At 42.1% G+C, this 143,775-nt stretch overlaps 5 protein-coding genes and 1 non-coding gene across 17 annotated transcripts; 3 read left to right on the top strand and 3 right to left on the bottom strand.

The window, feature by feature from the left end:
* Positions 1-17,629: 17,629 nt before the first annotated feature.
* Positions 17,630-17,702, bottom strand: trnar-ccg (transfer RNA arginine (anticodon CCG)). Its single transcript has one exon. It is a non-coding gene; the product is annotated as a tRNA-Arg (tRNA).
* Positions 17,703-31,139: 13,437 nt separating this feature from the next.
* On the top strand, positions 31,140-61,516 carry greb1 (growth regulating estrogen receptor binding 1). 5 transcript variants are annotated; one of them, XM_048975483.1, is made up of 32 exons: positions 31,140-31,297; positions 36,714-36,873; positions 37,596-37,700; positions 38,423-38,599; positions 39,465-39,647; positions 40,825-40,947; positions 41,544-41,684; positions 42,315-42,425; positions 43,221-43,340; positions 43,937-44,122; positions 44,530-44,880; positions 45,581-45,709; positions 46,017-46,124; positions 46,283-46,480; positions 46,800-46,980; positions 47,699-47,882; positions 48,178-48,314; positions 48,692-49,031; positions 49,399-49,514; positions 50,275-50,474; positions 51,251-51,768; positions 52,418-52,520; positions 52,942-53,097; positions 53,323-53,459; positions 53,968-54,129; positions 54,806-55,010; positions 55,659-55,821; positions 56,233-56,457; positions 56,989-57,124; positions 58,279-58,479; positions 59,787-59,925; positions 60,336-61,516. In XM_048975483.1, exons 2-32 carry the CDS (start codon positions 36,717-36,719, stop codon positions 60,497-60,499), a joined length of 5,556 nt encoding a protein of 1,851 aa, XP_048831440.1. In that variant the 5' UTR covers positions 31,140-31,297; positions 36,714-36,716; the 3' UTR covers positions 60,500-61,516. The 5 variants fall into 5 exon arrangements, with proteins under 5 accessions (XP_048831440.1, XP_048831438.1, XP_048831437.1 ...); XM_048975481.1 differs by having other exon boundaries at positions 56,989-57,148; XM_048975480.1 differs by having other exon boundaries at positions 37,593-37,700; positions 51,254-51,768; positions 56,989-57,148.
* A 2,240-nt stretch (positions 61,517-63,756) lies between these two features.
* lpin1a (lipin 1a) lies at positions 63,757-86,051 on the top strand. Of its 6 annotated transcripts, none has more exons than XM_048973904.1 (21): positions 63,759-63,976; positions 69,441-69,641; positions 69,799-69,894; positions 71,611-71,906; positions 73,215-73,331; positions 74,534-74,641; positions 75,320-75,440; positions 76,498-76,777; positions 77,239-77,332; positions 77,735-77,922; positions 78,206-78,299; positions 78,383-78,452; positions 79,383-79,475; positions 79,729-79,793; positions 80,550-80,688; positions 80,938-81,086; positions 81,196-81,282; positions 81,864-82,016; positions 82,104-82,218; positions 82,865-82,968; positions 83,243-86,051. In XM_048973904.1, exons 1-21 carry the CDS (start codon positions 63,860-63,862, stop codon positions 83,418-83,420), a joined length of 2,865 nt encoding a protein of 954 aa, XP_048829861.1. In that variant the 5' UTR covers positions 63,759-63,859; the 3' UTR covers positions 83,421-86,051. The 6 variants fall into 6 exon arrangements, with proteins under 6 accessions (XP_048829864.1, XP_048829861.1, XP_048829863.1 ...); XM_048973906.1 differs by lacking the exon at positions 63,759-63,976 and adding an exon at positions 66,593-66,857; XM_048973905.1 differs by lacking the exon at positions 63,759-63,976 and adding an exon at positions 66,594-66,853.
* Positions 86,052-86,069: 18 nt separating this feature from the next.
* On the bottom strand, positions 86,070-88,642 carry pfn4 (profilin family member 4). 2 transcript variants are annotated; one of them, XM_048973911.1, is made up of 4 exons: positions 87,450-88,642; positions 86,817-86,948; positions 86,615-86,720; positions 86,070-86,526 (listed from the first exon to the last, which is right to left on the bottom strand). In XM_048973911.1, the coding sequence occupies exons 1-4, from the start codon at positions 87,564-87,566 to the stop codon at positions 86,498-86,500; spliced, it is 384 nt and encodes a 127-aa protein (XP_048829868.1). In that variant the 5' UTR covers positions 87,567-88,642; the 3' UTR covers positions 86,070-86,497. The 2 variants fall into 2 exon arrangements, with proteins under 2 accessions (XP_048829868.1, XP_048829867.1); XM_048973910.1 differs by having other exon boundaries at positions 86,070-86,720.
* Positions 88,643-88,778: 136 nt separating this feature from the next.
* On the bottom strand, positions 88,779-126,388 carry itsn2b (intersectin 2b). Of its 2 annotated transcripts, XM_048973903.1 has the most exons (40): positions 126,148-126,388; positions 117,944-118,017; positions 114,946-115,038; positions 113,303-113,366; positions 112,505-112,656; positions 111,798-112,013; positions 111,596-111,692; positions 111,372-111,514; positions 111,212-111,275; positions 110,737-110,874; positions 110,241-110,344; positions 109,496-109,758; positions 108,531-108,680; positions 107,914-108,054; positions 106,835-106,922; positions 106,599-106,738; positions 105,765-105,845; positions 105,142-105,278; positions 104,509-104,855; positions 103,821-103,945; positions 103,105-103,259; positions 102,231-102,327; positions 101,471-101,667; positions 101,030-101,088; positions 100,518-100,684; positions 99,924-99,969; positions 99,601-99,722; positions 99,082-99,178; positions 98,804-98,998; positions 94,761-94,882; positions 94,225-94,331; positions 93,443-93,626; positions 92,931-93,029; positions 92,636-92,803; positions 92,196-92,408; positions 91,916-92,037; positions 91,666-91,748; positions 90,536-90,619; positions 90,258-90,431; positions 88,779-90,125 (listed from the first exon to the last, which is right to left on the bottom strand). In XM_048973903.1, exons 2-40 carry the CDS (start codon positions 117,948-117,950, stop codon positions 89,974-89,976), a joined length of 5,193 nt encoding a protein of 1,730 aa, XP_048829860.1. In that variant the 5' UTR covers positions 117,951-118,017; positions 126,148-126,388; the 3' UTR covers positions 88,779-89,973. The 2 variants fall into 2 exon arrangements, with proteins under 2 accessions (XP_048829860.1, XP_048829859.1); XM_048973902.1 differs by lacking the exon at positions 105,765-105,845 and having other exon boundaries at positions 126,148-126,387.
* A 1,338-nt stretch (positions 126,389-127,726) lies between these two features.
* Positions 127,727-135,242, top strand: gcfc2 (GC-rich sequence DNA-binding factor 2). Its single transcript, XM_048975370.1, has 18 exons — positions 127,727-128,087; positions 128,206-128,307; positions 128,396-128,536; positions 128,728-128,985; positions 129,205-129,305; positions 130,230-130,342; positions 130,602-130,785; positions 131,410-131,533; positions 131,712-131,775; positions 132,008-132,099; positions 132,251-132,450; positions 132,967-133,111; positions 133,231-133,352; positions 133,470-133,546; positions 133,799-133,865; positions 133,954-134,100; positions 134,256-134,395; positions 134,498-135,242. Exons 1-18 carry the CDS (start codon positions 127,805-127,807, stop codon positions 134,592-134,594), a joined length of 2,457 nt encoding a protein of 818 aa, XP_048831327.1. The 5' UTR covers positions 127,727-127,804; the 3' UTR covers positions 134,595-135,242.
* The last annotated feature ends 8,533 nt before the right edge of the window (positions 135,243-143,775 follow it).

Here is a 143,775-nt window from a genome sequence, read left to right as displayed (position 1 = left end):
CTGATGCTTCGCCTCATGTCCCTAGAAATATATTCATTACATGCGCTGGGAGAAAGAATACTTATTGATTGTCTTGGAAAAGCGAGTCAGGTTTTGGTAATCCGCCGGTGCTGTGTCCCCGTGCGGCAGTATTGTTTGATAAGCATTGAGTGTGGTGTAAAAATAACGCTAACCCATCCGAGTTGCCCCCCCCCCCCCCCGAAGCCTCTGCTGCCACAAAGGTGAATTGAAACCTTCTAAAATTAAACGGCGTCGCCTGTCAGTGACACTTTGATGATGCCAGGCACTCAATAACGGGGGATGGGGACTTTTTTGAGCATTTGCTAAAAATAGGTAGCTAAAAAAAAAACACGCATCCAAATGACTTCCTTTGTCTCGGCCGCATTGTAGGCCGTGGGTGACGAGGCTAGTCTAATTATTTGGTCCACTGGGACAGCGCCATCTCTGCCTGGCATCAGTAGGATTTGGCACCAACACCTTGGTTGGCATGGACCCCCCTCCACCAACCCCCCCCCCCCCCCCCCCCCGAGAAGTATTGGAGAGTTGTTTGGAAAGAGCAGATTTGAGTGAACAGACAAGCGCATGGCACGCACCGGCTTTGGCATGCATGACAGGCTTTGGCTCTGGTTCAGTCGCTCCCCTGTCTTCGCTCTGGGCGTATTTGTACAAGCACCCTGCGTGTCCCCGGCCTGGACTATTAATATGGGTATAGTGTGTCTTAATAGACTCAGTATTAGCAGAAACTGGAACTATCATACACAAGGAGGGCACAAATTGAAACGTTAGCTTAATGATGTGACGTGGTTCACTTTTATCGACTGCACCAACTTACTCAGCAGGGATTTATGGAGAAATGCTGTAAGACGAGTGCCTTGCTCAGGTGGGGGGCTCACGGGTGGGGCTCCTCGTGGGACTGGAACAGCCAGCCTGTCAGCTACAAGCTTGGGCCCTTAAGCACTACCTGTGGCTCATAGCTTGCCATGGTAAGACTAAACAGGTGCCAAAGTAAAGAGCTGGTGCCTTACAAACAGTCTCCAACATTTCAGCAGCCAGCGACGGAAAAAGGGAGGTAATTGTGAGGAAATTATCAGCACACAACAGAGGCGGGCTGTGCAGGGGGTGCAGCAGTAATGAATCCAATTCGCGGAGAGCGAATGGGCCGGCCAAACAGATTGACACCCTTAAAATCCAAAAGCCTTTAAATCCAAAGCCTGCTGTGTGTAAGTGTCATCAGCTGAAAATCAGGAATCGAAAGGGTTAATTTTAGGAATTTCACCAGAATTTGCAAAGTAGCAAAACTGCCGTTGGAAAAACGCCGGCAATTTGTTTAAGCTATCAAAAAAAAAAAACATCCAACCAGTCTGTGACAGGAAACCTAAGCAAGCGCTGGGAGAGAAAACTACACACACACACACACAAACACTATATCTTTGATCTTTGTGGGGACTTTCCATTCATTTCAATGGGGAAAACTCTAATCACAACATGGCGAACTTAAGTAACCAAACAAAATATAAGAATTTTGGTATTTTTAGTTTTTTGATTGCATTCACAGATCTTTGTGGGGACCTGAATAATGGTCCCCACAACATCAAAATAAAAGATTTTTAATGACATTGTGGGGGACATTTGGTCCGCACAATGTAATATAAACCTAATCCACATACACACTGACACACACACACACACACACAGAATTGATTCCAGTTTCAGACCGGTACCTCAGAATCTGCTGAACTATGCTGCTGCCCACCTATACATGTGCTAAATACAAATTTTTAAGGTGCACAAATGTTCAAGGCACAAAAAACCCACTGACGTAAAATCTTACTCGTTTTGTCAAATCGGCTACTTTCTAAACTAGAATCGTTTATTCCATTGTATTAATAGTGAATCACACATTTAAACACTAGTAAGTGATTAATAAATAATAATAAGTATAACTGAATCAGGGGAAGAAGGACCATTCAGGTTAATAATAGCGTTCGCTACATGAGCTGGAATTGGGGAGCGTAGGAGTGAGCTGCTGGGGTGGACACACCAGAGAACAATGGCCCGGGGACCCCTGATAGGCTCAGGCAGGGTGGTGTCCGGCAGGAGATGACAGGAGCCGACAGGATGTCACTGGCGAAGCGCGACCCTTCACCGTCACCGACGTCCCCGATCTGGCAGCTTTCTGCTCGCCGGCGTGATGCACAGAGACAGACCGGGATGTTCTCTTTTTTTTCGCAACGTCACGTGAAGTCTCTCGCTGTGACGCGTGAGTGTGAAAATGCAGATACCTTTGCTTCCCACTTCGCCAATATTCAGCTGATTAAAGGGACGCGCCGCTTCGTGTGTGCATTCCTTCCGTGCTTTGGCTGCAGGCTAGCAGATATCACAGGTATCAGCATTTTTTTGGGAGCATTTTCTTCAAGACTGTCTCCAGTGGCAGGTCTAAGCTGACTGCAAAACAGGCAATAATGCCAAATAAAATGAACTCATAAACAGATTCTGCCATTTGTAGTCATTTGTGAATGTGTTTATGTATTTTTGTTTGTATCTGGGATATTTATATATGGCCAATGTAAAATTTAAAAGTACGACAATATCAGTCCACGTTTTATAGGTTGTGGTCCAAGTAAAAACACATGTATTCAATTCTGTATAAATATCTAAATATCCATCCATCTTCCACAAATGCTTATCCAGCACTGGGTCACCATGTACCTGACACCTATCTTGGGCAGCAGGGGGCAAAAGACAGGGGACATCTTGTACAGGATGCCAGTCCATCACAGAGCATGCTGTCACCCAATTCAGGGACACCAAGTCACATAATCGCATGTTTTTAGTCTGTGGGAGGAAACTGGAGTTTGTAGGGAGAATTATACATACAGGAGCAGGATTCAGACTTCCATACCCAGGAGGTGTGAGGCTACAGAGATACCTGTTTAGAATGGGTTAACTCAGTGCTTCCCAGCCCGGTTCTTGGGAACCCACAGAATTAGGGCTGCAGCCAGCTATGAGGTCACCGAGGTCTGGATCTCTGTAACTTTTTAAAAGCTAAAAATAGATTTTGAAACTAAGTATTCACTTGATTAAAAAATTAGGATAACCAACACTTCACATAACTAATTAATAAAAAAATTAACCGCTTATGAAGGGGATGGTGTCAATAATGTGATTGATGAGACCCACCCCCCTCCCCAGGGTCCCGGACCTCGCTGTTTTTCACACCCTGGCTACAGCGCTGACAGGCCGCCCACATTTTTACTCCCTCCCAGTTCCCGGAGCTGTCTGACAGGGAGCTCGGAGGGAACAAAAACGTGGACCGGCTGAGGGTCCCCGAGGACCGGATTGGGAAACGCTGGGATAACTGATGAGATATTAGTACAGATCAAGTAGAAACGAAGTGTACAGAAGATACAGTTAAACTCACATGCATAGTTAATCATTAAATGCCAGAAGTCTTATATTCATTATTGAATTTTCCTGCAAAGCAAAACGTCAGTGTTCATAGAATAGGCTAGAGGTTAATACATTTTTTATTAAATGGTGAAATTTTACAGCGTGTCTGTTGCAGTGTGTTGGTGTTTTTTAGGTTTTGTAGGTTTGTTTTGTGTCATCTAAGGCGCCTTTATATTTCATGTAAATTTACCTCTGCATATACACTCACCCATAAAGTAGTCATTCTGTACGGTTTGCCTTTATCTCTTCTTTCAGTGTCCTAAGAGCCTGTACCTTACTCCTTCCCAGGAGCCACGACCTGGATCTGTTACCACAACTCACTGGCTGCAGTGGTCAACAGGTCGGGTAAAGATAACACCACCTTGTGAGGGGTGAGCGTTGCTACATGTTTGCACTGTAGCCAGCTGACTGAGAAATCCACAAAAACAAAACAGGCCATTGCAGTGTAAAGACCCTCTGTGTACATTCAGCACCTGATACACGCAGACGAAAGTTGAGAATGGATGTCACATTCAAAACTTATGGTGGACAGGAATTCTATAACAGAATCCTAAATGCATCCAGCGGGAGATTTTATAAAAACAAAGTTCTACACTAAAAGACAAGACATACTTGTCAGAATTTTTTATTTTGCATATGGCAACAAGTGTATCAATACAAACATTTACAGTATAGAGCAAAATAAAGCGCAAAGACATCACACGTAATGCAAGCAAGTAAACACAGTGCAAACAATGTCTAAATACTGTCAGCTCTTCAGTATCAAAGGAAATGGCAACGATGAATTATTTCTAAAATTTGTTATAGTACCTTGTGTACAGCTGAAATGAAGATCCGGTGTTCAAAAGAAACTAAACATACGCATAAAATAAGCTTAAAAGACCCTTGGTAATGCAACACTGTGTCGCTGCCTGGATTAGACCACCTTCACGTAGACGTGGAGTTTGCAGGTCTGTCCGCTCTGTTTATGCTGCAAGATCATTAGCGACGTTGCAATTCTTATGTCTTGGCCGGGGATGAAGTATGGCATTGCAACATGACGAGCAGTTCAAGAGCAGAGGGCACCGGCAGAGACATATGGGAAGAGCGTACATTAAAGGAGCAGAGCACAGTAGGTAAGGACAAAGGTCTTTAACTGAATTTGGACCGTGATAAGGAGTCGACACAGGGTACGGAGCTGAGGAGCGGTGCATGTGTGGCGGGGGGTAGGGAACACAAGGCAACCAGCAGGGTTCTGTATGAATCAGATTGGGCACGTAGATGATCCAGGGAGGTCTGCCAGCAGGGAGTTAGGGAAGTCTGGACAGCAACAGGGACTTGGAATAAAATCTGAGAGGAACTGGTGGTGAGGGCTGGCCTGGTTCTGTGACTGTGACAGTCAGTTATCGTGTTGGGGTAAAAGTAAAACGAAAGTTAAACCGAAGTTAAATAAACCGGCATCAATGTGAGTATAATTCCAAACTCTAGAGGGCGCTACAAGATTTTTAACCAGTTTTAAGTGTTTTGTACCAATGCGCCTCAAATGACACTAAACATGTCATATTAAACGCTTTCAAAATAAGTATTTTCTTCAGAAATAAGTGCTTACCCGCATGGCCTGCATGAAGCTACAAAAATCTGTCGTATTATCATTCGGCAAAATTCTCAAAAAATCTTGCTACAAAACTTAGCTATTTAATCTATTTTGCTGGGAGAGTGTATTAACATCGACCTTTTATTCATCTTGATTTTTGAACTTGTTGTTTGTGGCACTAATTTCAGATTTATAAATCTACATTTTGTCAATGATGTTTGAAAATTGCTCAATCTCATTCATGAATCTATGAATACAATAAATCTATTGTTTTTTTTATAAGAATAACATCTTACAAAAAACTAAAACAGCCGTCCTTGCTGCTGTGCCCCTCACATTCACATTTATGTATATTATTCATCATGCCTAGAACTCAAATTTTGTCCTTCACTCCAAAAGAAACAACCTTTTCTTTCACTAGGAAAAGCGTGCAGTGTCAGTCTCCCAGAGCATCTATTAGCAAACGGTCTCCACCCAAATCCATTCATCTCAATACTAAGTCACGCCAAGCCCAGGAACATGTTCCCTCACATTGAGATGTCATTGCTGTTCACAATGAAAACAGGTACATTCCGAAACCCCTTTTATGCTCCACCCTCAATTGTGTGACAGTCACCCACATGTAGCGCTCCATCTCGGTCTGTGGGGAATAAAATCAAATTTGTTTGTCTTGTCATATTGTCGTCAAAGCAATCGCAGCACAATTAGATTAACACTTTGTCAAGCAGTCAAATGAGACAAGTGAGTATTGTGCTCAAATCTCCAGCTGCAGATGGGTGGGGGAAGCTGCTGGAGATGCTGCTTCTGAGGATTCTGCTGTTTGATCCTACCTTGGAAGCCCTCTCAGATCCACGGCCCTCTTTAGTAGAAGATATATTAGCTTGCAGCATTAAACTCTTATCAGGTTTATGACCAACTTTACAAAGTGTTCTTCTAATAACCTCATGAGATCAGGATTGAATCCCAATATCTTTTTTTAAATGCGTTGAAATGATGTGAATGGACATCAGCATAAGCCCTTGTATCCCTCTTTCATATCACCGTTTGTGATGAATGTGCACAATGTTAACTTTACCTGGGAAAAAAAAAATAAAAATCGCCTGGGGGGGGGGGGGGGGGGCGCAACAAAGCAAGCGAAAAGAATCAGAAGAAATATGTCTGGTTGCATTCCGTGATGTTACAGCTATTCGGGCTAGTTTTAATATTTCAGTACTTTTCTGGTGAAACAGACGTGAACTAGCTAGTTAGCGACCGGATACGTTCTGCTGCTGAAATGTTTTTAATACAGATTAATTGACAAAAATGATTCTCTCCTGCTCTGGGGCAGGAGACGCTCAGCAGATTCCCGCATAGGGTGCCAGAACACCCAAGGCTGGGTCCACCAGCACCTGCGAGAACATGCTGTACACTGCCGAAAAAGCGGGCGATGGAGATCATTCAGGAACCCAGCATTTGTGGTGCATTTGTGCTGAAAAAATACTGCCGACACATCCAGGGACGCTGGAGAAGAGAGACCCAGATAACTGCTGGAATATTGCCTTTATAGATGGAAGACTCTCCTGGCATCAGACAGGTTTGGAGGTGAGGATGGCATGTAGCAGCCCTATCTGAGCTACCCTGCTGCCTATGTATAACCGATTGCTGAGGAACTACAGATCAATGTGGCCTCTGTTGCGTTACATAGGGGCTCTATGGATTGCACTGCTGTCTCGCACCTTCTGGGTTGACGGTTCGAATGCCAGCCTGATCCATGTATAAGCACCACTTGCCTGTTCCTCTGCCATTCTGTGGAACTTCACCTAAAGTTCGCATTTAACTAAACCTCTATAGATTTTTATTATGCAACAAATGATGGCCGGTAATTCACTAGTTCACGAATATCATTAACTGGGTATAAGCTAAATGTACCGCTTGTATCGATTTTTGATATAATATAAAAGTTAGTCTGCTTGGTCTTGCAGATTTGTTATAAAATGAAGATCTAAGGGGTTACTGATTGAGCCAGTAGTCCTGTCCTCCCAAGACCCCATGCTTGAGTGGCAGCACGAAGAGCTGTTCATTAAAACACTGTGATCTGCCTTGTGGTTACAATTCCCAGCTGCTCATCTTTACCTGCAGTCTTCAAGGACACAACCATCGCCACAGTTTGTCTAGCTGCAAGTCGTGTGGCTTTAGGCCAGGGAACTGCTGTGGACAATTTTCAGCGTCCGTGTAAATTAAAACTGACAACTCACTCTCGTTTTTCTTTACCGCTGAGTTTCCGTGTTTACAAATGTCAGGACGCGGCCATAAAACCGAAACAGCACCAATTCACGGCATTTTCTCCTGATGCCTTGAAGGAAGATGCACTTGTCGTTGCGAGTTGGGAAGAATTAACAAAAGGTTTTTAAAGGCGTCTTTGAAAGTAGGACATGCAAGATTGTTTTGCCCGTCGGAGGCAATTTGCAGCATTGGTTTCACATTTCATAGGCACGTTTGTGGCAAAAATGCAGCCCTGACTCTTCATAACGACTAAAGTCTGTCAGTGTCCGAGTAAAAAGATAAAATGAGGAAAAGCTGGCATGAATTCAGCAAAATTAGTGTTCATAATGACAGATAATGGACGGTGAGAAATAACATTACGGAATTACAGCTGTGTTAAAGGAATATATGTAAATGAGGACAAGATGCCCAAGATCAAGTGTAAATCAAGCGTCTGTGATTAAGGTAACAGACATAGTTGCTGCAAAATCAAGTGCAAAGATGTTTCATAAAAAGGCAAGGACAATTTAGCTGGTTTCACTGTAGCACTGCCAGTATTCCAACTGGACCGAGTTTCCCTGTGTGGAATCTGTCAGAGGGCTGCACTCCTACAGCAGACCTGGGCACTCATGGGGTCGCTGTGTTTGAAAGGCTGGCTGTTGGCCCGCCTCCCATCCCGAATGGCGGCACAAACATGTCGGCCGGCAGCTCTAAGTGAGGCTGCCACGCCCAAGGGGGGGTCAAAGTCACCGTCGCTCCGTCTCTCCAGCTGGACGTCGCGAACGATATAACGCCATGGCAGCTATGCACATAAAGCTTGTGGCCGTAGCCAGGAATGGATCAAAAGAGGCAAAAAAAAATAAATGGATGGAGATGCCAGTGCTTCTGACAATCAGGGCCGGTCGACGGAAGCCAGGAAGGCAGCCGAAGGAGAAAACATGACGATAAACTATATCAAAAGGGGGACGGATTCATGCCAATACCGACTGTGGGCAATCAGCGCTTGGACAAGTGTCCATTCATCTCCGTTACAGGCACAACTCACAAGCAATAAATCTGGGTTTGAACGACAGTCATGTTCTGATCAATCGCTTAGTTTTTCAGGATTGTCCTGTAATGATTCTCAGAAATCCTGCTTTTACGCTTCCCCTTCTTTTAACTACGTCTGGACAAAGCACATTTTCACAGAATGTTGCGTCGATATAAAAGAAATAAAGAGATAAAGATAGATATAAAAATAGAGATTCTACTTGGGCCACATCCTGCAAGTCATGAGTTAAATAAGAAAAGCTGTGCTCTCCTAGTATGACTCCTCTCCCCTGAACAGGAGGCATCCAGCCTCTGATTCGCTAAAGGTTGTATGATAAAGCTGTATCCCCCACCCCTCACATACCCTGGCCCAAAATTTTTGCGAGGCTTTTCCTGGTTCTCCTGTCGTCTCCCTGGCACACGCGCAGCCGAATTGGCAGGATTACAGTTAATTACTCTGAAACCAAGTTGGGGGCTGCCTAGTAAGTGGAAGCATTGTAGCCAGCCTGTGTCCTATTTATGGAACTCGTCGGCGTAAAGCTGCAGTTTTTGAAGTAAAGAAGAGATTTGTTACCGCAGAAGTGGCCCAGTGTGGGACAGTTACAGTGAGTCTGAAAGACTTTGAAGAGGTATGTGTGTGTGTGTGTGTGTGTGTGTGTGTGGTCCAGGTATACATCACATTGTGGGGACCAAATGTCCCCACAATCTAATAAAACCTGTTATTCTGATATTGTGGTGACCAATTTTGTCTGATTACTTATAGGGCTGAGTAGGGGTTAGGGTTGTCATTGTTGGGATTAGGGTTATATTTGAATGAATACAAATTCTAGAATTAGAGTGTGTGTGTGTGTGTGTGTGTGTGTGTGTGTGTGTGTGTAAATGTGCCCTTCCATCCACGGTGTACTAGGTGGGTTATAGCAGTCAGGCTGCCCCAAGCAGTGCTGCTCCACCTTATACCGCTCTGGCAGTTTTGTAGCAGTTTCCCCTCATTCAGGCAGTACAGAGTTCAGAGTCAGGATAGAGGTTGTCATCAAGATTACCAGACATGTTGGCAGCCATCGCCATGAAAACACCATTGTCTCTGGGGGGGCCAGGTGGGCATGCAGAGGTGCCACAGCAGGGGGTGAGTGAATTATGGGTATTATGAGCGGTGCACCTAGGGCTTGCAACTCAAACAGCTGCTGTTTGATCAGGGTGGGGGCTCCTTGGATCTCTCACTCGCATATGTATGTGCCCAATGAGTCTCTGGAGGCGGGCTTATCCGTTACTTTTCCTCCAATCCAGAAAAGCTCATTCATTGACAAAATTCATTCCGCGGGGAAGGCAGCACAGTGACATTGCATCTGTACGGCCCGCAGCTACGGTGGTACTGAAGCCATGAGTAACAGCAGAGATGGACATTTCAGGTCCAGAAAGTAAAAATCCAGAACGAGGTTTTGTTTCAGCCAACAAGTTGAGTACTCTGTGACACAAGAAATTTACAAACGAGAGGAGACTATTCGGCCCATCAAGCTTGTTTGGGGAGAACTTAACTAATAGGTCAGAGATGCTAAAATCTTCTCTAGCTCTGATTTAAAGGAACCCAGGGTTTTAGCTTGCGCTACACTAACAGGAAGACTATTCCATACTCTAACTACATGCTGTGTAAAGAAGTGCTTCCTCAAATCCAGTTTAAAATGTTCTCCCACTAACTTCCACTTATGGCCACGAGTCTTTGTATTTGAACTAATATTGAAGTGGCCATTTGGCTGAACAGCATCCCGATCCTCTGGCACGATGTCCGAGGTCTTACAGGTAATCCATTCAGTAGATCCAGTGGGTTAATTTCCAAAATGTACCTCAGCTGCCTCTAACAATTAAACAAATATATTACATGCACTTTTATAACTTTTTTTTTTTTTTGCATATTTGGTGCATTGTTTCATTTTGTGCAAACCTACTGGGTCATTTTGATAATTGCGAATTAATTTGAGATAACTTCTCACTATTAATTTATGTTTGTTCCTGGCACAAAAGGAATTCTGGATTAACTATTGAAAGCTCCATGCAAAGTGAAATACAAACCAGTCTACGAATAAATGCATAGTGGAAAAACACATAGAGGAAAAAGTTTAGCTCATATCGAATGTCCTTCCTCCATCCAATCAGAAAGCCCCCTTTTCTCTGCTCGATTTATAACGGTCCCCGGCCCTTTTACCCCCACATGGGGAGACACTAAGACCGTTCAAATCATGCCCTAATTACTACATTGCTTAGGAAAATGGAACAGTCTGACTTGAATGTGCCCTGCTTCAGAAATAGCTCTCTCGGCTCTATTTTAGAAAAAGCATCTCCAGATAAAGGTGCTGTTTTGTACGTCTGAGGGAGCCGCTGGCACTGTGGCACTTAACCCCAAATTGAGACGTAGACTCTGTGTTCATAAAATGCCACAAATGAGGGTAGGAATCGAAAATTAAATGGTGCATGCAGAATATGCAGGTCTTAAACTGAGTCACGGAGATCTGTTTTTTTCAGTAATTAATCTGAATTATCAAGAGAAACATTGTTCATTAGTAGCACTGATGTCAAATAATATTTATACAATATCACTGTATGACTTGGATTGAACTGGTAGCTCATTTATCTCATGCAATAAATTCGACTGTGAAAAAAATAGCTTGCAGTGGAGAAAAAGAGAGCAGGATGTACACAACAGCATAGTTTTAATTTTCAGATCTCTGGTGGACAAGACAAACAGTTTGCTGTAACCCTGAGGTGAGGTGCGATATGGGAGATGTCATATTCCTTCTCAAGCTGTTGTTCAACCATTTAAAAACCCAAGAAGGAATTTTTGTTTCTAGCTGAGGTGTATCGGTGCTCTCCTGTTGTCGGAGAATGGCAATTCTGATGTTAATCTTTGCAGCAGGGATAGAAAACAACATTATTCTATAAATTACATTTTTTTATCTCCAAGTTGAAAAAGATGTTGGCCCATTAAGTAATGGCAATTAGATTTTTCTCCAAACTCTCCCCCCCAATACCATTAACTGCAATATCTAATTAAAACTCAGAAAGGGAGTCTTCATTGATTGATAGGATCTCTTTTCACTAGTTTGCATTTTAATGTTCATTAATAAACTTTTATTGTTCCGCTAATTTTAATACCCCCTTTAGATAATGGCTTCTCGCGGTTTGTTATAAAATGCACTGAGCTACATATGGAGACCGTAATGCTGCACTTGGGGGACAATTTATGAAAAAAGTTGAGCAAGAATCATTTTTATTCACGGTAAACAACCCGGAATTAGGATCCAGTTTATTAAAATCTTTTTGTTGAGTGTTAAAGAGGATAAATATATAACATTTTGTGCGCTTTTGCTTCAAGCTGATGCTAAGTTATTTGCATTAGAAATAAACTCTCAGTCCCCCGAGATTAACGAAGAAGAAAATCCGAGGCTCTGGTTTTAAAAAGCAAAAACAGGCTCTTTCTGTGAGGACAGTAATAATCCAGCAGAAATAAATACAGTGAATTCATAATGTGCAAAAACTGGTTGGTTTTCTTCCTACAGATGCCCTACCCTGCAACTGTAACACTGCATTCCTCATGTGACAATATAAACTGGAAAGTGAATCTGAAGGCCAGTGAATCTGTGATGTAGCGCTTAAGGGCAGCATGTGTGGAAGTTTAAGAAACTGCAGAAGATCCAAGACAATGAAAAATAGAATAAAATCTACAACGAAGCAAAAATTACAAAAATTTCTTCCGAAAGTAAGTTACATAACATAAAATGTGTCAAATACTACTGATTTATCTTTAATGACCATTAATAATACATGAAACATATTTTGCCCATTTTGTATGTAATGTGCATTTTGTTTTTATGAAGAATTCTCTGGAGATCGGACAAATAAAATCAGCACTATAACTTACAGTAAAGTTTACACTAAAATGTATAAAAGCTAAACAGAAATATACTTACATAAATAAAATATACATGAAATATAAATACAAAGTAATGCAACCACACTGAAAACTAAAACTAAACAAGATATCGAATGAAAACTGAAAATAACATTTAAATTAAATGATCAAACTGTGATAAGAGTTGTTCACACTGGAATACAAGCAGTAGAAGGCGTGGCTGATGAGCGGATTGATTAGGATCAGAGGTGGGCCGTTGCTAACCTTGTGTAATGATATGTCGCGGGGCTCAGCACTGGTCCCCGGTGCCGTGTTCCCTCACAGGCCAGTCCGGGTGTGATGGATCACAAAGGCTAGCCCATAGCACCATTAGTCACTGACACGCACACCTGCCTGACACCTGTCCCCCACGGACACATCAGCCCCCCTGAGCCAGGCCCGGTGGGAACCGCGTAGAACAATTCTGCATGGTAGCAAATGCCGGAAAGTTCTAGTGGGACAATGTAACTTTTTTGTAGGACATTTCCTTTTTTTGCATCTCCCTCCCCATCTCGCCCTTCTGCTTGCTTTGGGGCATGGCCGGTATGATGAGGTAAGCCTGAATTAAGTGTTTATCAGTCTTTGTCCACTTTCAGGGACGTGCCTTTGCTTGGAACAACTGAAGAGCAAATTTCCATAACTTACGCAATCCACAGGATACGTGGACGGGATAAATTTGTAACATTTCTGTGGACTTGGAGTTCTAGGTCCTAATTCTGTAACATAAGATGAGTGTCATACCCGGGCTCGTACGATCCTCGTGTGTGCTACGCCCAGCTCGTACGATCCTCGTGTGTGCCACGCCCCCCTGATTATCCACGTGTGCTTCCCTGATCGTACCCAGCTGTGTCCGATTATTTTCAACCAGTCCTGTCTATTTGAGTCCATGTCTTACCAGAGTTCGGTGTCTGTCATTGATGTTAGCTGTTGTCAGTTAGCGTTGGATGTCTCCTGTCCTGAGTCTCCCCATTAAACCCCCGTTTACCCTGAATCCCGCCTACTTGCCTGCTTTCTGCTCGTCTGCCTGCCCGAGGGACCACTCGCTTGCCCAGCGATTTCGGCCGAGCGTGACAATGAGGAAGATGGACTTTAGGTCACTGGGCATCTTATTTCAAAAACGACAAAAAATGGACTGAGTGAATTTTGGAAGTTACCTGTCCAGGTGGACGGCCAGGCACGTATTTGTGAAACTTTCTGGTCATACACACCTACGTAATGTTTTCAAATAAACTGAGCTTTTGCATTTTTTACCACAAAAAGACCAAGAAGGGTGAGAATCAACTATGTTAATTCCCCTTGAAATTTTATGCAAAGATTTTCCATTATTTTCTAACCTTAAAGGACAAACTTTTGTGATGAAAAAAGATGACATCTTTGTAATGGATATATGTTTGAAATACCTACCAATTTTGAGATTCATGAATACTGTAATTGTACCTTTTATGCATTATGCTTAATATTTTAAGGAATTTTATTTTCTAGATTTCAGCCACAATCTCCCAGAAGTGTTACAAGCTGATGGGCCTTGAGAAGACAGCAGCGGACAGAGCTTTTTTCTGGTCTCGCAACTTGGCAGCGAATTCGCAAAACAACGTTTATGTCTCGGGATATAGTCACAGAACTCATTTGTAAGTGCAAGGAATATGTATAGATTTTTGCAAAATCCTGTCATGTTTTGCTACAGTCCAGTGGTTCCTTTCTTCATGCAAATATGTGTGGTGTAATTTGTAATTCTAGATATATATGTATACATATCTTAAACTCTGTTAGCATGTATTGTTGGAGTGATACAGTGATTTTATTAGTGTGTCTCCCTAGTAATGACTCAGCGTGCTGCTCCAATGATTATATAATTGTAATTGCTTGGCAGTCAGTGATTTGCACAGCTGAACAGTTTACTGAAGCAGTCTGCATTAAGAACTTGCATTTTCATATACTAACTATTTACTTTTATGATTCAAAGTCAGTTTGTCATCCCACTGGCCCCTTTAGCTACTTACAAGCAGGCAGAGTCCTGAGGGCAGTTGCACTTGCTAAGCACATCTGTCCACTATCAGCCAGTGAGCACTTCTAGTCAAGTCATCAAAAAAATGTCAGATTTCCTACATCCTGTAAGATGCTACAAATGTGAAAGGCAAGATTTCTGCTTATGGCTAGGAAGTAATTTACATCAGCTGGCAAAATAAGTAGCTTACAAGATGACTGTAATCTAAAATTCAGGAAGGTCTTATATTGCTTACAGTGATTTCATTGTTTCATTGTTTTATTTTGTACATTGATAAGCGATACAAAATACTTTGAATAATGGCATGGTTACTTGTTTTACATATTAAAAACAGCTGTATGACAAAGTATAACAATGGATGTATAACAAGTACTTTTTCTGCTTGAGAATGTTAAGTATACATGAAATAAAATTCCAAATCGCAGTATAATTTAAAAAATCGACTTTATCTTAGGGGCGGCATGGTGGTGCAGTGGTTAGCACTGTTGCCTCACACCTCTGGGACCCGGGTTCGAGTCTCCGCCTGGGTCACATGTGTGTGGAGTTTGCATGTTCTCCCCATGTCGTCGTGGGGTTTCCTCCGGGTACTCTGGTTTCCCCCCACAGTCCAAAGACATGCTGAGGCTAATTGGAGTTGCTGAATTGCCCATAGGTGTGCATGTGTGAGTGAATGGTGTGTGAGTGTGCCCTGCGATGGGCTGGCCCCCCATCCTGGGTTGTTCCCTGCCTCGTGCCCATTGCTTCCGGGATAGGCTCCGGACCCCCCGCGACCCAGTAGGATAAGCGGTTAGGAAAATGGATGGATGGATGGACTTTATCTTATAAAGGTACCCCCCCTGGGTTAAAAAACATTCAACTTACAGATCATTTGTACTTACAATTGGACCAGTATAAAGCCTATTATACTAAAAATTCAGGTCAGATTCAGTGCTCAGTAATAATGATCTACTTTGTGAGTCTCCTCAAGGAATAGCCCAATACTTTTATTGTTACTGTACCATTATTACTGTATAATTATTATTTATGTATAATAATAACAATAATTATTATTATTATTATTCCAACTTACCTATAAATTTGACTTAAAGACAGACTTCGGGAACAGATCTCGTTCGTAACCTGGGCACTGCCTGTAGTAAATTTAGGTGAAGTTATGATTCACTGAAAAAAAATTATAGATAGATGGATCACTGCAAAAGCATTTTCAACTTTATCAAAATTATAGTTTAATGCCTGGTTTGTGGAACCTCCTAATGCAGCACACATTGAGTCAGAGCAAGACTCCACTTTTGCCTACTGGTGAAAGTAATACTTTAATTCTTTTCTATAATCTACCATGTTAATCAATTTTCAATCCATTCAGTTTTTCTTGAAGAATACTGTTCACAAACAGGACCCTTTTTAATCATTGCATTTGATTCCGATCCTGCCACTTTAGTTTGCATATGATCCAACTCCAATCAGTACATCATCACTTTATTGGATTAAAATCATCAATTAACTCTTGTTCTTGTTGCTCCCATCGTCTCTGGGCCTTTACTGTAACTGGGGTGTAGTACAAGCCAGCCTTTAAGTTGAACACCCTTCAGCTGGTTAATTGGCTCCTCAGACCTTCCTGTCAGGACTTCCTTCAGCCACTCAGTTTGAAACACTCTGTACCAGCAGTGTTAATGATTTATCAATAGCAGCTTTTTCCTGGTCATTTATTCCTACTTGTTTCAATGAGCCCTAACGCTGCTCTGGACATCGTTAACCTGGCTGCCTTATAGCCTCTCTTCCTAACACGGCCCCCGTATTTCTTAACAAGTGCCACTTGACCCCAAGTTACTATTGTTTAGCAAACACACATTTATACTGGAAAAGCAATTCTATATTTTTATGGTAACATGAAACATATGGTCAAACCGATTACTACTGTCATACATTACAGCTAATAGGAATTCAGAGAAAACTCCTCATGATTAAAAGCGACATGCAAAAAATGTTTATTATTATTATTATTATTATTATTATTATTATTATTATTATTATTATTAATATGCTGTTATCAGCTTCAGGGATAATCATGTACCAACCAAAGATATATGTTATATGTTATATGATTATAGTGAGCATAATTACTCAAAACTGTAAATCATGTATCTTTTATTGCGAACAGCTACAGTATGAATTATTTATAACTATAATTTATTAATGGTAGTTGGCAGTTTATTTTACACATTACCACTAAATTGCATTTGTGTATTTGCTTACTTTATTTGTATTTGAAACAACACAAACACAAAAGCCGCTCATGTTTGTTAAATAATAACTTGACTTTGATTTATTGTTTCCTGGGTTTTGCTTTTGAATTAGACAGACAGACAGTCAGACAGACAGATAGATAGATAGATAGATAGATAGATAGATAGATAGATAGATAGATAGATAGATAGATAGATAGATATTTTCTAAAGACCACAAGCTACGACAGATGGTAATGTAGATGAACAGAATGGATAACCCTGAACGACGATGGTTGTTTTCACTTTCAGCTAGTTTGTTTTCCTGTGATCAGTTCACTGCTGTAAGATGAGTCTGACCTTCAGCCCGAACATCATTGTGGGAGACAGTGGTTCTCCCTGCCAATCCCAGGATAATTGTTAAAAGCAGCTACTGAAATCAAATCGCAGTTCATATCATAACTGACCCTGCAAACTTAATTGTGTTGCCATCTTCAAAGATTTTACACGGCTTATCAAACAAGGATGTACAATATCGTTCATGTGCGGCTTGGAGAACGGCAATCAATACGCATAACAATAATGAATCTGAAAGCAATTAACTTTCCATTTTAACCTGAAATGACAAGCCAAGGAGGATTTCAGACCGACTCCGAGGCAGTACATGGTGTAATGTGTGTTTCGTGAAAGATCAATGTGGAAAAGTCGAGATGATTCACGCCCAGTTCAATGACCAATTACCAGCACATTGACAGGGAACATGTTTTACTTGTCATGATTATTCATATCATATCTATTCTTTACATGCAACAGGGTTAGCCAGGACACCCCTGCAATGATCGCCACTAACCCTCATTTAATCACACCATACGTCTGCTTTCATTCTGTATCTTTGGTAGCAGATTAAGACTAAAGATGCACGCCTGCTTTCTAGGAGGACCATTAGCACCTGATGCAAAATGCATAGCGATGTCTCATTCCAGCTGTTTTGTAAGGAATGCCCCCTATCCCTCTCCCCCAACAGGATCTTCTTCCACAGATATACAGTAGGGATCAGGACTCTCCAATGAGTAATTTTGCATTTTCATTTATGTGTTTGATTAACAGACATTTTTGTCCGAAGTGCCTTACGCATGAGGCAAATATCACATTTAAAAATACACCACTCCTGACCCAGATGGGACTCGAACCCACAATCGCCAGCTCCGGAGGCTGATGCCTTATCCATTAGGCCACTGGGCCATTAGTGTCGGCTTTTATTGTAAATCCGGTGATGCATAACACACTTGGTTATGGGTTTGTTCCAATTTCCAGAGTATTTGAATCCAAGACCTGACAGAGTAACCACATCACTAAAGTGAGGCCCTTTCACCGTTATCTGTACTGGCCTTTTGAGACTGGCTTTGATATATTTGTGTGTCTATATTCGCATGCAATGTGAAGTATGTGAGGAATACCCAACGTCCACATGGGAATAAAGTATCTCTCTTCTATTTGACTTGTTTAACTAAGGCTTAGAGTATCAGTTTAAAAAAGTTCAGTTGCCTTAGATCCAGATGCAAACATCGTGCAAAAGTACATATTCTATATTACTGTAAATACAGGAATTCTGATGCATGCTTGAATGGAGATTTTATTTGAACCCTGGCCAATATGCTGTATATGTAGCATAATTGTCTGTGAGTGTGTCTGTGAACTGGTCCCCATAAGGGAAAACTCTATTTTATAAAAATCTGTGACTGATATGAAAGAACTAAAAATGCACAAACTCTTGTATTTTGCTTGGTTACTTATGGTTATGGTTAGGGCTGGGTGGGGATTAAGGTTGTCATAGTTAGCGTTAGCATTTTTCCCATAGAAGTGAATGAGCGGGCCCCATAAGGATAGGTATACCCTACATGTGTGTGTGTGTGTGTGTGTGTGTGTGTGTGTGTGCGTGTGTGTGCGTGTGTGTGCGTGTGTGTGTGTGTTTGTATCATATGGATAAGGTCAGGCTTTGTATACAAGTATGAGACTGATGGTGCGATGGATCATGACTAAAATGCAAAAGACCCAACAAGCATCATTCATATCTTTTTGTATGTTCTTTGTAAAGTAACATGCAGGACTATGAAGATTGGCATAGTTTATCACTGGGTGCATATTAGATTACGTTAAAGCCATAAATGTTTGAGACAACCATGTTCAAGGAGAATCCATAAAACACCATTAATGCAGAATCATAAAATTACATCTGGAGTGGTATGTGGGGTGTTTGTGTGAACGGTGTAAACACAGGGAAATTTCAAAACCCAGACAAAAAGTTTTAATGAATTGCATTTCTCATGCTCTGAAAAAAAAACTCAAACATTTATCATTTAATTTAATACCAATAGAAGTCACTGTCATTGATACTATGCAATACAATTATCAGCAAATACTGGAAACAGATGCCTGATTAGATTTCACAGAGAGAGTGATAGCTAGATGCTGAATATTCAAAAGAGTAAATAACATGAAACAAATTGAAGTTTAGCTGCTAATTAGTATTAAATCAACCCCTTAATTGGTCTAGAACGCAATGAGAAAAACATCCTTATTTCACTTTGTCTTCATTAACTGTGTGCAAAGCGGTCGTTTGATTTATAGTAATGAGGTTTTACAGCAGATATTTCATTCTCTGTGAAACCAGGGATGCTGCATCTATTTTTTATTTTTTTTTTGTCTGAAATGAAAACAAAAGACAAACATGTAAATGTAAACATCTCAATGCTCACTTGTGCATCTGTAACACACATAAAATAATGTAAGCGAGTGTCTCAGGAAGACGGTCATTGCAATGATTCGTCTCAATGCCTCTGGGTAATCTTGTATTTTTTGCAAGAGTACTCTTCCACAGCAATTCATGCAATTATGTGCCACAAGTCACGTGACACATTAGCTGTCAGAATACCAATGGCTTAATGATTAAAGAATTTCACTTGTTAGTGTTCAGGATAGTGATGTGGTTGTTCATGTAGTAGCCTTGAGCAAACAGCATAAGCTACGCAGATTTCGTCATGGAATATCCTCCACAGCGGAGAAGACCTCGCTAACTGCTCAGGATGATGGCATTTGCTAAGAAGCTGAATGATACGAATAGAAACAATAATAATTTAACAGGTAGGAGCACGAGGAACACGAGGCCTTGCAGGCTGTTCCTCTGGAATTTGGCACCTGGGGGATTTTACCATATGTTTAGGCTTTGTCTTGTCCTACAAAGTTAGTCTGCCCTTCATGTGATTTGTCAAAGGGGGTCTCACCATGACACGGAGAATATGGGTTGCTGTGGGGGGGTGCGGGAGAAGCACGGGGTGGGGGGTAGAGAGAAGCGCTCCTGGCTTTTTGCAGAGCCGACCACTGAACTGATTATGGCATAATTAAGGCCCGCGAAGCCACTAGATTATCCACCTGGTTATGTGCTAAAGTCACAGCCTAATAAGGCAAATGAGCAGCTCGAGCCTGTGCGTCTGGGCCGGAAGCTCACCTGATTAATGCAGTTTATCAGGATCTGTTAAAAGCATTAGCCGAAGACAAGCCCGGTAATTCGTCATGTTTAAGGGCTGGGAAATTAAATCACGGCCGAGCAAATGAGCGCAGATAAAGCGCGAATGCTCTTTCCGAGGGTGCGCGGCTGCAGGCAGCGTTTCCGGGTCCATCCTGGAGGGCTGCTCTCTCTTTTTTTTATCTTCCTTTAAGCAGTTAAATTGAAAATAATTACCTCAAACAGTAAACAGAACTGAATTAAAGGACAAAGGATACCTGGCAGAACAAAGCCCCTATCAAGTGATTTGATCAGCCACCTTTGGAAATGAAATTTTATTATTTTGGGAATTGTCGTGGATTTGAATAACTGGTAACTGAGACATACATAGAGACACTGTATTGTTCCCTGACATTGGAGCATATTCTCTTTTAAGACAAATAGAGCATAACAAACATTGAGGGGAAATAGACAAGGCTTTTATTAAAAAGTTTTTTTTATTGTTTAGACGCTATTGTTTAAGTTATTTGTTCCATATTGTCCATCTTCCATCCCCTCATCTTGGTCAGGGTCCTGGAGGCATGATATAATTGTTGTATTTATTTTTTTAATTTCATGTAGAATTAATTTGTTTTGTTCTATAATGTTCTGTTAGCCGAATACATAGTGCAGAGCCAAAGTTGAACACAAGGGAGCCGAAACAAACCAAAAAGCCCAACCATGACTCAGAGAAGCAGAATCTAAATTGGGTGTCGCTTTCTAATGTTTCTGCACGGACGGAATAGCCAGCGCCTCCTCAAAGTCAAACCTGCTCACGGCGCCTATTTCGACCGCGGCAGCAGCATTTAAATAACCCCTGTGCCTACGTGTGTCTGCCTCCGCGAGACGGGGATGCGTGCCAGCAGCAAACGCTCCCTCGCCACTGTTGATAAATAGCTATTGCGTCAGTGAACCCCTCAGATATAAGGCGTATGTGTTCTATATTCTGAAATGCTGTACATGTGATCAAGAAATTTGTTGCATACAAGCAGAGTAACTATAAAATGCATTAGCTCAAATTTATAATGTTATATCCGGTTTAAAATTCATACTACATAATTCTGAGCTTTTTTCTTCATTTGGTTATACTTAGTAATATTGTTCTTCTATTAAATAATTATGGAATGAAATGCAGAAAACAACAGGTTGCTGTTCTTGTAACTTTTTAAAACGTTCCTCCAATCACACACCTTGTAATAGATTGACTAACTGAATAAAATTTAGTAAGAATATCTAGTATCTAGCTTGCGATGTCAGTTGCAATATCTTGCTATAATAATTGCCCTAATTATTCTCTCAAATTATTTTCACTGGGATTTGTAATAAAATAATTGTCTGTCATTTCTAATTACGTTTTTTTAATTATTGCATAATTTTTATGTAAGCTATTGTTCCTATTATATATTATGATACACGAAATGAAATTACTTTTGCTTGGATTAAATTCATCAGTAATTATTATACAATAATTACATTTCAATAGATGATTATTGTATTTTTCATAAACATGCACGTTAAAACCTGAAGAAGAATCAGTCAGTGTAGGAAAGCAACTCTTCAGGAAATGTATTCATTACGTACAAGAACGTGTTTGCATCACATACCCGCCTTCTGTGGAAACTGCTGAACAGTCATGTAGGAGGTGATTGTTTATAACCTCTCTACCTTTAATAATAACTCCTTACGTTTACTAAGATCCCCTTGCCTTTAATAATGCAGGGACACCAACATTTTCCATGAAACATCCAATTTCTTCAGCTTGAGGTGAATTTAGAAAGATCAAAGTCAATGACTTATAAAGGCAAATGTTATTCAACCAAAAGGAAATTACAGTATTAATGAATATCTACAAATATGACTCTGCTATGAGGTCAGATGTACCACAGCTTCTTACTGCGCAATAAGTTTCATTGCATTCACAAAACAGGAAGTATAACTGGTGTCACTTGCCCTGCGACCATGAATAGGACAAGCGGTTTCCGAAAACGGATGGATGGATGGATGGATGGATGGATGGATGGGTGGTCTAATTTGATGTCTTTTGTGTATTTTTATCTGTATATTTAATCAATTGCAAGTGTAATGAAATTTTCATGTTAAAATCCTTTCTTATTCAGTAATAGTGTAGAGGTTAAATCAATTTAGCAATTGCAATATAGTAGTAATAAGTGCAAGATCCAATTCATGGTGTATATGTGAATCACATTGCATAGCTTATCTTCTTTTTTCTTGAATAGCTACATTCTTTTTTTTCCCCCAGAACATCCTAAAAAATGAGAGTTCAAAATTGGCAAAGAGCAACAGACAGAACAGTGTGAAACAGGGAAGATGACGCGTCCTAAGCACGGCTCTGATCGGCTCCATGTCCCTTCCAGGTTACTTTCTTGCACAAAATGCAAAGCACTGAGTTGCCTTTTGTTGCATCTCAAGGGCAGAGACTACATGAGATGGGGGGGGGGGGCTGTTAACCATGGAAGGGTCTGCAAGGTGTTGAGTTAGGACATTTATACATTTAGCACGAATCCTCACAGCACATACTCATAGAATTGTGTTCAATCTCTACACTCCCCAGCCACTAAATGAATAGTCTTATTGTGCTGATGCAAGATAAACGTTTCACCACCATATTCAGAGACTTGTTTACTTTTTGTCTCGTAACCATATTTGGAGAAAGTCACAACCAACTCAACTTGTAAACATCACCTTGATGTTTGCTGAGGATGAAGGCTACGTCTAGAAGTTGTTCTTACAGTAAAACTTAAGTTGGCTTCAAAAACACTTAATGTGCATATAAACGACGAAAACAACAACAATTACAGTATGCTGGATCTTTACAATTTATTCTTTACGCTTTCCTTAATATTCATACATATTTTAGAAGCTATAATGAAATACAGGCTGAATTTAGAATTAGTATATAATCATATACAGAGTGTCATCAGTTTGCATGGAACAGTTTTAATACTAGTAATAATACGAAATGTATTCCGCGATTTTAAGTGAAGTGTTATTTCTGCAAACGTTCCATGTCAACATTCCATGGTAAAGACTGCCATCTGCTGGTCACGCCGTTAAATGTACGGACTGGCCATGAATAACGATTTACGTATTTAGAAACCCCTAAAACCCTTTTTGAGGCAGAAAAAAATGGCAAACGCTTAACAAACCGGAGGGGTAAGATGAATTTGTCAAATATTAGCTTGCATTCTGGAAAAGCTTAATCATATCCCCTTATCAAGGGTCTGTGCTCTTCGAACAAATGCACAGCAAATAAGCAATGAAACAAACAAACGAAACCTACGGAAGTGTATTCGATTATAAGACAAGGGTAAATGTATAAGAGCTCTGTGTTCTGGTTGTCATTGATTTTTTTTTTAACAATAGGGAGATATTGCTGAAGTGATGAATTAGCTCACAAGCTACATTGTTTCCTCCGCACTGGACCCTGGGCTGCACACTCGCACTTTCAAAGTCATTGTTTTCCCAGGAGAAGGGTCAGAATAATGGTCAGAAAAGGCTTGCTGTGATTCTCTCATGCCTGTAGCCTTACTACCAGCAGTTTTGTATGGGTGACTAGGGAAAGGGTCAGAGGACGACCCAAACAAGTCCGCACTGTGATCCCAGGCAGACGGCATGGTTTTGTGGAGAAAGGCGAACTGTCTCACATGGCCGTCCTGATGGTTACGCCATGGAGGAGCTGTAGCCGGAGAAATAAATTTCCCACCAATTACTGAAAAACTTGCCTCCCTAAATGAACACTTACTGCTGCAACATGAAACCAGATCTTTAGGTGACAAATTTGTAATTTCTGCCAAAAATAAATGGAATGTTAAGTAAGCTACTCACGACTACAAAAGCTTAACTTTTAATTCCTCATGGGATTAATAAATACTGATTACTATTAATAACTACTGTTTTAAATATGACAGGATGAATACAGTTCAGTATTTATTTAAAAATAAGAAATAAAACAAATGTATAAATCTACCTGTACTTAAATATCTTTTGTTTTTGATCTTTCCCTTATTTCCATTTACTGCACATTAGACAAAGGCTTTATATATAAATTGTATTTATATATACTTATAATTATAACAGACTTAATTTCTTCTATAAAAACTGTTGGAGTGTCAGTTTCCCCTCCTCAGCATTAAATGTGATAAATATGGAAGCTCTCTTGCTGTCTGAACCTTCTCCAGGTTTGATGCATCAGGTGAAGATCGCATTCTGCCGCTCTGCTGTTGCTTCTACTCATTTAATGGCGCTAAAATAACACAAGACCGTCTGTCATCTTAGGCGAAAAATTAAAATGAGTGATGGGTACATTTACTTGTTACTAGCTCACGTACGAGTAAATGGACAGTAAAGTGGGTTTATGATCTATCCTCGGTAAATTGGTCAGGGTTCGAATTCAGGTCTTTCGCTGATACTAGAGTATGGTAGCGGGGGGGGGGGGGGGGGGGGTTAGAGTGGGGGGGGACATACAATCTCTGATGGAACTCTACTGTTTATGATTCATCCTAGGAAGAGACATGAGTAACACAGTGTGTGGAGGGAAAGGTCACCTGATACGATAATAAATTAGTTATATGAATATGGAAAAAAAGAAAGTGCTTTTAGCTCTGTTATACTGACCATTTTGTGGTAGAAAAGACCAGAATATATGTGTTGGAATCCTGCTTTCCTTTTTATATAACATTTTTAAAGTCAACTAATGTTTGGGTATAATATTGCAATGATCTTATTACTGCAAATGATGAAACGTGCACCACGACAACAATAATAATAATAATGATAAAAATAAAAACAACCCACCAATGCCCTGTACTGGGTAAGTAGTTGGATAGATAATAATAATAATAATATTCATTTATCTTTAGCGATTTTAAATAATTCTGCAGCTTCATTACCAAAGTTTGAAATGATGCACTTTTACAGAGCATTCTTTGCGATGATTTCGGCTGATGGGGGGCATGTAGCCAAAGCAATGTGTTGTCAGAAAACAAAATTGCAATGACGTGGTGTCAACATGTCCGTAATTTACTCATTACCATTAAAGGCGCCTATTAACAATAAATAAATAAACAATTAAATGGAAATCTGGCATGGAAACCGACAATGAACCAAAGAGCATAATTGTCCTTTTTAACACATAACATAATAATGAAACACACTAATGCAATTTTGCTCATGCATATTAGCGTGTTTATGTTGGAAGACGAGCTATAATTGTTTTCATTCCTCCTTATGCGACCTTAACTCCCTGTCCTTTCCTGACCTTCGCCTTCCGCTGATGGACAAGGTCACAGTTCGCTGTCGCGTCCTGCACATATAGCAGATGCAATTTGCGGGTGACGGCAGCACTCCTGACAAATAAAAAAACTCATTTTCAAAATATAGATCGTTTAAACATCTGGTGAAAGGGAGCGCAACAGAGTAGCAGTAGAGTACTGACCATTAGTGTAATTTGCGCTTGTAGGAAGTCAACAAAGAACACTGGAAATGTTTATTTATGGTACATTCCATCAAAGGGACCAAAATCTCCCCCAAACAGCGGGGGCAGTCACACAAGGAAAAAAAAAAGTCCGAGACCTGCCAGCGGGCCCAGGGTTCCGCGCCACCCGTGAGGATCTACGGCCGACGAGCAGAGAACCTTATTAAACACCGGCTGATAGGGTCAATAGCCCCCGCTCTCAACACCACCCAAGAACAATTTCAATTTTAATAGCTTTTACTATGTATTTCATAAGCAGGCCCCCATTGAAATAGAGCCATCAAGGAGTCTGCCGACACATTCCAACCCGGGAGCTGGGGCGTAATTATCCCGGCGGACGCTGGCCGGTCCACGCGGCTGGTTCAACCTCGTTCATCATCCCCAGCAGCTCTGCTCTCCGCCTGCTAATTTCATCCCCTGGATTAGCCCCCCGCACTTGTCTATCTCGTTATATTTCCGGGGGGTGAAATATCGCCTAGCTTCCACTTTTAATAAGGCTGAGCGGGCCGCACTACGGTTCCCGTTACGCCTGCACCCGGGAAAACTCAGCGCTGAGCTCACTTCAGGGTTGGTGGGGTGGGGGGGGGGGGGGGGGGGGGGGCTGGGGTGACCAGGAAGGAGACGGGGTGAAGGTGAAAGCGTCGGCCGACTCGTACCTGCAGGCCAGTGCAAACTGTTTTTTTTTCTACACGCGAGACACTGGCTGAAGAGGACAAGGGTGGCTGAGGGCCGACTGCCCCCCCATGAGAGTGTCTATGTGCTGAAATTAGCAGGCGCCCATGTTGTACATCGATACAACGTGGCGGCAAATTTATGACATATTATTAAAGATCATGGGGGTGGCCGTTCCCAGGCAATAGTTTCCGCCATATATCCTTTACCTCTGTTCTTTGCCTGTGGATGAAACAAAAATGAAAGGCATTTAAGTTTATTTGCCTTAGAACTTCCATTTAACACGTTTAAAAATGTTTTGAAATATTCTTCGATGAACTATACAAAGGTCTTCTGTCACTTTCACTTGTTCATTTACACTGTCAGGTATTCCAGTTTGAGTGGAACAGTATGACAAACCGGGACAAATTCATCACGGTTAGAACTGTCTTACAGATAACCCAGCATGCACTGGGCCCCAACCAGCCCCTTGCCTGATGGTCTCAGGATTACATAAAATCCATAAGTGGCTGTTTCTCCATTGTTTTTCTAGCAGCAAGAAGGCCAAGACCAGCATAACTGAGAACTTCATAGATGCATATTTCACTCTTTTTTTCCCACACCTAAGCAGAAAATAACCCCATTCTTGCTCATGTAAACTGAATATTGAGAGTATTGAGTCTTAATTAAGCTACGAAAATATCAGGCAGGAAACCCAGTCTCCTTATCGCATTATGTAGTATCCCTGTATCTATGTGGTTCCCCTTTGCAAAGGACATTCCATTTTTATATTTGTTCTATGACCAGTTTAGAAAATATGAATATGTTAAAATTATAGGTCAAAATATTTAGGCCTGCTTTAGGTTCAATAATGTTATGGTATTACACAGAGTACATACACCAAATATTTAACATACTGTAGACATTTGTAGCAGAACTGATAGTATGCGATGCAAAACTCCCTGCACTACATAAGTCAAATGCATACGTACGTCAGTCCGTTGAATATATAGATAAAATCTGACTTTTCGCACATACAACCATGGCATATGCCCCTGTCGATGACACTGTGCTGTGACAGGATTATGATCCATTTTTAAGACATTAGAAATAGGGCATCTTCACTATTTTCAAAGACCTCGTCTACCAGACGCCTTCATTTTCTTGTTAATTGACCCAAGGAGAACCGCTCCCGGAACGGGCTCCACCGGTGCCCGCACATTAAGGTAGGGAAACCGGCTGTCGCACTGCACCTTTCCCGTCGGAATTCCCACGCGTCATGCGGCACCTTCTCCGGTGCATAAAGAAAAGCGTTAATTGAATCATCCAATTTTTTTGCCGCGCCGCCATAGAAAAGGCCGCCTGCCACTTCAGGTGTGGGAAATAATCGAGGATGACATTTCTCTGCCACAATGCCAGAGGCAGACTTTGATACATCGTTTTCTTTCTGAAGGTTAAACTTAGATAACCTGCCTTTGGCATTTAATTAGCTACTTCTTAAATACTCTTTTGGTAATAAAATGATTAAAAATTTTATTGCTCCTCAAATGAGGCTGCTTTCAAATGGATTTAATGACTTTGTTAAGGTTCTATACTTCGCAGAGCGCATCTACAGTTATGCCAGTGTGTAAAAACCTAACTAATGATATGCTTTACAGCTTGCAAAATCGCAGTGATTTTTATTCAAATTACTTTGGTAATCATTATGTATAAATTGCAGTCTTTTTTTTCTTAGGTTAGTACTTAAACTGGCTAGGTTCTCATTTGAAAACTTATGACTGTCTCATTTTTGCAGTTGACGAGAACTTCTACGTAGGATTCACGCAACATTGGAACTATGAATTAATGCAGACGGGATGCGAGAATGCTTGATCACATCTTTACCATGCAGAGATGGTAAGTGCTGGGCAGAAAATATATTATTTTCCATTTGCAGATGTGAATAACTCACTGGGCCAGTTTCCAGTCATGAAAATATTTTACCTGGGAAAAAGAAAAAAAAATCCGCAGTGAAATGTACACACAAGGTAAAAACCCGCAAGAGACTAATGTCATTGCGTTACATGATAATCCATCCCAAATCTGGATGCAGCAAAACTCCCCAAAGTAGTTATGCAGCTATATGGGTCACAAATAAAAGTGAATTTTATACTCTCGGTCAGCCTTAGTTTAATTATTATGATCAGTTCATTCTTTCCATGTGCAGAGGATCGGTATCTAATGCCCATTTGATGAAGCAAGGCTTTGAACACTACTCAGGCCTCGTAGCGTAATTAAAAACCAAAATGTGGGAAAGGGGGCTGTATTCCTCTGAAACCCCGATTAACTCGCTCCTCACCTCGGTCAAGCGATCGCAGAGCGAAGCGAAACGCCGGCACGAAGCAGATGGCCAAAAACGTGCTCATTTTCCTCAATAAATCTGATCTCCAAAGCCATCATTGTCTGGGCTGCCCTTCAGGGCCCAGATGTGCAGGCGACTCCCCTTGGGTGACACCCATATAAATGGCCTTATTATCTCCCCTTGGGGCGTAGGACTCGGGCACGGCCCAGCCCGATGAATCACTGGCACCGCCCGCCTGGCTGGAGCGGCTCCAGCTCCCCAGCATCCTCGTTAGCAGCCCGCTCCGGCGTGCAACGCGCCGATTCCCCGGGATTAAAAACTCGGCATCCCGGCCGTGAATGGCAGTCCAGCTGGCTAATGAGGTGCGTTTGGGTAAACTGTTGACAGACTTGTTTGTAATTGTTTTTTTTCTTTATAAAGGAGGGAGGCTCCTCTAGCAGAAGTACCGGCGGTCGTGCGAGTCGGGCAGATGAAGATGGATACACTCACGACTCCTCCGGAACTTCGCATTAGCGCATGACAAGCCGAAAGTGTCGCATGTCGCCGCTGACGGCCTGACTCGCCTGCAGGCACTTAGTGGGGGAAGGAGGACCTGTCACAATGACAGATGACGGAAAAAGGGGACTGGGGGAGGGGAAAATTATATAGGCCTCTCTATATATATATAATGTGTGTGTGTGTGTGATTTTTGTGGTAACAACTCGTCTGTGGGTGACAGTATGGGGAAATGTTCATGCCAACTGTATAATTTTGTGGTGAGTCTGTCTGGTTTAACGTCTGTATTGAGTCTATTTCCCTATCGGTATTAGTTCTGAAGAACATGCAGCAAGAAATCAAAACGAGCGGAGACCAACCCAGTCACCCCAATAGATACCAGATCTACATGTTTTGCTTTTTAGTGTAACTCTACGGAAACATGGATTATATATATATATATATATATATATATATATATATATATATATATATATATATAAAATATAATATAATATAATTTTTTTACAAACATGCCGCTGACCATATGAAGAAAAATCCCAATTTTAACAAAAACAGACCGTGAAATTATTTTGGATGGAGTTTAAATGATCGATTGGCTAAAAGAAAGAACTATGGTTTGGCATTAACTAAACGATAGAGTGTTTTTAGAAGAGTGTGTTAGTGATGTCGAGGTTTTTAGACGATAAATTTACATTAAATGAGAAAGACATGGATAGATTATAGCAGTTATTTAGTCACCTAACCAAATATTAGTTACTTTGTCGATTTCCATAGGGTTAAAGCACACGATCATGAATAGCCTATTGGCAACTTTAATAACACATGTAGGCTAGGCTAACTAATATCTAGCCAACACTAATGCCTGTGGTCCGTATCTTACTTTATTTCACAACTTTATAATTCTTTGCATTTCTGATATATTACAACCGTGTATGACACAAACGTGGGAATAAGGAACACAATACTCAAACACAGGAGGAAAAATATAGCAGTCAAGTAAAGTAAAAAGTAAAGTTTTAATAGCCTGACGGAGTTTATAATTAAGTCCTCGATAGTTTCAGAAGAAGCCATCAGCAAAAGCACAAATAAAAAGAACAACCAATTAAACACATAAATAAACACATACGAACAGATGGATGGATGGATGGATGGATGGATGGATATGTGGCGCCGCCGCGGTAGGTGTTGGCGAGTTAGCGCTTAATGGGATGCAGAATGCTATTTTCCCAGCTCCATTGTACCACAAGGGTCTGGGCAGGACCAGTCCGCATCTTGACCAGAAGTAGTCGATCGGAATAAACAACTAAACATTTCCCTTAAACTTGAAACCTTGAAAGAATTTGTAAATCAATTTAAATGCATTTTATTTTCAATCGTTATTATTATATTGTTGAAGTGTCACTGTGCGTTTGGATTAAACAAGGGAACACACATAGAAGGAAATATTTGCTAGTTCAATTTTTGTAAGAATTGTGCATACTGAATTCCTGTTGTAAGTCTGCGTTTCTCAAACTTTTTCTTATTGTCCAGCATAGAAACTTACCTTTTTAGATCGAATATTAGATTACAAATATTTTGAAGGAGATACTCGTATGGAATTTACTTGGATGAATATGTTTGTAGGAATATCCGTCAATCATCCGTACAAATCACGTTCCTTACACTTGAATAAAATCAAAAATACCATAAATATACATTAGGGGGAGACATTGCTCCATTTTATTCTTCAGATTTGAGACCAACAAATGCGTGCGTTATATAGATAGTATAAGCGAAGCGTACGTCCAGTGCAGTGGCAACTTTCAATGAAAACTTTTTTTTAATTTTTATCCTTGATAACAAATTTACTTGTAATAGATGAATGTTAAACTGCATGTACTGCAGCATTAAATATATACTATGACAAAATTTTACGTTTAATATCTGTGTGTAATCCGTGCAAGTATTTATATGGTGTCTTTTATTTAGTGAAGAAATTCAGGTATTTCAGCAAGCACATAGAGATGCTTATGACACTTGGTCGCGAAATCAGTGCCGGTTCACCTGTATCAACTTGGTTTCTCCCGATGTGTAGGGGCCTTTCAACTTAGATTATACCACTTGTGGCTCAGACTAGGGGGTCAAGTAATTACCCCAAGGAATCACATAGGACTAAACGCCACGCACGGTTTATTAGTTGCCGCTTGCTGGTAGATCAGTGAAACCTGCAGGAATTGGCAAGGCATATATCAGAGATCATTAAATGTTTTATCCACCCCAGAGAATTCACCTTAGGATATTTTTGTGGAGTCCGCACTTGGTAGCCTACAGAGGTAAGATGAAAGTATTTATTTTTGTTTTGATTTACTAAAACGTTGTTGCGGTACATAAAAAAACGGATCTTCTATCTTTGTAAGGCAAAGCGATCTACCGCTAAGCATGTGATTCTGTTCCGTCTGCTGTATTATGATACAGCTGTCAGCTGAAAAGATATTAAACACCACTTGTGAATTTTCTCCTAAAAAGTATATCTTATGTTGTGTGAATTGGGATGCAAGTCATAAATCTTTAAATGTAAATTAGGATTACGAGGGAAAGAGTGAATTATTTGCAGTTCTTGCATCGTTCCCAGGAAAAAGTCTATATTTAGCGGGAAGACTTCTCTGTTTTAGAGTTCAGAGTCTGTTAAAGTTCCGCATAATTCTTATTATGGTATTATTTCCGCAATTTTTACTTATTCCTTTTTTCTTTGTGCGTGCTCCGGCATCGTAAATATTACAAAGTTGCACGCATAAATAAATGCATAAAAGGGATAATCGCATCATCAAAGTGAAACAACGATACCACATGAAACTGATAAATATAACTGAAATTAAGCGAAATCTTACAATACCTGCTTGTACAGAATTTGATTGACGTCTGGCAGCCATCTTGCTGTACCTAATAACCTTATATTAATACAGAAATTCGATGTAGCTTATTGATAACTATTCTAAGGTGTACCCAAACGTGAGTACTTGCAAAAGTTGAAAACTGTTCTTTTGCATAATATTGTGACTATCCGTTAACAAGATGGGTGGCGTAGTTGCAGTGCATTGAGAATTTGCAATGACAGATAATCCAATCTTTTCATGTGCCGCTCTTATTACCAAAAAGATAGAAAAAATAAAACTTGCAACAAAAGGCATGGGTATCGCAACGGTAAAGCAGCGCTGCTTTAGGCTAAATCGTAATTCTGACAGATCAGCCATTTAGTAATTCTGAAGGGCTATTTATATTTTTAAAAGAAACGTAATAGCTTAATCGGCTCCTATTTTCGTGTGTTTTAAGGTATGAATGCGGTTATATCCGAATGGAGTGATCTTACGTCGGTAGCCTCTATGCGAAATGGAATCACCTTACTTGTCCAAATAAGTTTCTTTTTTATGTTTGATCTTCCGTTAAATTGTTCTAACACTGGTTCTATTTAATATCTTTAAAATGTAGATTTTGCCAAATATACTTTAAAATGACAATTATTTAATGTTTTCTTTAGTTTTGGGGTTATGTGTTCATTCTCGCGGATCTTTCTCCACCTAGACTAAACAAAGCTAGACAAAATTATCTTTTGGGTTCCTTGCAAGGTCAGCGTTGTGCTGGTGGTAAAGTTCTATGACGCCATGAAGTATTTTAACAAGAGAAGGATGTGGATACTGATATCCACCTGAATCGCTATGCTGTCTACTGAAATATCAGCAATTCGTTTCATTGCTGTCTTGAATGGTGATGTTTGTCAGTGGTTGTTTGTAAAGATGACTTTCCGTGAGCAAAAGGAAACATTCAGTTGCAAAACATGGAAAAAAAGCCTTGAGGCGACTTTTAATGTGTTGATTCAAATTTGGGTAAAGTTTGACTTTCGATTAAGCTATTACATTAGCAGTGAAGCAGCTGGTCAAAGGCTCCAAGTCGGCTATTGGATGAATGGCCAGACCACTGGTGCCAGACCACACATCTTCTTTTGCTCCCCTTTAAGCAGAGGTGGATAGTTCAGGTCGAGAAACTAAAAATCCCGACTGAGATACATGTCTGGTGGTTGCTCAGTTTTGAGGCTGCTGAAGGCTTTCGAAGAACCCGGCCTGGTTATAATGTCCTGCCTCATACAGGCAGGTTCCATTTTGAATAGGATTTAAATTCCCCCAAATAGAGTCAAAATGGTTACATATGTTATAAAACACGCTTGAAGGACAGGCCCAGTTTACATGCAGGAGGCGATATAGCTTTGCAAAGCAGCTGTTCAGTTTTAGTAAAAAAAAAAAACCCCACACCTAGCTAAAAGGGGCCCAGTGCTACAAAATATAAGGCTGAATGCAACTGGTCATCCCTGAAATGAGATCTTTGTGTCAGAGGGCGGAGGTCAGGGGGCAGAGGCCTGAAGTATGTCAAAAGGTGATGGGAAGAATTGGCCCGGGGTATCTGCCCATCCCCTCAGAGCCCCTTTGTCTCTGTTTTTCTGGGGAGGGGGGAAGGGGGCACATCAAAGCACTGGCCAAACATTGTTATCTCGGCTTGTCCTTTGCCCTGCTGCTCTGGAATGGTCTGTGCAAAGAGGCTGAGGACACAGTCTGAAAACAAGGGCCCTACCTCGCCATGCCCCCCCCCCCCCGCTTCCAGAATGGCCGCTTACTTTTTTTATTGTGCGTCTAATTCCAAAGACCCCACAACCCCACACACCTCCCCTGGGCTTTTTACAGCCTCCTGATCCTTCTCTCCTTCAAGTGGGACAGTGAAAGTAACAGTTTTTTTTTTTTTTTGGCTAGAAAGAGTGGAACCCTGCTGGTGGATTTTCAAAGGTCTGGTTTCGCCCTAGACGGGACTTTCGCACTTTGCTCGTACTTCCAGCGCTGCCTTTTTCATTAGCAATTAGCTCACAGCTTGAAAAAGCCTTGAGGCCAATGCATTTTACCAGTCGGTTATGTTTATGAATTATATATTCCTTAATAATTTGAATTGTTCTATAACTGCCTTTTTGTTGGCGTGCCAAAAGGGGGGTGTTGGTACATTTACACCTTTCTGTTTGTGTATTTTGTGTCTTTAATTGTTCAATGTCTATTGTCCCTTCCGTAACATAGCAAGCTGCACCAACAAAAATTTCCACTTACATCGTGCAACAGTCAAGATTCTGATTTTGATCCTGATAAATGTCGCCTTTGATTTTTATCCTTCTCCCTCATATTTCTAGTACTGCTTTCATATGCATTAATTTTTTATTGACTTTAATGGTAACTTCTTAAAGAAGGAAGCACTTGGCGTTGTAGGTTATTATGATGCAAAGGAAGGAGGGGTTTTATGGGCTGGGGGAGTATTTCCTGCTTGTGCAGCCTGGTGTTGGGTGGATGGCTGGTGGAGGTGGTGGTGGTGTGTGTGTGTGTGTGTGTGTGGGGGGGGAGGGATCAGTGGGACGGGGAGCCATTGTGGTCTGGGGTCATAAACAGACACAATAGGAAGAGATCCCTCCAGAGAGCCGGGCCAGATAAAAGAACCTCTGCCACCTGCTCGTCACACACATCTGAAGATCCTGCCAGAGCACGTCCCAGTGTCTCGTCTGGCTCCCCCCGGCCATTGTTTGGTGTTTTTTCTCACCCCCCCCCCCCCCCCCAACACCACCCCGAGTTTAGATGACCATTAAAAAGTGGGGAATTAAGGAGAGCAGTCCTGCCCCAAACAAGTTGTTCATTTGGCTGCCGGAGAGCCACTTAAACGGGATACTGAAGATCTTAAGAAAGTAGAGCTTGTCTAATGGGTTGCAACGGAGCCGGGCGAACTTGTCTAGAAGCACAGAGAGAGAAACGCGTTTTGAGGTTGAAGAGTTGAAGTGTTTGTAGTTGAAGAGAATGAGAAAGAAAATTTAGAGGCTTTTGTATTGCGCAAGACCAAGGTGTGTAGATTTGGGTATGGATGATAGGGACCATGTAAGAACCAATATTGTGGGAGAATTGTGTGTGTTTGGGGGGGAGAGTTTGGGGCTGACTTGATCCCTTCCAGTGGTGAAACCAAACCTACATTCTTGCACTCCAATGGATTTTTAAAAATAATCTGCTAAATTTATATAGCCTGTATAAGTGTATATAATTCAGGCTCACTAGATACTACTTTCTGCACAATTTAATTTATGACACAACTATGAAATAGTCATTCAATTAATTTGGCATGTGTTATGATCAATGTGTCAACATCGTCCGGTGCAATATTCCTTTGCCTGGAATCTGTCTCTTGCTTTGGTCAGTCTAGACTAATTCTTGTTTGTCCTGAGGCTACATGGTAACAGGTTCAAGTCCTAAAACTGCTTTTGTCTCTGGTGTAATGATGGGGAGAGAAAGATATCTACACCGGATAAGAGAAGTAGCTAAATAAAATCCGTTTTTCAAATTTCTAGCTTTGTGACTCATAGACAAATTTGCATAATGAACACATTTCATATTTTGTGGTGTTTTGTGGGAAAAGGTTTCAGGCAAAATTCACAGATTTTGGATGGGTGGGTTTTCTTGTGATTGTTGCTGATTTAATTTCTTAGCAGTAGTGGAATACAAGGCAGCGGCAAGCTTGTTGTTAAGGTCTAGCATCATGTGCAAGAAGACAGGAGTTAAACAGGCTTGTAAACTTCATATGATCACATAAAATATAAGTGACATCACATTCAAACAAATGTAAACAAACAGAAATTTGAACAACAAACCCAGAGAGGACAGAAAATGTGACCTTTTGGTATGAAATACTGTGTGTGATTGGCACTTGGTGTTATTTACCAATAGACGGCAGAACATTTAGCCTCTTAACTTGCCTTCTGCAGCTTGAACTGGTTTGTTTGTTTCAGGGAATCCGTTTGTTTAACTGTTTGTTTCAGGAAGTGAGAGGTGAGTTTCAACACACAATTTAGGAACTTCTTATAATAAGCATTGGACTGAAGATGACTGTTTGTTTGTTTGATTGTTTTGTTTGTGTTTCTGTTTGTTGTATAGTTGGTTTATTTGACAGGGACAGTGCATATGAAGATCGTCACTCTAAATATGTCAGTTAGCCAAAAGGCTAGTTTTCATCTGTAGTCCTGGGTTTCTTCTAAAAGCATATATATAAAGTAAAAACTGTAAGGTAGAAATTGGAATTACATTAGAATGCCTTTGTTGTCATTGTAAAAAGTTACAACGGAACTCAGTGTCTGTGATTCCCTAGTGATGCTTTGAGGTTCATATCAATAATTAAAGGAACAACGATAAGGTAAGATAATTAAGTCTTTAAAAAGCAGGGATATTGTTTGGTCTTTAGCATTATGTGTTTTTTAAATCATCGTTCACATTATGTATTCATCAGTGTAATTAATGTTAATGGAAAGTTAATGGAAAGTGCTGGTTACTGTTTATAGGAGTCAGCTGTTTATAGGAGTCAGCTGTTTATAGGAGTCAGCTGTTTATAGGAGTCCTGTTTTCGGATGGAGGTCTGCGAAAATGCAGGTCTTTGGCTTTTCTGGCCTCTTCCCTCCTCTCGATTAGCCATGGGCTCTCTCTCTCTCTCTCTCTCTCTCTCTCTCTCTCTCTCTCTCTCTCTCCCTCACTTTTGCCTCTCCCTCTTTCCCTCCCTCCTCACTATTTTGCTCTCCACTCAAGGGAGAAGCTTTCTGGAGTTTGCAGTTTGATGTTCCAGGGACTCCGCATCCATGACAGTGCAGTGCTGGCCTCCTGGGTGCTGATCGTCTTTGTCTCGTTGTTTTATCTGAAGAATATGGGCAACTCTTACGCCGGGCAGCTGCGGACCACGCGTTTTGAGGAGGTGCTGCACAACTCCATCGAGGCGTCCCTCCGCTCCAACAACGTCGTCCCTCGACCCGTCTTCTCCCAGCTGTATCTGGAAGCAGAACATCATGCTTCAAACCAAGAAGGTTGGGTTCTTTTAAATTGGCAGGAGTCAGCTAACAATTTTGAGCTGCAGAGAAGCATTATATATTATTACAGTATTCTTGTGCTACATCGTTTCGACCGAATGCTTGTGGTGCTACATGGGCAGGTATACAGCAGAGGCAATTCTGTTACCAAAATGCTGTGCATTTAGCAAAGAGGGCAACCCATTATGCAGTATAATTTGATAGCTGGGATACAATTGCAGAGAACTGATAGCATTTCATGCAAAGCATTTCAGTTCTTCTCTAGTTGCAGCCAGATTTTGCTCCGATTGCGATTCCATTGCCGTCGAATTAGGCATGCGACCGCAGGATGCTCCAGTGCCCACATGCAGCAGTGCTGCGTCCATCACTGCCTCTTCTAAACACATCATTTACTTTTGCGTAGCGCGTTAATATGTTTTGTTTTTTTCTTTTTGCACTTGTCCTGTCTGTCTCTGAATTTATGTGTTTATGTAGCACTGTGGTCTCGGGGAATGTTATTTTGTATCACTGCATGCTGTTACTGTACATGGATGGTGTGACATGTAAAGTCCCACTTGACCTGACACTTGAATTGACTATGACGTATGCCATGACCATGTCATCTGAGTGGCACTGCAGAGGTGTTCAGAAGTCTGTATAACAGGCGTGTGCTGAGTTCTATGCCTTGGACCTGTACTGACTCTCCAGGAATTGGTGCTGATCATGCCCCTTTTCAGCAGGAAGACCAGACAATGAGGAAGAGGAGGAAGAGAGTTCAGAGTCCAACAGTCCCCCCATCCCTTACCAGATGAAGCCCCCACCAGAGGGCTCCTGCACCACCGATGGTAAGTCAGACTCCCCCTGCTCCCCATTTGATGAATGTAGCATTGTTTTTGGTGCTTGACTTTAGGTAGTAAATGACAGCTGACTTACATTCTCATCATGACATCAGGGGAAATAGACTCAGCACCAGTGACATTGTTTTTTTTTGTGGTCTTCAGTTACCTGTTGTGAAACCTGCTCTTATTTGTGCATTTTCTCTTTTTTATTTTATTTTTATAAACTGCTATAATCCTACCCCTCCTTTGCAGCCCGCATGCTCTTCCCGTTTTTGAATATCCTCCGATTTCCTACTGTACTTAGCCTGATTGAAGAGGGAATTTCCAAAACTCACTCCGGCCACAAGATATGTTCGTGAGAAAATTCCGGTGGACCTTTCGAAATTTAACGAAAGACCTTCGTCGGAGGACTGGGTTTGATTCGCTGTATCGTAAGATATGATGAGGAAGCATGACTTTTGGTCATTGGCAGCCTTATCTCAAAAACGTCAACAAATGGACTGACTGAGTTTTGGAAATTGCCCGCAGCATGTGGAATGTGCCCAGCAATGAGGCGGAATCCCTTCTATGGCATCCCTGTCCGTGTGTCCTCTGCTTCCTGGGATAGGCTACTGGATTAGCGTTGTGTTGAATAGATGGATTAAGTTTCACTTACCTGTAGCATAATGGGATTGTTTCGTTTCTCACTGAAATTGCCATGACGTTATTTGTATCTTTCTTTGCTTCAGGATTCTGTCGGTCAGGGAAAGACTTACGCCTGGCATCGATTGCCAACGACTCCCTAGAGGTCCCACCGGGATTCCTGCTTGTGGGAGCCAAGTCTCCCAGCTTGCCGGACCACGTCCTCGTGTGTGCTGTGGACGGCCGCTTTCTTCCCGATGAGACCGGACGCAATGCACTTTTAGGTAAGGAATACCAGCGGCCGAGCTTCTGTCTCACTGGCAAGAATCTGTGTTCCTGATAGCGGCAACTTTCCTTAAATCATCAGTCACTAAATCCTGAATGTGAAAGTGAAGTTTTTAGACCTAGTCATCTTTTATTAAGGTGTCCTGCTTGTAAGTGTAGCTGTTTAAAACCTGTTTAAAATAGGGCTAAAATGTACAATTATCATTGTGTGACACACAACGTGATTACGTTAATTACTTTCAAATCCAATGCAATATAAATATGGCATAAATAATATAGTAAATAGTAAAGAGATTGAATTATAATGAGACCGAGTATGTGACAATTACATATGGGCAAGAAAGCCATTGGGAGAAATAGTTTGAGATGACTAATTTTGAGTACTACCCAGTGAGAAACAGCATTTGGCAAACCCCTGCCCACCCCCCCCCACCCCATCTGGATAAGGCGAGCAAGGTTAGCGTGACCCAGTCATGCTGCCCTAGACCCTTGTCTGTCACACACACACACACTTAAGTCTGCAGTTCGATGTCTAGCCGCCTGAAGCCTTCATCACGGTGACTATGGAAACAGTGCGCATCGACAGGCCAGGTCTTAAGAGACGGCGTGCAACACTGATCGCGCTGTGAGGGTCTAGGTCAGGAAAATCCTGGCATATGTCTTGGAATAAAGAACCGCAGTGGCTCATTGTTATTCAGTAGTCCCTGAAGTCTACCCATGAAACATGGATTTGCTGTAAATCAGGTAAATAAGCCATAGATCCTACTGCTTTATGCTCTGGGCCAGTAAGCGTCCCATGGTTATAGCTGGCTCAGGCTGCAGATTTCCGGCATTTTCCAAGGCCTTCTTCCTTGATGCTTTCAGGGTTTTCGGGTAACTGCGTGGGGTGCGGCGAGAAAGGCTTCCGGTACTTCACCGAATTCTCCAACCACATCAACCTGAAGCTCACCTCGCAGCCCAAGAAGCAGAAGCACTTAAAGTACTGCCTCTTCCGGAACGGCCAGGGGGCGCTAGTGAAGGGGCCGCTCATCTGCTGGAAGGGCACTGGTAGGAGACTGTGCCGTGGTGTCATAGCGGGCAGGGAGGGTTAGGCTTACAGAGGGAAAGCGGCTGCTTTAAGGCCCTGAAACAATGGATGCTAAAGGAATAACCTAGGCTGTGTGTGATGCATTGTATTTAATGAAGAGAAACTTTAATGAATATATAAAAAAAAATTATTGTGGATTAACCTGCCTTCCGCCCATACCCTCTGGGCTAAACTCTGGTCCCCCGCAACCTTGAATAGAACAAGTGGTTACAGAAGATGGATGGATGGATGGATGGATGGATGGATGGATGATTATGGGATTATACCATGACGCTGTTGAATTCTCAATCTGATTGGTCAAAAGGGTGTTGATTGATTTTCTGTAACTTGCACAGGCAGTGCAAGCCATGTGGATTGCAGTAGTATATCTGTGTGATTTCCTCGTCTATAATTCTAACTAATGTAAATTAAAATTACATGACTAGAATTAAATTTTCAATTAACAGGAACTACTAATGGAAATACTTAATCATTAACAGAAGAAAGTAGTTCTTTTATTAAATGGGTTTTCAGTTCGCAGATATCAGAATAATGTTTTTAGGTTACAAACGTGTAGTGACCATGGCGTACGCAGGTCAATGGGTCCAAGCACAGAACCACCCTCTCATGCATTAACCCTTGAGTAACATCCACTCAAATTCAACAACACCGCTGTGCCGTGCAGCTTCGTTCCTGCTGCTTCTTAGCAGCGTGTGATTAATGGATGTTATGTTCACTCTGGCATGACAGAGCAGGACCTCTTTGAGACCCTCATAAATACTCCAGTCGTTAGTGTAGTTGGAGGTCTAAAACGTACCCTTGGACGATCTGACCTTCTTTCACCCGCAATCCCAGCCCCCCCTCATCAGGCAACTGCAAACCCCCCCCCCCCCCACACACACACACACACACCTGCACTGTCTGGGGGGGTCACTGTAGATCCGTTGTACATGCCTTAGAATTTCTATGAAGATCATTATTCTATCCATCTACACAGAGATCACTTCCACTAAGTATGCCTAGAGCAAAATTTATATTTATTGCCATTTTCGCTGTGGGGAGATGAGCATCGAATAAATAACACGATGATCATTATAATCATTTTTCTTTATGTAGTATTTCTTTGACTGTTTAAATGTTAGACTTTTTCTTCCCCAGACGGTCGAGTGAAGCAGGCAGCTCCTAATGCCAGTCTGAGTCAGATGACCTCCGAGGAGCTCTTGCCCACCCCCGTTGCCACAGAGATGCTGCCAGCTACTGGTCACCATGCCCCAGGAGCAGGTAATCGCACGGGTGGGGCAGCGCATTAGAAACGCACATGGTGATGCCATCTAACTCTTGCATGGATTTTCTTGTCTTTTACTCCGAGTTATAAGTGTGACATCTGAGTGGAGGTGCAGTCATCCACCTTCCCAGCATGCTCTCTTTCAAACACAAATGCAGCTCGTTTGGCCGATTTGTCAACCCTCTATTTTTGGGCTACGTATGCAGCATAGTAACAAGCACAGCCTAAAGCCACCCCCAGCCTGGTTTACAATGAGCTGGGAGTAGCAATCAGTGATGACTGGTAATTAATAATCAAATGTTTTTTTTTCTTGTAGCCTTTTCAAGCATACTTATTTTATTACGCCACCAGTTTTCTCTGTAATTACTAGTAGTTATATTAGTTTGTCAGTGTTGACCAAAATGTGATATTTTAAACGTTAGGTCGCGCATTCATACAGATCAGAGAAAGTGCAATTTAACTGTTTCGTGTTTGATGTTTTTGTCAGTCCAGCCTCTGCGTGTAACCAATTTCTTCCACTGTGTTTTTTTTTAAGTTGTTTGACACTGTTGGCACTAATTGAACGTGTCATTTCCTGTCTGCGATCCTTCAGTCGCTGTCCAATCAGACGCGGCAGTCCCTGGTTATACTCACGGAGCTTCCACTCCCCTGACTAATGGCAGAGACTGTCCACTCTCCCAGCAGTCATTGCATCAGTCGGCCGCCCACGGCCCGGGAAAACCTTCCGCCGCAGGTGTGCGCCACGTCCCGAGCTCTTCTTCATCTCACCCCTGGGCAGCGCTGCCCCCTGCTGCTCGGCGATAGAACTGCTTTTGAAATTCACGGGGTCGTATTCATGAGAATGGCGTGTAAACGGGCGACGCTCACCCCCCAGACTTGACACCTTCCCGGGCGTCTGGGGTGACTTTAACTGCCCCATGTCTTTCTGAAGAGTCTTCAGTATTGTCTGGAGGGGTTTTCTTCTTGCCTTTTGTCATGCCGTCTTTCCTTTTATGACCCTTTGGGCTATAAAGCCCTTTCCCTCCAGACAGCCAGACCAATAAAATCCCACTCTAAGTGCCCCTTTTTGTTTCGTTGAAAAACCAAACGTTTCCTTCCTGCCATCTCTGTCTTTCATTCATGTTAATTTTTTCACCCGCCACCCTCAGGTGGTCCCTCGCTGGCACAGACACATACCGGGATTTACATTTTTATTTTTCTTCACAGAACATATCCGTTATTTTTACGTAAAACCTCCTCTCACTTATATGCAACTGTCAGTGATTTTTTTAAAAGTGTGCCTTTCATTTGCTTTTAATTCGGGCTTTAATTTTGCTTCTGCTGCCATAGTAACTTCTGTTTTATTGCTCTTAACGCACGTTAGCAAATGTGGGACCCCCGAAAAAGAGACACAAGGGCTGGTCACCGGAGTTGCCCCCCGCTGTCGAGCCTGCTGCCAGGACGAATCCTGTAACAGCCAATGGCACTAGAACAGGTAAAATGCGGGGATGTGGCTCACATGAGGGGTATGAGGTCACGGGATTGAAAATGGGGAGGGGGGGGGTTACATATGCTGAATGGCGCTGCCTTCACTTTTTATCGATACCCATTGAAGTAAATTTAAAGATGTCACGTCTGTCCAGCCATCTTCCATCTGTCACACGTTCACCAGTCCAGTCAGGGTTAAAGGTCATCCAGGCAATCCCAGGCCCTTAAGACAAATACACCCTGAATGGGAAAGCAGAGTCCTAAGGTGGCTCGGAGTCACCAGATCGCTTGAACTGCATGTTTTTTTCCAGCAGATAGGATCACCCCTCCCCCCGACATGCACCCGTGGAGGACATGCACATTCAGGGGCTAGTTTTAGTTCGGCTTTCTTACTTTCCCTTTTCCCTGATTCATGCACTATTTCGTACACATGCTGCAGTAACAGACAGCCACACACACTTGTTAAGTGCTGTGGGGCGTCTGTTTTGAGACGCTATTTAAAAATGAATTGAATTTAATTTTTTGACCTCCGGCCGTGGCATTGACTCCTGCTGAGTCACTGGCTGAGCCTCCACATTGAACTAAAACTGCACTATTTTTATGTGACTAAAAGCAATGCTTGTTCTGAGTTTACTGTTGGGAGAAGATTTATTACTAATCGGCCACAGGGCTGCGTTATTCAGCATTGCAGTTTTTGGATGCAGTTATTTTTTCCGTCTCCATTGGGTGGCGCTGTTGCCAAACGTGTCTTTGGGGCTGCTTGCCAAGGATCACCCTGAGTATTGTTATGCTTGTGCGTCAGACAATGGAGCCCTCGTATGTGTGTCCGAGGGGTGCTCGCCCCTTCTGCCCCCCACGGATTCCGTCTCGGTGCCAGACTGCCTTTTACAAACCTGCGGACTGCAGCCCGTCCTCTTCAAAGGTATGACAAAGACTCCTTTTTGGTTCTCTAAGCAAAATCCTATTTACCGATTTGTCAATTGTTATCTTCCGACGCATTTTAATGGGATGGTCAAACTGGAGCGCCCCCTAGTGGCCTGTGGGCCTGAAGCACTCGCTTATTCCACGAGTTGGCCGTTCACAGGCCTTGTTCCTAAAACTTCGTTTTATTCGACATATTAGCCATTAGAAAAACCCATGATGTTACCGAAAATATTTCAAAACAAATCAAATAAAATCAAATCGTACGGCAAACAGAATTAAATTAGTTTAAATGAAATTAACAATGAAATTTGTTTAAAAAATTTTCCAGAGATTGAACAATAGTCAGAATTTCTGGAAATTGCTACATTTTAACTAATAATTTACGTAAGGGGCAGTGTGGGATTTGTGTTTTTTTCTTTCTTGTTTGACTCAAAGCAACTGGTTTAAGGGTGAATGAAGCTGAATAAGATCTTTGATCCAATCGGGTTTGTTCCATAACAGTTTGCACTATAGACAGCAGCTGATGAATATTAGGTACGAGCCCCCAGCTCACTGGCAGGGCAGCTCACTGTGCGCTTCATGCCGCCCCGCCAGGCCACGGGAAGATGCCCGCCCTGTGCGGGAATGTGAACGACGTCATCGTGAGCTCCCTGCTGGAGACCTGTTACTGCAGGTCTCAGGCGCTGCCCAGGGTTTACGAGCAGTACGGGGCGTCGTCCATCCAGCCACTGTCCACCGAGATGCAGATCCTGCTCACCGTCTACTACCTGGTGCAGCTGGGTGAGACCTTGTGTGTGTGTCTGTGTCTGTGGGAGGAAAGCATGGTACATCGAGGAAATCCATAAAACAAGGGAGGAACATGCAACCTCAGTACACACACGAGTATCAAGTAGGATCAAATCCCCAGCTCTGGATGTGTGAGGCAGCAGATCTAACCTCTGAACTACTGTTATGCCCTAATGGTTAAAAGTAAAATTGAAATTAAAGCGGGGTTCCCCAGTTCCAGTCCAGGAGGGCCAAAATCCAGCACCATTTGCAGATTTTCCTGCTCAAACATACCTACTAAACCTGGTAATTAACTGAATAATTATCAGTTATAATAATAATCGTTCATTCCATAGCTTCAAGTGAGCTGATGTAGCTGAAGTCTGGCGGTGAATTTTACCCTTGCATCTGTTCCCCTTCAGCGCCCGACCAGGTGCCCCTCGTAGAGGACCTGGAGCAGATCTTCATGCGCTCCTGGCGCGAGTCTCACCTCACAGAGATCCGGCAGTACCAGCAGACCCATCCCCAGCTGCCGCCCCTTCTCCCTGGGCCAGGCCAGCCTCTCACGGCCTCCCAGCTTCCCTGGTTGGCCAAGCTGGCCACCAGTTCCTGCGGACCGGTGGTGCTGGTGCTGGACAGTCCTGCTTCTCTGGCTGAAGGCCTGGAGGAGACTTTCCTCAGCCTGCTTGAAGGCAAATTGGCCCAGACCAATTACGTGATCATCATCTGCACGTCCAGCGGCCAGGAGGTAGAATCCTGCATCGTAGTTACCGGTATGTATGCAAAATATGCTTTGGGCCCATAAGCAAGGTGAATAACCCCAATTACCGGACCATGTGCTTTTACCTGTCCGTGCATGAAGGGATATGTGAAGCATTCCAGTGCACCTGTATTCATAGCATCCATCCATCCATTTTTCAAACCGCTTATCCTACTGGGTCGCGGGGCGTCCGGAGCCTATCCCAGAAGCAATGGGCACGAGGCAGGGAACAACCCAGGGGGGCCAGCCCATCGCAGGGCACACTCACACCCCATTCACTCACACATGTACACCTATGGGCAATTTAACAACTCCAGTTAACTTCAGGATGTTTTTGGACTGTGGGGGGAAACCGGAGTACCTGGAGGAAATCCCACGACGACATGGGGAGAACATGCAAACTGCACACATGTGACCCAGGCAGAGACTCGAACCCGGGTCCCAGAGGTGTGAGGCAACAGTGCTAACCACTGCACCACCATGCCGCCCCATACAATGCTAACCACTGCACCACTATGCCGCCTGTAGTTTCTGTAGCCTCTGAGCTTTCTCCCGGCTGTCAGCGGCGTGTGCTGATCTGCAGGGGCCCTCTTCACATCTCCAGCAGAATAAGAACCTTCACCGTCGTCTCCTCCTTTCTAACCCGCCCTTCTCGCCGCTCAGCAGTTGGTCGTGGCGCAGTGCGTGACGGTTCCTCTTGCTCTCCATGCCAGGGAAGCGGCAGGCTCGCGCCTTGGCTGAGAGCATGTACACCCCCGGGGAGTCCCTGAAGGAGATCAGTTACCAGCTGGCCACGGGGAAAGTGGGAGTTCTGGGAGCCTTCTTCAGCACGCTGGGCCAAGGTGAGTGCAGAACACCTGTCTCATGCTTTAAAGAACCGGAGCTAAGCCTCTCTAGAACATAGAGCTATAAGGCAGTTTGCTAATTATTTTTATTCCCTTGGTGCATCCATCCGTCCTTTGTTTGTAGGAGTCGTGCCATATGCTGTTATATATTACTGTGCTGTGTGTAGAGAATTAGACCGATAAGAAAAAATGCCAAATGAGACCATATGTTGTACAGTATGTGAGGAATTTTTGGATTACAGTGAGGCTAAAATGCAGTGGCGCTGTTATCGGTGCAGTAAAAGCTGAAATTTTGCATTGTCAGATGGTGACGTAGACGGCTTGCTGGGAGAATTTCGCCTGGAGAATAGTCAGTCTTCACTCTCCAGCAGTCCTGAATCTTCAGATGATTTTCTCAAAGGCTGCTGTGCAGGTAAAGACCCATCCTTGTACTGGTTCGGAAGAGGCAGTGGAACTTCTGGAAACTTCTTGCAGTCGTTCACCGATACAGCCACCTTTGTGTTTTCAGTGGGTGGGGCCTAACCACTAGGTGGTATGTGCTGTAACTGACAGGAACCTTTTGCTCCTTAGAGTACCGGGTCGAGTGGCATCAAATCCGGCCCATTCAGCTGGCAGTAGCCCGGAAGCTGCTGTCCCACGTGTGTGCCATCGCCGACTCCAGTACCCAGAACCTGGACTTGGGCTCCTTCAACAAGGTGGAGTTCCTCATCTTCGTCCCCCCCTCTGAGGTCACCTTTCATCAGATTGTCCTACACTTGTGGAGTTCAGGTGAGCTTCCCAGTTCTTGTTTGCCTTGGCTAATACGGACATCTTTGGACAGTCCAAATAAGCTATCGATTTTATCTCATACCACTCAGAAATTGCATTTTGAACATTAGCTCCTCTGTGATAGGTGCAGTTGATTATCTTTTGTTGGGCAAAGTATGGTTCTCTTATGTAGATTGGGGACCTATATAATGTTGCGTACTTTGTAAGTAAAGAACTTACTCAAAGACTCGTGTGGTCGCTTGACACACATTGAGATGCTGATTGCCTCCTTACACGCCGGTGCTCCTGGAAAGCTGAGCTTCTCTTCTTGGCTTCACAGGGATCCTGCAGGAACTTGGCCTGGACACGAAGTGCACGTCGCTAACGGAAGCAGAGCAGTACGTGGTGCGGCTGAACCACGAGGCCCAGGGCAGGATCACCACGCTCATCCAGAAGTCTAAAATGAATCCCTCCACCCTGTTCGTCCTCGTCCATGATCACGCGCACTGGGACCTCAGCAGGTGAGGAGACTGCTTGGATCTTCCAACTGTTTCTTCAGTATAGGATCACAGTGGGGGGCTGGGGCCTATCCCAGGCAGCATAGGGCACAAGGCAGGGCTGCAGCCTAGACGGAACCCCAGTCCATCACAGGGCACATACTCTATGCCAATTTAAAGTTGGCAATTAGCTTAAGTGCAAGTATTTTGATTGTGGCAGTCAACTGGAGCACCCAGACTATAGCCGTAGCAATGAAATTAATTAATGAAATGATGGATGGATGGATGGATGGATTATATTTTATTCATCCCAAAGGAAAGTGCATACACTCGGAGAATACACAAATTGTACACACAAACAGCGGAGCAACCAATCCAAAAACCTTACTGGCAGATTGAAAGTGCGAGGCACTACTAAATGAGCCATTGTACCACCCTATTGCTACATACGTTAACCAATCAGCAGTAAGTCAGGGATCTGTTTTCATGTCCGGGAGGTTGTGGGATCAAATCTCTTGTCCAGCAGACCTGCTCCTCTGATATCCTACATGCATCACTTTCATTTGTATGTTTAACTTGCTTATAAGTTGAACAGCTTGTTGCTGTGGTACTCATTTGAGTTTACACGTTTTGTCTGAATGACTCAGGTGTTTGAATCTAATTTATGGCACCTTCTTTATCATGCTGTTTTTATGAGCTTCTTTCTTTGGTTGGTTTAAGCAATCTGTCTATCTTCATTCAGGGGCCCCTACAGCGGCGGAGAATCCAGCACCGGCCTGGTGGACAGTCTGCTGAACTGCCGCGGCATCTGGGACACGCCGAACATCTTAATGCTCCATGTCACGTCCTTCCCCTTCGCCCTGCAGACCCAGTACACCCGCATCAGCCCCTACAACGAGGTCCACTGGCCATCCACTTTCAGCAACGTGAGTGCTGCGTAGCCTTTACACTGAGATCGCCCCCTACAGGGAATAACAACAATGGAACATGGAGATGCTGTTTTCTGATTTGCTCTCTGCTTAGCCAATCTTCATGACATTCTGCACCTTAATGTATAATGACAGTATATGTAAAGAACTATTTAGATTTTTTTTCTGCAGAATGCCTTTCAATTTCTTAAGGATAATTGATACGGGGGAGGGGGGGGGCGTGTTTAAAAATAAACAGCATGACCTGATGAAAATGCTTGAGTTTCCTGTCCTGTGACTTGTTGATTGGCAGGACATGGACCTGTACCATGAGAAGACCAAGTATTTCGGGGTGTCCGAGTTGCTGGAGTCGACTCGCTCAGGGAGTGGGCTGCCCCTCCTTCGATACGACAGCTCCTTTGAGAGCATGGCGGCCGCATTAGGAGAAAGGTAACTTTTCATCCTCTCCACCTCATTAAGAACAAAGAAAATATGGACATTAAAATGAACTGGGGTTAGAGGAGAATTATTAACTAATTCATAATTTGTTTTTTTCTATGTCTTAATAGAGACATTGTTTTTCAGATCTATAGCTGAGTAAGTTAGGGATCTATGCCCATGTTCGAAAGGTTGTGGGATTGAATCCCATATCTGGCAGAACACTTGTATAGCTTGTGGGCCCTTGAAGGCCGTAACCCCAAATGCTTGAGGGATTCTGGATACTTGCTGTCCTCGCTCTCTGTCCACAAGCTTTCTTAACTTGTACGTCTCTTTGGACAAAGGCATCTTCTTAAATAAATCTGGGACTGGTCCGTCTCTCCACTCAGGTTTCCCCAGCTGCACAGTGCCATCATCCGGACCCACGTGCTGGTGCAGCACTACGCACTGGCACTCATGGTGGCTATGGGCCGCTCCTGGCTCCAGAAGCACACCTCCGTGGAAACGCTGGAGATGGTGCAGAGCCTTCTCCGCTCCTCCCGAAGCTGCCCCGCCCACCACGGGCCCATGGTGCTCCTGCGCATCCCCTCGCTGCCCCTGGCCTCTCTGGCCTTCCAGCGCCTCCGTCAGGTCCGTGACGGCCTGGGCCTTCAGGATCGCTTCGAGATCATCCTGGGAAGCCCTGGAGCACCCTTGTCCATAGGCAAGAAGTTCCTGGACCAGCTCAAGGTTTGTTCTAGCCCTCTTTGTTTTGATATAACTTAGCTTAGCAAATTAGGATACTGTTCCTTTGTTCGGATGGTTGTTGGTTCAAATCCCAGGGTTGGCTGAGTGACTCTGTTGGATTGCAAGGCCTTTTCTTGTCACTTTGAGTAAAAGCATCTAATAAATAATTGAAAAATGTAAATGAAGACCCATATATTGGGGTATGTGACATGTGTGAGTTTATGGAGTAATGTATTAAAACTGCGAGGTGGAGAGAACGATATGAATACGAGATTCACAGCATTGGCTTGAATTGGCAGCCTTTCTTTTGGTGTGCTGTGAAAGATATGGTAGACAGTTTGTTAATTATCGCATCGCTGTCATTTTTCAGATGTGGTTGAACATCCAGGATTCAGACTGGGTTCCTCACACGTACCTGGAGCTGGAGGCTCTGCCCTGTATCCTCATCTTCACTGGCATGGACCCCCAGGGGGAGTCACTGCCCCGGTAAAGTTGCCTCTCTTTTTAATTATTGAATTATATGCACTGTATTGTAAGTACCATAAAAAACAAGGGATTAATCACCAGTTCAGAGAGTTCTGGATGCACTTAATAATCCAGGAAGTTCGTTGGTAGTTTTGGTTGAGAGAAACATTATCTTTTACTGGCTGTAAGCAGAAATTGGCAGTAAGGTGTTATCAATCTTTTATTTATTTTTTTACTGTGCTGTAGAATTCATTTGACGTTTGAGGAAAGGAAGACATTACTGTGGGGATGAAACTAGCAACTAGGCAAAGTGTTTACTGGACAATTGATTTATTTAGAAAAAAAATGTCAAGGGCAGGACTGCCTGTCTGTGTGGCGGACAGTCCCTGTTAGCTCTGGTTGTGCTCGTTTTGTTCCCGTCATGAAAAATGTCAACTTTCAACTGACTTCACTCTTAACTCAGTTCGAGATTTTGTTTGTTTAGCCCTTGCCCTGATTTTTTGTGTTTTATTGTTTTCTTTGTCTCCCTTTTCTGCTTTTATGTGGCTTCGTCTCGTTGTGTTATTTGGTACATGGTTTATAAGAGGCTTTTGGTTGAACTCCTGTTGTTTTCGAAGAGCTCTATACATAAACATGACTTGACTTGAAACATGATTTTAGTCTTAGCAGAGAGACTTATAGTATCTCCTGGTAGCACCTGAGCAGGATCTCCTGCTGAAGTGAGTCGTCTTCGTTGTGCGTGTCTGTGATTTAACCCGACAGCATCCTCTCCCCCCCGCAGATCCCTGAAATACTGTGACCTACGTCTGCTGAGCTCGTCGTACCTGCAGCGCACCTCCCTGGAGCAGGAGCTGGGCCTGGCAGCCTACCTGGTGAAGGCCGACCCGCAGGGGGAGAACACGACCCTCAGCGACTTGTCTGAGAGCGACCCAGAGAAGATGAGCGGGACTGACAACGAGGACGACGTGGTGGTGCTGGATAGTGAGTAGCTACAGCCTTGTTGTCATCTACAGGAAACATAAAGAACATTTGGGTGGGCAACGTTGTAACGTACGGCCCAGTCACAACACGGAAGTCAATGTTATGATCTAAAAACTGATGCATCAGGGGTCTGAATCGCCAAATGATTTGGTTGAATTTCGTACATAACAGCTTCTGCGTTTTTGAACACAGACTGGAGGCCGTACTCTAATACTAAAAGGAAGCAAGCAGCCGCACAAAAAATACTCACTCAGTATGGAATTCAGCATACTCACTCAGTATGGAATTCAGCATACTCACTCAGTATGGAATTCAGCATACTCACTCAGCATGGAATTCAGCATACTCACTCAGCATGGAATTCAGCATACTCACTCAGCATGGAATTCAGCATACTCACTCAGTATGGAATTCAGCATACTCACTCAGCATGGAATTCAGCATACTCACTCAGCATGGAATTCAGCATACTCACTCAGTATGGAATTCAGCATACTCACTCAGTGTGGAATTCAGCATACTCACTCAGTATGGAATTCAGCATACTCACTCAGTATGGAATTCAGCATACTCACTCAGTATCACTATTATTTTTGACATCCAGTATATCCTTTACGTGAAAAATAATGAAAAATGAAGACAAAAAATAAGGAAATGTGTCAGACTGGTTAGTAGGTATAGGTTGTTAAAATGTGTTGTGTGGACCAAAACTGCAACTTAGTCAGTCATATTTCTGGAACTTTCTGTATATTTATTTTGGTTAATCTCTATTCCAGCAGTAAACTGTCGGCCCCCTGTCCCGGAGCAGCCCTCCCTCGTGGCCAGACAGGTTCCTGACAGCAGCGTCCTGGACTTGGACAAACATGGGGGCCAGCAGGCTGTGAGCGGAGCTGCCGGCGCCCCCCACAGTCAGCCCCGCCCTCAGAGGACGCCATCCAAGTCGACGTCATCGGGCTCCTCCTCCTCACAGTCACCACGGGGCTTCCAGTGCTCCTGGGCCCACGGCCTGAACCGGGCGCCCGTGGTGCTGGTGCCCAAGGTGGTATACGACGTCATCACATCGGTGGACGGCAGCGGCCTGCCCAAGTCCACGTCCTTCCTGCCGCACCGCGCAGTCGAGTGGGCCAGCTCTTTCCGCCCGCTGCTCAGCAAGATGATGACCTGCACGGAGCAGTCGCTCTACTACCGCCAGTGGACCGTGCCCAGGCCCCAGCACATGGACAGCAGCAACCGGGCCGAGGGTCGTACCGACAACTTCCACCCCCGCCGTCTTCTGCTCAGTGGACCTCCCCAGGTACGGGACTGTCCAAAAAATGCCTGTCTAAAATGCACAGCTGCAGTCCTCAAGGGATTATGCTCTTTCACAGTTTAACATCTGAAATGTTGGTAGCATTATGGAGATAATAATTATTTGAACATAATAATTAGCAACTAAATCATAAATATATACAAATAGATAATGTTATATGCTGTGCACATTTATACTTGGTGTGTAACATTATTTATATATATATTTGGGATCCTGGTTCGATTCATAGGTTCGATACATAGATTTTTTCATACTCAATTTCATACTTCAATTCTATTTCAAATCTATTTTATTCTGTATAATTTTATTTATTCTTAGTGTTTTTCTTAATTTATGTTCAGTGTTGTTTTTGAATGTATGCACCAATACTGACAAAATTAATTCTTAGCTCATGTAGGTGTACCTGGCCGTTAAAGTGAATTCAAATTCTAATTAAATGAATATCTATCAAAATGATTTAGAAATGAATTCATTGTTCAAGAAAGTACTGGAAGCTTAGATTCCTGGGTAAATGTTATCCTCTTTCATCTGTCTTTTTACTTTAAAAGATCCATTAAATAACTTGGAAAAAAAGAATTTGGTTTGGTGCAGAATATAATGTTGTGTCTGCTGTATGTCTAACGTCCTCGGGAAGGTTGGGAAGACCGGAGCCTACATGCAGTTCTTGGGCATATTGTCACGGATGCTCATCAGGCTGATGGAGGTGGATGTATATGATGAGGAAGACATTCATTCAGGTAGGTGGGCTTACAGAGCACTGTCGTGTTTGGGAGAAACTTTCATGTAGGTCTACTGAAAAAGGTGTAAAATACAGCAATACGACTTTGCAGTCTCAGAGTTTGTTATCTATTATTTATTGTCACTGTACAGTATATTAGTGTCTAAATGTACTTTAAATCTGTGTCCTGCGCCACTGTATGTCTGTCTGTCTGTCTGTCTGTATGTCTGTCTGTCTGTACAGTATGTATGTATGTATGTATGTCTGTCTGTCTGTATGTCTGTCTGTCTGTACAGTATGTATGTATGTCTGTCTGTCTGTATGTCTGTCTGTCTGTACAGTATGTCTGTCTGTATGTCTGTTTGTCTGTCTGTCTGTCTTATGTTGTAACGAGCAAACAAAGCATGTTTGTTTAGTTTTTTCTTTGTGTTATTATTCAGAGGTACAGACGACAACCATTCAGTATCACCAGCCGGGTACCGTTTGGCCAAATGCCGACATCCTCAAAGTCATACCTTTCGACTATACGGTTCACGACCCCAAGTATGAAGACATCAGTGGAGTGTACTCTCCAGAGTACACCACTGGAGGTGAAGGTTAGCACTTTAAGTCTTTATTATCACTCAAGTGCTGCAGCGCACTAATTAACCGTATGTCGCATGATCTTGTGAAGATGGTTTTTAAATGGCATCTCTGTAATAAATTTTTCAGTATTGTTTTATGGTTGCATTTGTCCCAGGATTTAAACCAACGACCATCATGGCCCTATCAATTGCAGTTCATGCAGTCATTGTTTGTTTGTTTTTTTCAATGCCAAACAGGAAGTGCCAGAAGGCAGGATGATGTGTATCTGAGACGCCGCACCTCCAGGATTAAGCTGTCCAAGTACGCTGCCTACAACACCTACCATCACTGTGAGCAGTGTCACCAGTACATGGGATTCAGTCCCAGGTTCCAGGTGAGCACTGCTGGCCTTCTGAGGGGTCACTTACATCCTACAACAGGGGTGGGCAATCTTTTCACTGCAACTCCCTAATTCGAGTACTAATTAGAGAACTGATTGGCTGAAGAGTCCTCACACCTGGGATTGAACAGCTGACCTAAAGGTTATTCCGAAAACCTGCCCCCTGCTATGTCACAATGTCACATATGGGTTAAATGCAGAGGACATATTTCGTTGTTGTGCGCTATGGTATGTCAACAATAACAATTAATCACTTTTACTAAAACTATTGTATACAGAATCACGGGTGGGACTTGAACCAACAACCTTCACAAGATTGTGTTTTATAAAAAGGCATATTCAGACCAGCTTGATCTTTTTTTATATTTCCATCCATTAATATCCCTGGAAGCTACCATCATTTCTTCCACCACAGTCTAGCTGTCAGTCGGCTAGAAGCCTCCTCGTCTTGTGGGGGGCCCATGTGTCGTCGAGCGTGACCCCCTGTTCTCTGTCACCCCAGCCGTATGAGTCCACCCTGCACGCTTTCACCTTCTCTCACCTGCTCCTGGGAGAAGAGATACAGCTCTACTTCATCATCCCCAAGTCCAAGGAGCACCACTTTGCTTTCAGCCAGCCTGGCGGACAGCTGGAAAGCATGAGGCTCCCGCTCACTTCTGATTGGGTAAACCGTACTTCTGCAAACCATTTAATTCTGGGCCTCCTGAGCAGGAGCCGTGGGATCCGATCGCGGGCGACGTCACGTCTCGCGTCAGGCAGCGCCGAGACAGTGATGAGGTGGCGGTGCGCTTTTCGGCTGTCGGCTGCACAAGCTTCTCCGTCAGGCGTCTGCGAGTTGCCAGGGCGATAAGCAGCGCATCAATCCTGGATTTGGCGCTTGGATGTTATGAGCGTGTCGCGAGGGAAAAAGGTGATTTGCGGGTACAGGAGCCAGAGGAATGTGTCAGCTTCCCCCCTGCTTCCCAGCAGACGTGGGGGTGGTACAGCCAGGGGCGTCTGACAGTTTATGGAACTAGAAATAAACTGGAAATTACTATACCAACAGAAATACTGGGAAGGAAGATAAATACAAAAAAACAAGCCAAGTTTACAAAGAATGACACTGGTATCGTAATGAAAATGAAGTTACCAATTAAGTTGTTGTTTGAGTATGATAACATTTCACATGGTTGGCACCCCATACTGGGCTATTTACTACTTGCGATCTTTGTGTCTGGGATAAGCTCTGGACCTCCGCTGGGAGGGATGGATGGATGGATGGATGGATGGATGGATGGATGGATGGACGGACGGACAGAATACTTCATGATTATTTTTGATCTTTTTGCTTTTTTTCCCAGAATCCCGACTCCATCAGGAGTCCCATTTTCACTCCCACGACAGGACGGCACGAGCACGGCTTGTTCAACCTCTATCATGCCATGGATGGGGCCGCCCACCTCCACATCTTGGTCATCAAGGAGTACGAGCTCTCGGTCTACAAGAAGTACTGGCCCAACCACATCATGCTGGTACTGCCTTCTGTATTCAACGGGGCAGGTGTCGGTATGTGCAGCTCCGGATCCCACACATCTTACCATCGTATCCTTATGTCAGTTTACCAGAAAGAAAGAAAAATTATGCTGTTGTTCATGACTTTTCTGTGTCTGTATTGTCCGGGGCTCATATTAGAAGGATTTAGATTAGATTTATAATAGAAGTTGGGTTAAAAGTTCTGTTACTGTTATATGTAATCAGTAATAAGCGGGTAAAATATTACTAAACATTGTGGTGCCATAAAGGGGGGGACAGTTCGGACAGTTCCAAGGGCCCTTGACGGACAAGGGCCCTAAAAAAATTTAGAACATAACTGGATTGATCTGGGTTGGGGCCCCAATATTATAAATTTTCGTGAGGTCCTAAGATACCTAACAACACCCCTGCAAAACACAGTGATAAAACTAATACGATCAGCTCCATTGGTTTGCTTAATACCAGCCATTAATAGTGCACATGCTTATTCTTTACAGAATTATTGTTTATTAACTATTATTTGATTTGTAGGCTTATTTGGTTCCATAGCATTAATAGCATATTTTCTTACCTGTTGTATTTATTAAACTTTAGACGAAACAAGCGTTCTAAATAATGTTGTCAAACTACCCAAAAGTGGGTCAGCCCTGATCTCTGGAGCCTCTCTATTGGTTCCTGCAGGTGCAGCCCACTTCCTGATCAAGGAGCTGTCTTTCCACAACCTGGAGCTAGAGCGCATTCGGCAGGTGGAGCAGGGGAGCCGGCCCCAGGACGTGTGGCCCTTCATCATCTTGGCAGATGACTCCTGCGTCATGTGGAATTCCGTGGAAGTTGACACTAGGAGGTATCGATTCGTCCGTGCAGTGACTGTAACCAGTGATTTAATTGTATGCCTCGAGTGCACAAGTCTGGTGTAAGTGACTGATTGATTGATATTTATGCTTCTTGATTGGCTAAAATTTGAAGTTTGTAATAAGTATATCAAAACATTTGAAGAGCAAATTTCCACACCTCAGTCCATGAGGTATGTTTTTGTGAAAATTTCTTTGAGTGTCGTAAATTTAAGTTCCTTAGATTATGTGAAAACTAAGTGAGTTTTGGTTGTGGTTGATTTCTAGTTGTTCTAGTAGACTTTAGGTCATTGGCGGTCTCATCTAGCCTTGTTTTGGTCATGTGCTTTACTTATCGAAAGTGAAGACCTGCTTCCGTTACTGTACCCATATTCACCACCACATACCTCGGCCCTCTGGGACAGCGGGGGGTCAGCGGCTGTGGAGAGGAACGTGTCACTGAAGCAGGTATTACAGCACATGGAGTCATCGCCAGAGGTCACACGCTATGGGCTTTGCGGCCTCAGGAAATGGTCCAGCAAAGGCACCAGGCTGGGGCAGCATGGGGAGCCCTTCTCTCGTGGTCACCTGCATGACTTCGTCTTGCTCAACGTGGATGTTACACGGGATGTCCAGTACAACCAGAACCGGTAGGGAAGCCATCTTGCCTGTTGGTACCTTCCATGTCCGATCAGTGTGCTGAATATTTACCTACGGTACTGTGTAAAAGTTTTAAGGCAAAGCAGATAATGATTAAATGATCTTCATGTTGGCACACAGTTCTGAAATCTGCCAGTGTGTCAGCTTAACCCTTTCAAAACATCTCCTCAAGTCACCCCAATATTTGTAGCAACCATCCGATACACCAATTTGCTAACTCAACTACTAGCGCAGCATGCTTAGCTAATCAGCAACTCATCAAATTATTTAACTAATTAAGTTAATCAATTAATTGAGCTGGTGGTGAAATTTAACAAATAGATGGAATTCTGTTTTTTTATTTTTAAATTTGCATATATGTTCTAATCTTATATTGTATTTTTTCTGATCAAATACACACTTACTACCCAGATAAATATTTTTTCTTTGACTGCCTAAGACCTTTGCATGGTGCTGTATGTCATGCAAAAATTAAATAGAATGGATGACAGGTTCTTTGTAATGTTCCTGGGTCTTGTCAGGTTCACGTGTGACGACGTGGACTTCAACCTACGCGTCCACAGCGCTGGGCTGCTTATCTGCCGCTTCAACAATTTCAGTGTCATGAAGAAACAAATCGCAATTGGCGGACACCGCACCTTCATCATCAAGACCAAGGTCACCTCAGATCCCATGTCTAAGGTCTCGATTTTCTCCTTGACCTTAGCAATATGCATTGAGTATCTGAAATGGTAACTGTGCCTAGATCATAAACTAGGTTTAAGGTTCTGCTGACAAGGGATGAATCTCAATATGCGTACTTGGCCATACTTGTGTTCTCATGTACCTGTTTTACGTCCATTGCTGGGAACCAGCTGCAATTCTAAGAACACAAGTGCAGAGAACGGTAAAAATCCCCAGATGGTGGTCTTGCCCTGCCCCAGATATCAAGGACACATCAGTTGCATCCTCACCAAATGAGATCAGTCCCATAATTCATTGCGTCCTAAGTTTGTTCTTGGGAGGCAAGTTCGCAAGACCGGCTTGCCGAGACCATAAGTACAGTCTTTGCATTCTTGGTATTGAGATTCACCAAAAGATAAATGATAACTGTGGAAAAAAACTGAATATATCCTGCCCTGTATATCACACTGATGGGATTAACTGTAACTGCTGCAGGTCTCATTTTTGTATCATTTCATTTCTACTGCAGTTCATAAAGATGCAGTTTCTGCTGAAGTAATTAGAATCTATGGCTCTGATATGGGGATAAATCAGAGAAATTGTATTATTGTCTATACATGCAAAACTTTGGAGGACCTGGACCATAAGATGCCCATGGGAAAAAAAATGTTCTGAGGGCAGAATGAAAATTGATTGGTTCAGAGAGTGAACAAATCAGATTGCACAGAAGATGGGTCCAAGCAACTAGAAGAGCTGGGACCAACCAATCAGATGTCCCGCCTCATCTAGTTGCTTGTCCCCATCTTCTATACAATCTGATTTTTTAAATCTTTTTTTGTTCTGCCCTCAGGATGTTTTTGTGCAAGTAAAACTCCCACGAGCATAAAACACATCAGTATAAAAGTAATATGCATATTATGCATATTTATGTAATTATGTGGTCTGCAGAGTAATCATCTCACTTTTGGGCTCTTGACCAAGGCTCTAAACCTCAACTGTTCCAGAGGCACAAACTCTGGCCCAAAAAACTCCTCTCTTGGAGAGCAGGATGGGGTATACTGAGACTCATGAATCCTTATATACTTTGCACAAATGGCAAATGAAATTTGTCTTGCCTTATCCCATCTAATGTCTTCCGCCGTCTTCAGGTAACGGACATTCCTACCTCAGTGCCCCCATCCCAGTACATCTGCGCCCCTGACAGCAAGCACACCTTCCTGGCCGCCCCGGCACAGCTCCTGCTGGAGAAGTACCTGCAGCACACCAGCCAGCACATGTTCCCCCTCAGCATGCGCAACTACAGTCACCCCGTGCTCTCCGTCGACTGCTACCTCAACCTGGGCCCAGAGGTATGGTTGAAACGAAACCCTGGTCTGGAGTTTTACTTTCTGGATCTGAAATTTCCACCTCTGCACAAGAAGCTTCCTTCACAGTCCATGACCCACAATCTGGAAAAATCCATTGATGCTCCTTTCATTGCAGCAGATGGTTATCTTCTTCGATAGTTCCTTTCACTGGTGCTCCCTTAAGAGGCCCTTCAAGTCTGTATAAAAGCAGGTATTAGCAGCTGGAAAGCGCCAATAACAGCTGATGAATATCCTAGTTGCATATCTCTCATTGTCCATAGCCTCAAAGCGACCTGATTCAATTTCCACCTACACAGAAAGCCATGAAAATGACTAATTGAGAGTCGTCCATTAGAGATGTGTACACAGGTCTCTGAGGTCACCTTTGCTCTCAGAGGAGGAGGAAAGGATCTACTCAGTAGGATTAGAAGGTGTGTTCAGTTTACAGGCATGAGAACAACCTAGACGTTTAGTGGAAAGACAAAGTCTTGTAGAAATTACAGATGCAAATCACATCAGACATTTTTCCACCTTTTTTCCTATCTTTAATTGTTTCTATTTTTCATGTGAAAACCCAGTAGATATTATACAAATAACTGACATCAAATCCACAGGAGCCTAGTCGCGTTAGTGTGGATTCCTCATGTACTTCATGGAAGCGCATCTTGCAATTGTATCACCAGTAAAACGGTTTGGCTAAGTTTACATATTTCCATACCTGAACTTAATAAATTTGCAATTTTTCTGGTTCTGATTTCCATTTGGGGTTAATCAGAATCACTTTCGTTGATGGCAGCCGTGTGTTCCTCTCCTTTTGGGTATGATTTTGAATGTGATTGGCTACCTCAGACCTGCCCCTTCATCCTTAAAGAGTTTGCACATTTATGCAATCAGAGTGCTGCATCTTTTGCAATTTGAAATGAAAATATTAAATTATGCTTTATTTGCTATTTGTGTAAATATGAGTACAAGTACCCATTATTCTCTCCTTTAAAACATAAGCACATATTTATCTAGGGTGGGGTCAACATTTTAAGGGCCTTACTCAAGGGCCCAACAGCAGCATCAGTCCGTCAACCCAAGGATTTGAACTGATGACCTTCTGAGCCGAGTCCTAAACTGCTACTATTTATCCTGTTAATTATCTGTTTGGTTTTATTGGTTGCGATGTCAGATTAACCAGAAAACCTGCAATTTCAGGATAGATTTTTTCTTATCCACTGTGTCAGGCCAGTGTCAGGCTCCGCTGACGTGTTGGCCACTGTCCCAGTGACCGTGAGATCAGCGTGTCCCTGCCGTCCCCGTTCTAGGTGACCGTGTGCTTTGCCAGCTCCAGGCCGCACTCCATCAACATCAGCACCGCCGGGCTTTTCTTCAGCGGCCTGCTGCTCTACTTCTGCGACTCCTTCGTCACGCCCAGTTTCCTCAAGAAGTTCCAGTTCCTAAAAGGTGAAATCTTAAGGCTAAAAATGTATTCCTTGGAAAAAATGAGCTCTGCATTTGGGAGGTAGTAGTTAATGATAACAGCATGGGTAAAGTTAATTTGTTTCCTTTGCTTTTTACTGACATGTACAGATAATAAGGGCCTACAAGGTAAACTTACTTATCAGTTTCTCCGTTGTATTTAACCCTTATTCCTCAGTTGTACATCGTTTTGTATAGAAGTGTCTGACAAATAAATAAAATCGAAGTAAATGAAAGCTCTTCCATTTGAATTCCGGCACATTATTTATCTCAGCTAAGCCACGGTCTGTGACCACAGTTAAGCCTGTGCAAAGACCAAACCCCTACAGCCCGTTTTGCGCGACCAAAGAACAAAAGGGTCTGACCTCTGTCGGCGTCCCTTACTCCACGCCCAGGTGCCACCCTGTGCGTGATCTGCCCAGACCGCAACTCCCTCCGCCAGACGGTGGTCCGTCTGGAGCTTGAGGACCAGTGGAGGTTCCGGCTGCGGGACGAATTCCAGACGGCCAACACCAAAGAGGACCGACCCGTGTTCTTCCTCACGGGAAAACACGTATGAGCCGCAGGACCCGTCCTGTGCAAACCAACACCAAGACAGCTACAAACCTCCTACAAATAAGATCGTCCTCTACTAGATCTTCATCAAGATGTCGAGGTTGTATGTTCTCTTGGAAACAGGGAATTTATTTAAAGCTTTTCCTTAAATGAAATATAAATAAATCAAATTACAAAACAATCCAATGTACTCAAAAAAGGCCTTTGGCCAAAGAATACTGTCATTTGGTAAATATTTATCCATTCATCTTCCCGCGGCTTGTCCTGTACATGGCATGGAAGGGCAAAGCACGGGTTCACCCTTGATGGTATGTCAGTCCATCCCAGTCAAATATGATATTTCATATTTCAGTTTTCATGATTGATTCACATTACTAACTGGATACGTCTGTATGGGTTTTATCTAAAATGTAATTTTGTTTTATATACCCTTATGAAACTTGTAAAACTCCATGAGTGTTTTAAATATTGGTGTAAATGCTTTTTCATGTATTTATATTTAAACGTTTGTCATTTACCGTGAAACATACCAAAGGAGATTTTGTACAAGAATATTTTTGTAGCGGTTGGGTATTATACCATTTTTATTAGTTTTTTTTTTTTTTTTTTGAATGTTGTGAAAAAGTGCTCAGTTTTGTAATATAAGTGTGTTTAATGTAAAAAAAAGTACTTATTTGTGTAATCTGACATACTGAGATATACTGTACTATGTACAATGCTATTACTCTGTTCCTCTGTGTGCCCTATTGTGATTTCACTGCAAGAAATGAGTGATTTATATTCCAAAGACTGTAACACAGTAGTACTGTTTCATTCTGTATATAATTGTATAAAATGACTGTCTTGAAGTGTGTATATATGTGTATATATATATATATATATATATATATTTGTAATTGACCACAATTGTTCCTTATTGTGTTACTTGACTTGTTTTTCACTGTTTTTTAAACAGTGCTTTTAAAAGTATTTTACCATTTTAGACTGATTTTGTATTTAACTCCCACATTGCACATTTATAAATCCTGTTTCTTTAGTATTGTATTTCCAGCGCTTTATTCATATTCCCATTAAAACAAGAAATCTTGTCAATAAAATATTTTTTGGTTTAATAAAATGGATGCCAGGATTAAATATTTAGGGAAATTCTGCACTGAGTTCAGGTGTTTAGTTCCCCAAATTTGATCTGGATATTCAGAGATGGTCACACATGTAATAATTATAATGAATAATCAGTTTCCAGCCTTTTCACTGATGGTCTTGAGTAAAATAAATCATATGTCAAATTATTTCCATTTGGAGGACCCATTCACGTGATCTTCAGTCAGCACAATTCACCGATTCACCCAGTCTGATGTCTGGGGTCTAGACGGGGCACATGGTGAAAGATGGGAACACCTAGGACAGGATGCATTGTCCTAATGATGCCAATGATGTGGGTTCAAGTCCCAGGCAGCTAATATAAATTGTACTCTATTTCCGTACTGTAAGTTGTTTGGATAAAAGTCAGGTAGATCAAAAAATTCCTATGCACCCCCCCCCCCCCAAAAAAAAAAAAAAAAAAAAAACATTCACCAAGAACATTGTTTGTTATTAGATTGTAATTCTGTTTTTTTATAATGCCATCCTAAAACAATCCTGGTATCTCCCAGAGGCGTACACCCCCAACGCTCTGTCACTCACCCCCAACAACAACTTTTACCATCAACCCCCCGTCAACTTTAAATTTCCGTCAAATTTGTCCAGGACAAGCGGTTATGGAAAATGGAGGATGGATATATCTACATTAACCACCAGAGGGGGGTAGTGTTCTTTTTCTGCGTTCTGCAGTAGGAGCTGAAATTGCTGTCTTGCAAAATTCATTTAAGCGGTGCCTACGGCGAGTTTACACGGTGATTAACAAAGAGATGCATTACAGCACTATAATAGAGCGTGCCTACGCATTCTGCGTTGTGTGCTATGAGGCTTTCTGAAGTGCAGCCACTGACAGCTGTGGCAGGTAATAAGCCCGCTGTTATTTGGGAAGCCACTACATTCGTGCCCCATACCCCAACGCTAGCAAATGCTGCCATAATGCTAAGATTTAGTCTCAGCTTGTGGATTCTCAAGTGGAGTTTAGCAAATAGTAAATTCACTCAAGATTAATCAGTCTTAAAGGTTGTGATGAACTGTACTTCATTCTCATGAAATCATACTTGTGTAATACCTATTATAATACCCATATTACCTTATCTGAAATGATGTGTAGCTCCTGAAACATGGAAATCACTGGAAGGGCTTTCGGTCGGCAGATTGACGTCATCGTTGGGGCTCTGAGCAAGACCCGTAACCCCGATCTGCTCCAGGGACTGTTTGACCCAGCTTTCTCAAAAACATCTACTGAATTAAAAATAAATATAAAAATGTAAGTATGTATTTCAGTTACAATTCATGTCACCAAATCAGCTGATTAACAGACACCTATTATGATTTCGTAAGTATATAATAAGTCACCCTGTTGATGTTTTACCAAATATTGTTCATTAATTTCCAAACTACATAAAAAGGTTTAGCCACCTAGATGAAAACTTTGAAGACCAGCCTGCATTCCTTTGGCATGATCTGTCTCGTAAAACAAACCTCAGTTTAATCCAACAGGAATTATATACAATAATATAAATATACAATAAGCATTATTCAACAACAAAGAAAAAATAATAAATAACTTGTGCTTAACCAAATGCGCATGCATGTGCTGGTTTTTGGGCGGGAGGGCTGGTTGATGGCTTCGTTTTTGCCCAAAGAGTGGGAATGACATGTGATTTGGAATGTGGCTTTAATGCAATCCCTGCTATGTCTGTACCTGTGCCTGGATGGTCTGAATGGAGTCAAGGAAACAAGAGCAGTACTATACTGCAAGCATGTGTTACAAAATGTTTAATCAAAATATGGAATTCATGCTGGAAAAAATTTCTTTTAGGCTTACAGCGTTAATCAAGGTTTTTAACTGGCTTGTGAACTGAATGATATTTCCCCAACCTTCGTGAGATATCTTAAGGCTACATATAGAATTTTCAATTACAATTTAAATGCTATAGATTAGGGAAACCGAGCTTTGCAAAAAAATCATCACTGGAAAGATTTATGTCATTCGATCACGCCGTTGCAGGAAGTTGTAGTTCCTTCGAAGCGTGACCACAGAGAGTTAGCAGTCCTCCTTAAAGGACATATGGTCAGCTCATGTTTCTACTTGGAAGTCTCTTCCCTGAGTGGTGTCGATAAAATTAGTAAGAAAACAACCACCAGTGCTCCTATATAGAGACGTGAGTTTAGTTGGCAACAAAGTCAAGCCTTTAAGTTTCACACAGCATGAGAGGAGATCGAAATGTCACTGGACATGGACTTGTGTGAGGAGAAGACGGAGAACAGGGTCATGGTATCAGGCAAGCAATCAGTAGGATTCTGCGATAGCGAGAGCCCCACTACGTCGGCCTGGTCCTGGGTAATGCCATTTATTCCACTGGTTTCCACCTGCATGCGAGTTCCTACAGGAAGTGCTGGGTGTTGCTGGGTGACATTGCAGCGTGAAATGAAGCAAGAGCATGTAGCACACTGGGGAGCCGCACCAAGACCTCCATGGCCAGCTTTGGTTCCAGATCTGAGTAGACGTGCGAATCATTGTATTTGTTGCTTGTGCACAAGATGCTGGTATAACGTGTGTAAATGTGGGGCATGATCTTGGAAGGAACATTTTGAAGTGGTATGTGGCACTTCATATAATCTAACATTTCATATAAACTAACATTTCATATAATCTAATATTTCAAGTACTGGAATATTTAACTGGTATTAGGCACTTTGTGTGATCTAACACTTAACATTCAAGGCAACTCAGAGCAAATGAATTAATGAGACCAGAATTGTCATTAAAAGAAACTGTGGGACAGCAGATTTAGTCTCATTTTCTGCAGTGTCAATATTGCTGTGCCATTTAAGATCAGGCTGTCATAGTATAGGTTATGGCTTAAATATATTGCTTTTGGTAGCTTGCCTGCAACGTTTTAACGTTATGCCTAATTTATTTTCCTAAACTGAACCTCCAGTTGTGGAAAACCCAGTAATTATTTTTTACAATAGATGAGGAAGGGAGAGAACCCCGATTTTGGTCATTTTTACATAAACTGTTTGTGTGTATCGTTTATTAGTGCATCATTATTATGAAGAATGGAAACTGTAAAGATGAATTTACAATTCAGTTTAAATGTGCTTCCAGAACTGACATCCATGTACAGCACAAGTTCTTTGACAAGCAAAGAGTTCTCCACGTGACTGAAATTCATTGTAATTCATTGTAAAGGGCACATTAAAACAGGCTGTTTTGCAATCTCTCAGTCAATAAAAGAAATTTCCTCTTGAACATGTCGTTCCCAGCTACCGAGAATCAGCCAATGAATCCTCAGTGTCAGGCACATGCTAATTGCTCTTTACTCCCTGTCAGAGAAGGTCCCAGCTTCTCATTGGCTGAGAGAGCTCATCCCAGACAACTCCCATCTTTTATCTGAGAACACATTTGTATTCTTGACCTGCTGTGCTTGGGAAGCTTCCACTGACATTGCCCCGAAGCTAACTTTGAATATAAGGGTGCAAGAGTGGTGATGCACTGATATACTGCTCACAATGTTTCACTTACATCAGTTGGCAGTATGATGGATGATATTAACTGGAGCTTAATTTAAAAAAGAATGCAATATTAAAGACGATTAGAACATTCAGTAGGCTAAGTCAGTTCTTGTTGGCAGCCGGTTGCAAATTTTTTTTTTATGAAAATACTCCATTTTCATCAAAGCCTAGTATGTTTAAGTAATGATTTAATGTTTGATTAGGTTCAAATACATTTTGTGGTTTGTATTGATTAACAAATGCTGTTTAACAGACCGTGTGGCTGCTACTCATCTTGGGTCTCGGAATTAAAGTTTTTTCTAATTTCTGGAAATGGTAGAGGGGAAATGCATACACACACACATCACTCACAAGTTTGAATTAGTTGCTCAACCTACTAAATAAATCTGTCTAAATCAACATGGGAACATGCAGTGCCATTTCTACAGGCTGTGTCCTGCCAAATCTATTTTAAGTTGTCTGGTATTTCATTTCAGATATCTGGCATCATGCTGAACCACTTAATCTCTCGCAAACACCCCACAATCTAATTTATTATTTCCTTTGTTTATTGGATGAATTCACAGGAAAAATACCTGTGTTAAATTAAAAGATACGCAAAAAATGATTCCCCATTCTGTAAATGACATATTACGGATTAATTTGTATTGACATAGTAGCCATGCAGCAATAACGTATAGCGTGATGTCTTTGTCAAGCCTTTAGCTATTGTGCAGTCATGTTCGGCAACACTTTTGTTGTTGCATGAGAATCATCAACAAATGATTTTACATCAAGTAATAATCGATTTTGAGACTTGATACGTATTTGGCTTGTGGTATCCGTTTGTGCTTAAATGTGTGTATGTGTCTCCATTTGTGTTTACGAAACTATCTTGCTTTGAGTTTTGACAAAAGAATACAGTAGTAATCTGAAATTGATAAAAGCATTACAAAAGGCCACGTGGTCAAAATCAATTGCTATCTTGTGTTTCCTCCACTCAACCTCAGCCCCATAACCATGCTTGATAAATTTCGTTGATGATCCAATAGTAGTCCTTTGAGCACACAATTATTTCATTGTTAGTAATGTGGATGGCTGTACAACTCTGGGTAGTGTGTCCAATAGCGTCTTGTTGTCTATAGAGCAGTATTTTTGAGGTACAGAGAGACGCGCTGCCTATACACTGCATTTAAAATATTATTACTAAAGTATTACGGGTAAAGAAAATGTAAATCAAAATAGAAAACGATAGCGAAATTTGGCAGGACAGTGTGGCGATTTTGTGCTGTCAAGATCTCAGGGAGTAATGCATTTCGGCCGAATTATAGAGCAGATCGCTATGATTCATGTTGTGTTCTGGTTTATCCAAACGTCAGTCTACTTTATGCATGTGTCACTACATGTTGTTTACCCATTACTTCCAGCTAAAAAGGTATTGTATTTCTGATATGTGTACGGGAGATTTAATGAAGAAGCCGGGGAGGGTGGAGGGCATGACGTGGGTGACGTCACTGGCAGGCAAGGGATTTTTTTCCAGGGAAAGGAATTTAAACGGAACCTTAAACGGTTTAGCAGCTACAAGAAAACCATATACATGCAGGAAAAGCTAAAGGCTGAACAGATCATAATGAATTACTGACAAACTTCAGCTGTAATTTTTGTATTTCCGCATTGGTTTATTCTGGATGGCGAGTTCATGAAGTGATTAACGGCCCGAGTACGTATGTATCAGCTTCGTTATCAGTAAAATTAACCATGAGTGGATGTTATACTGTATATATTGTCATGTAATGCAATTAACTGTGGTGTGTGTGTTTGTTGCCATTTATCCCTGTTCATGTTGACTGGTGAAATACGTTCAGAAACGAAAGCATGGCGATTGTTTAAAATTGCCGGTCGAGAAGACCATGTTTATAGTGGTTTAAAACAAGTTCAAATTTAAAATGTTAGGGTTTAGATTGTTTTCTGACCGAATGTTCTTTGGAATGGCCGTACTTGATTCCATAAAAACGGCAGTGTAATGCAGAATGACTTCAGTTGCATATGTATTTCCAGTTAAAGCTTCGTATAAAATACACATATAACTATCATAGGAATAGTCTAAATGAATTTGCATTGTTTCCGTGTATTGACAGCGGTTCCGCTAGTCCATACTGTGCTATCCATCCATCCATACATACATCCATCATTCCATTGTCCATAAGCACCTATCCACTTTAGGTTCAAACTGAACCTAGAGCCTCTCTCAAGACTCACCATGGATGGAATGTCATAGATTTACTATAAATGTAATGCAATGCATTTGGAGACTAACAGATTTTAAATCCATCCCCAGTTGAGTTAACTATAGACCTAAACATACCTGTCTCTACCCTTACAGTGGGGTTTTCAGCCTTTATTAAACCAGAGACCAGAAATAGTTAAGAACAAACAGAGATCAGAGGGTTTTAATGCTTAAACATTTTTACTTTGACCGTGGAGGGGGCCCTTTTTAAAGTTTCTTTTTTTATATGCACAGTAAAACGGTTGATGGTGACAACATGTACCCGTGATCTCCATGGGGTCGATCTCATAGTGTTGTAATGTGAAATGTACTGAAATGACAATGATGGTCTCATTGATTTCAGGGAACACTTGCGGGTCGCGGTTCTCATCTCACGAGGCACTTTTCTGTCTTATCATCCTAATTGGACTGGAGTTGTAGCTTCTGAACTTGAAATGCCCAACACTAGTCTCTCAATTGAACGATCTCCCCACCAGGCCTTACTGTATCTCCACTGACACCTCTTAGCCAAACCTCAGTGGCAAACCAGTTCTTAAGCTTACTTTTATTAAAAAACTGAAGTGTCTGAAGCATTTTACTGATTCATACAATGTTTACATAAGCAAGCAACCCAACGCTGGGTTTAAATTTATGAAAAAAAAACACGCATAAAATTTTATGTTATAATATTTAGGCCTGTATACTGTATCAGTGAAGGAAATAACATAATTAGAGCATGTGCTTATTATGGATTCCCTGCTTTAATAGTAATTACTTGGTTCATACATTATTTTACATTATTTTAATTAATTGGCATTCTGCCACTCAGCTCTGAAATGTCAAATGTCTGCTTGTAGTAAATACAGCGACCCGCTGCTTGTTTGCTCGCCAGCATTAGTCACTTCCTCATATTCTTTTGATTTTTCTACCTTTCAGCTCAGCGATTGAACAGAAAAAAGGAGAAAAATTCTCTCAGGCACTTGCCTGAAAGCCAGACCTTGCAGGAGAGCTCTCAGCTCGGGGTCTAGCTTTATTATAAGCAATCCTGTCTCTGTGAGCAGCAGAAGTGAGGGCAGAGGCCCGGGTGTTTGCTGCGAACACAATTTCATGCAATTATGACAGTGGGTTACAAAAGTAATGTAATTACAGAGGTCTGCGTAATCCGCAATCTCTGATCAGATTTTGTATACGAGTCACACGACAGCCTGTGGTGATTTTGCATCACCCAGGGTTGAGTGCATATCTTAAAATATCTTTTGTAACTTGTAGTTAAAAAATAGCTAGATTTATGTTTTTATTGATTCTAGTTTTACATAAACTATGCCAGTATGTACAGGTGCAGTTAAAACTCTGGACACATCTGCTTTTAATGTATTTGTCTCTATTTTAGCTGTGTTATTCAACTTATAGTAAAAGGCTTTGAGACATATCTAATACTGTAACGACCAGGCGATGTCTTCATTATCTCTAATTGTTCTCATTTTAGATTCTTGTATTTTATGCGATTACAGTAATTTTTCGTGATTTGTACTTGAGTTGTTACTGAGTTATTTGTTCCCCCTCAAATAAAGTGTTGCCCCATTTCCTTGTTCACAAGATAATATTTAATACATCCATCCATCCATCCATTTTCCAAACCGCTTATCCTACTGGGTCACAGGGGGTCCGGAGCCTATCCCGGAAGCAATGGGCACGAGGCAGGGAACAACCCAGGATGGGGGTCCAGCCCATTGCAGGGCACACTCACACACCAGTCACACACACACACACACACACACACACCTATAAGCAATTTAGCAACTCCAATCCAGACGAGACTCGGACCCGGGTCCCTGAGGTGTGAGGCAACGGTGCTAACCACTGCACCACCATGCTGGCCCTTATTTAATACATGACCTATTTCATTTTCAGTAGGTGTGTCCAGACTTCTGACTGGTATTGTACTTCATGATAACGTTCAGACTCGTCAGGTCCCATGACTACCCTCTTCATGATCCTAGCTAAATGAAGGTGCTCATACTTTCCCGCTGCTGTCCCACAGACACAGACCATGAACTACGTGGGGCAGCTGGCCGGACAGATGTTCGTGCAGGTGAAGGAACTGTACCGCGGCCTTAACCCTGCCACCCTTTCCGGATGCATTGACGTCATCGTGGTACAGCGGGCTGACGGATCCCTCCAGTGCTCCCCGTTCCACGTCCGTTTCGGGAAAATCGGGGTGCTGAGATCACGGGAAAAAGTGGTGAGGAGCAACCTGTAGATGCATGGAGAGATGGAAGCGGGTGGAAGGGTGGAGAATTCTATAGAACTACCACAGACTCTCCTCATGGTCTGAAACTTACTCACGACCAGTAGTTGTTTAGTGGTAATTGATTCTTTTTTTTTTTTTTTGAAAAAAGGTGGACATTGAGATTAATGGGGAGCCTGTAAATTTGCACATGAAACTGGGCGAGAATGGAGAGGCCTTCTTTGTCAAGGAGACGGAGAATGACCAGGTATGTGCCCTGGACTCCTACTTTTACTTGAAGGACTACAGAGGTGAAGGCATGTGGTTCTGAGACAGGAATTTCCAGATGACAGTATGCAGTAGTAAGAGTTGCATTTACTGGAAACCAGTTGAGGTAGGTCTAGACTCTACATATTTTGTTGATTGATAAGTCAGTTATTGGTTTGGCTTTATTCACTTCATTAAAATTTATGTTCTTTCAAGGAAAATTATTGTTGGTAATATAACACAAGTGCTGGCAACCATTGGAATGAATAACATCTTGCTCACTTTTATTCAGATTTTCTGTGAGCGAGAGTTAATGATTCAATAGCTACTTACTTATACCCTCTTACTGTAGCTATGTTGACATCCATCGCTACGCTAAAATGAAACAAATGATCTCTGCTCTAAGACATACTGGCCAGTCTGCACTCCTTTATGTCAATAACACTCTATTTAAGGACGGACAGCACACATTCAGGTTCTTACAGAGACTCCCAGCCAGCTTCTCTCTTTATCGGTAGATTGGTCCCGGTTTGCTGTGGTGCCATGTGACAGAACCCCTGGTCTCTCTACTCTGCCGCTTATCTGAAATACCAAATTCTTACCCCTATTCTGCTTCTCTCTCCTAATGTCTTTTTCATCAGCATTTCAAAATGATACTGCAATATTTGAAATACTTCAAATATTTAAAACTGCAGTGCAGTATATGGGGGTTACAAAGGGCTAAAATTAACGCCTTCCTGTATAACTACTGTATGTTTATGTTACTGTTTTTTATAAGGAAGCTTATAAAATAATTTTAATTAGAAATGTATTACATCTATGTTACAACTGAAGTACATTCAGACTTGGGCACCGTTTTAGATTATTGTGAAGTAGTGCAATTGTTTCTAGCATATGTCTTACTACTAAATGCAAAGGTTTTTTGTCCCATCTTTAATGGTTCCCACACTGGCTCTCCATGGATCAGGTTCCCTACCCCTGATTTACAGGCTTGTATATCCAAGCAATATTCAATTCTACTAAGTATAATTCCTTCCACATGCACAAAAATCTGCGAAGCTTCTTTGTTTGGGTTAATAGCCTATTGGGAACAGCCACAACAGAGTCGTGCAATACCTGTGCATCTAGGCTCAACAGCAAATCTCAGCAGATTATCAATACTGGTGCAAGAATAGGCTTGTCCTGTGTCTTATAAGACATTCAGCTTTCCTGCCAAGTCCACTCAGAAAAGTGTCTGTCTAAATGTTGCTGACTATATTTTGTCTTTAAATGTCCCTCTCTCCCTAGTTGTCCTTACTGATTATGCTCGAAAACATAAGACCTGTTTGACTACCTTGAGGGTCATTTCCAGAACTGACCCAAAGAAGATGCATTTTATATAAATGGTACAATTATGGACTATCACAGTTTTACAGAAATCAGTATTTATTGTGCAGTATTCAGTTATGTGCAATAATCTGTTATAATGATCACTTGTCACTCCTGCATTTTATATTACTTTTACACATTGCAGCCTGTCTCTGCGTAATTTATAGATTATTTGCTTCATATTTGTATTGTATCTGCTATAAAAGTCACTTACGTAATCACGTTTTGTGTAATACAACAACAATAAAATTTGAGCCTTGAAAGGCACTTTATACTGTAGTATTGCTACATTGAAACCATCTGTGGTTTGTGAGTATTTTGTTCTCTTGCTTAATCCTTTTTGGCACAGGAGGTGGTGCCGTCCTACCTGGCCACATCCCCTATCCTCTCTGACGGTGCTGTCCTCATGGAGGCCCAGCGGGCTAAGGGCCTGGCCCGCCACTCCGATTCCGGGTCCTCCGTCCACGGCCTGGGCCCCTCGCAGATGATAGGGGAGAATGAGACCCTGAAGAAGAGGAGGAGAAGACGGAGGAAGACCAAAGCTGACAGCATGAAGCGGGAGGACAACGGGAAATACTCTGAGGATGAGGACGTGTTCACGCTCGATTTGAGCTCCGATGAGGAGAAGGAACCGAACGGCGATAGGTGAGTATGGAGAACTGAGAGAAACCTGTCACATTTTAACACCAATCCATTAATAGTTTCTAATGAAGCATTCCTGAGTCCTCTCTGCTGTAGAGACTTACTCTGTTTTCAGTAGCCATTTACGTTTTTCTGGGTTTCCGCATTTTCCATTTTATTTGTTTACATCGGCGGCTAACTTTAGCTCTTGGAGACAACAACTTACTGTCTTGAAAATTGGAACCGTGTTTAGCAGCATTTCTTTTTGCCTAAAGGTGTCGCTACGCTGAGAAAACAAGGTTTAATAATAATATTGCGTCTTCTGGTTTTGTAAACGTTTCAGAATTCTCAGAATACCAGCATGAAAGCCGGGAATTTTTCTCGACTAGGTAGCAGAGCTTATCAGAATGCAAGCTATTCTGCTGAGCTGCCCACACTGTGCTTGTTTTTGGCAGCTGTAGGGAAGGGGGGGTGTGACGAGGCACCGTTTCACACAAACAGAGCTCAGTAGGGTCCATTGTGAGTGAGCTGAATGCCTCCTCGGCTGTAAACAGTAACTCAGCTTGATCTTAGTTAACTTAAATGGACCAAGATTGTTTGGATGCATGTCTCCAAAGTTCCTCCAGCTTTTGGAGAAGACATAAGGCACTGATCAGTGAATCATCTCTACTCTTGCATAATATCTGTCGAGAAGAAAAGCTTGGTTTTCCTACAGTAAGAGACCTGGGAGTCCGTTTGCTTGTGCTTTCTAAGTGTAGTAGGGAAGAAGACAGTCCTTACCATGTAATACTAGCTCAGCTATACTGCTGGCATAAACAACTGTTCCCCTTTGGATTAAGTGCTAGGATGTGTTCCCAGAAAGCAAAGAAATATTGGCCGTATCACAGAAGTTCCATGGCAGGACTTGGCTGTCATCCTTACCCAGCATGTGACTGTCAGCTTATCACAAACCTTTCATTTGTCAAAATGAAGTATAAACACAAATACAAAACGCTAACTTCAGTGTATGCATTTTATCACCAGTAATGATTCTCTGCTGCAGCTTGGAGAAAAAATAAAAAAATGGAGGAATACTGTCTCTGCGGTCTTCAGGAGTTTGTGTCAGTTTGACGCACTTAATAATAACTTAGCCAAGTCTGCAAAAAGTCCCATTTTGTGTAGACTTTCTTTGGAAAAGCGAATGCTAACATCACCTTAACGCTGACCTAAGCTGGAAGACGACCAAGAGCTTGTTGCATGCATTGACCCTGTTTTCGGGAAACTCATTAGCGTAACACTGTGTATTAGCAGCATAGAAATTGAGTTTTTATGTGTATGTTTGTGCCTCTCCAGGGCCTTGATGCATGACGTTCGCATAGAGCCAGGACGTATGGGAGAGCATTCCCACAGCACTTTCAAACAAAGCACAGCGTATCTATGCCCCGAGGGAGACTCCTTTCCTCTACAGAGGTAGGTTTTCAATGTAAAAACTTATTATTTAATGTCATTTACATGTTTTATTTTATCATCGTTGTTGTTGTTCTGTAAAAATGGCCACAATGTCTGTCAGCCTATAATGGACTGGCATTCTGTCCAGGCTGCCCACTATAATGGACTGGCAATCTGTCCAGGCTGCCCACTATAATGGACTGCCATTCTGTCCAGGCTGCCCACTATAATGGACTGGCATTCTGTCCAGGCTGCCCACTATAATGGACTGCCATTCTGTCCAGGCTGCTCCCCCGCCTCATGCCCTGAGGTCCCAGGCATAGGCTACATGCTAGCTTTGCAACCCTGGTTAAATGATCTGAAGATGGATGCCTGGATATGTTGTGACTGCTTACCCCAGTCAGGGTCACAGGAGGTCCTGGTGTAATACCAAGCAGCATAGGACACATGGTCAGGGTTCTCCATGGACAGGATATGGATGACAGTTATACTTGTAATGGGTCTGTCTTTGGTAGTTTTTATGTTCCCAATCAGGTTTACTTTTAGTAGTATTTTGACCATTAAAATTAATCACTGAGTGTGTGTAAACATTCTAATAATATAAAATGTTACACCACAACCTGTTGTGATTGTTTTACTTTTAAGTAGCGGTGGGGAGGGGACAGACCTGCATCATTTGTCATAGAGAAAATGAGTTGATATTTGCTGTGCTCCTCTGAAGCTGCCACTTGAATGAGAGCTGCAAAGAATTAATAAGCTATTGTGTCTGTTTTGGTGCACAATGCTTCCTGTCTACTGCACAGCATTAGTCGCAAAATACCTTTTATCTGGGCTTCAGATGGTCTTGTCTGAATCCTTTTCTTCACTGGAAAAGTACAGCGATGGAAAAAGTCTTTGAACATATACCCTTGAACTTTTCCATTTTAGCAATTTCGTCTTTATTTAGAATCTCAGATACTAGGACAGAATAAGAAGTCATATTTGGTGAGAACGTAGCTGAGCTCAAATACGATTTGCCAAACTGGCCACAAAATTTAAAATGATGTTAGAATCACATTAGCTTCATGAGTATATAAAATACATTATTTGAAAACGTCTTCGGTTATTATCATTTCGGAATGCAGGTTCAGTAGGTCGCTTGAATTTAGTGACTGATAATGGTGGAAGATTCTAGAATGATCACACTTTGCTTCTGTCTCTTTCTTTAAAAAAAACACCCACAGCAAGACAGTTGAGCACAAACACCAGTCACGTGCTCTGGCTATTCGCACCAGTGAGGGGCTGTCTGCCTCATGTCCGCCGCAGTCTTCTCTCTTTCAGCCTCCAGACAGGTATGACATTCACTCCTTCACTCATCACTCTGCCAATAGTCTGTCTCAGAGCCACCCATTGTGAATAGTCTACAAAACATATAGTACCAGTCAAAAGTCTGCACACACCTACTGAACGTCATTTATTTTTCAGCAAGATAATGACCCTAATCACACATTGTGGTTATGTAGTGAGTATTATCTTGTGAACAAGGAAAGAGATGCAGTGCTGTGACAGACGACCTGGCCCCCACAATTTGGGATGAGTTGGATCAAAGAGTAAGAGCAAGGTAGCCATCTTGTGCCCAGAACTTGTGGGAACTCCTTCAGGACTGCTGGAGAAGCATGTGCAAGCTGGTTGAACGAGTGCCAAGAGTCTGCAACGCTGTCCTTGATGCCAAAGGGGCCTATTTTGAAGAGTCTAAAATTTGCAATATATAAAATATGTTGTATTACTTTTTTGCTTTGTGGCCTTGTACTATACCGTGAATAACATGGCTAAAGTAGAGACAATTGCATTAAAAGTAGCTACTGGAAATAGATGTATGTAATGCAAGTGAGTGGTCAACAACTGTAGAGTAAATAATATATTAGTATGTAAAAAAATATTGTGTTAATTGCTATGATTACATCATTCAGTAAGCCATAGATCCTGTTTCAGAGATTTGAACCAAACGCTTTTTTTCCCAAAAACCTCAGCGACTCCTGGTCCTCCACTCCCAAGAGCGACTCAGAGCTGGTCACCAAGCCCTCGGACAAAGAGAAACGGGACAACCCTGAGATGTTATGGACGTGGGGAGAGCTGCCCCATGCTGCCAGGGTACTGCCATAGCATTCACTGTCACATACTTGTTGTCCAGATGAATGCCCTATTACCGTAATAGATTCCACTGTAATGGCATTTTTCACTGTTTCTCCACAAGCGTTATATATGGCTGGTTGCCATATATGTTTTTTGTTTATTTTGTCAGCAAGTGGTCAGAACCCTCCTACACGTGTTCTGAATGCTGTTTATTTGTTTCCAATGCTACATAAGAGTTTTAGGAATGTTATTTTGTTTATAAGATTAGGATTCTTCCATGGAATTATTTATGTGTTTTTTTCCAATTCCTAAGTGTAGGTGCTTTATTGCTTTGCTTTTTTGAAGTTTTGCGTAATCCAGTGGACAGGTCATGTGAATTAATTGAAATTGGGTCAGTTCAGGACTTCCAGGAACTTTTCATGATGGTCTTTGGAAACCATTTTGCAGTAGTTTCATAGAATCATACAGTACTGCTGTAGTGAAATGCTTTTCTACTTGCTTTCTGGATTGTGCTCAAGGAAGATAAGAATAAAATATCTATCCATCCATTTTTACAAAACCAATTATCCTATTCAGGGTTGCAGGGGGTCCAGAGTCTATAGGGAACAACCCAGGATGGGGCACCAACCCATCACAGGGCACACCCCCTCACACACACACATACATACCCCTATGGGCAATTGGTAACTCCAGTTAGCTTCAGCATGTTTTTTGGACTATGAGGGGGGAAACCGCGGTACCCAGAGGAAACCCCCCAACGACATGGGGAGAACATGCAAACTTCACACACATGTAACCCAGGCGGAGACTGAAACACAGGTCTCAGAGATGTGAGGCAACAATGCTAACCACTGCACCACCATGCCGGCCCCCCCTGCATAATATATATAAGACAAAAAATAACATCTACACACAAAGTAACAGCTACACAGATGATAAAAATACACTAAAAATAGACTGCAGTGTTCAGCAGTAGTAAACTGATGATATGGGATGATAAAAGTGCATAAAGTGACATGTTAGCTATGGTCTGTCCTCGTATGAATGAGCTCCGATGTCCTGCTTTTGTCCTCAGCTGTCTTTGGTCCCAGTTGAGGCGGAGGTTCAAACGCCGCCGCCCCCTATGTCTGTCCCAGTGTCTGAGAGCACACACTTCCGGGCCATCTCCGGGGAGTGTCCTCCTGAGGACCCCCCACTCGTCCCCTCGATGCCTGAGGCTAGCGGCCACACAGCCATAGGGCAGGAAGAGGACGGGACCGTCGCCGCCTCCCGCCCACTCTCTGAGCTGGATGAGGTCGGGGACAGTCAGGTGTCCTGGCCAGTCAGCAAAACCGACTCACCCTCCAAAAAGAAAGGTATGATCTACATGTGGCATCAGATGGATTCCAAAGCTAATATTCCATTCATCCATCCATTTTCTAAACCGCTTACCCTACTGGGTCGTGGGGGGTCCGGAACTTATCCTGGAAGCAATGGGCACGAGGCAGGGAACAACCCAGGATGGGGGGCCAGCCCATCGCAGGGCACACTCATACACCATTCACTCACACAGGCACACCTATGGGCAATTTAGCAACTCCAATTAGCCTCAGCATGTTTTTGGACTGTGGGGGGAAACCGGAGTACCCGGAGGAAACCCCACGACGACATGGGGAGAACATGCAAACTCCACACACATGTAACCCAGGCGGAGACTCGAACCCGGGTCCCAGAGGTGTGAGGCAACAGTGCTAACCACTGCACCACCATGCCGCCCCCAAAGCTAATATTGTGAAATAAAATTTATCATGATCTCTTGGGTTTGCTGTTGCATCAGACAAACGGAGTCGACATCTGGGGACAGACGGTGTTTACCTGGATGACATCACAGAACTGGAACCCGAAGTGGCTGCTTTGTACTTTCCTAAAAAGTAGGTCGTTTATAGTATTATAGTTTATAGTATTATTACATCGCATTACGTATTTCAATCGGTAATTAGTTGAAGTCAATTCCGAGAAGGACGTAAAACATTTCTGTGGATGGGATACCAGTTGGTTACATGGCTCTGTAATTAAATTTTTAAATACTAATTCAGCTGAAGTACATGTCCTTGGTATGTGGAAGGAAACATATATGAACATGTTTTAAAATGTATACTACCCACAACCACAGATGTTGCAATTTGGTGTGATTGTGCACGGTAATAAAAAAAAGGTTGATTTTGATTTTAAAATGTGTATCCTGTAAGTATATTTTAAGCTAATGTATATTTCCGGTGGCCTAGGCAACGTAATCTTGGCCAGGAGATCAACAACAGTCTCTTTTTCTGCAGTGATGGGGGAGGTGCTGTTAGGAGTGGCTCTGACTGTGGAGCCAGGAGTGCCAGTCATTCTCCACAGTCGGTTAGCAGCTCTGGCATGGACAGTGGAGTTGATAGTTACTCTGAACAGATAGGCGACCTGCCCTCTGTCGCCATCTCCCTGTGCGGGGGACTAACTGACAACATTGAGATTATCAAAGGTAAACATGTAATGTGACATGTTTGTAACCGTAAATAGTGTTTATTTTTACATTTTAAATATTCTAAGTATATTCAGTGGTCCTACATATTTATAACAAGCTTTTTTTTAAATTGTTAATTGCATTTGTAAGGGATCTTATTTCACTAGTGGAAAATGTATGATGACAGTACAGATTAAGTACATGATAGTAGTATTCGTATTACAAATTAGGCAATTTGACAATTTTATGAAACAAATTAATTGTCCATCATTACTGAGAAACCATTTTTTTGGTATCACAGAACAGTTTGAAGAAAAGGCGGTGTCTTACCATCAGTTTGCGGAAAACCCTGCACTCATCGACGACCCGAACTTGGTGGTGAAGATTGGAACCAAGTGAGCAGTACAGTAGCCCTAGTGCCAGATTGCCTGTGCCTGAATGTGCAGATGCTAAACAGGCCTGTCATTCCAACCTCCAGGTACTACAACTGGACCACTGCTGCTCCTCTCATGTTGGCTATGCAGGCCTTTCAGAAGCCCTTGCCTAAGGTACTTGTATGTTCTTGTGCTGGCCGATACTGCTCAGATGAGGATGGGCTCCCCCTTGAATCTGGTTTCTTGAGCCCAAGGTTTCTTCCCCTTCTTGAGGGAGTTCTTCCTTGCCTCTGTTATCTCAGGCTTTCCCTCTGGGAACTTTGGGCCTGGAACTCCATAATGTACTATGATCCTTGCTTAAAGCGCTTCACAAATACAATTGAATTGAGACAAGTTCTGAGGTTCTATCACTGCTAATACTTTCACTGGGGTTGTGATAACAGAAGCTTTTAAGGACAATATCATTATTATTGTTTTATCGTTATTATTTAAGAGCAGTAGCATTTATTCGTAGAAGGACCTCTTTATTTCGTTTATATGATTTCGTTTTATAGGTTTATTGTAACCATCTCTGTCCCCATTTTTACGCACTTTACACACTCGTGTCTGGCCAGTGTCCTCGGACCCAGGCTGAGCTTCTCAGTGATGTGCATGGCATGACTCACGAAAGCGGAAGTGCAGCAGTTAACATTCCTACGTGAAGCCATAAGAGCCATTGGCACAATTCCTGGCACAATTTGGCTAACCCATGACCCGAATCATACCGCAGCGTAAATAAAATGCATTGTGATGTTTTTGTGTATTGAGTTCCATGAATGTGTTTTTGTAAACTTGTCTTTTCCCCTCTGTTCTGTCCTCTGCTTTTCAATCGCTGTCCTTCCTGTTTTTTATTTTCCCATGTCTTCAGTATTCATGTTTTGGTTTTGTCTGTTCCGCAATGGATTTCCTGTCCTACTGTATGCCCAGTGTATTGGCTTCCCGAACTGTACGTCACTCCCCCCAACTCGCCCCGCCTAGCTTGCTCTGGCTCCTTTCCACTTTTTTAATTTCACCATTTTGGTTGAGTTTCCTTTTTGGTCAGGGCCTGTGTTCCGCTCACTGTAGGCCACAGAGGAGAACATCATGAAGGAGAAGATGCCGAGGAAAGGCGGCCGATGGTGGTTCTCATGGCGCGGGAGGAGCAGCGGCTCGAAGTCGGTACGCTGGGGCCAGCTGCCCGGCGGACATGTGTGGCACACTTCAGAATCCCAACACAATACACTAGGGGGCGACGAGCTTCTGACTCCTCTGGGCTAATGCATCAGAAAGCAGGACAAGTGCTCAAGGAACGTTTTAGAAGGAAGCATTGCATAGCTATTAGGTTAAAATAAATCTACATATTTTATACTTTCAACGTCTCCAGCATGTCAGCTGAATGCACTGGATAGACCGTCATCTTTTATTTTGACAGGAATCCACTGCGGATCAGGTCAGTGAGGACAGAGAGCAGCCTGGGAGTAGTGACCCTATACACAGGTACCGTCAGGCATGTGGAAATGAAGGCCTGACTTATAGCAATTCAAATACTATCGTTAATGCTATGCAAATTCTGTCATTATGCATCCATCCATCTTCCAACGACTTGTCCTGATCAAGGTCATGGGGGGGTAGGGGGCCTAGAGCTAGGGTGACCACCTAATCCATATCGAGGGGAGACACTTTGAGCTAGGATAGGGTTTGCAAACTAACATTTCAATTTAGTCCTTGCTGCGTGCTGATTGGTCAGTCTCCTAGAATCATGCAGGTGTCATTAATGTTCATGTGAAAAAGCTGGTTGAGTCTTTCAATCAAGGAAACAAACCAGTCAAAGGACAAGATGAGCCAAACAATTTAGCCGAGCAATGGAAAACTTTCAGTTTAACTCATAGTGCCCCCCCGACATTGATTAGGTGGTCATCATACCTGGAGCCTATCCCGGACAGCATAGGGCACAAGGCAGGAGTACAACTGTTTGTTTAATTTAGTAGTTTGGTTGAATTATAACCTCCACTTGCTGTTTATAATATAAAGAATTGGTTTTGTTTTGAGTAGCTGTAGTGGCATTTTGACAAATTGGACCAATTAAGGAAATATGGTGAAAAAACTTCAAAGCATATAGTACATAGTTGTCCTGGAGCTCTGCCTGAGAGTGCCGTATTACAAATGTAACTTCCGTAAATGTGTGTTTGTTTCTTGCACACGGGAATAAATGTACATGAGTATCTTATGTTTGGTTTTCTTGCACTTCTTCAGGCATAAAGACGAATCGTCCTCCAGTGATGAGGAACACCAAGGAGCTAAATCCAACCCTTGTTCCATCCAGCCGGAGGCCTCGCTCCCTCCAGGAGGAACTTACTACAAAAAGACGCTTCGTCTGAGCTCTGAGCAGCTGGTGAGGACCACACTTACAATCTGCGTTCCATCATTGCACCTGTGCCTAATTCTTTACGGATGCCAGCCAAGTTATTTACTATAAAACACAAGGAAAGAATGTCATTTAAAATAGATACAATATACATATTGGCATTGTTTATATTAGTTTTTATCTCCTGATCTACTGTGGATTTGTTGTGGCTACAATGCCTGTGAGAATGTCACAGAATTCCAGATTAGTACAGTAACGTTGCCCACTGTCTCCCAGAGGAGTCTGCAGCTAAAGGAAGGACCCAATGATGTCGTCTTCAGCGTCACCACACAGTACCAAGGCACTTGTCGGTGTGAGGGCACCATTTACTTGTGGAGATGGGATGATAAGATTATTGTTTCTGACATTGATGGCACCATCACCAGGTACAGTGATGGCAATGGATGCAAATGCCTCTCTTTGCGTTTGTACTAAAGATGTTTGGCTGAACACTGAACTGACCATTCACTCATGTATGTGGTACATCTCCTGAAGGTCTGACACCCTTGGGCATATCCTTCCAACACTGGGTAAAGACTGGACACACCAAGGCATTGCTCGCCTGTACCACAATGTTAGCCTGTGAGTATAACGTTTCATTCCGTACTGTACATCATTACAGAACACCAGCTTCTTTGCTTACTCAGATACAGCTTTTTGTTCAAAACGAGGTACAAGTTAGGCAAATGACGCATTGCAGACAGGCGTGCCATCTTGGAGAGGACTAGACATAAGAGAAGCTTGGTTGAGTTTCCTTTCAATGCAAAGGTAGAATTATACATGGTTTTGGAGCAGATGCTACACAACAACTTCTAACAAAGCAAGAACCAAATAAGACTATTCAAAGGACAGAAATGCAACATTAAGAACATTCAGGGAATGTAAAGAGGCATCAGGCTAGTAGAGCAATTCATAGCCGGGTCGTGAGGTGCTTCTTGAAGGTGGAGTGGAAATGTAATGACCAGATGTGATTCGGCAGATCATTCCAACATCGGGGAAAAGTTGTCGACTTAAACCTCAGTCAAGGCTTGGAATCCATAATTATCTAGGTCACCTCTTCTCATAGCTCAAATCTTTGTAGTCCACATCTAGATAAATCATACTGTCATTTACCAGGGTATTTTGGTCTTTAATCTTTGATCACGGTCTCTGTATTCCTACAGAAACGGATATAAGTTTGTGTACTGCTCTGCCCGGGCCATTGGCATGGCGGACATGACTCGAGGGTACCTGCACTGGGTGAAGGAGAGGGGCACCATGCTGCCACAGGGCCCTGTCCTGCTCAGTCCCAGTAGCCTCTTCTCTGCCTTACACAGGCAAGTGACCCTGACTCATCAAACTGCTATAACCCTGGAACTTCCACATTTTCATGGTTAAAAGGTCTTTTTTCCATCTCTCTTCAGGGAAGTCATTGAAAAGAAACCAGAGAAATTCAAAATTGAATGTCTGACCGATATTAAGAATCTGTTCCATCCAAACACAGAGCCCTTCTACGCAGCGTTTGGAAACAGAGCTACGGTAAGTGGATTGCACCATGACGACAATAGACCACAGTGTTATGGGAAGGGGTGGAATTCAGCATGATTGTCTTACTGTCCAGTAATCATACTGTGACCTATACTATGTTTGGTTTGAAAATGTTTTGACCATTTTGCGCAATGGTCCTCAATCAGTACATCATTTATGATCTTGCTACACTGTGGTATTTAAATTATGATGATTCAATTTTCAAGTTTCTAATTAAATTTCTACCATGTAATCAAGATTATTTCTTTTGAATGTTTTAGCCAAGTAAAAGCATGTGCAAAAATCCTTTGGTTTCTTGGATTAGCAGGTGAATTGAAATAAATCTTATTTACTAATCTGCTAGTTGTTGATTATTCATGTAGTTCTCATTAACATGTTGTCACAGGACAATCTGATGTGTACGTCTTTTTGATTTGCTATAAAGTTAGACTGTAAAATGTCAGGTATACAGCTGAATTATATTTAGAGTAGTTTACCTTTTTAGTACTATTTTCTATATTTACAGTGCTTTGATATGACATGATCAAGAAAGTAAACCTTACTGTTTGTAAATTCCAAATTATGTGAGATTATTACCAAAATGGTGATATGCAGTCTTATTTGTTGAGATGTAATTTGACTGTTGACTGTCTTACAGGATGTGTATGCATATAAGGAAGTTGGAGTTCCTTTAAATAGAATATTTACAGTCAACCCAAAAGGAGAACTGATTCAGGAACATGCCAAGACAAATATTTCATCGTGAGTATAAAGGAGCCCCCCGAAGGCAACGCTTAGTTATTTTTGGTGGGTTTTTAATGTCGGCACCTGAGATTTAAATTACCGAAAGTTGCTTTCTCATAGCCAGCCGTGTGTCCTCACTTGATCTTTTCTTGGCTGATTTCAAGCTGCCTTTAAACCACGTTTTTCCATTTACCCCCATCTGTCCACACTCTGCTCACTCTCTCTCTCTCTCTCTCTCTCTCTCTCTCTCTCACTCACTCACTCCCCCCCCCTTTTCTGTTCTCACACAAAGGTATGGGCGCCTATGTGACGGCGTCGATCACGTCTTCCCCCCCATCGGCGATGGCGAATTCTCTGACCCGTCCTTTTCTGACTCCTTCGGTCAGGTGGGCCGCAGTGTGGAGCAGGAAATGCAGTGTCCAGCGCAGTGCACTGGCGGTAACCCAGATTCACACGCTGAAGCCATTTGACCAAATGGTCAGGCACATGCATCGGAAAATGTAGGTCAATGTGTGGAGAGCAGCTTTTCACTGACTTACTGGAAAATTGTGCCGTTAAATGAACATATGAACACATGCATGCATGTACAGGCTGTGTAAACAAACCCACGCATACAAACAAAAGACAAACACTGTCTCAATATGTGAGACTTGAGTTTCAGGGTCACATTGCTAGTATCACTTTAGCGTCATCATTGCAGTTGCAAGTAAATTGTGCACATTTGTCATTTTAATTTTGTTCATTACCAAGTTTGTCAATGCTGAGAAATAACTACTCTGTTACATTTTGTTTAATATAGCTATAGCAATGAAAAATAACCTTTAAACGGGATACTGCTGCAATATCTCACAAATAATATGTAATATACTATATAGATGTTCATGAAATTCCTCCATTATCATTTGCAGGGTTACAACATACTCAGTCTTGGCTTGCGATGGTTGGCAGCAATTAACATATCAGTAGCATGCACCAAGCACTGTTACTTTGAGTCTTGTCAAAAATGTGTAGATATAGAGGAGAAACGCTTTTAGTCATTTTTTACTTCAAATGACTTTAAATACACACATTAGCAATGTACAATCATGTGAGTTAGTTAAGCAAGTAGTAAAGACATAATGTACTTGTTAATTTAAGGGAAACTCAGGACTTCATAGATTTTCAAGTCAGATTCAGAGCAATGTTTGCCTGCAGTCTTCTCCTCCTACTGTACATGCAGATGAGTACCTCCAACTGTCATTTAGAATTGTTTTCTGTATTTAAATGACAGCAAGTTACCCAGACGATGTTTTTTCACTGGGTGGTAGCAACACTGACATTTCTAACGTTTCACCAGAATTGATTTGATATATTTTGTGTGTGTATATAAACTATTTCTCAAGCCTTGCTGAGAAAAATTATATCTTTATTTAAATTCATAACGTAATATTATTTCTGAAATAAATTATGAAGCATATGCAGTTTTAAAGATAATTGTGCCAACATGTGACCATAATGGGAACCTGCAGTGTTCACTGTATTTTAGTCAGTTTAAGTTTAATGCAGGGGTCTCCTACTATCCAGTAGGTTTCCCATCATTCCCGGCTTCTGATGAGCCACACCTGTTCCTGATATTTACCTGACAGCTGGTGTGGCTCATCAGAACCCAGGTATGATAGAAATCCTACTGGACGGTAGCTTTCCAGGACCGGAGTTAGAGACCCCTGGTTTAATGGTACATGCAGTTTATTTAGAGAACAAGTAGTAGTAAACTGAAAGCAGAGGTTTTTGAATTTTGGATATTGAAAATTTGGCTAGCTAGTGATTAACTGCAGAGTTGTTTATGAGCTGTTAAGAGATTCTTTGAGTTACTGTGATGTATAAAGCTAGTTGTTTAATATTTCATTCTTATGTCAGTCTTGTGCAACATTAACACACAGATGATGGAAACCCTTGGCAGCGTTTGCATCTATAGCCTTTTCTTGTGTTTTGCTACATGGCTAATAAAGGTAACAATTAGCTGCCGATGGATAGTGTTGTAAGCACACAGTGGGTTACAGATAGTAGGCAATGTTATCTGACCAAAGGGTGACTTTAAATAATCAGTTGAATGCTGGGTTACAGAAGCTCATAGGCCCCGCAAGCCTTGTATGCAATGATCACCTTCCCTGTCTGAGGAATGACCTTGCGAGTCAATGGCCTGTCAGATAGAAGAAGCAGAATCACCCTGTTGTGTGAAATGTGGATTTAGTTTTTCGCTGTTCAAAGCGCACACATACATTTTCCCTTTAACTCTTGAACGCCAGTGTGTATTGCATCCTTGTCGGTATCAATTTATATGTTGTGTGTAGAAAAAGGTGTAATACATTCATTGAGTGTGTATTGCTTATGATAGATGTGCATACCAGATTGGTGAAATCCACATTGTTTTCTGAAATGTACTACTTTAAATGGCATTGGACAGCCATTGATCTTTTCTTTTATCATATTGATACTTGATCATGATTCATTGCATTGTAATAGTAGCTGAGTAGTTAAATTGTACTTTAGATGATCATGTTCCTAGTCATATCATTTACTTTGTTGTTCATTGTTGACTTCTTTATAAATATGTTCATTCATATTTCCCATTTTTGCAGAGCTCAGCCCTTAGTGTTATCTTGCCTGCGTTACTAGCCAGGCCTGCACCTTCACCTCTGTTTTCCATAATGGGCATTTTATTATTATAATACAGATGTAATTATATTTGTCATTTGTAGAAGCACAAGTACAGAGGAATTCTTCTGTTTACATGTATTGCATCTTGCTCACCTAAGAGGGTGATGTTGTTTAAAGTGCACGAACACTTTTTGGGGTTAAGGACTTTGCTCAAGGGGCCAACAGTGATATGATAATTCTGCTGGCCGTGGGATTCAAACCAGCAGGGATAACAGACCGCCAACCCCATAGAGGCACAAACCGCCCTACAATTATCACATTCTTTCTGTGAAAGAGCGGTATAAAGAAAAAAAAAGTCTATTAATCCACTTTATGTTCAGATGTACTTAATTATTGTATTGTGAAATGTTAGATTGTCATATATTTGTACTGTTATTTGCGTCAATAAATATAAGCAATAATTATTTGCAGAGGATCTGGTGTTCCTGTGTTCACAAATAATGGAATTTTTATGCATGTAATAAAATTTAAAGCAAAGGTTTTAAGCAAGCCTATATAAATTCACATATTCCACACTCAGGTTGAATTAACCATGTAAATACATAACATTTACATAAATTTGAGATCTGTAATATTGTGTCATAATTACAGTATGAAGTAAAATGTATAATACATTAAAATACTGGTTTGCTGTGGATTTTTTGCAGTCCAAAAGTGTTAAAATTGCAGTTCTATGAAAAATCTGTATGACTACAGCATTCTCCCATTGTACACTAAGTGTAAGCATTTACTGTGTGTGTGACGTATGAATGAATCTGCTGTTCCTCTCAGAATGTAACACAGCATGTAACCTACACATTATCTTCCACACTCTTCCATATTCACCGTCTTATCAGTGAATCCAGCATCTTCATTTTTCTTTTTCTCTAAGATAGTCAGCTGTAATGAACACACATCAAGTAAGATTACCTTGGCTGCAAAATTGAATTGTATCTTCCGGGACAATGATAATGGTATGTCATCGTACCCAGCTTCTCAACGGCTTCAACACAAACGCTTGGGTACATGTTTTCATTGTAGGTGGCCACAATGATGTACAAGGCTGTCTTCACAAGTATGAGACCGTGTCCATTCTAAAACGAAAGGATGGTGAGAAAGTGATCAGTGTAGTCACGTGTTCAAACGTACATTTTCTGACGTCATTTAAATACAGACGGATGAATACAGACGGATTTGGAGTACACAGAGTTCCTGTCAGCTCTGACACATGTGTAGGATTTGTCCTGGAAGGAGAGACCCCTTTCCCGAGTGACTTCAATGTGCTTGAAACAATCAATAAACATCCGGACCTGTGGAAGAATCTGAAGCAATATAGAAATGCTATAGTCAGTGAATTACGCAATCCAGATAGGTCAAACAGGAAATAACTTATGGACTTCTGCCAATTCAACATGTCTGTTATATTTATTTGTTTGTTTGGCTTGGAGCATTTCAGTCTTGGACATAGTGCAGTGAAAATAATCAAAAACTGAGCTAAGCATTAGCATAACAGAGAAATATTATTGTTTTACGGACTAAACTATTAGCAAAGGTTGCACTGGGCAATGTGTACATTTATTCACAAACTTTTTGTAATGATAAAAATATCTATCCCTATATATTATACATTATGCACCCGTCAAATAATCTGTGACATTTTAATGTAGCTTACGCTTCCACAATTAATAACAATCCGCCTATCCGACAGTAAAAACAATAACACCAGGCTTTCGTAAACTAAATGCTACGTCTCATTAGCAACAAAAAAAGATGTAATACAAAGTACTTAAACAAAGCGTACAGGATATGCTGCACATACTTACATTAAACCTAGCCGACGCTGCGGCTACGCTCGCGTTTTTTATGGTCAAGATTGCGGCGCCTTCTACGTGTTTAGTTCTTATTAGGCAATCATCAATAAAAATTTGCAGCCGATTCATCTTGGAAGATCGCTATTCGGCGAAGATACAAGCCCGATTTTCAGGTTTTATTTCTGTGCGAAAACGAACCGTAAACCCTGGTTACCATGGCAACAACACGGACGCTGTAGTCCTTCAGGAAGGGGCATTAAGAGCCGTGTTTATTTTGTATGCATATAAACTAATATAGTAACCTGCTAACCTACCTGGCACAATACAGAATGTCCCACAGATACATTTTCCTAGTGTTCAGTTCTGATGGCGGGGGAGTGCTACGGAGGAGTGCTACGTCGTTGGGCACAGACTATTTGAGGGGCAGGTGCTCAAAAGTAGAAAAGGGGGTACTCTGGTGCACAGGTTCATGTTCATTAAATAATTTGGGTAAAACAGGCAGGGGAAGGCACCCCAAGCCCCCAGTTCCCTGCTTTTCAACCTGAACCACAGGGGATGATTCCTAGACCAAGCAACATGCTTGAGGTACTCCTCGTATTTAAAAACTGTATTCAGTTAGCATATCATGCTACATCTACATCGCAAGGTCAAACCATAGCAGACACTGTCATCAGAGGTGGATGTTTCAGTTCCAGAAAGTAAAAATTCAGACACAGATTTTCTTTAAAAAATAAACAGGCGAGTGCTGTTACCGCGTCTCTTCATACTCAGCTGGTTGGCTTCGTCTGGGTTTTTACTTTCGGGACTTGAAATGTCAACCTATGAAAATCACATAATGAATGGTAGGTTTTAGTCAGGACATACACAATATGGACAAACATATTGGGACACCCACACCCAATTACACCCACAGGGACATTTATGACACCCCATTCTAAACCCATAGGCATCAGTATGGAGTTGGTCCCCCCTTTGTAGTTGTAATACCTGACAGAAATTTCCACTAGATTTTGGAGTGTGTCGGAATTTTTACCATTCATACAGGAAAGCATATGCATATCAAGACATTTTGGACAACTTTGTGGGAGCAGTCTGCGGAAGGCCCATTTCTGTTCCAGCATGGCTGGGCCCCAGTGCACAAAACAAGGTCCATGAAGAGAGTTCGGTTAGTCCGGTGTGGAAGTACTTGAATAGCCTGCACAGAGCCCTGACTTCAACCCCATCAAATGCCTTTGGGATGAAGTAGAATGGAGATTATGAATGGTTTATATTTAACCATGCTTATGTCACCAATACATTTCTTTGAAGTTCTGTACTGTATAGCACTTCACAGTTTACACATTATATGGTTCAAGGCACTGTTTAATCAATCATACAATCCACAGTAGATACCAGATTTATCCCAACATGGCCCTTCAGGAATCACATGTATGTTAGACAAGTTAAAAGATTGAAATAATACTAATTAATTATAAAAACCCAACCCCCTGCAGAGACAAAAACCTAACACTAGTAATGGAAATCACAGCAGAATAGTGGTGGGTGGGATTTACCAATTATTGCCAGTTACTGCCTGGTCTGGAAGTTAACGAGGAAGCTTGTAAACCAGTCAGTGAGACAATGCACATACTTCCCGCCAATCATTACTCCCATCACTAAATTACATTACACCGATGATCCTTTTAATAAAATGTTAAAAACATGCGATGCTACTTGGCACAAAATAACCACATCTGCTTCTTTCCAAAACATCTGGCATGTGAAATGGGTAAATCTCTCGTTAAAGATGGAGGACAAGCAGCTCAAGTTTGTGCGCCACATAAAACCATAATTCCAAGTTAAAACATTACTGCGACCTATGAATGGCCAGTCATTTGCATAAATTAATATAAATATTACATTTCCAAGCATGCAGTTATATAACAATGATTTAATCTTACATTCAATGATTATCATGTACTGATATAGATAAAAAGCATAAAGACTTAAAAGGAATCTCATTCACAATCCGTTTCAGAAAACCTAACAGCCCACTGACAATTAGTCCAGTTATTATAGGATGTTACAATGTTACTATGGGAATTTACAGAACACATTCACACATTTTAAGACAAATAGTGGAAAAGAGACAATATAAGGCATTTCATAGTTGCATTTAATTCCCTTTTGGAATATCAGTGCAACAAAAATTTTTGCAAATGTGGTAAAAATACTGGGATTTAATGGCAAAAGTAAACCAAAATCCTGAGATTCTCTCACGTCGGACGATAACGTGCAAAAGAAATAAGTATGCTTTCCAAAACTGCACTTTTATAATACTTTCCTTCATACAAATACCTTCGTTAACCTCATATTACTTAATATATATAATAATTTGAGGCCTTCAAACAGACACAGATTTAGCAAAAAGTGCACTAATATTTTACTCAATTCACATTAGTGTGATGGTCAAAAAACAATGACCAGGAAACATAGATTTGTGTTGTTTAGGAACAATGATAAAGACTCTGGACACATATTGTTTTCTGCTCAAACATCACGTCTTCTGATCAAAGAGCTGCAGGTCCAGCCGGATCACAACTTCCCCAGTTGGCACCTCGTGCAGCAGCAGCCGACGGTTTGACGGCCCCTTGTTCTCAAACTCCTTCTTGATTGTTGCCACAGGAAGTTCCGCACGACCCAAGAAATCTGTGGAGGGAAGTTCAGAGAAATTTCCACTGCATCCTGAAAAAACTGAACATACAGAGAATAAGGTGAACACTGAAGATACCGTTCCATAAAGTGTGCGGGTAGCAGCGTATACACTGAAATTGCACTGACCGTCAGGGGAAAACTGGTTCTTTTCAAAGATTGCAATACACAGGACATCCTGATAGAGGTCTCTGATGAAGAACTGGCAGTTAAAATTCCATTTTGGATTGAGTGCGTCTGTCAGGGTACGAGAGCTATAGCTCTGCACTCCCACCGATACCTCACAGTATGAGTTACATTTTCCTGCAGGAAAGCAGAGGACATAGAACCATGTACAGAATTTTAGCTTATGGACTTTATCATGCTCATGAAATCCATCACTCCGTTAAGATGCCGTTAGGCCCTACCGGTGGATTTCGATGACTTTAGCTCCACGGCCTCCTGCACGGTCACGAGCAGACGTCCAATACCGCTGGTCTTAACAGAGCGTGCTTGAAATGTGAAGAACAAAGAAATAAGAACCAAGAACCACTGAAACACTGTAAGAACCAAGACAATGGGTTATGTTCAGGGGAGTTTCGAGCCATTGAAAAGGCTCGGGGCTTAGTCAGGTTTGGCATCAGGGTTTAAATACTTGGGGCTAAGCTTAAAATACTCTGGGCAAGGCTTATAATATCCGGGGCTAACGAGGTCCACGGTTATGTTGTAATGCATGGATCCACATTTAGCTAAGCAATACTAGGACAGTGAGCCAAAAATCCTCCATATTTTTTAAGACATAAAAATCCCAGAGAAAAGAGTTATTTATCAATGACATGATTAAATTTCACTTCTTCAACAAGACACTGTGCAAAAATTCTTCCGTTTCATTCCAGGTAACCCCACCTGGATTAACCTCAGCTATCAACTCTGCTTATCTGTGGTTTACTGAAGCCCCCCCAGTAAATTGCTTTGATATATGAGCGTGGAAAGGTGCTACATACAATAAAGAAATGCAAGGTCCGCCCCCAGAGTAATGCCCCACTTTCTTTTCCAAGGCCTCAGAATTTGGGCCATTTGTTTCTGCCTGGGGCTCACATAAATACAAAGAGCAGTAAAAGAAGGTGTATATTAACATGGGAGGAATTATTCAGGCAAATGGCCAGATAAGTACAGCAACGAAAACAAGACCTGTTACTGTGCTGGCAGGCAACTGTATACGCTGGTGATCAGCTTAACAGGCAATGAGCTCTAGGGTCTGATCACACATATCAGCCAGCAGGAACTGCCAGAGGATACAAAACAACCCAAATGGACGAGATTTTTCTTTAGATATGTGACTGAAGCAGGTAAACGTCAAAGGCCTGAGACGAAGGTCAACATGCAGTGAGTCTTCACTATTATGAGCATTTCTTGTCTGAAAGTTTGAAAAGAGTATGATTTATTGTTTATTTGCATGGAAAACCAAAAACCTGAATTCAACATACGAGTTTTGCTTTTAAATCTGATCTTAGGACAGAACCAAGGTAAAGGAAAAAAAAAAAGAAAAAACACTCACCTTGATAGGCCTTTTCTCGCCTTTTCTTTTCCATGTCAATGAAATTATCTGACGCAGCTTTAATCTTCTGCACCCAGGATGTCCTGACAACAGCAAGGAAAAGATAAGTTTTCAGAGCACTTCATTTTATTTTGAGAATTTAGTAACAAGCGATAGTTCCTATGTGATATTTCATCTGAATAATGTCGACCCACTAGTTACAAAAATAAAACCCCATTGGGTCTCGATCTGCCTCTCTGACTTCTCGCACCTTTCGTTGACGTTCTCAGTCTTGAAGGAATAGATGCGTTCGACGTGCGAGATGTGGAAGATTGGGTCATCACTGGAAGGATCAGAGGGAAACTTCACCAGGACCTCGTTCAGAAACACTGGCTGGGTTTGGGACAGACCAGAAGACAATGAGAATAGGGAGTGTTATGGATACGCCCCATTGATGAACTCGCAACAGTTGGCTGACGTCAACTGCTACTTGCATCACGTGAAGCGTTTTAGAGACACAGTATTAGGAAGGAGGGAGAAGAGTCACTCACCGTCTTATATATCTTGAACTGTGCGTTAGACTTGGAGCTGAACAGTCTATCTCCCCCAGATGAAGAAAACTGCTTGGCGAGTTGGGTAAAGAGAAGGAAGTCATTGAAGAGGAACACGTGCAGCTCCTTGTTGCTCTTGGTCTTGCACAACTTCCCGCTGTGCAGAATTTTACGAGGACCCATGCAATTGGTCAGGGAGTTGAAGGTCAAATTCTGTAGGTGGAGATTAGTCAACTGTTTTATTATGGTATTTGGGCAAATGACACCATGCATGTTAATATAAGAGTATTCTGGGATTTTATACCCAAGGTTACTGGTAACCATAGCACCTGTGCCACAATTACAGATCAGAAGAAGATTTAACATAAACTTTGGGCAACTCCACCAATGAAAAAACAAAGATCAGAATTTGGATATCCAAGTACAGAATGCACTCTCACCTCAATGATACCTTCACGTTGCACATGGGCCTGGATCCACTCAAGTCTATCCGAATTCTCCTTCTCCCGAACCCCCTCATTGACCTGCAAGCAAAGCTCCTCTGCCTTCTCCAGGGCCTCCTGCAGGTGGCTGTGGTCCACGTGAGTCTCAGGCGTGCTTTCCAGGATCTGTCAAGCAGCCAAGGGACTCTCAGCAGGTAACTTACTACATAAAAAACCTAAAAAGATAATCCCCAAGAGCACACTTTTCCAATACAGTCAGCCACATATCAGAGTGATACAGGAGGAGACTCACGTTCTTGATGATGAGAGGATAGCGCGTAATCCTCTGCATAGGTTTGAGCAGGAAGCTAGACAGTGGCATGCCTTTGCAGCGATAATCAGTGGCAATTTTCTGCATGACAGGCAGCTGGGAATTAGTCTTTTACAAAAGATTACGATGGAGAACAGATGCAAACATCCATTAATATACAAAAGAGTTTCAGAACATGTTTCTTTCTAAATATATAAATATCCTAGAAAAGATATGGTTCGTTCTTTTTGGGACGGGGTGTGGCTCAGCAGGTACAGTATGACTCACAATCATTTCCCATTCGGAAGGTCACCAGTTCAAATCCCATGGTCGGCAGAGTGATTTCACCATTGGGTCCTTAATTCCCAATTGCCCCAATGACTAGCTTATGCTACTTTTTCAACTGTACATCGTTTTAAATAAAAGCACCTGCTAAATAAGTCAAAATAATAAATACATTTGACATTTGCCCTAATATGCACCCCCATTTCTCAGTAGCTTCAGTCCACCCCTACCTTTAGGAAGATCTTGAAGTCGGGCTCTTGGTCAGTCTTGTGCTGCAACAGGGCGGCTGCATTAAGCTGACAGCTGCAGAACAGTATGTACGGCTGCATGGAGGACAGGTGGGAAGCCAGGACGTCGCCGATCATCTGCACAGGCACCCCTTCCCCGGCGGCTGACTTCCGTGGCTGCAGGGCCCTAGCAGAGACACACGAAGCGCTGAGCTCGCACAAGACTCCCCCCCCCCCCCGATCCCACCCCCAGCAACCCAACCTTATCTACCCCCATGCTCCTCAATGCCAGCATTTCTGTCTCAGCAGGCGACATGAAGTCTCTGTTCCAGGCAGCTTCCGAAAAATTCTTTTTTTTCCCCCCATCATCACACCAGGCAAAGTCTGACGACTTGACCCTGTTCACTGCACCTCTGCAGTATTTATTTTGCAGTTATAAACACACTACAGTGTGCAGTTGGTTATTAAATCCTTCTGTTCCGTTTATGCAGCATATAAATTTAAATCATTTAACTGAAAGAGCATTAATATTGTTCTTTCATTAAAATAATGGAGGCCATTTGTATACCGAGACACACTTTCTATACACTTGCAGTCATTAAATCTCCATTGAAATTCTTAAGTAATGAAAATAAATGATCCCCTGCGACCTCAAATAGGACAGACAGTGACAGAAAATGGATGCAAGGATGAAAATAAATTAACCCATTTCAAAGGAAACTTTCTACAAATAAGTGAGAGTGCTTTAGCTGTTACAGCTGAAGGGCTGACAGAGGAGCATTTACTTGAGAAGTGCAGTGTTGGAGGCAATGAGCTCATTCCAGTTGACAAAGATCATGTTCATCTCAGAGTCTGTCAGGCGGCCAGATTCAGACATGGGCTTGTGAAAAACCTGGAATGATGACAACGACAATAAAACGATACACACAAGTGGTCCACAAATAGAAGCTTGCAAAGATACTATTATTATTTGCATATGTGCAAAATAGCTAATTTACATAAAATCAGTAAGACACTAAACACACAATGTTTTTTTGCGCAGCATCTGCTAACCGAAAGTGAGAAATCTGGCTTGTTCTGTGACTGAGCGGCTAGCAATAAATCCGTGTTTGTTTCAATCGGCTAAAGCAACATTTCCCAACCTGGTCCTCAGGGACCCACAGTCAGTCCATGGTTTTGCTCCTTCCAATGTCTCTGCTAGACAGTCGACATTATTGCTGAGAGGCGGAGTAGGAAGCTCAGAGGGCACAAAAACGTGGACTGTCCGAGGGTCCCCGAAGACCGGATTGGAAAACGCTGAGCTATAGCAGTGCTCGGGTACCTGAAGAGCCAGCTGAAGGTCTTCTACATAGCGCTCCTCAGTCTCGACGAGCTCGTGGATGTAGCCCTGTCGCTTCCTCTCCAGCGGGCTCACACTCTCCAGCCGCATCAGGTCCCCATTCCCTACGGGACAAGGATGGAGCATGACGGGGAGGGCCAGGGTCAGGTGGAATGGGGCTGGATGCAGCGCACAGAAACCATCAAGACCATGTCAAACATTTCTGGCCCAGAATCAAGCTTCTGGCAGGAATCGTGCATTTTCTCTGCCTTGAAATACCACAGAACTCCCTTGCAGGACGAGCACCAATAAACGTCATAGCATTCAGCCTCACCTGGTGACGAAACTGCAAATGTGGCCATGGGCTCCCACTGAGGTCTTTAAAATAAGCTTGTAATACACACACACACACACACACACACACACACACACACACACACACACACACAGGTTTGCAATTATACCTTTGTGGGGACTTGCCATTCATTTCTATGGGGGAAAAACTCTAATCCCAACATGACGACCTTACCCCTACCCAGCCATAACCTTAACCATGAGTAACCAAACAAAATACGAGACTTCTGGCATTTTTAGTTTTTTGATTGCATTCACAAATCTTTGTGGTGACCTGAAAAATGGTCCCCACAACATTGGTCCCCACAATGCAATATAAACATAATTCACACACACACACACGCACGCACGCACGCACACACACACGTTTGACAACCTTTACCTCAACCCAGCCCTAATGTTAACCTTGAGTGAACAAACAAAACACAAGATTGCAGTAATAGATTTTTACAAAACTGTCATTTCCCCTTGTGGGGACCAAAAAAATGGTCCATACAACAAAATATATCCGCCCCCCTTATAGGATTACAAGGCCATGCAGGAAGTGTTAAAGGATATGAAGTGTCTTCACATCCTAAAATAAGCTGAACTGTGCAGAATCATATGATTAGAACAATGAAATTATTCGTATACCACATTTCCAAAACCTTTTCCCTTTTGTTAAAAGGAAAAGACGGATCACGGGTGTTTCCGCAGTCTTCTGCTTCTGCAATACAACTCAAATTCTGCTTACATTAAATGAAACTATCAGCATTCCAGGACAGCCTCATCAAAACAAGCTTACAGTGTCTGTGCAGCAAGAACTGAACCACATAAAGCAAAATAATGAAATTAAGTTTTATTTTATATACATATTTATATGTATACATGAATTTATGTATAAACCTAAAGGGTAAGTCACAATCTAAAGCACAGTTTCAAAGAAAGAAAGAAAAAAAGATCATACTGAATGTGATACCAACTTCAAAGGGACCAATAAAATGCAAAATTAGTCACAGCATTCCAAGGAAGTTAACAGCCTTGAATACAGTAGCATCTCTGTACAAATACTACCATTTGTATGCTCTTTAAAAACATTGCAATCATTAATTTTGTTAAAAAAGGTTATGCATAATTGTGTCACATGATACTATATTAAACATAACCATGCAGTTAGCAGTCGGCCTGCACAGGTAATTAGCTTGACTTCACTGGTGTTAACAGAAGAGGTTTATTTCAATGTCCAGAAATGAACATTTCATTTAAAAATGGCAAAAAATTATAGTTATTCCACATCTGACACTTAAGCAACAATAAGCCCAGAATGATTGTTAAATTTAAATGTGGTTCACATGACACAAAACATGACAAGGCATATATTTATATATATATATATTCTAGATAACAAAAAGACTGTTAGTTTGCCTACATTTGTACTTCCTTGGGTTTGTATCAGCCGTTTGTATTTGTATTCAATTTTCCAAGGTAAAATGTAGTGATCGTGCCACAATGTAATATAGTTTCTTAAATTTAAAGAAATCTCCAAAACAATTCATGACCAAATTACATTTAAATATTAGATGGCTGCTCTTCGAGTAATAGTTTCAGCATTGTTAATTATGAAAATTTAATTGGGGCAAAAGATTAAAAAGTCTTATTAATTACATTGCAGCATGAAGGCTGTTAATCGATTTGGCAGTCATTTGCAAAGTTAGCAATTATAAACACTCAAACACTTAACAACTATGGGGCTAAATGAAAATCTTGCACTGTTGGCAGTAACAGCCAGACATGTTCAGGTTAAAGTAACAATGAGATGTGACACACTTCTATTCATACAGAGAAATTATTTCAAAAGGGAAAAACACTAGAACTTAGTACAAAACAAAAGGCCATTTTCAAAATTTTAGAGCGTCTCTCCCCCCCCCCCCCGTCCCCCCCCCCCCCACACACACACACACACACACACACACACACACACACACACAGTATCCAAAAGGGGTGACATCTTTTAAAAAGCATTTCAACTCAAACTGTATAAAGAGAATGAGTTTTTGTGTGATGGAAGACCCATATCGGGCAAAATCAATAGGATGAAAAATGTCCATCCACATTCCATCCATCTCAGGAATAATAAACCAAAAGCAGACAGGATACTCACAGAAGAAAAAGCCACAGAAAGACCCACTAAACCTCTGCTAAAATAACAGTCCACAAATAACTAGATCAGCGGCATAAACAAACATGTTGACAGGACCCAAGTCTCAGGCGGTTTCAAACTAGCATCCCGCTAATTCCTCAAGAGAGCAAGGAATCCGGTGCAGAGCACGAAGGTTTAGCATAGCTGGCATAGCCAATCAAAAGAGGCCAAAAACGGGGCTTATGGGTAAAGAAAAAATATATATATTAAAAATCACTGAGTTGAGAAGCCCTATCCAATGGGTGAGGTGGGTCGCCGTCGTTGTCCCGGAGCCTACGTAAAACCGGGTCTCTGATAGGTGCGAAGGAGAAGAGGAGGAAACCCTATCATCCTATAGAGAAACAGAGATGGAAGGGAAAGGAGGAGAACAAAACAACAGGGGGAAAATGACAGAAAACAACAAGAAAGATGGATGATGAATGGAGAGAGATGGAAGAAATTAAGTTGACTGTGAACTTAACTATAACACTGAAGATTAAGTGCTATAGTCTTCACAGAAGCCATGTGGGAATACTTTTAGGTCCTAATATTAGTATCAAAGTAAAAGCAGGAATTATCTGGTTTATTGGTATGGTTAAGCATACAGAGTAAGATTCTTTACTGTTCAAATTTAATACAGATTAGTCAAAAAGCTTTTAAAATTAATTTATGCACCATTAAAGACAATGCACACTTCCAAACTATCTAGTATTTTATAATAAATCTTTACATTTGAATTGCACCCACTTCCTCTCTCTCGCACACACACATCAGTGTAATATAACTTATTTGGCACTATTCCGCAGAGACTGTATTGCTTATAAACTGGACCAAAACAATGTCATAACTTTTAAACGTACCAGACAACTGCTAGAATTCCTAGAATTTTGTGCAAGTCAATGCAATATGTAACCTTTATTGGTATACCTTCTGGCAAACAAATACGTAAACCCAAACTTTCCATTTAAAAAGAAAGAGAATCTTCACTTTCCATAATGGATGGTTTAATTTTAATGCTTAATTCAGATTAATTATTATGTATCCATATACGTATACATAACAGCTTGCATGTAGTTATGGTGCTTCGTCAAATTTGGAAAATACTCTGGTTGACTTCTGGTTCTTTATATTTTTAACAGACTTAAAATCAGCTAAAGGTCTGGAGGTACCAATATATTATTCCCTTGTACAAGAAAGCATCCCTGAGTAGAAAGATCTAAGAACAGCTGGTGACAAACGAATCCCTTGATTAGTCAAGGAAAGTGAGCAGCAAACGCACAGCAGACACAGGACTTTGCTCATTTATCTCCATCTATAATTCAAACCTTTGACAAGCTCACTACAATAAAAAGAAAAAAATACCCTGGTCATATAGTATTCCATTAGAAAGTTTCTTAGTGACTTAGGTACTGAAATATACATTAATTAACATGCTAATGTAACAGCCAGCTTTGCATTGATATAAGCAGTTTTCCCCCCTCTATACTGATTCAAACACCCTGGCTGATAAGCATTTTTTTAAGCTGGTACTTACATTGCTGACTGGTATCAGACTCATTGGTACTCATTTTGATGTAGTTGGTGGGGATGAGCCCTGTAACTCCATTGATTTCGCCTTTCCACCAATCCGGGCTCGTCTTTTCCAGGACATTGATTGGCTGACCCTTGGAGAAGCTCATCTCATCCTCGTTGACGGCCGTGTAGTCATACAAGGAAATGACCTGGCAGACTGGTGGACACGAGATGCCCAGAAGGTGAGAGGGGCCAACAGGTTACCAGGCGGTTGTAGGCTTGCAGTAAATGCGCTCTTACTTGGGAGAGGAGCTGGGGTGGATTTGCCACTGTTGAGACCAAGCAGTTTAACATGGGAGGCAGGGAACCAGCCCTTCTGACGCTTTTTACCTCTCGCCTGGACAGAAGAAATGAAAAACTGTCAAGTATAAAACATTTTTTGAGAATGGAACGTTACATTGATTCATTTACATTGTGAAATATACAAGTACATGCAATAACCTTCAAAAACACTTGTACTCTTATTATTGCATAGTGTCCATTTATGATATCTTTCATAGTTTGTTTACCTAAATATGTGCTTATTTTAATATATAGTTTACTTCTTTAGTATATTGCTTATATTTTTTTTACATGCTCATTACATCATATTTGTATCGTACTGGCTTTGGAAGTCACTAACGTAATCAAATACAAAACAACCGCCAATTCTGGAATTAACAAGAATAAATCCATTTAGAAACGAAACGGTTTCTACGAAAATTTGACCAAAAAGAGAGAGTCTGTCCCATTGCTTTGCTCAAAACTGGCAAGACGGACCTGCAGCTCGCCAAGCCACCATCCTGTGGGGTTTTTGGTGAGGATCAGAATCAGCTGGCCAGGCAACAGGCTGAGCTGCTCGGCTCCAGTGGCCATGTATGCACTGCACACCTGGGCCACCTCTGGAAAGCACAGAGCAAGACAAAGCATGCTTACCACGCATTCACCTGGCAGCTAGATAAGGCATTCATACACCAAGCATATTCTGCTGATGATTAAACTGATAAACATCAGTTTTCTGTTCTCCTTACTCGCACTGCCCTGCATATCCTACATAACTACCAGCATGACATTTGTACAACTGCCTGAAATATGAAACATACCTGGTTTCTTGCCAGAGGCGCCTGGTCTGCCATTATTACCAGAGATCTGAAAAGACAGAGATTATTTGTTATTTGTTTTGACAATGGCTTCTCTTATAACATTTGCGCCATACAATAGTAATCCATCCATCCATCCATTTTCCAAACCGCTTATCCTACTGGGTCGCGGGGGGTTCCGGAGCCTATCCCGGAAGCAATGGGCACGAGGCAGGGAACAACCCAGGATGGGGGGCCAGTCCATCACAGGGCACACTCACACACCATTCACTCACACAGGCACACCTATGGGCAATTTAGCAACTCCAATTAGCCTCAGCATGCTTTTTCTTGGACCGGAGTACCCGGAGGAAACCCCACGACGACATGGGGAGAACATGCAAACTACACACACAGGGAACTCTGGTGGAGACTGAAACCCTGGTCCCAGAAGTGTGAGGCAACAGTGCTAACCACTGTACTACGCCATATCAAATATAAGTAAGGTACAGGAAAATATACAGAAATATGCAACAATTCAAAAATAGCAAAAAAATCCATGGAAAGTCAAAGATCGTACAAACGTTGACAATATATAGAAACAATTTTTCCATTTACGTCAGGCTCTCTTGGTTTGACGTAGGTGGAGGGGAAGACGCCAGTCCTGTCCCCGATGCAGCCCCTCCACCACTCTCCGTCGCGTTCTGTAACGAGGATACTGTCCCCCTGGTTGAAGGCCAAGTCTCCCGGTTCTGGGCTCTCGTAAGTGTACAGGGCTACATACTCTGATTGGATGTAATGCATGATTAGTCACCAGTTTCTAGTCTTTGAATTACATTCTTCAACTAATGTGATATGAAGTGTTTGGAGACAAATATAAAATATATATGTACTATGCAGTTCAAATAGAACGAATAAAATGTATTTAAATACAATTCATCGTCGTCTAGTTGGCATCCAAAACAATCACTTAACACTCAAATCCTGACTACAAAATACAGCACCTTAGCATCCAATGCAAATAATTTCTCTATGCATCCACCCACCAGCAATACAAACCCCAAAAATCAAGACATACATCCCTCTATAAATGTAAAGATCTTGTTACATGAGCTAACGGTAAATCCTACCTTCCATCTGAGACGTCTCTGTCGTTTCCCCTCCATCTGTTGATGTGTGCATTGAACTACTATCAAAGCAAAAACAAAAGTTAGATATTAAACCCGATTGCTGATCAGAGAATTAATAACAAAAAGAACGATTTGCAGAAAACTGCGGAACGTTGTCATGCCTAATTAAGAGACACCGCATGCAGAGAAACTGGCCCTACGAGTCTGTCAGCTATTCTTTGCCACAGTCCTGTATCAAGAAATCAGTTACCTTCTCAGTTTACATGCATCCTTCTTTGGGCATTTACCCAAAAAAATGGATGGATGACAATCAATGGTTTAGTGGTTTGATTAGAATCATGTGTGACTGCCTGAGCACGGCTCTCAAAGCCAGCTTAGCTTTGAGGTAACTGAGGTAATAGCCTTATTGCTAAATCTCTCCAGGCAAAAGGCAAAGTTTACTCTGGGCTGGCATCTCCTTCAGAGAGCAGGGTGACGTAGGTCCTAGGAAACCAGCCCCGGGCCCCATTGAGCTCCCCCTGCCACCAATTCTCCTGCTGCTCCAATACAGTGATGACATCATCCTTGGAGAAATTCAGGTGACTGTCCTTCTTTGCCGTCCAAGAGCACAGCGCCTGGGCCTGGAGGTCTCCCACAACCTGAGAGAAATCACCGATAATCAAGCCTTCCTGGAAAAATGCTATATATAGAGTCAACAGCCATCACAGTCCTGTTTCACTACATGAAAGGTTAAATATGCATATAGGCAGTAATTTATTGCAACAGCCTATGTATACTTTGTGTGGACTGTACTGAATCTCTATTCTTACTACCACTTATAGTTTATTGCTCTGAACTAAAGCTGTTCATTAAATACAGAAAATACACCTGCTTAGAATTGTCAAATGACACATTTACAATTACTTTGACTACATGATAAAAATCAGTTGATTCCTCTATCAGTTCAGGTCTGTTCATGAATGACATTAAAGGCAGATTGAAATCAAGGCAAATCAGTTGCACTTGTCACCATGTGGGGACAAGAGTATAACAATTTAATTACGGAGTTAATTAAGCAGACGTGAATTTATTAAGTTTAATTATATGCGATTAATTACAGAACGAGCCAAGTATTTAAAGTGCAGTTCATGGCGTGTAGTGTGTGATGTCGTCTGCCATCGAGTCGACCAGCCAGGTGACATGGGCCCCGGCATTTCCTGACCTGTGGCTGCTCCTCAGTGGCCACGCGCGGCATGTGGGTCGGGGAGAAGGCAGAGCTCAGCCTCCCGGTGCTGGGGGTGCCAGCCTCTGTCTCCACTCTGCAGGAGAGCAGAGAAGCGCAGGTGATGTTCACAGGAGTGAGGCGTGGGTGGCGAATAGCGCAGCTAGCACAAGTCCAAATCCAAAAATAGCACGTTGCGGAGCATGCACTTCTTTGTTTACGTTCCTGCGAAGGCCGTTAGCTACCAAAACGGCAGCAGCTATTGGAGAAAACCGGCTTTACACTAGAATGATAAACTCGAAGAAAAACAAAAATACAATGAACAACAAAAACGATGAGTGACGGTTGTAATTTGCCGTTTGCCTCACTTGTATGTCGCTTTGGACAAAAGGGCCTGCTAAATAAAGTCAGTGTCATAAAGAACCATTATGATGAATTATGATGAATGCTACAGAACACCATGAGCAACAAAAAAAGCAAAGGAACAGCTAACCCAGGCACATAGTTACCCGGCGTCACCCCGTTACCCGGCATCACCCCGTTACCCGGCATCACCCCGTCACCCGGAGTCACCCCGTTACCTACCAGTGGCATCGTTACCCCGTATTACCCCGTTACACATCAGTCATACCGTTACCCCCCAAACCCCATTATTCAATGTGAGAACATACATGGCTAATAGACCTGATCCAGAACTGATTAACATCAAACAAATTTTAATTTTAAAAGGTTTAACGTTACACAAAGTGCAATACATAATTATTGAGTGCTATTTTGTTTTTCATTTCATCCATAAGCAGCCAAAGTGTCTAACATTTAAGTCAAAGCAGCGGATGGAAGAGAGAGGATGCCAGTACAGAGAATGGAGACTCACATGGTGGGCAGGGTCGGGGGCATCGGGGCCGGCTGGACAGGGGACGGTTCCTCCGGCTTAGACTCTCTGTCCACGTAGGTCGCTGGGAACCAGCCTGTCTTATCCCGGCAACTGCCATACAGCCAGCCCTGCTCACCTTCAGTTGTTTTGTCCACCTAGTGGGCAGGAGATTGAAAAAATAATAAGACAATGGCAATTGTAATGGTTTATTTCGCCATATGCACAAGTATGAGCATAGGTACAATGTAATGCTTCTGTTGACATATCTGAATATGGGGTCCGAGCGCAGGCTCAGCCTTTTATCTGGCGTCCCTAGAGCACTATGGGGTACCAAGGGCCTCATTCAAGGGCCCAATGGACATGTGACTTGCTGAGCCACTCACCAGCAGGCAAAGATGTGTCAGAAGTGGGCTGCTAAAACACTAACTGGTAACGCAGCTTTAAAACCACTGACTATACAGCAAACGAAAGAGGTTCTTAGACGTACATAAGGCTACACATTTACCCAATCTGACACTTTCCTTTTTTGTGGGTATACCCTAGGATTCGAACCCATGACCGTCGCATAGTTAGTACAATGAGCTACAGGAGCACAAACATGCCACTGCGCAGCAAACACGGGCTGTGACAGATGTAGCCTGAAAAGGAAAAACCCAGCATAAGCAACACAAAGAGCTGATATTCTTCATTCTTAAGTCACATGACCGCGGGCGCACCTCTATAAGGTCACCAGCCTCAAACGTCAGCTCGTCTACAGTCCGCGCTGCAAAGGGGTACAGGGCTCTGCGAGTCGTCAAAGTCTCAGATTCCATGTGTACAGAAGTGACGGACGGTAGAGTATCTGAAACAGACAATTAAACCACAATTGTTCTACGGATATAAATTCAGATATCCATGATTTGTATCCTTCTTGTACAATTTGTGCATAAAGCATAATCCTTGGCCCTGTACACCATGCTGTTAAATATTTCTGTCATCATACAATAAACAATCCAGTTCTGAAAAATCATTTTTGCAATGTTATGTAGCAGGGGGGCGGAGCCCAACATGGCTGAACTGGGAGAGTGCCACCTTCCTGCCAGCCTTAGCTCCAGGCTACTTAAAACACTCTAATGACTTTGAGATCGAGACTTTGTAAATGTCGTTCCTGGATGGATGCTGGCAAGTGCAAGATGAGCAATTGCCCCGGGTCGCATCTTCCGAGAGGACGCCACCTTCTCCCCCCCCCCCCCTGCAAAGTTGGAGCAACCCCTGGCACACCCCGTCCCAGATAAAATGAAAGTGGTTAGGCCCGTTTGCTCGGGGGCTGAGGTTGCCAGATATGCCGGTTGCCTAGGCTGCTACATGGCCGTCGACCAGCACTGCTAAACACCTTCACGCAACCAGGCAAGCCAGGTCTGTTACCTCTTCCGTCCTGATGAGTCCCTGTCACCACATCATTCTGCGGCTCTGGTGCCGCCACATGCCCTCCTCGTCCATCAAAGATATCCTCCTGCTGCCTTTCCTCTTGTCTCCTTTCCTCTTCTTTCGTCTCCTTCCCTGCCTCCCTCCCTTTCTCCTCCTCCTCCTCCTCCACGGCCCACTGGTCACTGTCCACCTGCTCCCTGGCCGCTTGCAGGCGATCCAGGAACTCCTGCTTCTCCTCTGCTTGGACTTTGGCCTCCCTCTCCTCCCTCAGACGCCTCTGGCGAGCCTCCTCATCTCGCTGCAGTTTCTCTTGCCACTGCCGGTCCTTCTCCATCTTAGCTCTCCTGCATGTTATTTTGTCGGTAACAAGACAACTTAAAAAAAATTTTAAAATATGATCTGCATTTATGTGTAAACACAAACCTCAATGATAAACAGTGGCAGAACCGTTCATTTGGTATTTGACAGATTACTTTCAGTCGTACTCTGTGCAGTACAATGTTTAGTATGTTATCACTACTAGAACTGGGTCTGCTTTTGTCTAACCACGGGAAAGAAACATGTGTAAATCAGTGATGTAGCCACCCCCTAAAATACCACAAAGTAACGTTAAGGCAGCCAGCAGGTCACCTGATTGCCTCCTCTTCCTCTTTCCGCTTCTCAAAAAGCCGCTCGCGGTGTCTCTGCAGCTCGCGGAGTTTGCCCTCCTTCACGACATACAACTTGTCCAGGGCTGACTGCTGCTTCCTCTGGCTCTCCCGCAACTCCTGAGACGACAGACACACAGCCATATCAGCAAAGGGCCACCTGGGGGGGGGGGGGCACACCGGATGCCTCTACATCACCTATGCTACCCAAACGTCAGAGTGGCAGGCCTACTTGTGCCTGTGAGACAACAGGCCTTCTCTTTCAAATCATATATATAAAAAAATAATAATAATAAAAAAATAAAAAAATAAAAAAAAAATCGGTAGCAGGACATGATAGCTCTAATTAAACAGACATTCAACAACAGATAATCCTCTTAATTACTGATAAGGGGAACTAAATCTTCAATAGTTACAGCGATAATGTGCGTTAATAATAATAATAGTGTTATAGCGACAATGTTTATTATTATTATTATTATTCCCCTTTGTACAGTTACCCAAAATAGAATGTAGATATTAAAACCTTTGTTTTTATACACTGGTATTGACAAATGTCCAAACTGTACGAGAGGGTTAAGTGTGAGAAAAATGAGTTAGGGTGACCTTAATGAGGAGGAAGAGATTGCTAAGACAGCCCAGCAAAGACAGAAGGCCGTGAAGCACACAGTCGTCCATATCGTCAGACTGCAGGGGAAGCGAGGGAGGAAGAAAGAGAAAGAGATAAAGATAGAAAAAAGGGCAGTAGCAGAAAAGTTCAAAAAGAAAGACGGAAATGATACGAGCTGAAACGTTAGTATTTCCACATTTAGCATCATACGCACAGTTCACAGTTAGCTTGTTAGCTCGTAATGAGGGCTTTTTTCTGCTAATGTGCTCAGTTGCCTGTGTATGCGTTCAGCAAAGGAGCCAACGGCCGGACAATTAATACAGGGTGAAAGCAGAATTTCGGGTCAGACAGCATTGTTATCTGACCTACATAGCTTAGCATTTCAGTGGTGCTAAATCACTGGGACAGACCCGGGGCAGTTTTAATTTGAAGACGGCTATGTTACAGGGACTGACGGGGAGAGGATGCCACATCAACCTTGCGTATTTATTCAAGCTGCGTGTTCCTGGAGCCATTAGCTACACCGCTCCGGCAATTACCAGCCATGAATAAGAGCCTCGATGCTAGAGCGAGTGTTACGGCACTTCAAATAACCGCTAGCAGCCCAAATCCCTCTTAGGGAACAAATCTACACATTTCAGGAATACAGAATAAGGCAATTTAAAAATCGACCAGTGCTCACCGATGCAGAAGGAGTACATCAAAAACAGTTATAAAATTTGCCAATAAAAAAAATCTTTACAGAACTTACAGAAGCAATGTATTCTGGGAAAAAACAACATTTGCATGCAGTCAGAAAAAAACATGCGACATCTTCTTCCTAAACCTACCTTGATGGTCTTGTTATAATCGTCCATCTCCAGAAGCTTTGCCGACGTCTCCTTCTCTAGGGCATCCAGCTGCTCCTTCAGTTTCCGACATGTTATGTCCTTGTCCTCCACACTTTTCTTTAAAGTTGCCATAGATGATACTATGGAGAAAATAAAGGGGAGGCCATGCTTTTTTTGAGCAGACTCAAATTTTATTGCTCTTCACTACAGTGGGAATTACAAGAGATCAGTCTTACTGGGGAGGTTGTCAAAGCCGATGTTGTTCAGTTTCTCCTTCAGCCTATGATGTTCTGGAACCAGCAGAGAGAGCTTCTTCTGATAGTCCTAGATTTCAAAATGAATTAAAAAGGAAAAAAAATCAGACCTGGAAAGCTTAAGAGCTCTTCTAAGTTCAGCAGCCAGTGTAGCTGAAAACTGTAATGAGAATGTAATGAGTCACATTCAGAATGCTAAGTAAACTGTCTGCTAGCACATACGTGTATTTGTTGACACAACAGAACTTAAACATGCTCTAAGCACAAACTGCAGCCAAAGCATTATTACAAAATAATCAGTGCTTGGCATTTCAGGTCCAAAAACTACTAATCCAGACCAAGATACTGTTTCTAGCAACCAGTTGAGCAAAACGGGTCATAGTAACACTCAACTAGTTACTAGAAACAAAATCTTGGTCCAGATTGGTAGCTTCTGGACCTGAAATGCCCACTACTGAAAATAATAATGCATATTTGGTATGTGCTGTACTGGTCAAAGTCCATGGGGTGCCCTAGGTTTACATTTTACGTTACAGCTCTGCCAGTTTTGTGTATATACAGGTATGTGGTATTGCCAGCAAGATGAAAGGACCAGGTTTTATGTGTTGAAAGAGGAGCTGAGAATTCACCAACTCTTATTGTGTAACTGCTGCTGGGCTGCATTTCAGTGGCTGCCTCACACCTCCTGGTCTACGACTCGATTCCTCCCCTGACTCAATGCATGTGCAGAGTTCGCATGCTCTAGCTGCGTCGCACGCGCTTTCTCTGGCCGCCCGCTCCTTCCTGCAGTCTTTAGACTTGCACTTAGGCAAACCGGTGCCTCTGAAAGTCGCCCAGAGTGTGTGTATGTGCCCTTCCACAGGCCATGACCGCTTCCGGAAGGTTCCCCAGCTTATGCCCTACGCTCCAGACCTCCCATGACCCTATACTAGATATGCAGCTGAAAGATGGGTGGATCCGGTTTTAACTTTGGCTCTGATCAACTGGAAATGCTGTCGCTAAACATTGTTCACTGCTTCCTATAAAAGGCCAGTAGAAAGAACCGAATGCAGTTACTCAACCTCAAACTGCTTCTGTAGGGTGTTGATCTCCATGATGTGGCAGTCCCGCCGCTGGTTAACCAGGTCCAGTTCGGCCTTCTGTATCTTTTTCTTACTGTGTGCGTCCCGGAGGCGATCAGAGATTTGCTTGTGCTTGTCCCCCTGTTAAGTGTGCAAAGTATCACTACATTTGCTAGGGGCCACTGAACATGCAAATATCCTCTTTTGACATGATCTTGATCTAACACGAGTTATACTCTACACCAGGGGTGGGCAATCTTATCCAGAAAGGGCCGTTGTGAATGTGGATTTTCGCTGCAACTCCCCAATTAGAGAACTGATTGGCCGAAGAGTCCTCACACCTGGGTTTGAACAGCTCACCTAAAGGTTATCCCACAAACCTGGGGCCCTTTACAGACAAGATGCTCAAGTTGTAGTTACAGCTTGTAGCTCAAGTTAACCCAGATAACTGAGAAATCCTGCTTCACGGAACACTTCAACTAATGAAACGTTAGTGACTAACCTTTTAACATTCATATAAATTTTTTAAATACTTCAAAACGCTGATATGCTAAGTCCTCCCAAGTATACAAGGTTTAGTATAGGGAAATGGTTACATGAACAGACGCGATCCTCACCACAGCCTCCAGCTCCATCTCCAGGTTCCTCTTCTTGGCCTTCAGCCGCATGATGTCTTCCAGCTCCTGGTTTTTGCAGCTCAGCAGCTCATGCTGTTTCCTCTGCTCCCAGTCCTCCCGTCTCTGCCGTTCCAGCTCCAGTCGGGCTGCCTGCAGCCGCGGGGAAGCAGACAACTCGCGCTTAAGTGCTACTGTCTGACGGTGTAGAAGCAGCACCGGTTACTGATTTAGGCTTTAAAATTTCAGTGATGGTTTTGAAAGAGAATAATAAACATCACACATAAACACATAACACACTCCGTATAGACTACATCATTATGATTTAACACAAACCATTTAAAGTTTTTCCCCAAGTTGGAGAGCAATCATTTATTTACTTTGATCACTAAAATCAAAGGCTATATGATGACAAGCATAGTAAGTATTTCCACAAGGAATCTGAAAAACAATTATGCTGAAAATGAGTTCTGTAAAGCCATTATGCTTAATGCGATATGACAAGTCTTGTAAATATGCTCAGCTCATTACTCATTTCATTAACCATTAACCAGTAACCATTAAGACACACTAACACTCTGCCTGGGGTGAAACTCTTATACCCCATGCTGCCTCTAATAGGCTTAAGTACCCCCCCCCAACCCTCTCAAGAATAAGAAAAGGTGGAAGATATTCAAAACGAATAAATGAATGCATATAGAATGAATATATATAAAATAATCACACAATAATGTTCGATAAATGGTGGAGGAAACCAGTCCACTCCTTATGGAACGTCATGGGATCACAATGCAGTGCATGCAGAGTAACCAGCTCTAAAGGTAGAGGAGGTCAGTTTTACTGATCTCCCATCCACACTGTCTAGCACTGTAGATGAATTTGGATCTTTTTGGGATGAAGGAGCCCACCGGCCCAGGGTGTAAAAAGGAGGCCTCAGTTCGGCTCCTCCAGACAGGCCTTTCACGCACCTCCTTGCGCTCCAGCTCCTTCTGCCGCTCCTCCTCCTTCTGCCTCTCGAGCTCTCGCATGCGCTCCAGCCTCCGCTCCTGCTCCAGTAGCCGCCTCCTTTCCAGCTCTAGGGCCTCCTGCTCGCGTCGCTCCTGCTCCTCGCGTGCCTCCTGGGCCCGGCGCTCCTCGTCCCGCCGCTGCTGCTCCTGCAGGGCCTGCCGCCGCTTCTCCAGCTCCGCGTTGCCCCGGTCGAAGTTCTCCTTGCGCTTGTCCTCAAACGTCACTGAGCCAATGAGAGCAAGCCACCATGGAGCCTCAAGCTCATTGTCCTTCGGAATCCTGAACATCGACCAGGCTCATTTCTAGGGCTCTGTTAGGGGGCCCATCGTGACAGAGTCTTCCAAGACCGAGAGTTAGGCTAGAATGTTAGAACCCAGGGGAAACGCAGTAGCAAATCATAACTTCGTACATCTCACTGGGAGCTAAGCCCCCCCCTAAGAATCAAATCATAAAATCATCCCCAACATCAACACATGCCCTGATTGTAGAGGAACTTAAAACCTTTGCATCTTTGAAACTTGATAAATACTGAGTATAACACAGCAAGCACTGAAAGTACAGTTTAGTGGTTTTACTTTGGATTAATACCACAATCTAAAAATCAAGCCTACGCATGAATTCACCAACATTTTTGCAGATAGGTGGATCTCAAACCTATCTTGGAAGACACGATTATTGAGTTGTGTGTATGAATGACACATGTACCATTATTCTTAGCTTTCTGCGACGTCTTTGCCTCAAAGTCCTCAGTGGCTCCAACATAGATAGAAGGAATGTTTCCATTTGATATATCATTCAGGTTTCCACTCCTAAGGAAGTAAAATAAAAAAATGCAAATGTTAATGGTATGTATACAGGTTATACAATATTTGCACATTATTATATAAAGACAGACCGCAGGTTAAATAAATAACATTCAGCTTTTGCAGCACACTGTTGTTTAAGGATACAAAACAAAATACTGGTCATTAAAATATATCTTGAATTTGGGTCAGTTGTAAAATCCTAGCATCAATATGACGCTTTACAAAATACGCTAAGATGGAATATTTGGGGAGGACAATAAATTCAAATATTTAAGAATAAAATTAAATCTCATGCTGAAAAAAATGAAACTGCTTCAGTTCTTCCTTAAGGAATATTTAATTATGATCACAGCATAAAAACTGCATGCAGAGCGTGTAGCTTAAATTTTCCATACCGAAATGAAGGCGGTACGAGGTCCAGAGGCAGCGTAAGGGGCAGTGGCTGTCCGACTTTGGCCATGTCCACCAGGTGCATGGCCAAGATGAACTCCTCGGCTTTCAGCTTCCCATCCTTATCCACGTCTGCCAGATTCCTGCGGGGGATGAGAACCTAACACTGTCACCGTTCAGATAATGAACACGGGCTCACTGTCGGCAAAAGCAAGATCTCTTTATCAGATAAAATAAAGATCTCACAAAATATAACAGGGAACAGAGAGCCGCGACCTATTTAAGAGCTGCAAGGTGCAGGTTTCAATGTTGAAAATTTGCAATGGGGGTGAATTATTGTTGCTACCAGATGCAGGTACAGGCAGGAACAACTGAAACAGTAATATTTGTGATAAACAGCCACATTGAATAGATATTTAGCAACATTGCTGAAGAGTTTCTATGTAGAAATGAATTTAAAAGGACTACCATCACACTTACCAAATGTTAGCCAGCTGCGTTTGAGTGAGCTGCGATGCAGTAAGTACATTCCTGACCTGGGGACCTTTGAATCGAATTCGACAGTCAGCACAAATGAGAACGTGGGGCCAACAGCATAATGAATTTCAATGCGCACCAAATCGATTGCGAGGAGGTCTACCTGAGAGGTAACCGGTCATCTGTTTGTCAAGACTATTAAACTGCTGCCGATATCGGAGGCGAGAAGACTGTGGTACCGCCCAGTCCGAACCGCCCACTTTGGGAGAACTGCTCACCGGGGAGTTTGTGGATGACGAGTTGGAGCTGAAATAAATTGGGTCAGATTTCGATCTTGAATTTTGAGTTGTAGACCATTCCAACCACATACCTTTAGGGGATTTTTACCTGCTTGATCCAAGGTCCAGCAAAGACTGTGCTTTAGTCATCTCAGTGTTGTTAAACCCCAGCGGAGAGGAAGAAAAGGAGTTGGAGTTGGGGAGAGCTGTAAGACAGCGGCCGACCATCAACAGTGGAAGAAAATCACCTTCCTTTCAGTTGTTCCCCAATTCAAGGTGGTAACCTGATGCTGATGGACGACATTGCTTACTTGAGTTGAGGGAGGTGGCGGAAGGCTGGAGGATACCAGCTGTCCCGTTTGGCAGAGGGTGCGAGCTAAGGGGTGGCACCATATTCAATGGAAGGGAAGCCATTGGTGGAGGGACAACACCCATTGGAGCCATCGAGGTCATTGAGGATGCAATGGGCATGGCTGGTATTCCGGGCATGCTGGACATCAGCGAAAGGTTCGGGATGGATCCAATTCCTAGGCGTTTTCATTCAAGAAGATTGGTAATTAGCAAATGAAAGTTTCCTGTGGACATATTGCCATTTATCCGAAGATGTAAATCAGGGGTAGGGAACCTGATCCATGGAGAGCCGGTGTGGTGCGGTGTGATGTAAAAGAAGGCAAAAGTTTATTTTTACCCCAGCTTCTTATGTAAATTATTCAAATTTCTAAGATACCTTATGCAAAAGAATCCTTATTTTATACAGACAAATCACTTATTACTTGTTTCTTCAAAATAATGCTATTCTGAGCAACATCAATCAGTCCAGGAATAGTAATTGCATTATACAGCTATACTCAAATTGCCTTTTTCTCTGTCATTGACACATTTCACACCCTGGCCCTGTAACTGTGCAGCATCTAATACCAAATTCAAGGTACCCAGGTCTTAAAATCTACAGCCCAAGAAAGCAAGTCAGGTCAAAAAAAACTACCCCCCTTTTTGGCCCCTGGCGGGGGGGACATACCGAAGCTGGAGCCTTGCAGAGGCGTCTGCTTCATAACAATGGGAAGCGCGGAGGGGAGGCTCTGCCCTTGCAGTTTCAGTTTGATCAGCTTCATGGCCATGGAGAACTCCAGCCTGTCCATCTTCCCATCCTTGGTGACGTCTGCGAGGGTCCTGAGACACAAACATCAGGCGACATCAGGCCTATTCACCCTTCCTTTCTGTAACATTCTGGAACCACTGAAATTTGTCACATTTTCATTCAGTTTTATTATCTTGAAATTTTATTGCTGCCAGTTCATTGTTGATGGCTGATTTGAAACAAAACAACGGTTCACATTCAATACGATTCTGGCCTGAAATCAGTCTCAGGCGTATTCGGTTTGGATTAACAAAAGGACTATATCCATTCTCTCGAAAAACACGTAGCTGATGTGCTCCACGACACCTTAAAGCATAAGAACGTTTTACCAGAAATGTCACACGCCGTCTCAATTTACCAGCCAAAAAATGTGAACATCAGCATTTTGAAATAACTCCTAGTTTTGCTGAGAATTCATACCGGGAGACAGCTTTTTTTTTTTTTAACACATAGCCTTGTGGGCTTATTTATTTCAAATTAGGACAGGCAAGAGATTATAATTCATCAGTGCCAATTAAACATTAAAAAGGCACACAAAATAAATATGAACTGGATTGATGAACACAATTTTTAGACCATACGATAAACAGTAAAAACGTGGCTCAATTATGTAATCATCACATATTAATAGTTAAGGAGCCTCAGGATCCCCAGCTGAGAAGCAGAAGAGTGACTTACCATATTTCTGTCAGCACAGAGGCAGGAAGGCCGGACTGTTGGAAGAACTTGCGCGCCTGATCCGCTATATAAAAGGGGGACATTAAAGAGCATGAGGTTCACAGGGACTTTTAACGCTCCTGGAACATCGAACCACCGCAGGCGTCAAGTACGCTGCCCTTTTACATCCTCTCAGGCTGCACTTGGTGAAGAACTGACCCACCATGGGTTGAGGAGCCAGCCAATGTTAATCAGAGAACGGCAAGGCTAGTGAACTGGGTCATCTTTACTTTAACATCATATACCCGCATTTAGACAGGAGCCGGCGGTCTGACACCATTTGCAAGAGAGAAGCCCAGTGACTTATACAGGAAGCTTGGGGTTTTGTACACCTGCACACGACAGAGGAAAGCTACCCCCCCCCCCCCACACCCAACACAGGAGAACATGATGAGCCAGCCGCTTTCCGAACTGCATCACCCTGCGGGGTCCAGTATCAGGATTGACATAAAAACAAATCTTATTCATGAGGAACGTTCTTACTTTATGGTGCTGCGTGACACGGAGAGACACCAAAAACCGTACAGCTGAGAACGGGAAAGCTGTCCGAAGCAGAAGGAGTTATAAAGGCGGCGGGGGAATTTGGATGTGAAGAGGGATAGATGGCGGAGAAAGAACGAGCAGGCAAGAAATGCAGGGACGAGGAGCGAGGGAAGACGACGACGATGACAAAAAGAAACCGCTAAGCAAACAAAATCTCCAGGCAAGAACTTGAGGGAACGTGGGGAAAGCGTATGGCATGCCGGGGGCCATTCTCAAGTCGGGTGGGTGGGATCAGATAAGGGAGTGGCATTTAAAAAAAAAAAAAAAATGATGCCCAGTTTCTGCTTCCTTCCTCAGGCAGCCAGGAATTTTATCTAATTACTTCCGAGTGAGACGATCGATCACCCTTTTCCCAGGACCATGAGAGACCATCACGCGCATTCCTCGCAGCCGACCTCTACAGCACCCGTGCAGCCTCACACAGGAGTTGCCTTCTGCTATCAATTGCACCACTGTGCACTATTTCAGACAGTGCAGCAGAATATACCACCACACTCTGCCCTGCGGAAGATTAATATAACCCATGAAATACAAGTTAAATCGGCCACTGTATCAGATTTAATCGTTTTGACAGACAGACTAGGGTAAGGGGGGAAAAATATATAAACTCAACATCCAGAGATTATTTGTTTGTGTTAAGTGAACGACCCCCCTCCGATGGAATGGAAATTGTGGCACATCTGTGGCCCTTACCATTACCCACAATGCTCCACATCAAAGCCCCTGCGCATTATATGGCTACAGTTGCAATGCATCCGTTTTCCTCCTAGCTAAATAAGACTGGCCCATTTGTAACTGGCATTCAGAATGATATTACACATTTACAAATAATTATGCTACAAATACACAGCCTACCTTCTGCCTGATTCAGGAGATCATACCACACATTAGGCAAGCCATCACTAAATCAAGAAATACGAATGTAATGTGAAGCTAACCTTGTGGGGGGAAAAAAAAGGTCAAGAACACAGTAATTAGAGCATAAGAGCTATAACACAAAACTTTGGGTGCAACCTGCAACATCGACCAGACTGTTAAGGTTATTAGTGAATGGTGCACACCTGACACATATCCCAGAGTGGGTGAGAGAGCGTCAAACTGCTTATCGTGCTTGCCCCTCTCTTCTGTAGTGATGGCCCAAATACTGTGAGGACCTGGAGGAAAGAGAGAGAGAGAGAGAGAGAGGGAGAGAAGGGAAGAGAGAGAGACAGAGACCAGGCATGAAAGAGGGAACAAGATTGAAAGTGAAGAGCAGGGGGGAAGCAAGAAAAGAAGTTGGAGGGAAGACAAAAACAGAAAGAAATGTAGAGAAATACTATTCAAACAAAAACACACAAACAACTGGCAACAAAAATATCTTGAGGACACATTTATGCAAAAAAACCGATACACTGTTAGATCGTATATGCATATGTGCTTAGGGGAAATGCCACAAGGGAGTGACATCATGTCCCTTATTTTCCTGTAAACACAAACATTACGCAAAATCATATGGAAACTGCAAAAGGGAAACGAAAGTCTCATTTTTCAAGTTATTGAAGTTCTTTGCCAAGAGAAGTATTATATCTACAATAAAGAAAACAAGTCACACTACACTGTATATCAGAGAACGTTTATACAGCATTTTTATGTAAATAATGCTGACTTAAAAGCCCCCGTGAATAGGAACCATTATGTGCTAAAAACAAAAAACTAACAACATGATATAGCTACTGACTGGCTCATTCTCTTATCACAGAACTTCACGATAAGAGATATTTCCTTTTTTCTTTTTGTTTAATTAATTTTCTGTATCAATTGTGGGTATTTTAGTTTCTATCGGATCGCTGTACAATAAGCCAAAAGCTGATTTATTAATCCATTTATTTTATAATACTGATGCTTGATGTTTGGAATGTCAACATTTAATTCAATGTTCCTTAGTTGCCAGCTCGGAAAAGGGGGGGGGGGGGGGGGGGGGGAATGGAGGTATTAGAAAACTGCACAGAATTAACCGAACAGTCTATTACTTAGACGTCTGTTTAATATAGCATACAATAAAAATAGCTTCTTTCAACACTTTTCAATACATTTTACCCGTTTTCTTCTCAGAAAGTCTTGACTCTGGAAGCCACTGAGACACTGACCACTGTCGTCCAAGATTAATGCAAACAAACTTTATATATTTGACTAGCATCAACTTGTCTAAGTTCCTGGAAATGAGTGACCAATATGATTTTCTCCTGACCTCAAACACAGTCGGTTTTTTTAATTGCAACGATATCTCATCCGTGTAGTACAAACACTAGCCTACTCAAACACCCTGAACACCAACAGGTGACAGAACCAGGTGCCAACGTATGAGCCAACCATTAAACATCTGAGACACAAAGCCCTATGTAATATGGTGTCGACAAGGTCAAGGAACAGTAACACAATAAAGGGACATCCTGACCAGTCTGATTAATACCTTCCATATTCAGACAGACGTGCACACAGGCCTCAATGTGCAAATGACCACAACCCCCAACAGAAGTATTTCACCAAGTTTCCTGTTCTAAACATGTCCTCGACATCTCCATGCTTGGTGGGATGCCCATTACCACACCGTCATTCCCGTTACTCAACATCAAACGCTCACAAATAATACCACCCTTAAAGGGGCCGGGAGAAGAACTAACCAGCTTCTGTCAGTAATCCAAAGCACGATAAATAAAAACAAATTCACCCCCAGCTGGAACGCAGGAAGAGAAACACAGCAAAGATTCCCAGTTGCCCTACTGGTAGACCTAGCTAGCAAGGGAGGCTACAAGGGAGGGAGCCAAAGGAAAGATTCAAAACTACGGGGTTAAAAAAGACATTATCAGCTACCTTAACATCTGAGTCGAGTACCCAAACACGTATTCACACACACCATTCACTGACACCTGTTTGGTTGGACCCTGGTTAACTCCCTCCAGAGCAAAGTTGGCAGTTTACAGTAATCTTATTTTTAGCACCACGAGCACTTCCATGGTGAGAAAAAGAGGACACTATGATTAATTGAACATAGAAGCAAAAAAAAAATCTGATAATTTGTTATGTTTCAAGTGATTCTGTACAGCTGATTGGACGAGTAATTAATTTTCAGACCATCACACCTTGGCCTGCAAGGACCTGCTTCTAAGATGTGCTATTAAAGTTAGTTATAAAATAACTCATCAAATCAAACTGCCAATCAATGAATAATTACTCATGAATACAAACCTGTTTTTCATAAAAACGCCAGTGTTGTTCCCCACAGCAACCAATCACTGTTCTGATCAGTGATTCGGAATTTTCAGTATTGCTGCACTATTTTTTATATTCCATTTCATTACCCAAAGCAGAACAGAAAGCCCTGTTTCTAGAATTATCCGACAGCAGAAACAAACAGACCTGCTAGCATCAAGCCTGCAAGGACGTTTCCTAGAAGCGAGTTTTTCCCCAACACACACCCTCAATCCGTCCAGCATCACAAAGCGGCTCCTAGCCCCTCCAATACCAAACCGCCTCAACTACTTCCACCGTCCCTTTTGAAAAAAAAGAGGACAGCATCATTTTTCACACAACAGTAGCTTCACAGGTTCACAGTTTTTTCCCTACTGCCATGGAAAATATACGGTCGGCAGCACAACTGTGATTCTTGCTTCTGCTAATAACGCAAACAGTAAAAAAATGAAATAAATAAACTGTATTCGTTACAATGTCAGGAGGCTGCTGCTTGTTCATTAATCTAGACCGCTTCACTTTTCAGCCAGGTAAACGCCACCAGAACAGCGCTGCCGGTTCCTAAGCCCAGGGGATCCCAAGCCCCAAGGCACGAGCATTTTATAAGGCTAGCCAACACTCTGCAGTAAGTATCACTCCATGCCCCAGCGTAGGTAAGAGGGACACCATGATACACACGCTCATTTCTCATTTCTGTCCTTGAGGTATTCAGGAAGGAGTAAACGCGGCGTCTCACTCCGTCGCGCTCTCACGCGTTCACACACATACTGACACACGCGCGTGCGCGCACACACACACACGCTCCGCTGCACACTGGCGCACTGTTCTTACCATTCATGGCTGCAGGTGGGGAGGAGTGAGCCGGCCGTCCCGGAGCTCCGCTCAGCTGGCTAGCTCGCAGTCATCTGCAATGTACACACACAGGCGCGCACACACACACACACACACACACACACACACACACACACACGGACGAAGGGACGAAGAGAGAGAAACATCCTGCCATTAATAATGCAAGGAGGGCAGAGCGCAGCTTACTCCGGCTCTATGAAAAAAAAGGAGGAGGGGGGTTTGGAAAAGAGGGAGAGGGAGAAAGAGCACAGCGAAAAAGGGAGGGGAAGAAAGACAGACCTCCAGCCTCGCATGAATTTCCAATCAGCAAACGGCACGCCGCCGGGGGCCAGTCCTGCATGATCCGCGAAACACACACAGATAGAGAGGAGAGAGAAATGTAAAAAAAAAAAAAGAAATGGGACAAGTGAAGAAGGCAGAGGGACGTGTTACTTCATGGTCACGGACCTCCATGGGTCTTCGTGCGATTCCTTCACCTCTTCTTTGATAAATAAGGAGGGAAATCAAATAATTGCAATTATAGGAAGAGCACTGAACACTGACATTCTACAGACGACTCCGCCCACTATTTAAACCTAGCTCAAAGGTAGCTCTCTCGTGTATAATCAATTATCATGAAACAGTAACTAAAGTTGTCACAGAAATTGTTCTGATTCCTTTGTTCTTTTACAGTTTTCCTGAATTGTTAAAACGCATTTCCTAAAATCTCCTCTCCTTTTCTCAAAACACTAAGCACAAACCTTAAAATTCATGCTACATTCACAAAACCTTCGACATGTCTTGCAAAATCAAACGGTTGACCCAAAAATATTTTAGCTTTACTCAAAATCAAGCGGCACTACACAAAATACAGAAAACCAGCCAAGGTATAAATACTACTCAGCTATCACTACACACTACATAGATAAATGCAAAACATTCTGGGTAACAGGAAAATAATCTTCGTTTAGGATATTCCCATACTTATGAAAGCTTACATTTAAACAAAAAAAAACCTGCAGCAAAACAAAAGTACGCTATATGATTTTATATATTTTTACAGCAAAACCAATCATCCATTCTGCCACTGGGTCAGGCCACAGGACTGCATCTACATCACAGGCAAAGCTCTCCCTTGAAAGGCAACATGGAATGAGTTCTTTGGCGTGCCGGATACAGCCCTGGCAAGACTGCACTCCTACATCGTCACATGCTGCATCTATTGCTTGGATTAGATTTTCCTGTGTGTTGGGGATTCAGTCATATACTTTCCACTGCCATGCTGAGAAAGAAAAAACCCTCAGTAGAGTTTAAAAAGGGAGAGTAGGGTGGAAGGCAGACATAACAAACATGGAATGCTCTGCCTGCTTGTGACCTTTTTGCCCATGTTCAAGCAAAGCATCCTTTAGACCAAGCAGGAATGTTAATAGAACTAGTGTGTCATACATGGTGGTGGACAACCCCATAGCTGCTGATAGCAGCACATACAGTCACATTTTACCTGCTTTCATCTCTGAAAGTCTCAGTCTATTGACTGAGAACCTAAATTAAGTTCCACATGTTGCCCTGCTTCTATCAGTCATGCCATGAACCAGAACATGATCTACGACCGTTTGCTCTAATTTCATTTGAGATTATAGCTCTTCTTCTTGATCTTCCTCCTCTTCCTCTATAATTGTAGAGCTCCATCATTGAAGGCACTCGTGCCTCTTGCATTTGACTAGGCTTATATCCTGTTTACTTGGGTTCTACACACCACAGATTGGACATGTGTAGGCAATTTTGTGTGGTAATGTGTTAATGCTGAAAACAGGGTGTTAGTGGTGCGTAACTTTAGGAGTCTTTGCATGCCATTCGGGGTATAAGCGCACCACACTGCTAAATGTGTCCCGTGAATGAGAATGTGTATAGAGCTTTGCTAAATGGGAGAATCAGATTTGCAAATTGTGTCTAACCTGATGAACAGTGTTTTGGACAGGGGTCTCCAACTCCGGTCCTGGAGACCTACTATTCAATAGGAGTTCTGTCCCACTTGGCCTCTGATGAGCCACACCTGTTCCTAGTATTTACCTGATAACAGGTGTGGCTCATCAGAAGCCGGGTAGGATAGAAAACCTACTGGAAGGTAGCCCTCCAGGACCGAAGTTGGAGACCCCTGGTTTAGGGGGATTAACTATGGGATTGATTTGATTAGATAGTTGACACTACATTTTTAAAATGGGGTTTAGTGTTTTAGCAATTCAGAAACGCCGTAAAGCAATATGAAGTGCTTCCAGCCAAGAAAAAAAAGCATAAAATTGTGTTTTGACACCGAACTGCAATCTGTAGTGCTGTGTACCTTACATACCCAGTTCAGACGACAGACAATCTATTAATCAACCGCTGCATTTTTCCTGGTGCACACAAATTTGAATTGGTAGCACAGGCTAATTAATTTAGGGTTTTTTTTATGTGAAGCTGGTGAAGGAGAGACATATAGGAATAGCTAAACTGATGAGCTGCTTATTATTCCATAAATTAGCATTGAAATGTTGTTAGCAGTGAAGGAATACAGTAAAAAGGCTGACATGATCATATCCTGCAACTTCCTACCATTTTCTCCCTGGAGTGGTAGATGACATCAGAGGGAAACACTGGTACTGTGAGGCAAAAGAGACCTGAAAAATGCCTGACAGACACTGGCTGTTGTGAACAACATCGTTTCTTTACATGGGCCCCAGACTTTGCAATATTTCCATAGGTTTTCTTATAAATGCTGATCCAGTCGTGCTTGCAGGGATCCGCAGCTGGGGAAGCCAACGGCCTCTGAAGCAGGGAATTCCTTATTCTGGGACATCTGCCACATGCAGGTCACTGACATAAACATAAATCGGCCACACTGTTAATTTTAACAGTTTTTTTTCATAAGTACATCTCTGTTATCATAAGCTTTTAAAAAGATGTGATACTTTATTTGCCATTGAATCAAGTCCAGATGCTCCCCAAGTTACGATAGGGTTACGTTCCAATAAACGTATCGTATGGTGAAAATATCGTAAGGCGAAAATGCATGTTAAGTCAGTACACCTAACAAACTTCATAGCCTAGCCTACCTTAAACATGCTTAGAACACTTACATTAGTCTACAGTTGGGCAAAATCATTAACACAAAGCCTGTTTTATAAAAAAAAGTGCTGAATATCTTATGAAATTTATTGAATAATGTACTGAAAGTGAAAAATAGAATGGAACTGGAATACCCATCATAAAGTCCAAATATCGTAACACAGGCCTTGTTACAATATCGGGAAGAAACTGTACATGAGTACAATTAAAAAAAAAAAAAGCCTTTTGTGGAGATCACACAGCCTGTTAACCACACACAGGACATATAACACGAACATAAAAGACAGACACAGACAAGATTAGCATAGCTATACATGTGCAATACACCTCTACATGTGCATTGTGAAAGCATAGCACCATAAAAGTGTTTATATAAAGGGGAATCAGAAGCAGCTATCAGTGAACCTGATCTTTGGAACTTTTTGGTCTGTCACACCTAAGATGATGTTTGGTGTCATGTCAGGTGAATAGGTGGCAGGCTGGGTGGAGAGGGAAGCCAATGCATTGTGCTTTGCTCAGGCCGTGACTAGTGAACAGAGACTCCATCATGCGGAAACCTGTACCAATAATCCTCTCTGATATTTTTATTATTCTCTTTTGAACCCGTTTCCCCTCTGAGTGGAATTTCCAAACCATTCTGTAAGACCTCTGGTCAGGGCACTCGGTGACAGAAGCAGACAGGGACGGGTTCCTGGGGTTATTTTTTTAGGTGCTGTAAGAAACACACCAATGGGGTCCACCTTGTATATTTTTCGCTCTGACAAGGTTGGAGGTGGGGGCTAATACTACCCTATGGATCCTCACCTGGGGGAGTTAGCATACCCTATAGCACAGTGTTCCCCAATTATTTTTCCCCAAGTGCCAAATTCTATCAATAACACAAAACCAAGGGCCACTGCCCCCTAGTAAAAAAAATAAATAATAATAATTAGTCGGGGGTTGGGGTGACATTTAGCACAGGGCTCTTGCTCTGTTGTGGAACCCTGCTATCGTATTTTGGAACATCAGCATAACCTATTTCACAAAACATCTCTGACATTATTTAATGCAATTCCCCCACTTGCAAGCTATCAATTGCATGCTAGATTTATCTGACCTTTGAGGAGCGATGGAATCCTTAATTACACGACTCCTAATACAAAACCTGAGCTATGAACATCATAATACCGAGACCCAGTACGCGACTGTCCTCTTCCAGGCTACTGTGTGGGATCCCACTTGCTCAAGCTTGGCCTATCAGGCAGCACATTCCAATTCTCATTCTGTGGATTTATATAGCACAACGAATCATCCGGAAACCATCTCAAATTTGTGTTAAAAAAAAAAGGAAAAGAAAAGCTGATCAGATTTATTCCTCGCCAATTTCAGTTCTTTCTAAACGCCTGACTAATAAACTTGGCATATATCCACTAAGAAATGCAGACACAATACTGACAGCTGAATAAGACTGATGGAACTCTTGACCAAATTCCTCTCACTCAGACATTGACTACTGAACAAAATCAAGCTTGCATGAAAGCCACCAAGGAGTATTTAAACGTAAGCGCAGTACCAAGCATCAGTGTTCCATACCTTCAGCTACGGACGATGATGACATATAAGATATACAACCAGCCCTGGTCATACTACTACACTGTTGCATGCGGATTCCCACTCCTGACAAATTCTTAACTAGTGATCTGTGAACTATTGACAAAACTTGGGTCTCAAATAAAATCCACCTGCAAAGAACAAACTAGTTATTTGTTTGCTGCAACTTTTCCCAGTCAAGCTGTCACAGTAATACTGCAAATGCCCCTTTCAAAAACATCCATTATTACTGACGGCAATTATCATACAGGTATATGAGCAAACAGAAAGCGGTTCCGGCATAATTTTAAGTAGTACCATCTACACATGCCTTGCCTATACAAAAAAGTACCTGAAATCAGCTTGAATCTGGACATTTCAGAACAGCTTTATGGGGGTGCATAACTGTTAAAAATCATCACGGGAGGACTGTGGTATAAAAGTTTAATTAGATTTATCATAAAGCCCCACAGCGGCAATTTTAGTATGTGATTTTGAGTTCATTTACACATATTTTAATGCGCAGATTATATTGGGCCGCTGAAGCCAGGAATCAGGAGTATATAGCAAGAAATGCAGATTCTGCACAAATATTCTCTTCACTATATGCATATTGTACATGCAAACATATGAGCCACTGGGCATGTTCGTTTAATGCATCCCCATACTTACATACAATTTCCATAACTGCATATCTAATACAGGGCTGCAGTGGGCATGGAATCAATCCCAGTGAGCAAAGGGCCAATCACACAATGAACACAAAGACACACACACTGAATGGGCAATTTAGAGACACAAATCCACCTAACTATATGTTTTTGGACTGCAGAAGGGCCAGTAATCAAATTCGCTGCCCTGAAGGTGTCAGCGCACAACATTACCTATTGAGCCGCTGTAATGTTCCCTTTCTAATTTAATATTAGTGACAAACCATCCAATTTACCTTTACATTTTTAAGTGCTTGACAATGGATACGCTTCTTTTAAATTCAGGCCAGAGTACTTGGATCTTCCAAGGTGGATGTCAAAATTATTGTCTTTATTGGCTTCAAGGATGGATATCTGTTGTTACAACATTAAACCAGATGATTAAAGGCCTATGACCAAGATGCTGGACAATAAGAATAAATATCACTTCCAAAAAGGGACTCTCTTTAAATTTTAAAATATCCAGGCACCGATAATTTTCTTCAGTCTAGACTGTATGAAATAAAGGCAACCTCTGTCGCACTGGAAAGTGACCACGGCCCACGGAGGGCCACAGGGCATGATGAATTTAACTCCACATCAGCTCTTAATTGCTTTAGTAAGACTATTATTAGAACAGGATCCAAGTTCATCGGATGCCCTAGGTGTAAATCAGTCGCTGACAGAAAGGTAACCCAAAAAACTGTAATCACTCCGGTCTTCCATGCAAAAAGGATTTCCCTACCACTTCTGCAAAAGATATTCCAAGAATGATTTAAAACACTAGCATAAACCATATATGTAGCTTTCAATATATTTTCAAGAAACGCATTCAATGCCAACAATATGCTAATTTAATATAGATAGAATAATATGCACAAAATCTGAGTAGTTGCTGTTTCGGCCAAACAGTCACAAGTGATGGAATAGAGACATTTACACTTTTTCTAAGGTAACACAATGTAGCAATATTTGTTTCATTTTACATACTGATCACAAACAAGGACAAAACAACAGAAACAATCTCACTTAAGGACAAGTCACACACAACAGTTTTCTCCTCCGTCATATAAGCCAACAATTATAATTGGTGACCAAGTTTTACAACAGTTAATGATATACTGAACATGTTTAAGAGTACCAATATAACAGCCATTAAATGAGGAAGGCAGTTGCTCAAAATTCTCACGCAAGAGCAAAGGAGGAATTAATTCATACTTTTTTTTTTACCTTAAATAACAGTGAAAATGTACATCCCAAAAACCTTGTTGTTCTTACATACATACATACATACAGGTACATGCATTACTTCTCTACTAAAATGCAACATCAGTTCTTTTAAAATGGAAAACCTCCACCCAGACACATCCAAGCAGGGTGTCACTATACTTAAATGAATGTTCCAGCCTCTGATAAGTATGTGTTAAAAACACAAAAAGGAAAAGAATGCACCTGAACCACATTCACTCACTGCTGAATTGCTGAGTCAAATAAGTCGATCTGCCGCTAGAGTCGAAAGTATAGCTACTGAAACGAAGTATACTGTATACAAAAACACTAAACAGACATTCCACAGATTTGTAAATGCTACCTACAATTGTATTTAAACTTCCAGCACTCGTGTACAATGTGCAGTCCTAATGCATAACTACTGCTGTTCATTCTACATTCATTAAGCAGTTCTTTTTAAAGCAAATATGACGAAAGAAATATGTCCACATATATAGTGTGCTTATGCTCTCCCGTTGCTTATTTATAGCGTTCTTGAGAAGGAGACATTCACTGACTCACTATCATCGTGAAATGCATCAGGTAATGTATAATAAAAGCTGCAATTAAATCACCCAAGCATTTGATATCACATTATCCACATGCAATTACCGCTAAGCGGCCAGTCAATCATGTTTAATCGCGATAGGCATATATACTTAAACACTTCGTGATGTGTTCCCCAATAAGTCACTGCATAAATAATGATCACGACATGAAAGATGTCTTTCAACAAACAAGGAACCATTTATCTCGAAGGGCACACACACACACACACAAATCATTTTATGCCACATTTGGTCGAATGGTTATCAAAACAAGAATCAAGGATTACAAGTAATTTAATTTGTGAAAATGGTATTGCGTGGTGCCTTACAGCAGGATATTTACCAACATCTAAAAGATACAGACACGTCAGAAACACAAACAATGCCACGTTTGTTTTTTCCGCGAATTATTTATTTTAAGTCTACTTGTACCGGAACACTGCAATATTGACTTTCCTGCAACGCTTACCATTGTATGCCAGCATAAGCCCTCTAACGTTAAAGAATACGGCATTTAAAACCATACACATCAGTATATTCACTCGCTTAACTGGTGATTATTTCTTCCTGCAGTGTAGCGCTGAGGTTTCGAAATTATCCGCGCGATGTCCTATTGATGAACTGTAAATTACAGCAGTCGTAATTCTTTATAACTATCCTCGTCTAAACTTTGTGAACTGCGACACTTGAATACCTCATTTACAATACTAACACTGGCTATCCGATTTTAAACGTCCACTTTGGCATATTTTGAGTAAAATTCCCCTCTTGCTCATGTAAGACAACGGCTCATTCATTTCCGAGAAATATGCATATTTACTTAACCACTAATAGGAAACGACACTGTTTAACTTCTCTACTTCCTTAAGATACTTCCATTTCAGTCATTATACATTATTTAGTCGGGCGTCACTGCAAACCACTGATCGTACAAAATAGCATCAACATTTCCCTCCGGAAAAAAATATTAATCGGGTACATGTTTATGCCATAATAGCTAAACTATAATTCGGGTAATACTCACATTTAAAAGATATAGGAAAAACATGCAGTGTTGGCCTTCTGAAGTCTTTAATCCGAGCGCCAGGTGCTACGTCAAGAATCGTCTAAGAGAATCACTGAAAACCTACAGGAGCAACAGCTCATTACAAGAATTACATTTCTAATCTGCTGTTGAACCTGTTGCTGATCACGATATGTAAGCAAAAACATGGCTGACAATTACTGAGTTTTGCACAGCGCATGATTTTAATCCAGCCACGAACTGGGAGGAGAGTAATCTCTCTCGTAGAACCAGTAGCATACATGCCGCATACCGCCCCCTTTTCATTTATACTGGTCACACCCCAAAGTCCTAAATCATCGGTGTGAAAAAATCGGGGTATCTCCAGATACGGCGTTAAGCACCACAGTGAACATCTAGATCAAAATATTAAAATTTGCTGGAGGTAATCGCAATTTACCCGTTTGTTAGACTACAATACGCACATTCTGTGATGAATAATCCCCGCATTTTATGGATTAAGAATGAACTTTTTAAATGATTTTATGGTGTTTTGTGATGGAAACATTTTTATTGCTTTCGGGGGAGATCCTTCATGTGTCAATATGGAAATGAACACCGTAAAACATGCATTCTTAAAAGGACCACTTTAAAATAAAATTTGACCAGTGCTTCCCATTTATCTGGGTTACCGGATGTTTTTTCTCGTCATTTGGAACTATTTCGGCGGCGATTACTGCCCAGTATTGGAACGACAAACCAAGTTCATCCCCCTCTAGTCATGTCTTTATAAACTAGCACCCATTCGTTTTCTAACTACTGCCACTTAGTCAGGGTCGCAAGGTGGGGTCTTTATAAATTAAGTAATTACATGCAATTATTGACCTTACCATCTACACTCGCTGTGTTGCTTATGAAAGCCTTGTTTTTGTGTAATATGCTTTAGACCAATCATAAGAAAAATTTTAATGCAGATACATTGTGAGTCGTTTTTGATTAGTTGACCAGCTAAACAGTTTGTATAACGTGGTGTAGCTCAAAACTAGTTCGAATACAATGGCATGGACCTGAACAGTTTATTACCGTCTCTGGGTATTTTAAAATAATAATAGAATGTGCTGAAATCAAATATTGCACGAATTATGTTTTTGGTGTGTCAGTATTGCACCAGTCTTAACCTTGAGCTCAGCGATTTTGTCTGTGCATTTTGAAACAACGATGTAAATGAAGATTTAACTCAAAGCAATACAATAAAGTTACATTTTGGTTGCGTATTTATTTCTGGCTAAATTGACATAAGGACTATCGTAAGAATAAAGTGTACGATTAATCAACATATATGATTAAAAATCGTATAACAGTAGTTAATAATCTTTAAAGCAACCTGAACCAAACTACATCTTCCACAATGCAGTGCAAATCTGACATACCAATATTACTAAATATATATATTTATATATATGCCAGACGGATTATTTTGAGTGTGATTATCCATGAATCGAGAAATTAATGTTTATCATTTATATTACCTGTAAAAAAATCATATATTTGTATTTCAGAATAATACCAAATAAATAATTTAGTTAGGTTACTCCCCCGTTTTTTCATTTTGGATGGTTCCCAACGTGGTTTCATACTGAAAGCACCAAAATTGCAGCAAGTTACAATTTACTGGACCATGTTTAATAAAAGGCCTAAAAGAAATTTCAGGCAGAGGAAACATGAATCGAGTGACGAAGAAGAAGGCAACAGAAATGGGAACGGTGCGGAAGACGGAAAAGAGGCGCCGGCCTCCCTTAGAAGCCAAGACAGGGGAGTTTCTTGCAGTTCACGGCCGGAGGTAGTCATCCCTAAGGCGGATTCCAGTGGTTGCGAAGATGCCCGATCCAAGACAGACGATCCGGCGAAGCTGGACTTTCCGAAAAAGAGAAACATTTTCAGCTTCTCCGAAGACAAAGAAGGTAAGTTTATTTCCTAGGGGCACATGTAATAGAGGACAACGACTTCTGGTCTACATTATATACCAATCTATTGGTACAAGGTTCAGACACATGTAATGACCTGCCTGTCTCTGGACAGCGGATGGATGTGAATTTAAAGTGAAAAAGTCCGCCGAAAAAGAGGTCGTCTTCAAAGCAAGGAAGAAAGAAGACTCTCCTGCGAAAGAATTGCATCCCAAAGGTAATCTCAAAGATGAATGCTTCTACAAAATATAACTTTTTCATCTGCGGACCTAACACGGAATGTGTCTTCACGGTTCTTTTTAAAGCACAAAAAGATGCAGATGCGATTAACCTGTCCTCCGAAGAGGACTCCAAATGCATTGAAGTGGATGAAGAGATGCGAAAGAGTGAAAATGACTCTAGTTCTCCACGATCTACCCCCTCCAGAACATCGGAACCAAGGCCAGGTTTGTTGTGACTGAAGTATACTGATACCTATCCTTGCATCAATAATTTGATATATAATGGTAATCAGACAAAATAATTTTGCATCGAAGGTGTGTTAAATCACATAAGATTACATTTAAAATATTTAAGTTAGATTACAGTTCTGTGTGTTCTGTAAGCAGTGCAACATTCAGGTTTGTGTTCAGTGTAGGTGTCATCCCGGACGCTCGACAAATCCGTGCAGCTAGAAAACACCGGAGGAAAGCAAGAACCCAGAGGGACTACATCCCCCTGGATGGGAATCAGGGGGGCACCTCTGGTGAAGGGGAGGATGAAGAAGAGGATGATGATGATGATGATGATGATTTTGTCGGGAAGTACAGTGATGACGAGCCTGATGACCACCAGCGTCGCATCCAGTTTGCGCCCAAGTCAAAAAGTATCAGGGAAAGGATTGCTGAGAAGATTGGTGAGGCTGTCATTTGAGAGACATCTTAAGTGGGCACCATTAACGGTGCAGTCATGGGTGAAAATGATCTATTGTATATATAGAAAGTGAAGCCTTAGGGGCAAGATCCATCCATCATCTGCGTATTTCACTGTAGTTTAACTTTTTTTTCCTATTTTGCTCGATGTTCTGTATTGTATGGCTGGGCCTCCCTTGTGATTCTGATTACTGCTTTTACAGGAGGGAGTGAGAGTGAGTGTGACAGCCCGGACAGCGAGGAGGAAGATGATCGGACCCTGTGGGAGGAACAGCAAATTGGGAAAGGAGTCAGAAGACATAAGGTGAGGTCCTATGAGTACTAGTCGGCACTACCATCTTCACGGTAAGCCGATAAGCTGCGGCACTCTGCCCCACCACCCCCCATATGTGCCAAGGCTGCAAGCTACCAGCTGTTTTAAACTTCATGTACAGTATAATGTTCTTTCAGTTCCTTCAGCTTTTATGATTCTGAATTCCGTAACCGCTGTGATATTATATATGTAATGACTTTTAAAAAGCTGTTTTCAGGAATTATTGTAAGCATTCTGTGATGCTGGATATGCATTCCTAAAGCAAAAACGAATAGAAACAGAATAAAATGGAATGGAATAGTGTTGTTATTCATCCCCATGGGGAAGGTCTCTTTCCACATACCCCTTTTTGTTCTCCAAGAGACACACTGACATATATAGAGGAGAGACCAAGCTTGGGGGTCGCAGCGCAGGGTTAGCCAATGAGCAGCGGCCCTGGAGCTGGGGGTTAAGGGCTTTGCTGAAGGGCCCATTGGTGGCATCAGTTTGTTGACCACAGGATTCTAATTGGTGACCTTCTGATCATGAGCACAGAGTCCTACCCCACTGAGGCACACACTGCCCCCCACCCTGTCTAATTTACAGTTGTTGAAGAACAAGTATAACTTACACGTCAAGCTCTTCCAACCTGCTGAACAGCCTGATGCTGCTTTAGTTTGCTGGAAACGGCGTGCTGATGACCTTGTTTGTCATGTGATGCGTTTCCACTGCAGGATTGTGAACGACGCAGAAAATCCACACTGCAGAAATGTTTGTCTTTAATTCGATCAAACGATACATGTAAGGTTGATTCGGCTGTGTAAATCTAGGGAAGAATGGCAGTGTTCAGCTTTTGTCTGTTACTCAATGGCTTGTCTTTAGTGCCAGGTGAAAGCTCTCTGGCTTTCTTTCGGCATAGTTTCTGTACATGCTCAGTTTCCAGACGGCAGCAACTCCCGGGACACTGTCAAGCCAAAGAAGAAAGTCGATATTCCCCAATCCCTTCCGGCAGTCAGCATTGATGTCATAAGAAAGAGAATAACCGGGAGGTAAGTAACACATTCTGACAAATTTCAGATTTCTTTGAATTAAGTGCATTAGATCGTATATATGGGAAGCCCCAAACTCTAATCAAGATTGAGTTCACAAATAAAGACTAGCTCTCCTGTAGGCTAATAACTTATTCAGGGGATCTGCATCTCTCCAGTTGGGTTTGAGAGACTTGGAGCTACATAGGGGGAGACCAAGGGTGCTTGGCTACATGATGCTGGTTGATATGCCGATTGATGCTCGGAATTCTTCCTCTAGGCTGGAGTCATTGAGGGAGGTGCACCGCGCGCATGAGGCAGAGTACCAGAGAATGCAGCTTGACATGGAGAGTGCCAAGGCCTCCTCGGAGCTGCTGGAGAGCGGGTCCTCCGACGAACAGCACAAGTTCTACAGAGGCATGAGGGTCTACGTGCAGAACCTGACTGAGTGTCTTACCGAGAAGGTGGGCGTCACAGTGAACATTCTTAGGTTTCAGGCACCTGAAACCCTTTATTTCTCAATGGCATCTACTCAGCCATACTTGCTGTGCTTCTCCAGTCTAGAGATGTTTAGCATCAAAAATCTCGTCAGCTATCAGTGTCAGAGGTGCTTAGCTGGAGATGTTATTGTCAAAGCATCTTTGCCCCAAGTGGACAGTAGGATTGAACAGTGCCATGCAGAGACTTTTCCAGATGCAAGTCCTTCCCTTTAGTAAATTTTGTGTGATTGTCTGTAATCTTAAAGTGGCGCCTTTAGAACCTCAAAAGTTGTTTGGGCAAAGGGGAGAGGTGCTGGGTGACTGTATAAGGAAGTAGTGTCCCCATTGGTCTTTTAGTTGTGGGTTTTTTTTAACATTTATATTGTGAACATTGAATTTGACAGGATGAAATAACTGCTGTGGCTTGACGTTTTGTCAAATTCATAATGTAGTACCATAATTAATTTAGCATAGAAATGGAATTTTGCAGCCTATACTTTCTTCATCAGGGATAGGAGTCTTTCCATCCAGCCTGTAGAATAAATAATCGATCTGTTTTGCATGTAAAACAAGCTGATTGTTGCAATTCGACTCTGCTTTCTTTCCCAGATAGTGCCCATTAATGCAGCAGAGATGGAAATGCACACACTGCTCATTGACCAGGCTGAGGCGCTGATGTCTCGTAGGCGAGAAGCAGTGAGGAAAGAGTCCACTCACCTCCAGCAGCTGGTCTGTGAGTGTGCTTCGTGTTTTTGGGCTGCGTCACTATGCATGCAGCAGATTTGAACAGAAATTTAACTTGACTGTTTGATATATTTCTGTTTAACATTAAGAATAGTCTTGGTAAATTTGTTACTTCTGTTATTTCAAGGCCTCGTTTCACTCATTGCCATTTTTATATGATCCTCTAGATAACACAGATCCAGTCATCACCGAAGTTGCAGAGAAAAACCTCACAGAGATCTCAGAACAAAGGTAGGCAAGAAGTTAGACGGACAGCGTGTGTGTCATAGATCAGTGGTGACCGACGCGTCATTGAAAGGGTTAAAGCAGCGCGGCTGTGGAAGAACATTTTAGGTTCTAGATATCTGTTATCAGTTTCTAAATATGTTCTTTTCAGTGTAAATTTTGGTCGCTACTCACTTATTTTGTGCATGACTGGACTTTGCATATCAGTTCAGGTGAATAACATGAGTTAACATTTTAGCACTGTCAGCCAGAACAGTGACCTTGAAGCAGGTTGTGAGGGCGGCTGTGAACCACTGACACACGAGAAAGTGGAACTGGAAAGAAAGAGAGGTAAGAGTGTCACGTATGGACTGGATGGCGGTCAGTGCTTATTATCTTATTCCCCCTTAGTTTGTGTTATGCATAGTGATTATTTTATTTATTTGTTCATGTCCCTAGTTTGAGGGGTGTGCCTGCCGTAATTGTCGCTTTTGTCCTCCAGCTGAAATACTGAGGAGGTCGCAGGAGATCTTTGCTGATGTTCAGGAAGAGTTCTCGGATGTTAAGAAGATTCTCAGTCGGTTTGCGGAGTGGAGAGTTTTGTTCCCAGAGTCCTACTACAATGCTTACATTAGCCTCTGTATCCCCAAACTCCTGGGCCCTCTCATCAGACATCAGTTAATTTGCTGGAACCCATTAATGGTACTTAATCTTTAAACAAAAATTCAGAGTACTGTACATTGTGCAATGCGTAACACTTTATTTGATGGTGCACAGAGAGTGTAATATTATACTATTACTTATGTATTAATTAACCACAAACTAAGTTTTAGTTACGTACTGATCTCATGTTTTATCTCAAGCAGTTACTGTATTTGTTACTATATCTGTTCATTTTGTAAACCTTTGTGAACTACTGAAGGAACTATTAATGAACCATTAACGAACTAATGAAGCAATGATTAACACAAATGAATTACTGATCTCATGTTTGTTCATCATTAATGAATCGTGACTCATCTTTTATCACAAGTAGTTATATTTGTTCATGATTTGCGCTTAAGTAGTAACTGAGTTATTACTATGTATTTGTGCCCCATCAGGTAAAGTGTTACTGTAAAATGGATCTCTCGGCATTGCTTTCTTTATATATACACAATGACTATTTCCCATAATGGTCTGCACAGTTTTCAGAATGTATTTTATATTTTATTTGAGGTTGACAGTGAGGACTTTGAGTCTTTACCCTGGTACTCTGCAGTCGAGAAATTCTGCCATGGCCAGGGATATGAGGAATCTGATAACGCAGACAAAGAAACATTGCCTTCGATCATCCAGAAGAGCATCTTACCGAAAATAGAAGGTCAGCTCTCACTGATCTTTATACCGTCTGAAGTTCCATATTTGTTTACACAAATTTTCTTGAAATGGTCTTTATAGCATTCTGTCAAGCCGATTCAGCTTTTGTTATTTCACACACAGGTTTTGTGGAACTTACCTGGGACCCTCTGTCATCGGGACAGTGTCACTGCCTTGTAAACCTTTGCCAGAGACTGCAGGATGATTACCATGTATTTGATGGAGAACAGAACAAGAATGCTAAGGTGCAGATTTTATTGGCTAACAGTGGTTGTTATGTACCCAGCATGGCCGTTTTCATGTGGTCTGTTTCCTGAAGCTGAGTTCATGATGCGCTAAGCCTGTTAAAATCCACTTGCAAGGCTTTTCTGGAGGCTGTTACTACAAGACTGAGGAGTGCTGTGGATGAAGATGTTTACGTTCCTCTTTATCCTAAAAAGTAAGTCACCGGAGCGTCTTTGTCATTGATGCTAATTTACGCAATTAATTTATTGATTTGTTAATTTTCAGTTACAGTCACATGGTGAGTTTTATGTGATGAGTATTAATTTTGCAATTTAGACCATATTAAAAGCCTCAGATTATTTTCTTGACTGAAGAAACCTCTTGCAGACTGATGTTGAACAAACTGAATTTCGTTATCGTCCTTTTGTTCAGGCTACAAAATTAAAGTATATTTAATTTCAAACAGGTTTTTGGATGACAAAACCTGGCAGGCATATAGATTTCAAGACAGGCAGTTTTGGTCAGCTGTGAAGGTATATGTTTCTTTGTGTTGAACTTTAAATCTAAGTTGATCTGTTTGCATAGATTGGACCAACAGAAACTTGTTTTGTGATCCATTAGCTCCTTGGAAACATTACCTTATGGGATGGGTTGGTCCCAGAAAACGTGCTGATGGAATTGGCACTAGATAAACTGCTGAATCGCTACTTGATGATGGTTCTTCTCAATGCACCACCTGAAAAGGAATCTTTGGAGAAGTGCAAAAAGGTATCCAGAGAACTTTCCTGCTTGACAGAAACATTTTAAAGCTAAACTGAATTTTTCATTTCATATGTTGATGGGTTCAGGTTACAGAGCTAAATGGTTGTGCATTGTGTGACACTGGTGAGATATTTCTCTTGCAAATGTTTGTTTTGAAATAGGTGGCAGCGTGTTTCCCGAAATCCTGGTTTACGGAGGCAGAAAGCCACTCTTCAATTCCTCAGCTGCAGAACTTCATCCGTCACCTCCTCCAGACGACACATTCGCTCTGTGAGAAAGACCCAGACGTCACCAGCCAAAGGTAACAGTGCCCTGGGCAGGGAGGTGCTGCTCTGGGTTTAATTGCAGTGGAATCTGGACTTGATAGTTCCGTCCTGGTGCACTGATGTATTTTCTCTTGCAGGGAGGTCATTGCAGACGTTTTGACTGTTCTGAGAAGCCTCAATGCTCTCGACAGCATCGCCAATATCACTGAAAAGTACCATTACAAGGATGTATGAAATCCAGATTTTTTTGTAATTCACGTACTGTATAGATATTTTGTTTTGACAAGTAATATGTTGCGTAGTTTTTGTCTTTATCTTGCTATTTTAATTGACCTCAGAATTAACTTTTTTTTTTGTTAATAAAATGACATATTTTGATATGAAATTGCATCTCCAAATGTTTGAGTATTTTTGCAATGTGTTACTTGGTACAAAAGAGAGTGTGTAATTCTGCTAGACTTTTATTGAAAATGTGGATTGTTTTATTTATTTATAACTTTATTTAAAGCTGATTTTGACCCAAAAATGTCATTTAGTACAGTATCCTGATGGGCAGCCGCGATGTTATACATTTCTGAGGATGGGGGCTGGAGTCTCGTGTTCATTGTGTGTGTGTGTGTGACACCAGGGTTGTCCAATCAACCACGACACCATCCAGCTTCATATCCAGGCTTCTGTAACGTACGCGTGCAATTTATTCTTGATTGTGGCAAGAATAAAGTGTTGACCTTTATAGATAGATGACTAAGAATGAAATCTTTAAAAAAATGTAATCAACCAAAAATAACGTTAAGTGCATCCATTTTCTCTGGAAATACAGTAATCAAGGTTCAGATATAGTTCTGTTCTTTGGTGAAGCTAAATAAACTTTGCTGAAAAGAGCACCAGTAAACACCGTCCTGTTTTGTCTACAGATAGATTAGAGCCCTGTTTTCCAGGTGATATTTTGCTATGTAAATCACCTGGGATGACAGTGAGAAAAGCCACTAATTGTTCCTCAGTCAATTATATTTGACTATCAAACTACAGTCAAGCACATTCCAGGAGTTAACTTTGAAAATTGCAACAAATGTGTGTGTGTCTCTCTCTCTCTCTCTCTCTCATATATATGTATGTGTGTGTGTGTGTGTGTGTATATATGTGTGTGTATATGTATATGTATGTATGTATGTATGTGTGTGTGTGTGTAGATATGAATCCTGGTATTTCAAAATTGCATGAGATTAATTTGGATTCATTATATCGCTGTTTCGAAGACAGTCATTTCCAATTCTTACATGGAATGATTTGTTTATTTCTGTTATACTACATACTGGCTTAGGTACAGGAAGCCTTTGCTCACTTTCTTGTATCTGGAGAAACGTGCAGGAAGTTGACTTTTGAGTCCCACAAACACTCGTATCATCTTTTTTGTGATTAAAACCTTCCGAGTAACGTGCTGAGAATCACGTGACAGAGGAGGTTGCGATTAGACCCCAGCCTCGGAGACTCCAGGCCCAGACAAGTGACTTAAAATGTTGGTCTGGTGAAGACAATGCCGGTCTTTGAGCTTACTGCAGCTTGCTTGATGTTGGGGAGCTTTTGTGTGCGGCGAGGTAGGGAGAGTCCGCCAGCACCCAGGTCACAGTGGTGAGAGGAGTAGGGAAGCCTTTGGGCAGACTGCCAGGAGACTGGAGATGTGTATAGGTGTAATCCAGGTGAAGACCTAGTAAGAGTGGAATCTGGGATGAAGTATAATGTTACTTCAGCTTCCCATTTTTCCTAATACACTTGAAATCTTAGTTTTATAATTAAGATTTCTATTCAAATTTTCTTTCAAATTTTATGCCTTGGTTTTCTGAAGATGCAAAATTGTCTTTTATGTGGTAGAGGCAGGAATGAAGAGTGTCTTCTCACTGTTTTGGTGCATCAAAATGACCATATCGGGGTTGGCTGTGTGCAATAAGATGACAACTTACTGTCTAGAGAAAGTTCAGTTATCCATCCATCCATTATCCAACCCGCTTATCCGTCTGGGTCATGTGAGGGTCCGGAGTCTGTCCCAGAAGCTACGGGCACGAGGTGGGAAAAGTTCAGTTATTTATTTTCTAATTCAAAACAAACTTAAAAATTTCCTGGATCTGGAAAAGACCACTTGAAGACCACCAGAGTTAATAATTTGGAAACATTCGGGTGAGGAGCTCAGACTCCATACCGAAAGGAGCCAGCTGAGGTGCTTCAGGCCCCTATCTAGGATGCCTCCCTGGGCAGGTCTCAGCGCAGGTGCTTCAGGTACGTCCAATCAGGAAGAGACCCCTGGGCAGACCCAGGACACGCTGCAGAGATTATCTCTCGGCTGCCCTCAAAACGCCTGGGTGTCTCTCCGGAGGAGCTGGAGGAGGTGGCTGGGGAGAGGGAGGTCTGGGCATCCCTGCATAGACTAATGTCTCCGCGACCCGACCCCGGATAAGCGGCAGATAATAGATGGATAGATGGAGTTTGGAGAAACAAGGGCTACTTTCTCATGAATGGAAGTATATTCATTTCTATTCTACAGCCGCCAAGTGTCAAATCTCAAATTTGACAAAACGCCCAGTGCAACAGGAGCAGCAAATGGATCTAAGATTATAACAAACAATGTGTTACATCTACCAGGGGGTTCAGCCTATGCACATTAGCTGCGTGGGCATTTAAAAAAGTGAGACGGCCAGATTGCTTTCAATTATCGAGCAGCAGACAATACAGGCTCACAGTAATTCCAAAAAGTGCATAAAAAATGACACCCATCTGTTTTTGGCCTATTTTTGGATCAGATCTTCATTCACAAGAGGGGTATTAAATTAATACATTTACTTAAATGACAACACTTATTTTAGGATGGGAGGCTTAAGGTGAAGAGAACAAACTCCAGTAGCATTCACAGACAGACAGTATTTCCTCTGTCCATTAAGCTAAGTAGCTGCATTCGTTTTTTTTGAAATTGTGGATTGACGTATACATTTCAGGGGCTGGTGTTTTTTTAAAGGGAGCGATTGGAGGTTCTTGTGGGATTTTTCAGAGAAGGTCTGGGACTGTTGTATCTTTTGTTCAGCAGAGTACTGCCCTTAATCATCAGAAAACAGGTTATTACTGTGAAATGAGCAAGCATAAGCAAAACGTGCAAATATAATGATCAAAAACATTGCCATCTTGGTGATATGATACCAGTCCTTCTAAATTCAGAAGAATATCACACTCTTCTTCCAAAGATTAATACATCCATCTTCTAACTGCTTATCCTGGTGCAGAAAGATTAATCCGGGAAGTTAATTAAATCACACGCTGAATCGTGTCCCTGAAGAAAGAGGGAACATTCTGACATGTTCTTGTTTGCAAGCAATTGAGATGCTTTAGAGCTAAACATAAGTAAGATTGGAGGATTAGGTATGAAGCGTTTCTTACGGAGTGTAAAACATTCCTTACTGACTATGACATAGACAAGATGTTACATGAATCTGTATTTATAAATTGTCCACAGTAAATGTTTTCCCTGCACCTTGCAATGGACTTGCATCCCATCCAGGGTGTCCCTGATCTTGTGTGTGAGATTATACCTGTGGGATTGGCTCCAGACACACCACAAACCTTATACAGTATAACAACCACCTAGCAACACCGTAAGAACCACTTTAACTACCTTAGCAACACCATACCAACCAACTAGCAACACATTAGCAACCTCCTTGAGTAGCACAGTGACACCAAAGCAACATTCTAGCAACCACCTTAACTACTTCAGCAACACCTTAGCAAACACCTTGAGTAGCACAGCAACAGCCTAACACCCAGACTAGCAACCACCTAGCAACGGCATAGCAACACCCAAGCAAACAACTTTAACTATCTTAGTTACACTATCGCAAACACCTTGAGTGGCATAGCAACACCATCAAATTGCTATTCCTCATTTCAGTATGCTTCATAATAAAATCTCAGGAATCTTATTTGTCTTACTCCTGTCCTGAATATATATACTAATATTCTAATAATATACTAATATTCATACTAAGTGGATGCAGAGCTCTTCACTACAGGCCTCCATGAACGAATTTGGACACCCTTGACAGAAAGAATCGCCAGTCATTTATACCATTTGCAAGTTCTTTTGTAGAGAAAGGGACAGGACGGGCTGTTCTGTCTGTACTACATGGTAAGTAGTACTGAAAGAGGAGTACTTCCACATACTGTCACTAGGGGGCTCCACAGTGTTGAATTTGATTTTAATCTCTGCGTAAAATTAATTTCTCAGGGTTCAAAGATTAACAACAATCCTATTTGAATATCATATGGTGCAATACTTTAATTTGTTTGATTGCTATGACCATGATAATAAGTTCCGTATTTTATCAGGCACAACGTACATGCTTTATTGAACATAATTCATAAGCAAATAAAAATTATTTCATTTTTTAAAACAGTGATAAAATTTGCATTGGTGTTACTAAATATAGCGAGAGAAATTATTTCCCATACAGAGAAATAATATGAAAATTAGTTTTAAGGTAAATATCTTTTATTTTTGTCATTTTTTTAAGTCTAGTTTTGTATTTCTAGACTAGAATTACAATATCTAGGGAGCAAGACCAAGTATGACCGAGTTTAACATGCCCTGAAAACCAGACAGGGAAACAGAAAACCCAGAAGCTCAGCTCAGTCTAAACATCGCTACTCGGAGAATGCTTACAAGAACCACAGGGATGGTCTTTGAGTCTGCAAAGGCTTGTGATGATTTTATCCTTCCCGCAGTGCTGATAATGAGTACTTTAAAGGGCATTCAGTTAATGACATGACTGGTTGGGTGCTTTTTAAAGCCAAATTATGAGGTCCGTGGGAACACTTAAGGAGACTGAATGTAATCTCAGGCATATTCCGTATAGTGTCCAGAATATCCATCTCAAGAGATGTGCATACCCATAATTTTTGTATGGGATTACTTTTTTCATACCTAAAATGTTCTGCTTAGGAAAACTAAAAGTTAATCATGTTTCTTAAGTTTAAATTAGAAAGGAAAAACTCCCCATGGATGATGAACAGGGTTCACCCTTTAACCTGACCAAAGGAGAGTGCCGTAATCTCTAGACAGTATAAATCCGTCTCATCAGAAGGGGGGCACGGCTTTCTGTGCTCCCAGACATCCAGAGTGCCAGGAAGAGAATGTGAGATCTTGGCCCGCTTTAAACTTCGGAATACCACTTTCCCAGCCATATAAGGAGTGTTTATAGATGGTGTTTTCTTTTTTTTTTAAAAGACGAGGGATGGGAAGCTGCTTGCTTGCATCTGGGGAGGGGAGATGTACACTAGCAATTTCTGGCATGGCATGTACCGTGAAATACGAGCAGGGAAAATGGAAAAGTTATTCATCCTTCTTCTAACTGCTTAACAGGGTTGTGGGCATCCCATTATGGGCTGCACAGGGCATAAGGCAGGGGACCACCTTGAATGGGATGCCAGTCCATCCATCCATTTTCTGAAACCACTTATTCCCAACTGGGGTCGAAGGAGGGACTGGAGCCCATCCTGGGAACAATGGGCGCAGGCAGGAACCAACACACCACAGGGTATGCCAGTCCATCACAGGGTTCAAATACATCCTACCGTGGATAGTTTAGGGATGTCATTAAACCTAACTGTATGTTTCTGGATTGCAGGGGGGGCATGAAAGTACTGGGGGAAGCCCCACGGGGGGGGGAACATGCACCCAGATGCTCACTGGGATACAATCTACTGATATCCCTTAGTATTACTAAAAATGTAGCTGTCACAATAAAAAGAAGGGATGGTCACATGATTATTATGAATCTGTAGATGACACAATCACACGTGGTCATTGTGAAAAAAGGAAAAATGTCTCCGAAGGCCTTTTAAACCTGAAGAGTATTTTTAATGTATTTTAGTTTGGTGTTTGCTTTTTAAGCATTTCATATCGCATGCGGCTGTGATCAGTCCTTGTGATTCATTTAAAACCCAGAGCAATATGCTAAAATAATACTTGCTGATATGATTAGAACATATCAGCTTGTACTTACAATTACTATAAAGAGCGGCTTCATACTTTCATCTAGGCCAGCATAAATCGATGTCCCTCTGTAAATGCATTGCTAGCTAAAGGCATTTATTTACCAAAGATCTCTTTACGAGCACTTTAGAAGGACCAGGTCACCTAATCACATGCGTTGGAGCATGGAGAGAGACCCAAACACCTGGAAAAACCCACACAAGCACAGTGAAATGTCACAAACTCCACACAGACATATAGGATGCGAACCCCAGCTGTGACTACACTTTTCTTCAAGGTTCTTATATTTCAATACATTTTTCCCATTGGAAGTTCTCATTTGAAAGTAGTTTGTAAATGTAATTGTAATTGGTGTTAGGCTGTCCCTCCAGTACCATTTTCTAAATGTAAATTACAGTTCGTAACGTAAAGGCCGTCTGCAGTCAGAGTCAGAACAGCGCTGCGGATTGGCCAGGGCCAGTGTGACCGTGTTTTAGACAGTGCACAATGGCCAGAAGGTCACCAAATGTCATATGGCGTTAAAGTGCCTCCCGATGAGGACATGACTGCAGTGCACTGAGGCACCCGCTAAAGGTGCAGTTACTAGATAACAGCACAAACAAACTCTGGAACAAATGCTAATCCTGGGCTGTCTGAAAGCCATTATGTAGATGGTGAACTATGAGCATTTTTTTCCATTTTCATAGCTGGAATTAAAGTGGGTCTCTCTGCTGATGTGACCTTTTTAAGCTCCTTGTGATATATGATTTTGGTAAGACGTATGCAGCATGTGGTTGGCACAGATTCTTGATGTATTGTACTGTTGCCTCATACCTTTATGACTGGTGGTTCAAATTCTGCTCCCTCGGTGCAAGGAATCTGGCTGTTTTTTTCCCTGTGTGTATGGATTTCCATGCAGCTAGGTGCATCGAGTGCCGTTTGAAGACCTGGCATCCTGTCCAAGGTGTGGCTTGTGCTGTCTGGAATGTGCTTCAGGCTCAACATAACCATGGACCACATAGGCATTATGGAAGACAGATGGAAGGATAGATGGATGGAAATAAATGAAAAGGAAAAAACAATCAATAATACAGTGTACTGTGCAAAAGTGTTGGGCAGTCAAAGAAAATGATGTTTAAATGATCTTCATGTTGGTCTAAACTATATTAAGTCTGTCAAAGTGTGTCAGCTTAGCCATGTCAAAACCTCTCCTGAAATCACCCAATTTTTGCAGTAATCATCAAAAATCCCCTTGCATTTTTTTGACTCAACCACTAGCACACCTCAAATGACTAATCAATACATCAGTGAGTTATTTAGCTAATTCAGAAATTTACTGTATATATGAAATGACTGGGGTGCCCCTGAGGACAGGTTTGGGAACCAAAGTGGTGTTCATCTAGTCAGCCAACAGGATATGACTGACTTTTTGGAAAACAGAAGTTGTTTTTTAGTTTTTATTGTCACTAATAATTTAGTTTTTATTGTTATATTACTATTATAAGTGTAAAATGTGAAATATGAGCCTGGTAATGTATTTTTTTTCTGGACGAATATACACCTAACCCCCGATAAAAAACTTCAAACATTGTCTTTGCCTGCCGCAAGGCTGATATATACTCCCATCGGTACAGCGTGGGTATGGTATGATATATACTCCCATCGGTACAGCGTGGGTATGGTATGATATATACTCCCATCGGTACAGTGTGGGTATGGTATGATATATACTCCCATCGGTACAGTGTGGGTATGGTATGATATATACTCCCATCGGTACAGCGTGGGTATGGTATGATATATACTCCCATCGGTACAGCGAGAGTATGGTGTAGCCATGTACCCAATGCTGCAGCCTACGCCATAGGCTGACGCACACATGCCCAAACATGGTTACAGCGTCAGGTCACTGTGTAGGGTACACGGCTACGCGGCTACCAACGGCAACGTTTGCTCAGCACTGCAAGTGCAGTGTATTATCAACACGTCTGACAACACCATGTTACGGTCCAAAGTTAATTCAGCCTTGACAATTATAATCGCTAGCTATCTGCGATTAACAATGGATTTCCAACAGGATAAACAGCTTTCCTGTATCTGTTCAGCCACACATGCAACAAATGAGTATTACCCCCCCCCACCTACTCACAGACCTTATACCCTACTGTGAAAAGTACAAGTGCAACAAAACAGTTTAAATAGTCTATTTAGTATTGGACATCATTTACATCCTGCTATTGATTGGGAATGAAGCGGAATAAAAAGCTTGCTTCAGGCAAGAAGAAGCAGAGGAACAGAGCCAGGATTCTGAGTGATGTCTCAAAGAGGATCTCTCATTTTATGTTGCTTAGGAATCCTATTATTTTTAGACTACTTCCTTTTGGCTGCTTGACTGGCAAAGTAAGACATGTAGCATTTTATGTGAGGCTGTCCATGTCTCAAAAGGCCCCCTCTCCCTAATGAAACCATCCGTTTTTGTTCAGTGCGAATTAAACTACAGCACTCCGAGTAGAACGGTTTCAGGCTTTTAAGATGTTTAAATCGGTATATCTGGGCAAAAGATCTATGCAAGCTTCTAACACGTGAGATTGAATTATATGGGCGATTTATTGCACGCGGTGGCATTATGGCAGCAGTGTCTGTCTGATGTTACAGTTTGTAAGCGTAAAACCGCTCTTAGCCTTTGGTGAATGGATCCTCACATCTCCACGTCGCACCCCGTCTGCCCCGCTCTAGGTGGTTTAGCCCGATTCCTTCCAAGGGTTGAGGGCCTCCAGGCACTCCAGCTGAAGGCTCTGAATCGCATGTCTGTCACCATTCCAGGAAAAGGAAAGAGGGGGTTGTGGATTTCTGGCGTGGGCAGATCTGTAAACAGTACATCTCGCAATCCCTACAGCTTCTCCCTGCAGTGCCAAGTTTTTCAGTCACACTCGAGACTCAAGCTTATTGTGGTTGCTACTGATAGGAATGTGACCAATTATGTATTAATTGCTCACATGCAACTTATTACTGCCCATGCATTCTCAGTTTGTAAGACTATTTATATTATTATCCACTTCCAAGCAATGTTACAAAACTCATCTGTTCCACGAGTTCCTCCATTAGTCTGACACCACTGCATGTTCCTTGAATGTTCTTTATGTTGCACTTTCTGCCAATTGAACATTAGTCTTATTAGGTTCTTGTTTTGTTTGGAAGATGTTGTGTAGCTCTTGCACAAATGCTGCTTACACTTGTACCTGGATACTGCACTTATGCCTAGTCAACTACTTGACTGCCAGTATGTTCATGATGTGTTCATGATGTGTTCATGATGCCTCACTTGTACGTTTCTCTGGACATAAGTGTTTGCTAAATAAAATAAATGTAAATATTTTTCAGGATCTTTAGGGGCGAGGGAGT

This window comes from Brienomyrus brachyistius, chromosome 14 (genome assembly GCF_023856365.1).
Source record: "Brienomyrus brachyistius isolate T26 chromosome 14, BBRACH_0.4, whole genome shotgun sequence".
In the NCBI taxonomy this organism is placed as follows: Eukaryota; Metazoa; Chordata; class Actinopteri; order Osteoglossiformes; family Mormyridae; genus Brienomyrus; species Brienomyrus brachyistius.
Note: the sequence above shows the minus strand (reverse complement) of the source record. Positions and strands in the feature narration are given on the sequence as shown.

Excerpts from the sequence above, each read along its gene's own strand:
- greb1 (XM_048975479.1), top strand. The coding sequence starts at position 36,717 with ATGGGCAACTCTTACGCCGGGCAGCTGCGGACCACGCGTTTTGAGGAG. Across the intron at positions 42,426-43,220 it reads AGCCAATGGCACTAGAACAG|ACAATGGAGCCCTCGTATGT; the intron begins GTAAAATGCGGG and ends CTTGTGCGTCAG. Across the intron at positions 45,710-46,016 it reads CTTCAGCACGCTGGGCCAAG|ATGGTGACGTAGACGGCTTG; the intron begins GTGAGTGCAGAA and ends TTGCATTGTCAG.
- lpin1a (XM_048973904.1), top strand. The coding sequence starts at position 63,860 with ATGTCACTGGACATGGACTTGTGTGAGGAGAAGACGGAGAACAGGGTC. Across the intron at positions 78,453-79,382 it reads TTCAGAAGCCCTTGCCTAAG|GCCACAGAGGAGAACATCAT; the intron begins GTACTTGTATGT and ends CGCTCACTGTAG. Across the intron at positions 79,476-79,728 it reads GGAGCAGCGGCTCGAAGTCG|GAATCCACTGCGGATCAGGT; the intron begins GTACGCTGGGGC and ends TTATTTTGACAG.
- pfn4 (XM_048973910.1), bottom strand. The coding sequence starts at position 87,566 with ATGAATCGGCTGCAAATTTTTATTGATGATTGCCTAATAAGAACTAAA. Across the intron at positions 86,949-87,449 it reads CAGCGTCGGCTAGGTTTAAT|ATTCTTCCACAGGTCCGGAT; the intron begins GTAAGTATGTGC and ends ATATTGCTTCAG. Across the intron at positions 86,721-86,816 it reads ACTCTGTGTACTCCAAATCC|AATGGACACGGTCTCATACT; the intron begins GTCTGTATTCAT and ends CTTTCGTTTTAG.
- itsn2b (XM_048973903.1), bottom strand. Across the intron at positions 112,014-112,504 it reads TCTGCAAGGCTCCAGCTTCG|GAATTGGATCCATCCCGAAC; the intron begins GTATGTCCCCCC and ends GAAAACGCCTAG. Across the intron at positions 90,126-90,257 it reads GAACCAGTTTTCCCCTGACG|ATTTCTTGGGTCGTGCGGAA; the intron begins GTCAGTGCAATT and ends TTCCCTCCACAG.
- gcfc2 (XM_048975370.1), top strand. The coding sequence starts at position 127,805 with ATGTTTAATAAAAGGCCTAAAAGAAATTTCAGGCAGAGGAAACATGAA. Across the intron at positions 132,100-132,250 it reads GGAACTGGAAAGAAAGAGAG|CTGAAATACTGAGGAGGTCG; the intron begins GTAAGAGTGTCA and ends TTTGTCCTCCAG. Across the intron at positions 132,451-132,966 it reads TTTGCTGGAACCCATTAATG|GTTGACAGTGAGGACTTTGA; the intron begins GTACTTAATCTT and ends ATTTTATTTGAG.